The sequence below is a fragment of the Acomys minous genome, assembly GCF_964271855.1.
Source record: "Acomys minous genome assembly, chromosome: 7".
NCBI classification, from domain to species: Eukaryota; Metazoa; Chordata; class Mammalia; order Rodentia; family Muridae; genus Acomys; species Acomys minous.
In genome coordinates this window covers 25,519,768-25,641,663 of record NC_140488.1, presented here as the reverse complement: position 1 = coordinate 25,641,663, position 121,896 = coordinate 25,519,768, and the positions used below count along the sequence as shown (strand labels likewise).

At 43.9% G+C, this 121,896-nt stretch overlaps 2 protein-coding genes and 1 pseudogene across 13 annotated transcripts; 2 read left to right on the top strand and 1 right to left on the bottom strand.

The window, feature by feature from the left end:
* Positions 1 to 3,644: 3,644 nt before the first annotated feature.
* On the top strand, positions 3,645 to 3,944 carry LOC311601137 (reactive oxygen species modulator 1-like; annotated as a pseudogene). Its single transcript has one exon. The product of its transcript is annotated as a reactive oxygen species modulator 1-like (transcript).
* A 341-nt stretch (positions 3,945 to 4,285) lies between these two features.
* Positions 4,286 to 46,981, bottom strand: LOC311602438 (homeobox protein Crxos-like). Of its 11 annotated transcripts, none has more exons than XM_084790507.1 (6): positions 46,810 to 46,981; positions 32,560 to 32,649; positions 31,165 to 31,241; positions 24,011 to 24,103; positions 14,947 to 15,055; positions 4,286 to 5,410 (listed from the first exon to the last, which is right to left on the bottom strand). In XM_084790507.1, exon 6 carries the CDS (start codon positions 5,366 to 5,368, stop codon positions 5,018 to 5,020), a length of 351 nt encoding a protein of 116 aa, XP_084646633.1. In that variant the 5' UTR covers positions 5,369 to 5,410; positions 14,947 to 15,055; positions 24,011 to 24,103; positions 31,165 to 31,241; positions 32,560 to 32,649; positions 46,810 to 46,981; the 3' UTR covers positions 4,286 to 5,017. The 11 variants fall into 11 exon arrangements, with proteins under 11 accessions (XP_084646633.1, XP_084646630.1, XP_084646636.1 ...); XM_084790504.1 differs by having other exon boundaries at positions 31,165 to 31,237; XM_084790510.1 differs by lacking the exon at positions 46,810 to 46,981 and adding an exon at positions 46,517 to 46,765 and having other exon boundaries at positions 31,165 to 31,237.
* A 64-nt stretch (positions 46,982 to 47,045) lies between these two features.
* On the top strand, positions 47,046 to 70,761 carry UTP14A (UTP14A small subunit processome component). Its single transcript, XM_084790503.1, has 15 exons — positions 47,046 to 47,166; positions 48,490 to 48,565; positions 49,213 to 49,283; positions 50,196 to 50,260; positions 53,550 to 53,692; positions 54,114 to 54,272; positions 59,974 to 60,093; positions 60,224 to 60,318; positions 61,046 to 61,169; positions 61,255 to 61,332; positions 62,119 to 62,506; positions 65,416 to 65,813; positions 66,535 to 66,728; positions 66,847 to 66,946; positions 70,226 to 70,761. The coding sequence occupies exons 1-15, from the start codon at positions 47,141 to 47,143 to the stop codon at positions 70,493 to 70,495; spliced, it is 2,307 nt and encodes a 768-aa protein (XP_084646629.1). The 5' UTR covers positions 47,046 to 47,140; the 3' UTR covers positions 70,496 to 70,761.
* The last annotated feature ends 51,135 nt before the right edge of the window (positions 70,762 to 121,896 follow it).

Sequence of the window (121,896 nt, the reverse complement as noted above, 5' to 3'; positions counted from 1 at the left end):
GACTCAGATCCTGAATGCCACCAGTGGATTGGACACTGCCAGTCAATATTGTTCCAGAACCACAGCCAAAAACAGACACATTAAATTAGTCCTGGGTCACATTTGATCTCATAGTGGCTCCTTTTTTTTTTTTCCCCTCTATCCTCAACCTTCACACCCAACCCAATACACACATGCCTCTTCTCACCCAACTGCCTGACTTACATTCCTCTCCCTACTCTCTGGCTGTAAATCAATAAGAGGAAACGCATCATGAATGCCCTGCCCACACAATGCCCTCCTAAGCAAGATCTACTTCTGTGGGGCCTGGGATGATACAGAAGAAGAGGATGATATTCTGTAAATAAAGAACATTAGCCTTATGACCAGGCAGAACTAGGTTCAAATTTAGACTACTAAACATCTGGAGTAACCCTCAGCAAGCATTTGATGTATTCTGTGCTTATTTTCTCATCTGTAAAATAAAGCTACTATTAGATAGCCCTCACCCAACTATAGATTTTTTTTTTTAAAGTTTCACTGACTTTTAAAAAATAACCTTGAGAAACTTCTGTGTCACTTACTTTCTGTTATTTTATGTGTGTAGAGGTATTTGGCTATGTTAAACCCTGTGATGTCTTCAATTACTGACAATCCCAGATTTTGTAACTGAAGGCATTTGAATGTATTATCTCGTTCAAATAAGTTATTTGTAAAAAAAAAAAAAACGTTTCAGGAAAAAATGTACCTCTACTGAACATGTGAAAACATTTTCTTGTCGTTATTATCCCAAAGGATTCAGTGTAACATCACTTCTATGACATCTACAGTACAGTCAGTACCATAAGTAACCTGGATTCAATATACATGGGAGGATTGCAAAGGCTATGTGCAATCACTGCTCCATTCTACCTGAGATATTTGAGTATCCATGCACTTCCATGTGCATGAGAGTATTAGAATCAGTCAGGTACCTACTTAATAGAATTATAAAGGGTATTAGAGATTACATATCCTGAATGGCTAGCATATAGGAGAAACACAGTCCATGCCGAGTGTCACAGCCATGTCTATACGACCTGTCATCTCCCACTCCTTCCTTCAGTCATGCTGCTGAATAGGAATAGAGAGTAAAGAATGAGATTCATTCTTCACTTTTTAGGCTCCATGACATCCATGTGCTGCCACGTTTTCATACTCTATAACATTCACCATTGAATTGAATTCTTATCTGACAGGCTGCTTGGTTTCCAAGTCCCTTGCTTCACTCTTATCTAGGTTAAATTTTCCCAATAACCTTAGTCTACTCAAACATCTATTTTTTTTTCAAGACAGGGTTTCTCTGTGTAGCCTTGGCTGTCCTGGATGTGCTCTGTAGACCAGGCTAGTCTCAAACTCACAGAGATCCTCCCGTCTCTACTTCCCCAAGTGCTGGGATTACAGGCATGTGCCACCACACCTGGCTAAACATCTGTTCTTTAGCTCCATTTTCTCCATGAATTCTCAACACCACTGTCACAGTTTCCGTTACAGCAGGTAAAAGAAAAATGGAAAGTGTTTTCATTAAGCAACCGCCTGTTCACAGCACTACACTTAGCTTGTTGTCTTTTCTCAGCACTATAAAGATGAAAGCCAAACATACAAAAAGCCAATAAAAACTGTCTGAGGTATCAAAAAAAAAAAGCGTTCATCATAATGCAATTGAGCGTCCATTTCTGGTTCCAGAAACTGAACCTCACCCTAGATTTTTCTTGCTTGTTTCTGTTGGTGCTTTTCTTTTTGATGCAGGGACTTGCTGTATGATCCAGACTGTACCCAAACTGTGGATTCTCCTCCCTTAGCCCCCCTCCCAAATACGAAGATTATAGGACTACACCACCATGCTCATATCCAAACCCTAGTTTGGCCTCTGTCCCTGGCTGCTCCAGCTGGTTCCCAATTTGTTTCCATCTCTAGACTGTGGCCTTCTGACTTTACCTGGCATCGTTTTAGGTGCCATACTCAAACCTTCAACGGCCTCTAGTACTACCCTCTCATTAAACAGGAATCACAACAAGAAAATAGAGGTCTTTTATTAAGGCGCTTTTCTGAGCCAGGAATTGGGCTAGGTGCTTGAGACAGATAAGGTTCCCAGATTAGGGTCTAAACTTGTCCAAGTGAGAGCAATTGATACTGACTTGGCACATCCCTAGTCTCTGACTCTGCCCAGCCCTCTCATTCCAGGAGCTGACCTCAAAACATTGTATAGCCCACAAATATAAACTGGTTTGTTAGTCATTCATTGGGTACGGATTGATGGCCAACAATTTGCCCAGCTTGTTCTGAGAACCTCGGGGAAATGCCAAAGAAGTGTATGGCATGAGCCCAGCCTCCAGGGAACTTAAAATATTCTAAGGGAGAAAAGACTAGCATCTGAGCAGTCATTAAAGATAAATACTAAACAGCGCAGAGTCAAATTCTCAACTACTCATTGCTGAGCTTCCAATTAAAGAAAGCTGGACCCAAAAGATTGTACTCTTAGAGTTGGAGTACAGATGGAGGACTAGAGCACTTGCCTACCATCCATGTGGCCCTGAGTTCCATCCTAAGCACCAAAAAAAAAAAAAAAAAAAAAAGAAAGTGGGTGGGCTGGAGAGATGGCTTAGCAGTTAAAGAGTGCATGCTGCTTTTGTAGAGGGCCCATGTTCAAATCCCAGCACCTATGCTAAGAGGTTCCCAACCACCTGTAACTCCAGCTCAGGGGCATTCAATGCCCCTAACTTCCACAGGCACCTGCACTCATGCACGAGTGTGCATGCAAGTGTACAATTAATGCAAAATGTAAAATAGCCATGATAATTTAATTATAATATACATACAAAAAGTACACTTTTCATGTCTGTGTGCATAGTTCAATAAAAACTATATTAAAGGCAGGCAAAATGGCTCAGCAGTTAAGCCTATTGTCTCTTAGGTCTGGCAACCCGAGTTTGATCCCTGGAATCTATGTAAAGGTAGAAGAACCTGTTCCACAATATTGTCCTCTGATCTCCACATGCAAGCCTTAGCACTCATGCTCCTATCACACACAATAATAAAAATTGAACAAAAAGGTGTGATAAGAAATCATAATAGGGCTGGAGAGATGGCTCAGAGGTTAAGAGCACTGACTGCTATTCCAAGGGTCCTGAGTTTAATTCCCAGCAACCACATGGTGGCTCATAACCATGTGTTTGTTAGTTTGGTTTGGTTTTACGAGACAGGGTTTCTCTGTGTAGCCTTGGCTGTCCTGGACTCGCTTTGTAGACCAGGCTGGCCTCGAACTCACAGCGATCAGCCTGCCTCTGCCTCCAGAGTGCTGGGATTAAAGGCGTGCGCCACCATCTATAATGTGAGCTGATGCCCTCTTCGGGCCTGCAGGTGTACATGCAGGCAGAGCACTGTATGCATAATAATAAATAATTTTTTAAGGGAGATCATAACAGAGTAAGCTAATCAATGGAGATGAAGGTCAATATCCTAAATTTGCCTAGAAATGAGGACCATTTCCATCAAATGGCCAGAGGTTTGCTAGTAATGCTCAAGTTCAGGTGGGCCTTGGAGGTCAGATGAAGCGCGATGTCCTATTAAAGGGCCCAGTTGGAAAGGGCATTGTTTCCATCTGAGCTGAGCGACCTCTGCAGTGAACGGTGGCTATGGGTCCCTATGGGCAGTCCCAGCCCAGCCGCTTCGGCAGCGTGAAGATGGGCTTTTTCATGGGTTGTGCTGCGGGCATGGTGGCCAGGGCACCATTCCGCACCTTCTCCTGTCTCAGGTTGGGAATGCGGGATCATTGATGGGCGGCACTGGGAAAACCATGATGCAGAGTGGCGGCACCTTTGGCACATTCATGGCCATCGGAATGGGCATAGGATGCTAAGCAGGGCACTGATTGCCTACTACATGTATCCTTCCCCATCCACTTTGACCCTTGTATAACATTAAAGTTCTTCTTCTCAAAAAAATTGTAAAAATACAATTTTTAAAAATTTGTATTAGGCTAGGTGTGGTGGCACATGTATGTGTTTAATCCCAGCATTCGGGAGGCAGAGGCAGGTGGATCTCTGTGAGTTCCAGGCCAGCCTGGTTCACAAAGTGAGTCCAAGACAGCCAAGGATACACAGAGAGAAACCCTGTCTCAAAAAACAAAACAAAACAAAAATCTCAGCAGAGGCAGGCAGATCTCTGTAAGTTGGAAGCCAGACTGGTCTACATAGTAAGCTCCTTTCTCACACACAAAAGAGATATAAGAGATATTTAGTGTTAAAGTTATTGAACAGAGTTGAAATTCCTTTTTAAAGAAATTTTATTTATCAATAATTTCATTTTATCAGTCTGCCACTCCCAGATCGAATTCCCCAAACAGGTCTCTAAGAAGCAATGTGAGAAGCACTAGTAACCCCTCCCCCGCAAAAAAGCAAATAAAACAAGAATATTCATAGGCACAAAGTGAATTATACATAAAGAAAGGTCACAAGGGTAGCAGTGTAAAGCAGTTAACTTGAGCTGAGACAGGAGGGACTCTGCAAGTTCCTAGCTAGCCTGGGCTGTGGAGTGAGATCCTCTATCAAGAAAACAAAACCAAAAGGAAAAGAATCCAGGGAAAAACGGTTGTTCTGGTGGTCTATACAGGCCTGTAATCAGCCCTTGGGAAGTAGAGACAAGATTGAGGTCATCCTCTGCCACATGTTGAGTTGATAACTAGCCTGGGGTACAGGTGACCTCTGTGGGGGGGGGGGGGTCAGGGAGTGGAGTGTGTTAAAAGAATTGGAACCACAACCTCCAGCCTGTGGGGTGTGGCCCTGCAGGGCCTACAGGAAGTCCTGGTTGGAGATTCAGCTTGATTTGTCATCTGCAAAATCGTTTCTGTCCAATGCCTCCTGCCTTGGTACCCAAGCGTAGAAGCATTGACCCCAAGTCTCCGGAAAGCATCCAGCATTTTGGTGAGTTGGGCTGGTTGGAAAGCGGTGGTGGTGGGGTCTTGCTACATGTTGGAGTGGCTCCACTGGGGCAACAAGAGTCAGGAATTGTGCTCACAGCTGGTTGAGGGCTCCGAGGGGTTGATGGGCACAAGCCTGTACCTCCAGCTCGGTGTCCGGCAGCAGTGGCCTTTGTGGGTAGGACAAAAAGAGGTGTTATCCCGGGCGGACTGCTGCAGCCAGGCAAAGGGAGGGCACATCTCCTGCTCCAAGGAACGCTGGACGAACCAAGTCTCAACTTGTTCCTCCTTCAAGTTGAGTCTGGTGGCCAGGACCTTGCGGGCCTTGAGGTCGGGGTAAGGCTCCATCTTGAAGTATTTCTCCAGCTCTGAAAGCTGTTCCCAACTGTAGTCCTGGTCAAGGGGGCCCAGGGAATGCTGAGGTGCTTCCATCTTGTCTGTAGCCTCACTTCAGGTGTGTTCCGAGTTGAAATTCTACAGCAAAAAGAAAATTGTACTTAATTAAAAATCTTATTATAATTTTATTATACTATTGTGTGTGCACGCGCGTGCGCGCACCCGAAAGAGTACATACACATATAGGTCAGAGTTAGCACACATTTCAAGGTTAAAGGGCAACTTGCAAGTGTCAGCTGTCTCCTTTAATTATGTGAGACCCCAAGTATGAAAAACAGGTTCCCAGCGGGCGGTGGTGGCGCAGGCCTTTAATCCCAGCACCCAGGAGGCAGAGGCAGGTGGATCACTTTGAGTTCAAGGCCAGCCTGGTCTACAAAGTTAGCCCAAGACAGCCAAGGCTAATACAGAGATACCTTGTCTTGAAAAAAACCAAAAAAAAAAAAAAAAAAAACCAAAAAAAAAAAAAACCAAAAAAAACAAAAAAAAAAAAAAGGAAAAAAGAAAAGAAAAACAGGTCCCCAGCATTAGTGGCAAGTGCCTTTACCTAACTGAGCTATCTCTCCAGGCCCGCTAACCTGCTTTTTAACTGATACATTTTTTGCAGAAGCTTACATATATTAACAAAGTAACATGCAATATCACAATACATATATACATGATATAATGTACAAAATGAATTAAGTATTTTCCTCAAATGTTTTTACTCCTTTATGGTAATTTTCATAATATTTCTCCCACTCTTTAGAAATACACATTCTTTTTAAATGTTTGTGTTTATTTAGTGTGTGTGTGTGTGTATGTGTGTGTGTGTGTGTGTGTGTGTGTGTGTGTGGATGGCCACTGAACACATGTGGAGGCAAGAGGACCACTTGGTCGACTTGGTTTTCTCCCTCCAGATCATCATGTCTGTATGGCCTTTATCTGCTGAGCCATCTTGCTGGTCCTATTTATTTTTATTTATTTTTTACATTTTTTTATTGAGAGGCATGTCTATGTATCATAACACATGTGTGGAGGTCAAAGGGCAACTTGCAAGAGTTGATTCTCTGCTTCTAACACATGGATCCAAGGCTTGAAGTCAGTTCCTCAAATCTGGTGGCAAACACCTCTGTTACCTGAGCTATATTGCTGAACATCATTATTCCTTTTTTTCTCATTTCTTTTTTTAATTTGAAACAAGATTTATTTATGTAGCCTTGGGTGCCCTAGACTCACTTTGTAGACCAGGCTGGCCTTGAACTCAAGAGATCTACCTGCCTCTGCCTCCTGAGTGCTGGGATTAAAATCACCATTGCTTGTTAATAAAGCATTGTTTTACCTCAACAGATTTGAACGCTATCATTATTTATCCAAATTAAAACAAGGCATGGAAGTTTTCTCTTGTCAGCTATAGCACACAGTACCTAAAACTCCCGGTCAATTAATTATATGCCATGCATTACTATGTAATGAAAATTTTGTCACTGCATTTTTCAGACCTCCTACTATCCTTACAATTGATGCTTTAATGATACATATGAGCATTACTGTGTAGATCAATTGTCTTCTGCCTATTGCAGATGTCGAATTTTTTTTTCTGTTTTTGTCGGTGTGGGATTCAGAGTCTAAAAAAACTGCCAAAAGTATATATATGTTAATATCTCATAAGGAGTATGATAATTACATTCTTTAGTTTTTTAAAGCAATCAGACTCGTTCTATATTGTACAACCTGAACTCAAACTCCTGAATACTAAATGTCTCAGGCTCCTGAATGCTAAAACTACAGATGTATACACTTCACTGTATTGGAAACATGATTGTATTATTTCCAGTTGTAGCTGGGTAGAGATTTGTTTTAAATCCAAATGCTGGCCAGGCGGTGGTGGTGCACGCCTTTAATCCTAGCACTTGGGAGTCAGAGGCAGGTGGATCTCTGTGAGTTCGAGGCCAGCCTGGTCTACAAAGTGAGTCCAGGACAACCAAGGCCACACAGACAGACCATGTCTCAAAAAAAAAAAAAGAAAAGAAAAAAAAGAAAAAGAAAAACAAAAGAACATAAAATCCAAATGCTACAGTTCTGTATAGCATACTGACATAAAAATAATATTTTTACATATCTAATATATGCACATAGAACAAAATCTTGAAAGTTATATAAATTTATACACTGAAAATCAGGCCTCCCTTTTTTACCTCATCTTAAAATTCTCCACTTCCTCCATCTGAAGGAAACTACTGTTGGCAGTCTCATGTGTTTTCTCTGATAGGTAATTCCATAGTGCTTTGGTTAGGAAACAGGGTTATTTCCTGTTTCCTAGCAAGCTTTTAGTGCCTGGCGATGCAAACATGTAGCTCTTCAAGGCAAAACTAATGTTCTAGGTATTGGGATGGACTAATGTCCACCTTTGAGTTTTCTCAACTCTGTCATCAATAAAAATATTCTCAGAGCAGGTCACAAGACATTTGTCTTAACTACTTCCAGCTGGACAAAACACTACGGATATATTTATCATGAACATACAGTGGCCTGTATACCTCACAGATCCAATATGCAAGTAGTATGTATTTGGAAAGGTAGATGCTTTAGGCAGATTATTGAGCAAGGAGAGAGGTGTGTTTCTATGTAAATTGGAATCAATGAGAAATTGTCCACTATTTCCTAAGCAGCTGAAGAAGATTCCATCAAGGAGGTGCTGTGTAAATGACAGAAGGTTGGTCCTTGGCTCAATGATGCACAGAAGGCATTCCAGCAAGATTTGTGGTCCAGGGGAAATCCTGAAATTGAGTTAAAAGAAGAAAAAAGGCAGTTTTTAACATTTACTTATGAAGAGCAGAAGGGATAAATTTAGAGTGGCAGTGAGAGGCAGTGCTGTGAGTGTGTGGCAATATTGGCTGAACCACCCATTGCATTTGTGGATAATGAAGCCTTGTGCAAACCTCTGTGGAGAGAAGTCAATCTCCCTATATTTACTGTGCCTCCTCTATTCCTAGTGCTGTCGTGAGAACTATAATTCACTTCTGAATTTCTCCCAAACAGAGGCACTGAAGAATGGATTGTGGCCGGGGCATCATGGTGCCTGCCCATAAGCCCAGCACTCAGGAGGCAGAGGCAGGTGGATCTCTGTGAGTTCAAGGCCAACCTGGTCCACAAAGAAAGTCCTAGACAGCCAGGGGTACACAGAGAAGCCCTGTCTTGAAAGACCCCCCCCCCAAAAAAAGAATGGATTGTGGGAAACAATAGCAAGTTTTCTACATTATACCCATCTGACACCTTGACCCTATTTACTATTGTAGCCATAACTTGTGGTCGCAGCTATATCATCTGCACATTTATGTATAAATGTGTTCTTTGTATTCTGTGCATTTTAAGGTGTCCAACAGTGTTCCTGATTCCAACAGGACTGCCCTGAAAATGTCCCTAGACATTGGCAAATGTCCCCATGGAGAACTCCTAACTTAAAGCTTCCTGAGTCTGTCTTATTGGACTTAAGGCCTACTTAACAGCAAGACTATCATGCCCACTATGGGAGACCTAGCCAACTACCCAGTGGTAGTAATGTCTTGGATCTTAGAGGGCCATCTACTAGTGCCACTTAACTAAACCAGTGTAATTCCTAACTTCATTCTAAATACTTATTCCTATACCCATAGATGAATGTAGTTCTCATCTCTCATCAAAGAAGGTTTTCATTGAAGCAGACAGAGACCATTACAGAAAAAACACAACCAGTCAAAATGCAGAGAACAACTGACTGTGGGGTTTCTGTCCTGGTACAACCAACAACACAACTCCCACACCTAACGCTCAGAAAACACTGTGGCAGAGGGAGTGTAAAGATGGGAAGAGTCAGGGGATCAGAAAATCTGCTGTGGATATTGTGTCTCCTAGAAATGACTGAGAAGCTTCACCCATGAAACCTTAACAATATGGCTGCCCAAACAAGACCAGAACAATGGTATTTAGACACATTAGCACAGAAGGGAAAAATCTCACCAGGGCTCACCTCTAGACAAAAACAAAAACAAAAAAACAAAAAAACAACTAAGCCAGGCGTGGTGGCGCATGCCTTTAATCCCAGCAACTCAGGAGGCAGAGGCAGGTGGATCCCTGTGAGTTCAAGGCCAGCCTGGTCTACACAGTGAGTCCAGGACAGCCAAGGCTAAACAGAGGAATCCTGTCTTGAAACAAAACAAAACAAACAAACAAACAAACAAACAAAAAAACCTCAAAACCAAAAACTATAAGCAACTGAAGACTGATGCTAGAAAATAGTCTTCCCCAGGGATGAACCTTCTAATTGGTTATTCAGTATCAAGTGGCCAGCACTGAAATCACAAACAGACAAACGACACTAAATGAAGCCAGCACATTTTATTTACAGATTGTGCACATTCTAAATAAGAATAATTAAAGAAAAAGTGGTCATAAATTCGAAAGGGAACACACAAGTGGGGACAACAAGGAAAAATTGGAGGGAGGATGATAGGGAAATGACATAACTTTATATTTTAAAAATTGCAAGCTGGACGGTGGTGGTACACATCTTTAATCCCAGCACTCGGGAGGCAGAGGCAGGTGGATCTCTGTGAGTTCGAGGCCAGCCTGGTCTACAGAGCGAGTCCAGGACAGCCAAGGCTATTACATAGAGAAACCCTTGTCTCAAAAAACCAAAAAACAAAAAAACAAAAAAACAAACAAACAAAGAATTATTTCTAGATTACACGAAGTGTCAATAATACATTAAATATCCTTCTATGAAAAAACTTCTCAATTATCAAAATACTACATCCATGTACATAAAGATTAAATAATGCCAAAAGACTTAGAATGAAAAACAGTATCTCTCGCTCCATTCCTCCATAAATGTAGTCTCATTCTTTAACAGTTATTGCAACTGTTTGGAGACAGGGCTTAATGTAGCCTAGGCTGGCCCTGTAGCTGAGGATGACCCTGTGCTGGCTTTAGGCTTGTGCCATCACAGCAGGTTCTCTAGAGTACTGGGGGTTGAGTCCAGCGATTTTGGCACACTAGGCAAGCACTCCAGCAATTGAGCTTCACCCTCAGCCTGTGCTTCTGACTTGGTTTGTTCTAATGGTTCACTCCATATCCATTAATTGCTAGAATTTGGATATGGCTTTTCTTCCGAGGTTCACGTGTTGGGAACTTTGTCCCCACTGCAGTGGTGTTGAAGCTGATGTTGTAAAATCTTTAAGCGGTGATTAAGTCATTTATGCCATACCCCTTGGGAGAGATTAGTTCTCGCTGGACTCTAGTTAGTTCCTATGAGACCAGCATGTTATAAAGAGTGAGACCGGCCCCTGAATCTCTGGCTTCCGGTCTTGCCATTCGATTTTTTCCTCTCCCATATGGTACATTATGAGACAGTTAGAAGGTCAGCAGATGCTGACACTGTGATCCTGAATCTCCAGAACTGTGAGGCAAATAAAATTCATCTCTGTAGGTTTTGAACTCTGGTGCCTCATATTTGACCACGTCCCCTGGATGGGGAGGCCTGGTGGCACTCAGAGGAAGGACAGCAGGCTACCAAGAAGAGACTTGATACCCTATGAGCATATACAGGGGGAGGTAATCCCCCTCAGGAACAGTCATAGGAGAGGGGAATAAGGGGAAAATGGGAGGGAGGGAGGAATGGGAGGATACAAGGGAGGGGATAACCATTGAGATGTAACAAGAATAAATTAATAAAATATATAAAAATTCATCTCTGTATAAAGCACAAAGCCTCCAGTATTGAGTTATAACTACGAGGATTAATACATCCTGTTTATTCATTAATTTAAACAAATGAGATAGTTTTAAGCACTGTTTGTTAGCTAAGGTTACCAAAACAGAATGCTACAGACTTAAATAACAGCAATTTGTTCTCTCAGTTTGAGAGGTTGCAGTCCAAAATTAAAGTGTTAGCAGGGTGGGCTTTTCTTAAGCCAAAGAGTCAGAACTGTCCCAGACCTCTATCCTTGGTTTGTATATAGCTGTTCTCTTCCCGTGTCTTCACATATTTGTCTTAGGAAGTTTGGGCTTCCCTGGTATCTTTCCCACCCACCCCCTTTTTAATTTTCTTTTGTTCATTCTCAGATAATGTCTCACTATGGAGCCTCAAAGTCATGGAAATCCTTCTGCCCGAGACTCCCAAGTGCCACCACCCCTTGGTATCTTTCCCTTCTTTTGAGGACAGCAGTTGTATTAAACTATAGAACCACACCAATGGCTTCATTTTCATTCTCTCACTTCAGAAAAGGCATCTTTCGTCACATTTGGAGGTACTAGGGATTCAACATATATATACATATTGGGAGATATTAGCCTAAAACAAGCACCTATTGAGTAATAGTTACACTTCTAAGCACTGTGAGTGGTGAATGAAACATGAAAATCTTTGCTCTTAATTAAGCTCTAGTGAGACAGAGAAGCAGTAAGAAAGACAGACAGCTAAAACACTGTCTTAGTCACTGTTCTAGTGCTGTGAAGAGACACCATGACCAAGGCAACTCTCATAAAAGGAAGCATTTAATTTGGGGCTTGCTTACAGTTTCAGAAACTTTTTTAAAATTAATTTATTCCGATTACAACTCAATTGTTCTCCCATCACTTGTATCCTCCAGTTCCTCCCTCCCTCTCACCCCAATTTCAGAAACTTAGCCCATTTTTATCATGGCAAGGAGCATGGCCACATGTGAACAAGCACTGAAACAGTATCTGAGACCTTTACATCCTAATCCACAGGCACAGGCAGAGAGAGAATCCGGGCTTTGCATGTGCCTTTGAGACCTCAAAGCCCACTCTCAGCGACACAGTTCCTCCAACAAAGCCACACCTTCTAATCCTTCTAATCTCAAAGAGTTCCACTCCCTGGTGACAAAGCATTCAATATATGAGCCAGTGTGTGCCATCTTATTCAAACCACACAGAAATGTAACACAAAAAATACATGCAACACATCAAAATACAGTTAAAAAAAAGAAGTCTCAGTGCACTGCTGTGTCAGAGGTTCCAAGGTGCTGGTCCCAGCACCGGCAACTCACAACTGACTGTAGCTATAGGGGACACAGACACACACACACACACACACACACACACACACACACACACACACGGCATACACACAGACACATATATATAAATAAATTTTAAAATATTAAAAAAAACCAGCAAATCCTATGGAGAAAAAAACCAAAGGAAGGAGATAGAGTATTCAGGCAAGGGGCTGTAATTTCAAATACACTAGCCAGACCCAACATGAGAAGTAGGTATGTTAGAAAGCACCTGTAATCCCAGCACTCGGGAGGCAGAGGCAGGCAGATCGCTGTGAGACTGAGGCCAGCCTGGTCTACAAAGCAAGTCCAGGACAGCCAAGGCTAACACAGAGAGACCCTGTCTCGGAAAACCAAAAAAATAAAATAAAGAAAAAGAAAATGAAAGAAAGCACCTGAAGAAGATCATAGAGTGAGTCACAAGGATATCCAGGGAAAGATAATTCTAGGCAGAAAGCATAGCTGATGACAGTGTCCTAGAGTGGAAACAGGTTGAAATCATTCAAGAAAACAGCAAAAAGGCCATTGGCTGTTGAGAAATGAGGACTGGCAGGAGCGGGAGGGGTGGGAGTCTTGAGGCAGATGATTGTGTAAAGCTTAGGTAGCCATTATAGTGACACAGTCTTTTGTTCTGACTGAGCCATGGTGACAGAGTTTAAGTCTTAGTAGAATCTTTCCAGCTGCTGTGTTAATAATAGACTAAAAGGGGGCAGAGGTGGAAGCAAAGAAAAAAGTGACCGGAATATTGCAAGAATCCATTCTCTCTAAATCATTCCTTGGTTTACCAACTGTAGACAGCAGCTATTGCTTCCCGCTATGATAGATGGGTGTTTAGCTCACACTACAGCATCATCCTTTTCCTCCTAATACATTACTATTTTTAATTCCCCTGTTAGGTCCCTCCACAACAGACATAGATGTAATGCGCATCTTTGTGCCTGTTTTTTTTTTTCTTTTGTGGCTTTATAAACATATATTTCTTGTTCACCTATAGATAGTGTCTCTGGATTTAACACTTGTTTTTTTGTTTTGTTTTGTTTTGTTTTTTCAAGACAGGGTTTCTCTCTGTAGCCTTGGCTGTCCTGGACCCACTTTGTAGACCAGGCTGGCCTTGAACTCACACGAGATCTGTCTGCCTCTGCCTCCCTAGTGCTGGGATTACACATGTGTAACACTGAGTCTGGCCTGATTTCAATACTTCTTAAATTAGAATATTGGTATCTCTCTATGATTTTCTACCTCCTCTAATTCTACTCTCCATAGGCATTTACATTAAATTTGTTAGTGATAAAAGTTAAGCCTTCTGTGATTTCTTTTCATTAGCTTGGATTCCAAAAAATGAAAACCAATAAAATAATGTTTAGCTTATTATGATATGTAAATATTTCTCAGTATAAAACCAAATATTGTGCCATGATTTCTCTGCAGTTCCAGTAACACAACCTCCTTTGTCGTGCCTTAGCTATCATTCAGCTTCCTTTTCATTTTGTTCATTTTTATTTTAAAATGTATTTCATTCATGATTTGTGTGTGTGTGTGTGTGTGTGTGTGTGTGTGTGTGCACGCGTGCGTGCATGCATGCATATATGATATGCATGCTTCAATATGGACACATTCAAGACACGGCACAGAAGTGGAGGCCAGAGGACAAATTTTTGTAGTTGATCATCTCCTGTGCGTACCTGCACAAGACCTACTCGAGATTAGGCTGATCAAACTTCCAGCATGAGTAAAGAAACATGCACAAGTCTCCACCGCTAGCTGAGGAACTATTGGCAGGTGATGGTTGTGCAGGGGAGAAGAGGTTTATTCTTTGGGGATATGACCACTCGTAGCATGCATCCACATGCTCCAGGAGATAGTTCTACACTTATTTTTTTTTAACTTAATGTATATTGGGGCCAACTGCCCTTTAGCCTATAGATAGTCAATCTTTAAAAATACATTTACCAGCTAGGTGTGATGGCGCACACCTTTAATCTCAGCACTCAAGAGGCAAAGGCAGGTGGATCTCTGAGTTTAAGGCTCTCCTGGGTTACATTGTGAGTTCCAGGACAGCCAAGGCTACACAGAGAAAGCCCTGTGTCAAAAAAAAAAACAAAAAAAAAAACCAAGCTTTTATTTCTTTATTTGTGTGTGCACACACATGCCGGAGAACACGGAAGTCAAAGGACAAGCTGCAAGACTAGGTCCTCGCCACTCACCATATGGGTGCCAGGTATTGAACTCAGCTCACCTGGCTTGATGGGAAGTACTTTTACCCACGGAACCATCTTGCCTATAGAAATTGAATCATGGGGCTGGAGAGATGGCTCAGCGGTTAAGAGCACTGGCTGCTCTTCCAGAGGTCATGAGTTCAATTCCCAGCAACCACATGGTGGCTCACAGCCATCTATAAATTTTTTTTAAAAGAAATTTAATCACAAGAATTTTAAAATTGAAGGGCTATCTTTTTACCCATACAAAGCATTCCCATCTGACAACAACTTAATTGATTTGTGTATACACTTAGAATACTGGTCAGCTCAGGTTATGTCATAAAACTACATGGATAAACCAACCAAAATTTTAATTTCTTACAGTTCTTAAAGCTAGAAGTTCCAGGTCAAGGTGCTAGGCAGTTTGGTTCTGGTGAGAGCTCTCTTCCTTCTTGCTGAACTTTTGCGACCTTTCTTTCCTTTGTGGTCCTCTGAAAAACAGAGATCCCCTATGCAAATTAATATATTCCTTGTCAATAAGAGTATTTTTTAATTTGATTTTATATTCATTTATTTTATGTGGATGGGTGTTTTGTCTGTATGTACATATGTATACCACTTGCATGAACTGGAGTTACAAATCACTGTAAGCTACCATGTGAGTGCTTGGAATTGAACCCAGGTCCTCTGGAAGAGGAGAAAGTGTTCTTAACCACCAAGCCATCTCGCCAGGACCATGAGATTGTTTTTAATGGACATGGGAAAGAATGAGCAGGAAAATCATCTCGTAGAACAGGAAAGAGGGAGCAACAGAACCCCATTACTCACAAGCTTTAACCAAGATAGTAGTGAGAAGCTAGCAAAGCCTTTTGTCAAAGCAAACCATTCAATAGGATTAAGTATGTTTCTGTGAATCCCTATTCATCATAATATCAACTGGGTCAAAGCTCTGCCCAACTAACTGAAATATCGATATCACCTACCCGTCCCATCTTGATCTCAGGCTCATGGAAAAATGGCAACCATGTCCACTTAACTCACTCACTATGGTATCGTTGGGGCAGAAGTGCATTTAAATGTTTTTGATGGTGATGATTATAGAGCAAGAAGAAATATAAATGGCTGCTGACAAGTTTCACGATAACAACTTTTATGACCCATTATTAAGGAGATGAATATCTTCATATTCCTAAAAAAAAGAGGTAATCACGTGTCTAAAGCATTTTTGCTCCTCACTTATTTTGTTAAAATGCTATTCTCATTTATTTTCCATCTTTCTCTCTTGGTGTGCATTAGTTACTATGGAAACATCAAGATACCAGAGTTTGAGGATCGCAGCATTCCCATGTTCTATTAGAGTATGCACGCACTTTCTATCATGGTATTGGAGGAGGGGGTTGTTGCCATTACAAATGAATGCAGGACCAAAAAAATCATAATATTGTCAGACAAGCACACACTTTATTCAGAAAACATCAGATAGCAACTAGGGTTCATCTTACCTGCCCATACTACGTACCAAAACCCAAGAAGGGGCTGGAGAAATGGCTCAGCCATTAAGTATACTTTTTCCTCTCATAGAGGACCCAGACTGGGTCCCCAGCACCCATCTTAGGCAGCTCACAACCATTTGCAACTCCTGTTCTAGAAGATCCAACGCCCTCCTCTTGTCTCTTTGGACACCTGCACATGGTGCACATATACATATACACATTAATAAAAATAAATTCTTAAAGATCCTCAGGACAGTTATCAATGAGGTCTCCCCCCAAATAACATCTATTTATAACAGCATCAGCCTGGACTCCTTCAACTCAGAATTTAAGAACAGTTTTAAAAATTAGTTGTCAGAGTCAGGTGCAGTGGTGCACGCCTTTAACCCCAGTACTTGGGAGGCAGAGACAGGTGGATCTCTGAGCTCAAGGCCAACCTGGTCTACAAAGTGAGTCCAGGACAGGCAGGGATGTTACACGGAGAAACTCTTTCAAAAATAAATTAGTTGTCAGGCATTGTGATGCACACTTTTTTGGGGAGGGTTGGTTTTTCAAGACAGGGTTTCTCTGCGTAGCCTTGACTGTCCTGGACTCATCCTATAGACCAGGCTGGACTTGAACTCACAGAGATCCACCTGCCTCTGCCTCCCAAGGGCCAGAATTATGGGCACTGAGTTTAAGGTCAGCCAGACTTACACAGTGAGTTCCAGGACAGCCAGGCCTATGTAATAAGATATTGGTTTCTTAAAAAAATTAGTGAAGAGTAAATGAACCACAAATGGAATTAATTATATGTATATGATGAAATAGTTAACTTTGTTATGAAGCAATAAAACACACATATAACACATACACTACATTCCAACCACTGGATTAACAGATAGGTAGATAGCTAGAAAGATAGATTGATCAAATATTTCCTTCTGCATTTCCTGTTACTAGAATATATGAAAACGAACCGGGCATGGTGGCGCATGCCTTTAATCCCAGCACTTGGGAGGCAGAGGCAGGTGGATCGTTATGAGTTCGAGGCCAGCCTGGTCTACAAAGTAAGTCTAGGACAGCCAAGGCTACACAGAGAAACCTTGCCACAAAAAACCAAAAAAAAAAAAAATATGAAAACACCAGAAAAGCTCTTATATGATTTCATCACTCTGTAGAAGATGCTCAAATATATATACTTTGAATTACAGACCATTGTCCATTTGCATTTACTATACATCTCCACCACAATGTCTCACACACACTTAAAACTGACCCTCCCATCTGCATTAGTAAAGGCTTTGCAAGGTACCCTAGAAAATTATATATGTGGGTATACATATATAATATTCTAAAGCAATTGGCTCATATAATTATGGAATCTGGTAAGTGCTATGATACACCATCTGCAAACTGGGACTCAAGAGATTCAATGTACAGTTCCAGTTCAACTCCCACATCTGAGAACCAAGAAAACCATTGGTACAGATTCTAGTCTACGGGCTGGGGAGATGACTCAGTGCTTAAGAGCTCCTGAAGCTCTTTCAGAGATCCCAGAGCACCCATATAGTGCCTCACAACCATCTACAATTTCCGTTTCAGGGGATCTAACTGTCTCTTCTGGCCTCCAAAGGCACAAGGGACAATGTGGTATACAAACATACATGCAGGTTAAACACCTATACACATAAAACAAAAATGAATAAATACAAAAACAGTTAAATCCCTTTCTGAGTACAGTAGGCCAATGTCACAACTTGGGAACAAACAGAGGAAAATGAATTTGCTTAGACCTCTAACAGATAAGAGGCTAGCTCTCACTGAGAATGACAGCCTGTTTTGTTCAGTCTATTATATTCTAATCAATTTCAAATATTACTTCCACCCAAAACATTTTCACAGCTATACCCAGAATATTTAGCCAAAACCCTGAGCACTTTGAGTTCCAAGTTGACACATAAAATTCACTACCTTAACTATCATCTTCCCTACTGGCCTGGGTTGTTTGCCAGTCTTTCCTCAGATGGGATCCTGCATCAACTTAATCAGTAACTAACCCAGGCAAAACTTACCTCTTAGGCTGGGTGGTGGTGGCGCACACCTTTAGTCCCAGCACTGGGGAGGCAGAGGCAGGTAGATCGCTGTGAATTTGAGGCTGGCCTAGTCTACAAAGCAAGTCCAGGACAGCCAAGGCCACACAGAGAAACCCTGTCTCAAAAAAACAAAACAATACAAAACAACAACAAAAAACTTACCTCTTCACAAATTCTCCATCTGTTATCTTGTCTGTGTTTCTCTTTTAACATTGTCTATTAAATAATACTGTGGGGTCTGACAGTTAAGCTCACTTACAGCACTCCTACCTCCCATCTACCCTTTTTTCCACTGCCAAGATAGTTACTATTTTTATTTCTTCTAATAGTTATATTTTTCATTTTAAATCATATGTATATGGGGGCTGGAGAGATGGCTCTGTGGTTAAAAGCACTGTCAATTCCCAGCAATGACACGTTGGCTCACAACCATTTATAATGAGATCTGGTGCCCTCTTCTGGTGTGCAGGCACACATGCAGGCAGAGTACTTAAATAAATCTTTTAAAATAAATAAATAAAGCTGAGCGTGTTGGTGCACGCCTTTAATCCCAGCACTCCGGAGGCAGAGGCAGGTGGATCTCTGTGAGTTCAAGCCGAGGACAGCCAAGGCTGCAAAGAGAAACCCTGTCTCAAAAAGATGTAAATAAATAAAGAAAGAAAGAATACGAATAAACTTGTGTTTTCTATTTGGTTAACCATAGATTATCTCTCTTAGCTTTCTACTTTATGAAATGAAATCATTGGTGTACTCTTTCCCTCAACCTCCTCATCCCTTCCTCCATACCAGTATCTGATTCTCCAACTCTCTATTTTCGCCCTTATCCAAACCAACATTTTAACAAGCCTTGTCCTTCCCTGTTACCATCCATGCCACCTCTAAATTCTACTGTAGTCAGAGTAATTGTTTTTTTTACACAAGTCAATATAATTATTTTATGGCATCATTAAAACACAGAAGTTAGCTTGATAACCCAGAATGTTGTTTCTGTGGTTGGATCTTATTCAGTATCCTGACGTACTGTTCCATTTACAGAAACATATATGCCATCCAAAATGTTTTGATATCCTTGTTTTTTATTGTTATAGCTTGCTGATTTGAAATAAGTTCAATACCTTCCCCTTCAAGCATTAATGCATCTTTCTGAGCTTGATAAACAGAACCAGCAACATTTGTCCTCATCTGAACCCTGCAGATACATTTTCACACACACACACACACACACACACACACACACACACACACACACACACACACACTTCAAATTTTAACAAGAGACCCATTATCCAGAATAACAATATTGATAGGAAAGTGAACTTACATGGACCTCACCTTGGGATGGAAGGCCAGTGCCACACTACTGATACATGGCCATAGATAGTCAATTCCTTTCTATTTCCCCATCATTACCAAGCCAGCCTCCTCCTTCCGTTTTCAATGAAACTACACTCTACCCTGCTGTGATTCAAGATCCTCTAAGGGCCCCCCAGGACCTTTCACCATAACTGTGGACCCCTTCAGAGTGGTGGCAACATTTTCTTGAATATCCATGGTGTGATTGCTGAGAATGGTTTTCATTCTCTCAGTATATGTGGCAAAAAAAAAAAAAGCCACAGTAATCATTTATGGGCATAAATCAATTTCTTCTGTCAAAGGTAGAATCACTTCTGATTAGCCATCCCATAGAAAATAGATATGGAAGCTGAATGGTCAGGCATGGTGGTGCTTATCTGCAATCTCAGAACCTAGGCAGTTGAAATAGGAGGATCTGCATTATATGGTAAAACCTTGTCTCAAGGGAAGAAATGCTGGAAAGCGAGATACAGATGAGCCAGATAGAGATCTAGTTACATATTGCTTCTAAGCAATTTGCCAGGTGAAATCTGTGGATGAAATGTTAAGCCTGAGCAGTCATGGTGAAAAAAAAAAAAAACAGTGTCAGAGACTCTCAGGGGAGAAATAGAGCTTGCAGGAGGAAAGCAGAGTTGAAGACCCATGAAGGAAGAGTAGTCATAGCAAATATCACAAAAACCTCAGCCTACTCACTCCCAACCTTACAACCATATCATTGGGATAACAGTGAAGGGAAACTAGATCAGCCCTATAAAAACTAAAAGCCCAGTCTCAATCTCTAATCATTTTAGCTAGAAAAAAAAAATCATCCTGAGTGAGGTAACCCAGACCCAGAAAGAGAAATATCGTATGCACTCACTTATAAGTTGATATTTACCAAAAAGTACAGGAAAACCATGCCATAATCTACAGACTCAGAGAGGCCAAGTAACAAGAAGGGCTCACAAGGGGATGCACGGAGCTCCGTGGGAAGAGAGACTAGAATAGACATATACCGAGAGGGTGGACTGGGGGGAAGGAGGATGGGAAGTATCAGGTGGTGGGGATGGAGAGAGAGAGGATTGAGAGGCAACCAGAATGGGAGGGGCATCTCAGGGATGAGCTAGAAACCTAGTGCAAACAGAAACTCCCAGGAGTCTGAGGGTGACCCTAACTAAGACTCCTATCATGGGGGATCAGGAGCATCAACTGGCCATCCCTTATAACCAGGCAAGGTTTCTAGTGGAGGGATAGAGACACCAACCTTACCACCAAACCACCAACCTGTTATTTGCCCTGTCTACAAATGTGCTGGGGTAAAGGTGGCACAGAAATTACGAAGGAGGCCAACCAATGACTGGTCCAGGTTGAGACCCATGCCATGAGAAGGAGTCAATCATGGACACTGCCTGGAGGGCCAGGAACCAAAGGCTGGATAAACCAAAGATCTAGGATAGAACCAAACACGACTAGCAAAAACAAATGTCAATGAAGTGATTTCTAATATATTCTGCTATATGCATGGATTGAGGCCTAGCCCAATTGTTATTAGAGAGGCTTCACCCAGCAACTGATGAAAACAGATGCAGAGACCCACAACAAAACATTATGTGTAGTTCATGGAATCCTTTGCAAGAGGGGGAGGAAGGGTTGTATGAGCCCGAGGAGTTAAGAAAAGCCACAGAACCAACTCACCTGGGCTCATAGGGGCTCACAGAGGGAGACTGAATAACCAGAGAGCCTGCACAAGTCTGACAAAGGCCCTGGGCATAAATGTTATGGTTGTATAGATTGGTCTTCTTGTGGAAACTCCTATCAGTGGAAGTAGGGGCCGTCTCTGACTCATTTGCCTACCTTTGGACCCTTTTCCTCCTACTGGGTTGCCTAGTCCAGCCTCAACATGAGGGGAGGTGCCTAGACTCACTGCAACTTACTATGCTATGGTTAGTTGATATGCCTAAGAGGCCTACCCTTTTCTGAAGAGAAATGGAGGAGTGGGTGGTGGAATAAAGAAGAGGCAAGGAAGAAGAACTGGAAGGAACGGAAGGAGGGAAAACTGCAGTTGGGATGTAATATATGAGAGAATAAATATTTTTAAAAAATTTAAAGATGGTCAGGTGATGGTAGCACATGCCTTTAATCCCAGCATCCAGGAAGCAAAGACAGGTGGATCTCCATGAGTTTGAACCCAGCCTGGTCTACAGAGCAAGTTCTAGGACAGCTAAAGCTACTTAGACAAACTTTGTCTCAAAAAATTAACTAAATAAATAAACTAAACAAAACAAAAGGGGTCATTATTCTTGACTTGTGCTCTTGTCAAAAGAAAAGAAATAAACACCATCTAGAAAAAAAGAGTATCAACTGCCATTCACCTTACAGTGGCAGCCTGGGTTCTGTGTCCTGAGGGCCGGTCCAGGAACCCGTTTCTCCATCAGGAGCAGCTTTGAGCACTCAGGGTGAGGCCCATGCACTAGGCAAGGCTCCCTGTCTCACCAGGGGAGGTGGAAATGAGTTTTCCACCGGGTGTTACAGTTAGCTCTTTTAGAATGAGATTGCTAGTATCAGATGGCAGTGGAAACCCGGGAGCTCCAAACGCCTGTGATGATACCAAAACTGTTACAGCCCTTTGTTAAGCTGCCACCCTAAGCAAGGCAGAGGATATGGGCAGGCACCCAACACCAGCCAGAAGGCAGGTCTAGTGAGATGCAGGCTGGGGTGGGGTGTGTGTGGGGGGGGGTGCTTCATCAGTGGTCAGAACCGAGCTAGCAGTGGTGATGGAGCAGACTTCAAAGGCGGCCAAGGCAGCTCCACCATCACTGCCTGACCAGGAATCAAGCTCCAGGGGTCCAGCAAAGATGCCTCCCTAGAATAAATGAGTCTCAGCCTGTTGTGGTGGTGGAATGGAGTGAGAGAGCAAGCCAACCTTTATTTTCCTGAATCAGGGACTATAAATTTTGGGCAGTGTGAGGGGTCTGACTTACTGGAGCTAAGGGTGCCAGAGATACTTCATCTACATGTAACAAAACAGCCCTATTATAGGAGGGGAAAGCAGTATTTAATTATCCTGTGGGTGGGGGTACAGTTAAAAGGTCATTGGTTGAAAGTCAAGACACCAAGACATCTTATTAGCATAGGGTGGGTATCTCCAGGAATCCCCAGGTGCTTGCTGCACAGGTTTCTTATCAGGAAAGGATAGGGCTTGTAATCTTCACTGAGGGCTATGTGACCCTCCTTAGGGGACCTAGGTTCCCCAAGATCAAGCAAGGAGGAGGCCCCACCAAGAAAGACAGTCTGTCATTTCTGTACCGAGCTCAGAGGCTATCTGGAAACGCCAGACTTGGACCTTACAGCAGGGTGCCACAATCAAACAGCAGCTCATCTAGATTTTATTTTGTGTTCTACACTCATTTACTAATGATGAGCCATATAAAAAGACAACCACTTGCCAAAATCAAGACAAAATGGACAATAATCAGAGACTTAAAGATAATTCAGATATTAAACTTCTCAGATATAGATTTTAAATAACTATAGCAACCTGGCAGTGGTGGCGCATGCCTTTAATCCCAGCACTCGGGGGGCAGAGGCAGGTGGATCGCTGTGAGTTTGAGGCCAGTCTGGTCTACAAAAGCAAGTCCAGGACAGCCAAGGACACACAGAGAAACCCTGTCTCAAAAAAAACAAAACAACAAACAAACAAACCAAAAAACAAATAACTACAGCTAACATGTTTGTGCCATAAGGGATAATTTCAGCAATGTATGATCGGTTACATGCTGTATCAGTTACTTTCCTGTTGCTGTGATAAAACACCATGGCCAAGGCAATTTATGGAAGAAAGAGTTTATTTAGGCTGTGGCTCAAGAAGGCTAAGAGTCTGTCACGGTAAGGAGTCATAGAAGCAAGCAGCAGATATGGTGGCTGGAGCAGAAGCGGGGGGTGGGGAGGTGGGGGGGGCCAGACTCACATCTCAAATGGCAAGTATGAAGCAGAGGAGGAGGGGAGTGCTTGTGCACTGAGAATGACATGAGGCTTGGAAATCTCAAAGCCCAACCTCTGTGACTTACTTCCTCCCCATCAACTGGGGACCAAGTATTCAAATGCATGAGCTTATGGGAGAATTCTCATTGAAACCACTATATATGCAGAAAGATTATATTAAGGAACCAAGTTTCTTACTGTTAATCCATTGAGAAGGCCTAGAAGGAGCAACACACTGATTACAATGAGAATAGTTGACACTATAAATAACATTCCCCATCCTAAGGAACCAAGATTCTTTACAGAAAACACTAATTCCAAAGGGTTCAGACATCAAATTAAATTGGCTTGGAACTTCTTTTTGTCCCTAAAAATAAAGACTCGGTCAAAGAATTACAGGAACACGTTGAAAAGACACAGGCGCCAGCTTAAAAGTGTTCCCTCTGGGGGGTAAAAAAGGGGTCCCTATGATAAATTTGAACATTACAATAACGGACTGAAAAGTATTAAATGAAGTAGAAAGCTTTGAGTCCGCACTGGCATGACTGAACGATGAGACACTTACCTGAAGGGAAGATACTGTGACTCTGAAGGTGGCTTCCTTGGGATGATGCTTATCTGAAGCACTCTGGGTGTGCTGTCCCCAGGAGTTCCTCAACTGTGGAAAACGTGACTGTATAATTTGTGGTAGTGCAATCTCCCCACCAAAACACACACACACACACACACACACACACACACACACACACACACACACACACAGACACACACACACACACACATGCAGTCACTCATTAGCTGTAGAAACAGATCATTAATAGACATAGAGTCAAAGTTTCTTTCTGCCAGATATTTAAAATTGGCCAAGACAATAACTTTACATTAGAGAAAATACAGGAAATGTCACCTTAATCAAATGAACAAAAAGAACATCATCAATAATAAAATACAATAGGCTGAAGAGACTGCTTAGTGGCTAAGAGCACTTGCTGTTCTTGCAGAGCATCTGACTTTAGTTCCAAGCACCCACATCAGGTGGCTCCCAGTGGTCTGACTCCAGCTCCAGGGATCCAACACCTCTAGCCCCAAAGGTCTTATCCCAACACAGATACACACAACTGCACTAATTTAAAAAATAATAAAACGATAAATCTTTTTAAAATAACAAAACAGTGAAATAACATGTTCTCTGGTAAGATGCCATGAAAAAAGAAAGCATTATTTCTTTGGTGTTACTGCCCAAATTTCATAGCTAGCATATAATCATGAGGAAATGTCAGAAAAACCCATTATGAGGCACGTCACAAAATAACAAGACTATTATCTTCAAGTATTGAAAACTGAAGGACATTGAGTAGACGTTAAAGTAAAATGCAACACTTGGTTCTGAGTTGAATTCTCCAGCTTATGGACACTACTGAAAAACTGTCAAAACTTGAATGGGATGGTAGCCAACAGCAATGTTATCATCTAAAGCTGATGGTTATAGCTTTATACTTTAGAAAATACACATAGAAATGTCTAAAATAAGATGGTATGGGAATGAGCGATGCTCTTTGAATTGTCCTTTAAACATTTCTGTAGGCTTGAAACTGCTTTGAGGATTGTTAATATGCCCCGTGGTGCTAGTAAGGTGGCTCAGAGGGTAAAGGCACTTGCTTCCAAGCCTAAAGACCTCAGTTTGATCTCCAGGACCCATATGGTAGAAGGTGAAAACCAATTCCAGCAAGTTGTCCTTTGTTCTTCATGCGAGCACCATGGGGCACACACACACAAACACAAACACACAGACACACTTGCATGCGCGTGCACTAAATAAAAATAAATGTTTAAAAAAATAAAAGCTCTTGTGGAATATTTTAAATGGTAAATTAAAATTCATGACATCAAATATATCTCTATCAGAATTTCCCACTAAAATAGTTTGGATAATTATAATTATAGCTAAAGAGTCACTAGAGAGCTAGGAGTAAAAGCTAATGGCAGAACACTTACTTGGCATGCCTGCAACTCTAGCTTCAAACTCTAATACCACACAAAAAAAACCCTGAATAAATAAAAAGCCTACAGAACAGGTAGAATATTCCAAAAAAAGGTAAAAAGTAAGGAGGTGAGTAGAAGCAAAAAACAGAGTCAAACAGAAAACACAGAATAACATGGTAAATTTATACCAAAACTATATCAATACTTATATTAACTATAAATACTAATTAAAATTCAAGGACTGTTGGATTGTTCTATTATATTTTATTATTTTATTTTATTTTAGAGATAGGGTCTATTTGTGTAGTCTTGGGTGTCTGGAACTTACTATACAGACCAAGCTAGCCTCAAACTCACTGCTGACCACTGAGATTAAAGGCATGCACACCACACTTGCCCCAGACTGTACTTTAACAGGTATATTAGTTACTTTTCTATTGCTATGATAAAAACATCTTGGCCAAGTCAACTTACAGAAGAAAGAGTTTACTTGAGCTTATGGTACCAGAGGGATAAGGGTCCAACTTGAGGAACCAATGAGTTTTATACCATAGACATGGAATTCCTCCCCATTTCTATAGAACTTCTTTAATTTCCTTAAGTAATGTTTTATAGTTTATTTTTTATATTTCCTTATTTATTTGTGTCTGTGTGTTGGAGTGTGGGAATGCTGTAGTGCAAATGTGGAGGTCAGAGGACATCTTTTACGAACCAGTTCCCCCCTTACACTATGTGTGTGTCAAGGATGAAACTTGGGTCATCATGCTTGGCAGCAAGTGCATTTATGCACTGGGTCATCTCATGGTCCTCTTAGTTTTGAGGTATGAGTCTACCTTTTTTTTCCCCTAAATTCATTTTTTAAACATTTAATTTCTTTTGGTATTACTGTGAACAGAATTCTCTTTCTGGTTTTCTTTTTCCTTTTTCCTTTTTTGTTATTATGTGGAAATATAGTTCACATTTTACATCAATGATTGTCAACCAGAAATAATAAAGTTGTTTGACTCCTTTTGTATCAACCTGAGTGGTTTTTCTTTCTTTCCTTTTTTTTTTTTTTTTTTTCTTTTCTGGAAGTTTTGCCTTAGAATCTCTAGCACTCAAAGGGCTTATGGTTAGGAGCATGTGCTGCCCTTGCAGAAGAGCCGCATTTCATTCCCAGCACTTACATCAGGCAGCTCACAACTGCCTATAACTCCAGCTACCGAGGATCCAGCACCCTCTCCTGACCTCCATGGGCAGTGCATGCATGTATTGCACATACAGGCAAACACACATAAAATAAAAATAAATTTCTTCTTTCAAAAGAATCTACAAAATGAAGCCGAGCATGGTGGCACACGCCTTTAATCCCAGCACTCAGGGAGGCAGAGGCAGGCAGATCGCTGTGAGTTTGAGCCCAGCCTGGTCTACAAAGGGAGTCCAGGACAGCCAAGGCTACACAGAGAGACCCTGTCTCGAAAAATAAAACAACAACAAGAAATCTACAAAATTAGCCGAGTGGCTCTCTACAGAAAAGAGAATTTTGAAACAATGAGAAATGAGGACAATGAAGCACAGGAAAGTAAGATGGGGTGAGGTAGGGACAGGCAGACTGTGGGTTGCCTGAGGGCTCTAAGGTGATTTTTAAAAGATGCCACATCTTAGCTTTTTCTGTAGGTCTTGGGCAGAATATAAATTAATAAAATTAATGGATATTTGGGAGAAAAGAAATCACAGTACAAGTAGCAAGAGTGAATATCATTCACTCTGTTTCCAGCCTTAGAGAAGAGCATTCACCCTTTCATCACTGAAACACTGATGACACTATAACAGCTATAGAGATTTACTTATGCTCACTCACACTGTGAAATGTCTACTATACTAACTTGTTGAGTATCGTTGACAATTGTGGTAAAATACATGTAAACTAACTTTTTTGAGACACAGAAAAATGCGTCTAATGCTTTGAAAGCCTCTCTATGAAGCCTAGGCTCATCTGCAACTTACTGTGTAACCTCAGCACACACACACACACACACACACACACACACACGCACACGCACACGCACACGCACACGCACACACACACAAGCACACACATGCACACACATGCACAAATGAAAATTTTAAACTTAAAAACATGGGCCAGAGAGATGGCTCAGTGATTAAGAGCACTTGCTGCTTTTACGAAGGACCTAAGTTTGTTTCCTAGGACCCATATGGTAGCATATGACCATCTGTAGCTCTCCACAGGTACTGCACACACATGGTGCATATATATACATGCAGGTACAACATTAATATATATAATTTTTAAAATAAATATTTTTTAAAATTAAAAACTGAGAACAGAATACAAGAGATGGAAGAGAGACTCTCAAACATAGAAGATATGATAGAAGAAATTTAAATCAAAGAAAATATTAAATCTAAAAAGATCCTGACAGAAACATCCAAGAAATCTGGGACACTATGAAAAGATTAAAACGTAAGAATAATAGGAAGATTCCCAGCTCAAAGGTCCAGAAAATATTTTCAATAAAATCATAAAAGAAAAATTCCCTGACAAAGAAAAAGATGCTTAAAAACATACAAGAAGCTTACAGAACACTAAATAGATTAGACCAGAAAAGAAAATCCTCATGTCACATAATAATCAAAACACTAAAACATAGAAAGAATATTAAAAGCTGCAAGGAAAAAAGGCCAAGTAATGTATAAAGGCAGACCTATCAGAATTACACCTGACTTCTCAACAGAGGTTCTAGAAGCTAGAAGGGCCTGAACAGATGTCTTACAGCCTCTAAGAGACCACAGATGCCAGTCCATACTTTTATGTCCAGACAAACTTTCAATCACTATAGATGGAGAAATGAGATATTCCATGGAAAAACCAAATTTAAACAATATCTACCCACAAATGCAGCCCTACAGAAGATACTAGAAGAAAATCACCAACCCAAGGAGGTTAACTACACCCAAGAAAACACAGGAAATAATTCCACATGAGCAAAAACCAAAGGAAGGGAAAGCATGTGTGTACACACACACACACACACACACACACACACACACACACACACACACACACACACTCACACTACAACCACCAACAATTAGGGAAACTACACTCTTCACAATAGTCACAAGCAATAAAAAGTAACTTGGTGTAACTCTAACCAAGCAAATCAAGGACCTGTATGATGAGAACTTCAAGTCTCTGAGGAAAGAAATTGAAGAAGATATCAGAAGATGGAAAGATCTCCCATGCTCGTGGATTGGTAGGATTAACATAGTAAAAATGGCCATCTTACCAAAAGCGATCTACAGATTCAATACAATTCCCCTAAAATACCAACACAATCCTTTACAGACCTCAAAAGAACAATTCTAATCTTTATATGAAAAAAAACCCAACAGAATAGCTAAAATAATCCTGTACAATAAAAGATCATCCAGAGGAATCTCCATCTGATTTCAAGCTGTACTGCAAAGCAATAAAAAGTAAAAACTGCACAGAGAGATATGAGGGAAGACAGCAGACCTAGGGAAAGCGGGGACAGGAAGACAAAGGGTCTGTAGAGAAAGGAGAAACCGTGGGCAGAGGCATCTCTGTACAAGCTGGGGACCTAAGTCATGGTAGGCTCCCAGGGGGATATGAGAAGGACACTAGCAGAGACTTCTAGCAGCAGGGACCATAGAGACTGAAGAAGATAACCTCTAACCAAACAAGTCTCCTAGTAGAGGGAGGGGAACACCAACTCACCCACAAAAACTTAGATCCAAACTTACCCTGCCTACAAGATGTGCATGGATAAATATAGAGCAATATAGCAGAGATTGAGGGAAGGTCCAACCAATGCCTGGCCCAACCCAAGACCCAAACCGTAGGAGAGAGCCAACCCCTGACACTATTAAGGACACTCTGCTATGCTTGCAGACAGGAGTCTCTTTGGTTTTTTGAGACAAGGTTTCTCTGTGTAGCCTTGGCTGTCCCGAACTAGCTTTGTAGATCAGGCTGGCCTCAAACTCAGAGATGTGCCTGCCTCAGTCCTCTCACAACTTGATTCCTCCCTACCCCCCTTCCCCACCTGGCTCTCTCCCTCCAGCCACTCCCATGTCTGTTCTATCTCCCCTTCTCAGTAAGACTCAAACATACCCCTTGGGACTCCCTTGTTACTTAGCTTCTTTGGGTCTGTGGATATAATTGAGTACATAGCATGTTTCTCTTTCTGGGTCTGGGTTACCTCATTGAGAATGACCTTATCTAGTTCCATCCATTTTCCTGCAAATTTCATGATGTCATTGTTTTTAATAGAGTAGCATCCCGTTGTGTGGGGAGCATCTCTGGGAAGAGTTAAAAACTTAGGACAATAGAAACGCCCAGGAATCTATGCAGGTGACTCTAACTAAGACTCCTAGCAATGGGGGATATGGAGCCTGAAATGGTCATCTCCTATGACTAGAAATGATTTCCAAAGGAGGGACTGGGACACCAACTCAGCCACAAAATCTTAGACCAGCACTTTCTCTTGTCAGCAAGACATGCCAGAGACAATCCCAACACTAGAGGAGACAGAGGCAGGTGGATTGTTGTGAGGCTAGCCTAGTCTACAAAGTGAGTCCAGGACAGCCAAGGCTACACAGAGAAACTCCGTCTCAAAAGAAAGAAAGAAAGAAAGAAAGAAAGAAAGAAAGACAGACAGACAGACAGACAGACAGACAGACAGACGTGCCAGGGTAAAGATGGAGCAGAAATTGAGGGAATAGCCAATCAATGACTGGCCCAGCTTGAGACCTATGCCATGAGAGAGCCCATCTCTGGCAGTATTAATGACACTCTGCTATACTTCCCAACAGGAACCTAGCATAACTATCACCTGAGAGGCTCCACCCAGCAACTAATGGAAACAGATGCAGAGACCCACAGTCAAAAATTAGGCAGAGCTTGGGCAAATCTATGGAAGAGAAGGATGAAGGAATGAAGGAGCTAGAGAGGACAAGAGCACCACAAGAAAACATACAGAACCAACAAACCTGGGCACGTAGAGGCCCACAGAGACTGAGCCACCAGAGGGCACAAATGGGACAGACCTAGGCCCTCTGCACATATGTAACAGCGGTGCAGCTTAGTCTGCATGTGGGACTCCTAACAGGAGGAGCAGGGCTGTCTCTGACTCTGTTGCTTGTCTTGGGATCCTTTTCCCCTAAGTGGGCTGCCTAGCCTAGCTACAATAGATGATGCACCTAGTCCTACTGTAATTTGATATTCCAAGGCAGGTTGATATGCATGGGACCCTTTTCCCCTAATTGAGCTGCCTTGCCTAGCCACAATAGGAGAAGATGCGCCTAGTCCTTGTACAACTTGATATGCCAAGACATCTTGATAGTCATGGGAGGCCTCTCTTTTTCTGAGGCTTTTCTGAGGAGAAAAGGAGGACAGGACGGGAGGATGGCAGGGAGGTGAGGTGACAGGGAGGGACTAGGAGCAGAGCAGGGAGGGGAAGCTGCAATCAGGATGTAAAAGTAATTAATTAATTAAAATTAAACAAATAAATATAAAAATTTGACTTCTGCTCACATGTAGGTTAAATTTATTAAGAAGTTAAAAAAAAGAGTCTATCTTAAATATGAAGGTACATACAAATGACATTTTTAAAAGATGAAGAACAATCTATCATTTAACACCAATAAAAATAAATCTTTTGAAATGATATCAACATCAAAACAGATTACAGATGCAGGAGTAGTGCTCACCTATAATCCCAGCATTCAGGAGGATGAGGCGGGAATGCCAAATTCCAGGCTGGCCTGGGTACGTAGTGAGCACCTGTCTCGAAAAAAATCAAAATAGATTTCAATTACAGAATATTACCACAGTCAAAAATTGGAATTTTGTGATGTTAAAAGGACCAACTCAAGAGAGCATAAGCTGGAGCAGGGCTGCAGTGGTGCACACCTTTAATCCCAGCACTCAGGAGGCAGAGGCAGGTGGATCTCTGTGAGTTCGAGGCCAGACCAGTTTACAGAGTGAGCTCCAGGGCAGCCAAGGCTACACAGAGAAATCTTGTCTCAAAAAACAAAACAAAAACATAAACTGAAATATTTCTATACCATTATTTGTTTTTTGTTGCTGCTTAGCAAATTACTACAAACTCAGTGATTTAAAGCAGCGTGTCTTTTCCATTTTCCTCTTTACATGGATTAGGAGGCTGACAGTGGCTTCTTAGCTAAGTTCTCTACCCAGAATTTAACAAGGCTATAATCAAGGTAACTTTTGTTCTCTTACGTTAGATAAACAAGGAAAGAATATATGTTCAGGCTCCTTCAGGGACTTGGAGGATTTTATTTCCTTGTAACTGTATGACTGAGGACCACACTTTGACCTATTTACCAGATTAACCTAATGGGCACTTCTAGAACACTCCAATCACCAACAGCATAATAGCTATTTGTTTTTCTTTTTTTTAATTTTTAAATTTTATTTTATTAATTCATTCATATTACATCTCAATGGTTATCCCATCCCTTGTATCCTCCTATTCCTCCCTCCCTCCCATTTTCCACTTACTCCCCTCCCCTATGACTGTGACTGAGGGGGACTTCCTCCCCCTTTCAAAAGCCCATAGAATAACTATCAACATATACCACAAATAGAGTCACCAAACAAGTTGCAATATACTGTGAAGGATTAAAATAATAAAATGTATTATCTCTAACTACAACTGAATTAGGAGTTGATAAAAGAAAGACTTCTGGAAAATCCTGAAATACTTCAAAAGTAAAGAGCACACTTATCGTGGCTGGAGAGATGGCTCAGAGGTTAAGAGCACTAACTACTCCTCCAAAGGTCCTGAGTTCAATTCCCAGCAACCACATGGTGGCTCACAATCATCTATAGTGAGATCTAATGTCCTCTTCTGGCCTGAAGGAAGAGCCCTGTATACATAATAAATAAATAAATAAATAAATAAATAAATAAATAAATAAATAAGTAGCACACGTATCAATAACCCATAGGTCAAAGAGGAAATCAAATGGAAAATTCAAAATAAGTTGGAACTAATAGGAAATTAAATTACAATAAAATATTTGAAAACTTCTGAAACACTGAAAAGCAGTACTTGGGGGAGAAAGAAAGGTTTATAATACCTGGTGCTTATGTTATAAAACAAAAAAGATCTTCAACCAGTGACCTCATCTTCAATTTGAAAAGCCTCAGTAGATAAGAGCAAATGAAACCTAAAGTAAGCAAAAGAAGTAAAATTAATTATAAATTAACAAAAATTACAAAACTCTAGTCAGTTTCATCAGGACAAAAGATAAAACACACATAACAAGATTCTATAGACATTTGAAAATGACAGTTGATTTATAAGTTCCTAACAATGAACATGAAAATGAATATAAGACAGACAAATTTTTTCTTTTCTTTCCTTTTCCTTTTGTTTTGTTTTGTTTTGTTAAGACAGTGTTTCTCTATGTAACAGCTCTGACTGTCCTGGAACTTACTCTGTAGACCAGGCTGGCCTTGAACTCACAGAGATCCACCTGCCTTTGCCTCCCAAGTGCTGGGATTAAAGGCGTGAGCCACCACCGCCCGGCTCAGACAATTTTTTTAAATCCCACAGCTTGAGTCTGGAGAGATGACTCAGTGGTTAAGAGCACTGGCTGTTCTTCCAGAAGACCAGGGTTCAATCCCCAGCACCCACAGGCAGCTCACAACTGTCTGTAACTCTAGTTCCAAAGGATCCAACAGCCTCACACAGATACACAGGCACGCAAAACACAAATGCATATAAAATTAAGATAAAATAAAATAATTTTTTAAAAAAAAATCCCACAAACTGCCAAAGTTCACTTGAAGAAAAAGGAAAGGGCTAAAGGTTTTTGTCAGTGGTTAAGAGCACTTGTTGCTCTTGCAAGGGACCTGGGTTCTATTCCAATCACCAACATGGTGTCTCACAACCATACATAACTCCTGTTCCAGAGGATGTGACATTCTCTTCTAACCTCCTTGGGCACCAGGCACACATGTAGTACATATACATACATGCAGGCAAAACACTTAAAATTTAAAAAAAATTGAAAACAAAACAAAAAATAAGTATGATACTGGGCATAGTGGCACGCATCAATAATCCTCAATGTGGGGACCTGCATTGTGCACTTTAAATGAGTGAAAGCAAGGCATGTTGGGAGGGAGGGTGGGACCAGGAAGAGAGGAGGGAGGGGGCTATGACTGGGATGTAAAGTGAATAATTAATAAAATAAACCCTCTATACAGCAACAATAAAATCACAAACAAGCCGGAGCTGGTCTATTGATGCATACCTGTTATCCCAGCACTCAGGCAGCTGGAGCAGAAGGATCTCAAGTTTCAAACCATCGTATGGTACTTACTGAGTGCAAGGCCAGCCTGTGTTACATAGTAATATCCTGTCTCAAACATAACAAAAAAGAACTCTAAACAGAAGTTCAGCAAATTGACCTGCCAGAGGTGGCACACACCTTTAATCCCAACACTCAGGAGGCAGAGGCAGGAGGATCTCTGAGTTGGAGGCCAGCCTGATCTACAGAGTGAGTTCCAGGATGGCCAAGGCTACACAGAGGAACCCCATCTGAAAACAAACAAACAAACAAAAACAAAACAAACAAACAAACAAAAGGGTCCAACAAATCAAGTCCAACAATACGTTCAAAAGTGTAACACATCAAGCCGGGCATGGTGGTACACGCCTGTAATCCCAGCACTCGGGAGGCAGAGGCAGGCGGATCTCTGTGAGTTCCAGGCCAGCCTGGTCTACAAAGCGAGTCCAGGGCAGCCAAGGCTACACAGACAGACCCTGTCTGGAAAAACCAAAAAAAAAAAAAAAAAAAGAAAAGAAAAAAAGTATAATACATCATACCTTCAGAAGCGTTACCCCAGACTGAAAACTTAGTTTAATATTAAAAATAGAATTGATGTGATTCACCATATTAACAAACTCAAAAATAAAAGCTAGGGATGGAAAGGTTCCTTCGTAGTTAAGTACACATGCTGCTTTCCCAAAAGACCTGAGTTCTGGTCCAAGTACCCACCTCAGAAGGCTCAAAACCCCCATGAGTGCAGCTCCACGAGAGTGCAGCACCCTCTTCTGGTCTCTGCAGGCATCAGCAGTCACATGTGCATAGACACACAGGTTCTGTTCTTTTTGTTTGTTTGTTTGTTTGTTTGTTTGTTTTTTGTTTTTTGAGACAGGGTTTCTCTGTGTAGCCTTGGCTGTCCTGGACTCTCTTTGTAGACCAGGCTGGCCTCGAACTCACAGTGATCCACCTGCCTCTGCCTCCCTGAGTGCTGGGATTAAAGGCGTGCGCCACCACGCCCTACACATACTATTCTTTTTTATTTAAAAAGCCACATAATAATCTCTGTAGCAATGGTTCTCAACCCATGGGTCTCAACTCCTTTGGGGGCTGACTGACTCTTTCATGGGGGGGGCGTCTCCTAAGACCACCGGAAAACACAGATATGTATGTCACGATTCATAACAGTGCCAAAATTACAGTTGTGAAGTAGCAACGAAATAATTTTATGGTTGCGGTCACCACAACAGGAGGGACTGTATTAAAGGGTCACAGCATTAGGGAGGGTGAGAACCACTGCTTTCTAGGTACAGAAAAAGCATCTGACAAGCCAAGTTCCTTCCTAAGGAAAGACATGGTGGCAAGAGCAACTCTAGCTGTGTTTAGCAGAGGCCGCCAGGCAGCTGGTCACGTTGCATCCACGGTCAGGAGCAAAGGGATATGAATAGTGTCTCCACTTGCCTTCTCCTTTTGATGAAGTCTAAAACTTGGTCCCGTGGTTGCGCTGACTACATCTTCAGGGCGAGTCTAGCCTCCTCAGGTAAGCCTCTCTAAAAACACCTTCACACACATATCCAGAGGTGTGAGTCCTAGACGATTCTAATTGACAGTGGTGATAAACCATTACACTGATAAAGCAGATGTACACAAACAGAACCCCGTACAATTAAATATTACATAATGCTGAAACATCAAATGCATTCCCTAAGATTAGGAGCAAGCTGGGCGTGGTGGCACACATATACCTTTAATCTCAGAACTCGGGAGGCAGAGGCAGGTGGATCTCTGTGAGTTTGAGGCCAGCCTGGTCTACAAGGCAGTCCAGGACACACAAAACAGACCCAAAAAACAAAAACAAACAAAAAAAATCAGGAACAAGGCCTGGAGGCATGGATACCCACTTCTACTCCTCGATTCAACATTGTACTACAGGGAGGTTCTAGTCACTGCAATAAGGAAAAGGAAAAAAAAAACTGCATGAAGATTTAAAAAGGAAGAAATAGGGTTAGAGGTCGGACATGGTGGCACACTCCGGGAATCCCAGCACCTGGGAGGCAGAGGCAAGCAGATCTCTGAGCGCTCCAGGCAAGCCTGGTCTACAGAGAAAGTGCCAGGATAGCCAAAGCTATACAGAAAAGCCTTGTGTTTAAAAAAAAAAAAAAGGAAATAGGAGTGAAGCTAATGTTTACTGTGTAGGGCCTTGGGTTCCCTCCCCAGCATTGCAAAAAGAAAATAGGGGAAAGGAGAGCACACAGGAGGCGAAGAGGGAGGCGAGGCATGCGAGGGAAAGGAGAAGGAGGGGAGAAGAAGAGAAAGGAGAGCACAGGAATAAATCTCCTTTGGATTTTTTTAGATGACATGATTATGGCACAACAGAATCCTGCATCGAAGCTGGGTGTGGTGGTGCACACCTTTAATCCCAGCATTCGGGGAGGCCAGCCCAGTCTACAAAGCAAGTTCAGGACAGCCAAGATTACACAGAAAAACCCAATATCGGGAGGGGGGAAATGGGGGCGGGGGTAGGGTGGGGGGTGGGGAGAGAGAGAAGAGATCTAGATAAAAAAAGATAGCAGATCATGACTGGGCATGGTGGCATAGGCCTTGAATCCCAGCACTAGGGAGACAGAGACAGATGGACCTCTGTAAGTTTGAGGCCAACCTGGTCTACAAAGTGAGTTCCAGAACAACTAGGGCTACATGGTGAGACCCTGTTTCACAAGAATAACAACAAAACCCAGGCAGTGATGGTGTACACCTGCAGTCCCAGCATTTGGGAAGGCAGAGGCAGGTGGATCTCTGTGAGTTCAAGGCCACACTGGTTTACAAAGTAAGTCCAGGACAGTCAAAGCTACACAGAGAAACCCTGTCTCGAAAAACTAATAATAATAATAATAATAATAATAATAATAATAATAATAATAATAATAATAATAATCCTTAAATTATTTCAGGAGATGGCAGGCATAAAGGCACACATCTTTAAATACAAAACTCATAAGGCAGAGGCAAGTAGATTCCTATGATTTTAAGACAAGCCTAGCCTATATAGTGAATTCCAGACCAGTCAGGGCTATATAAGAGCCTGTCTTAAATAGAGAGGGTAGGATTGCAGGATAAAAGATTTCAACTAACAGCAAATAACTGGAAACATAAGTTTTAAAGGCAATACAATTTTAAACAGTGTAAAAATAATCAAGCACAAATCTACAAGACTGTACCCCTGAAGATTTTGAAACAGCAGTATAATTAAAGAAGACCTAAATAAATATATGTTGGTTCATTATTCAGATAATTCGATGTTGTTGAATAGAAATTGTGTCCAGGACAGCTAGGGTTACAGAGTGAGACCAGTCTGAAAAAAGAAGAAGATGAAATTGTGTCCAAATTGATCTAGAAATTCAGTAATTTCTAATCAAAACCCTAATAATATTTCCTTTAATAAATAAAAAATACTGGAAAAGTACAACAAAAGCATAGCTACTTGTGTCTAATATAATTCTGTTACATGAAGGAAAGAGTCAGGCAGCCTTACAAAAATAGCTAATTTTAGGATGGGAACAGGAAATATACAAGCTCTTATAACATTTTGTGGTGCCAGAAAATAAGGAAGTGCCCAAACAAACTGAGCAAGACCACTTTGATGAGAGTTCCTGTCTCAAAGGGACACAAGAACCAACAGACAGCATTCCTAGTGATCAAAGCCACAATAATTTCAGCAACAAAATAGTGCCATGTTGAATAATAACCCAAAGCATAAAAGAAATATTTATGAGTTCATAGCATTATAGTGATCAAATAGCTTAAGATGAGGTACCAAGCCTCACATTTTTTTAAAGAATCCAAAGCAATAATAGGGGTAGTCAATCCTCGAAGAGAGGCAGCATTTCTGTCCTTTCCTTGAGTATGAACCGCAAGACAGATGTCCTTCCAAATGGTACAGTAGGAAAACAAGGAAGGAATCAAGGAACAGTGGATCAAATTTGACAAAGTGCTACCCAAGCCAGTGGCCAAAGGCTCTCAGTGGTAAAAAGTCGCGTTGATAACTGCACTTTGGGCATAAAATGATGAAATGGCATGCTACTCTGTAGTCTTTCCAGCAATGCTGAAATCTATCCATGAGGAAAACAACAGCCAGGGTGGCGCATGCCTGCAATCCCAGGATTCTGGAGGCTAAAGCAAGAAAGAAGATCATACGCTCAAGGCCAATCTAGACTACATATCAAGTTCTAGCCAGCTATACTACATAATTAGACTCTGTCTTAAAAACAAAAAGAAAGTGTTAAATTCCAATAGGAGAATAGCCTACAAAATACCTAATTAGTACTGCTGGAATTGTCAAGGTCACTAAAAGCAAGGAAAGTCTGAGAGACTGTCACAAACGAGAGGAATCTGAGGACAGGTGATGGATAAACGTAGTTGGCATTCTGGATAACAGTCTGTAACAATGCCAGTAATAGTGATGCACAGCTTTGATCTCAGCACCTGGGAGGCAGAGACGGGGATTTCTGTTAATTCAAGGCCAACCTGTTCTACATAGTGTGTTCCAGGACAGCTAGAGATACATAGTGAGTGAGACCCTGTCTCAGAAAATAAATGAATAAATAAAAATTTAAAAGTAGAAGTTTAAGGATTCTGAAACAGAAAAAAAATGGTTAAAAACTAAGGAAATATGAATTCAATAAATAGGTAAAAACTAAGAAAAAAGAATAGTGTGGAGTCGGATTAATAATAATGTATTAATTGAGTATTATAATATTAGATGCTGAAATATATTAAAAGGAATAATAATCAGTGAGAGTGGGAATATAATTAGCAGTAGAGCTCCTACCTAGTATGCATGAGGACACCTTGGTTCCTTCTCAAGCCTAAATTTTTAAATCAGAAATCATCCAATGTAATTAACTATTTTAACAAAACTGTATTGAAATTCAAATATTCACTTAATTAAGTGCAAAAAAAGTTTGAAAAATTCATGCCCATTCATGATATTTAGAAAATGTTGGTAAGATGACAATATAAAAGACGACTTCCTCCATCTAATAATAAGGATCCCTAAAAGAGGAGCTACCCTGATGTCTTAGCAGTTAAGAGCACTTGTTGCTTTTATAAAGGCCCCTCCATTTCCACTGTCCATGTGGTGGTTCAGAACTACCTGTAACTGTCCCAGAGGTCCAACAGGCTCTTCTGACTTACAGAGACTCATGCATGCATTTGGTACATAATCATACACTCAGGCACACACACATGAAATAAAATAAAATAATTATTTTTTTTAATTGCCAAGAGACAGCTATAGTAGCAGAAGACACAGCAGAAGGTCAGGATCACAATTTCAAGGCCAGCCTGGTCTACATAGTGAGTTGCAGATCATCCTGGGGCTAAGGTAAGCTCCTGCCACAGAAAAGGAATCTATGAACATCTTACAGGACCAGGAAGATGGTTCAACAGGTAAAAGTGCCTGATGCACGAGCCTGACAACCTAAGGTCACCAACTCCAAACCCCCTTAAAAAGTCCACTTATGATCCCAGCACTCGTACAGTGAGGGAGATGGGAGAGCTGGCCAGAAGCTCATGAGCCAGCTGTGGAGTAAACAGTACAGTGACAGAAGAACAAGGGAGAGAGACCTTGCCTCAGCAAGGTGGAAAGAGAAAACTGAGTCCTAAAAAGCTGGCCCCGGACCACCACACCTATGCTATCGCATGAGCATATATATATGCTGTGTATGCACATGTGAACAAAGAGAGAAAGAGGGAGGGTAAATAAATAAGTAAAATGTTAAATAAAAGAAAATCCTACACCAAACATATTTAATGGTGGAATGCTGAAGCTTTCTCCAAAAGAACTGAAAGCAAGCAAAGTTATCTACTTTCATCATTTCTTTTTTTTTTTTTAAGATTTATTTATTATGGTATACCATGCATATGTGCCTGCTCGCCAGGAGAGGGCACCAGACCTCACTATAGATGGTTGTGAGCCACCATGTGGTTGCTGGGAATTGAACTCAGGACCTCTGGAAGAGCAGAGAGTGCTCTTAAGCTCTGAGCCATTGCTCCGGCCCTTCTTTCACTATTTCAAGATTGTCCTGGATATCCTAATCAATGCAAAAAGGCAAAGAAACAAAAGGCACTAGTTTTTGAAAAGAAGAAATGAAGTATGTCTTGGTGCTACTTTTTAACTCTGTTCTATTTGGGGGTTCCTTAATTCTCTACTTCCCTTCCAACCTCCACCCCACCCCTAGGTAGGAGAGAAATAAGATTAGAAGGGACAGGGGATGTAGACCTCTTTAGACTTAGCTCCAGCTGGTTAGGGTCTTCGGGTTCTTGGGGGAAATACCATTCTCAGTCATCAGGCTATCTAGCAGTCCAATGGCAAACGGCAAACTCTAAGCAGGAAGAACCAGCAGCTTCCCTCTTCCTCTATCCTTCTCGAAGCCCTCATGCCTTCCTCTCTCTAGGTGCTCAGAATTAAACTGTGTACAGCTGACAATGACCATGTCCCTCTCCCAGCTGCATGGGGCAGTTATCAGCTGTGGATAAACTAAGACAGTCATATATCCCATACTAGAGATTAAAACAAAAACATAATTATATAACATAAAACTGACGTGTGTGTGTGTGTTTGTGTATGTGTGTGTGTGTGTGTGTGTGTGTGTGTGTGTGTGTGTGTGTGTGTGTGTTTTGCTGGGGACTGTACCCAGAGCCTTATACATGCTAGGCAAGCACACTACTACCAATTTGTAACCCCAGCCCACCTTAAAAATGTATTTTTATGGACTGGGGAGATTGCTCACTGGTTAAGGTGTTTGCCACACACATAAATACTGGGTAGATGTGGTGCCTGTAATTCCAGCTTTGAAGGTTGGAGATAGGAGATTGCCCAGAGCAGACTGGCTAATGAGACTAGTTATATCAAAGGGAAAGCTCTGGGCTTCATAGGGAGACCTTGACTCAATAAAAAGATTACTGTATGAATCTTGGGCCTCCACATGCAGTCAAACATATGTGCACACATACCCATATACATGTGCCTACACCCATGCAAACATGCAAACATATACATGCATACTCACTGGAAGGGAGAAAGAAGGAAAGTTTTGGGGGTATTGTTTTTTGTTGTTTTCTTTTGTTTTGTTTTGAGACAGGGTCTCACTAAGTAGCTCCAGCTGTCCTGGAATTCATTATGTAGACCAGGATGGCCGCAAACTCCTATGAGTCCACAAGACTCTGCCTCCCATGTGCTGGAATTAAAGGCATAGATCACTATGCCCAGAAGAAAAAAAAGTTTTTTTTAATTTTGAGAAAGGGATTCACTAAATTAACCAAGTTGGCCTTAAATTTTAGAAATTACAGGTTTGCACTATCAGACCTGGAAAAAAAATGTGTTCACTTAGAGATGACATTATTCATCTGGAAAGTCCTCAAGAGACTTCAAAACCAAATATTAGAACTAATTAGTGAGCATGATGATATCACAGGTCATAGATAAAAGATTTATTTTTATTATTTTTAACAGTATGGAAAGGGCTCTGTATGTTGGTATGTGCATGTGATTTTAGGTATCTGTGGAAGCCAGAAGCATCTGATGCCCTGGAGCTGGAGTTACAGACAGCTGTGAGCTGCCTGGCTGGTGTTGGGAACTGAACCCCAGTTCCCTGGAAGGACAGCAAGTGCTCTTAAGCACCAAGCCATATTTCTAGCCCCACCCCATATTTTAGACAGGGTTTTGCTATGTAGCGCTGGTTAATCTGGTACTAACTGCGTGGCATTGACTGGCCTGAAATGCTTTAAGCTTGAGTCAAATCCTCCTATCTCAGCCTCCGTGTGACAGAAACAGTTTATCTTATTCTTTAAAAAAAAAATCAGCTTGTGAGTGGGTTGGTGTTCCCCTCCCTCTACCAGGAGACTTGTCTAGTTAGAGGGTGTCCTCTTCGGTCTCTATGACCCCTGCTACTAGGAGTCTCTGCTAGAGTCGCTCTCTTATCCCCCTGGGAGCCTGCCCTGACTTAGGTCTCCAGCTTGTCAGAGAGATGCCCCTGCCCACATTTTCTTTTTTCTCTACAGGGTTTCTGTCGTCCCACTCTCCCAAGGTTTGCTTTTCCCCCTCATCTCTCTCTGTTTCCTCTCCTACCTTGTTCCCTCTCTTCAACCACTACTTCTGTCTCTTCTATTTCCCCTTCTGAGAGAGATTTAAGCATCCTCCCTTGTGTCCTCCTTATTACTCGTCTTCTTTGGGTCTGTGCACTGTAGTATGTTTATGCTGTACTATATGGCTAAAATCCACTTATAAGTGAGTACATACCATGTGTATCTTTTGGGTCTGGGTTACCTCACTCAGGAAACTTTACCTCAAAATTCGTCCTGCCTACAAGATGTGCAGGGATAGAGTAAATAGAGGAGAGATTGAGGTAATGTCCAACCAATGCCTGGCCTAATCCAAAACCCACCCCATGGGAGAGAGCCAATCTCTAACACTATTAATGATACTCTGCTATGCTTGCAGACAGGAGTCCAGCAGAGCTGTCCTCTGAGAGACTCCGCCCACAGTGCCTAGAAACAGATGCTGAGACTCACAGCCAAACATTGGGCAATGCACAGGGAACTTTGTGGAAAAGGAGGGTGGGGAGAAAAGGACCTGGAGGTGGCAGAAGCTTTACAAGAAGGGCAACAGAGCCAACTAACCAGGACCCAGAGGGGCCTGCTGAGACTGAAGCACCAACTGAGGACCTTGCATGAACTAGACCTAGGCCCCCTACAAAGATGTAGCTGATGGGCAGCTCAGGCTTCATGTGGGTCCTCTAGTAAGGGGAGTGGGGCTCTCTTGAACATGGACTCTCCTGCCAGCTTTTCGATCACTTCCCCCTGGTGGGACTGCCTTGCCAGGCCACAGGGGAAGAGACATGCTCCGTCCTGATGTGACTTGATGAGCTGGATGGATGGGAAGGGGGAGATTAGGAACAGGGGAGGGAGGGTGGGGGAGAGGGAGGGAGGGCAAGACAGGGAGATGAGGAGGGATGGGGCTACAACCAGGATGTAAAATGAATGAATGAATGAATGAATGAATGAATGAATGAATTAGTCAGCTTAATATTGCTTCACATATCATATACTTCATTCATTTAACATATACAAGTCAACTGGGCATGGTAGTGATACACACCCAAAATTCCAGTGTTCCAGAGACATCACTTGGGGGGGAGCATGTCTGTAATCCCAGCATTTGGGAGATGGGGGCAGGAAGACCAGAACTTCAAAGTCAGATCTAGCAACATAGTGAACTTGAGACTAGTTTGGGCTATGTGTGACACTGCCTAAAATAAACATAATTTAGGAGAATTGACATTTTCCAACACTTCTCTAGTTATTAATTTATCTCCATACTGTTCTGTAGAATTATATGTAGACACAATCCCCATTGTATACAATTCATCCTAAGGATATTATGTTTTTAGTCTTTTTAAATAGTAGTTTATAAAACTTCTTTCTTTCTTCTTAGTTTTTGGAGATAAGGTTTCTCTATGTAGCCTCAGAACTTGCTATATTGGCAGTGCCTGCCTCAAACTTACAGAGATCTGCCTGCCTCTGCTTCTCAAGTGCTGGAATTAAAAACATGCATCACTTTTCTACATGTAGCCATCCAGTTAGACGAGCACTATTTGTTAAAGATGCTGTCTTTTTTCCATTCTATGGTTTTGGTTCCTTTGTCAAAAATCAAATGTCTGTAGGTATATGGGTTTATTTCTGGGTCTGTGATTCAATTCCATTGATCAACCAGTCTATTTCTATGCCAGTACCATGCTGTTTTTATTACTATTGCCCCATAGTATAGCTTGAAGCCAGGAAGAGAGATACCTCCAGAATTTCTTTGTTGTATAGGATTGTTTGTAGCTATTCCGGTTTTGTTGCTGTTGTTTTGTTTTTCCATATGAATTTAGAATTGATCTTTCAAGGTCTGCAAAGAGTGGCATTGGTATTTTGATGGGGATTTCATTGACTCTATAGATTGCTTTTGGTAAGATGGCCATTTTTACTATTTTACTATTGATCCATGAGCATGGGAGATTTTTCCATCTTCTGAAATCTTTTTCAAATTCTTTCTTCAGAGACTTGAAGTTCTTGTCACTCTCCTACATAACTACATATTTGTAACCAGTTTTACTTAGAGTAAAATTCAAATTCTTCCATCATCTATGAGGTCTTACATGACCTGAACTCTTATCTCTCTTCCCATTGTCTGTTATTTCCTATTACTCACTTTGATCCAGCAATCTGACTTTTCTGTTTCTAAAATATTGTAAGGTCTTCCCAACCCTGAGCAACTGTGTATGCATTGTTGACTCTGTCCCGAACATTCCTCCCCAGTTCTTTGCAAAACTGGTCCCTTCATATGGCATTGGCATTCCTATAATTCTATATTACACAGAACTGAAAGGCCTAGACACAGTGGTGCACACCTTTAGTCCCAGCACTTCAGAGGTAGAGGAAAGCAGATCTGTGAGTTTGAGGCCAGCCTGGTCTACAGAGAGAGTTCCAAGACACCTGGGGCTACACAGAGAAACCCTGTCTCAATAAAACAAAAAAAACCCAAAAGTCAATGATTTCTAAAAATGCTATTATTGTGATATTGTATATAAAATAGTAAGACATCATCTATCCATAAAAATATAATTTGAAGTATCTTAGGGAAATGGCAAGTAAGTCAAAGAGGATAGAATAAGTTTGTATTTTATTTTATTTCCTTAATAATAGTCTCTTTGCACCTTTTAAGTAAGGCCATGATATGGTCTAATTACATAACTGGATGGAAAGACAAACGATTGAAAAACTGGTTGAGATGATTGTCATTATCAGAGTTAACAATTATTGAGCCTTTGATGTATGACTAGCTACTTTAAGGGTTTTCCATTTATTTTACTGTTTCATGTACATATTGTTTCATTTAGTTTTCTTAACTACCTAATAAAGTATTATTCCCTTTTTTTCTTTAGAAATGGTCTCATGTAACTCAGGCTAACCACAAAACTCACTATGTAGTCGAAGACGAGCTTCAACTCCTGGTCTTCACGCCTCTTCTTTCCAAGTGCTACAAATACAGACATGTTCCACTGATGCCTGCCTGGCTTTATCATCCCATTTAAAAGATAAAAAACAAAGATACATAGGGCCTAAATGACTTAAGAACTACTAGTCTTGGACAAAAATCAGCAGCTTGCCCCCAACACTGACGACAACCTAGTTCAATCCCTGGGACGCACAAGGTGGAAGGAGATATGACTCCCATAAATTGACTTCTAACTTCTACATGCAGCATGCCATGTGTACCCCTAACAAACACAAAGTAAAAATTTAAATACGTTAAAAACCTAATAAGTGACAGAACTAAGTTTCAAACGCAATCTAGCTTTAAAACTCATAGTCAAAATGCTACAATTTCCCCCTTTTCTATCAGATTACTGCAATACCACAGACCTGAAATTGCAAGAATCTAAATTAATATAAAAACAATAATTAGGGAAAGTAGAAAGCTATTTGAGAGAGTCAGGAAATAAAAGTGATGGTGTGGGGGAATACCACAGAATGGTGAGTCAAAGATGACTCTCAAACATCTAACTTGATTGAATGACCAATCAATAAATGGTCATTATGGACCATTATAGAAATGAAGAATACAAGAGAATTCTGGTGGAAAAGCCAGAAATCACATGTTATTTTTGTGTGCTTGTGGAAACAAAGAAGTCAATCACATATACTAGCTTATAGTTTAAGAAAGACATCTAAGCCGGGCGTGGTGGTGCACACCTTTAATCCCAGCACTCAGAGGCAGGCATATTGCTTTGAGCTCAAGGCCAGCCTGGTCTACAAAGTGAGTCCAGGACAGCCAAGGCTACACAGAGAAACCCTGTCTCAAAGAAAGAAAGAAAGAAAGAAAGAAAGAAAGAAAGACAGACAGACATCCATCTAAGCCATAAGCGTAGATTTTGGAGTTCACATCTTAGTTTTAAAAGCAATTTTCTAAGGAAGAACAAATGGAACAAAGAGGCTGACAGTAGAATTCTAGGAAACACCATCATGTAGGGAATACATTTATTAGAAGTATCCAGAAGAGAAAATGGAAGAAGATGGTCACAGACCTAAGACACCAGGAAAGAGTCATCAGGGAACTCTGGGGTAGAGTTTCAACAACATTAAAATTGTTCTTAAGACCACTGGAAAGTAGTGTCTATGAAACCATAGAACATAGCTACTTTGTTCACCAATGTATCAATAACTCCTAAAACTCTGGCACATAGTCAATGATTTAAAAAAAAAATACTGAATGAAATTCTGGGAAGACAAAGACTAAGAAGTATTATTTTACTGAAGAATTTTAGAGTGTCACTAATTATCATAAGAAATTTCAGTGGAACCGTTGGGGAAAACAAAATGGAAGTGACCTAAAAGAAGTGGCTAGAATGTCTTTATGCAAGAAGTTTCCAGCTGCCAATATAGCTCAGTGGATAAAAGCATTTGACCCCAAGCCAGACAACCTAATTTTAAGCCCCTGAAGCCAGATGGCGGAAGAAAACTCCCACAGAATTTCCTCTGGTTTACATATGTGTGCAGTGACATGTACACACACACACCACACACACACACACACACACACAGAGAGAGAGAGAGAGAGAGAGAGAGAGAGAGAGAGAGAGAGAGAGAGAGAGAGAGAGAGAGAGAGAGAGAATTATGTAGCACTGGAAGAGTGCAAAAGATCTTCCTGCCTCTGCCTTACCAGTGCTAGGAATAATCCAATAACTCATCCTTGAATGGCATTTTGTTTTGTAGGAAAAAGGAACAGTGGGCTGCAATCAGAGGTACACAGGATCAAAAGGAATCCTCCTTAAGATGGGAGGAAATTTACATGTTCACGTCTCCTCGATCCTTCTGGCCACTATGCGGGAGTTCAACACAGCCTGGGACTGGCCAGTGATTGAGTTTGTGTGACACAGGCCTGGAGGCTTTGTTTTCTAAGCTTTTGGCAGGGCACGGGCTCCGTCCCCGACAGCACAGCACTCTCGCCCTCACCTCACTCATCTTGGGCAGCAAGAAAACCGAAGGACTAGGGAACGCCGGCGCTGAGTAACAGAGCTCCGAACAGAACCGGGACTGCAAAGTCCCACCCACCAACAATGCCGCCCCCGGCTAGGCAACGGGGTTTTGCACAGGCCAATCCTGAAGCGCCTCGTTTTACATAGGCCAATCCTTAGGCACAATTTTTCGCAAGTCCTTCCCTAGGCGGAAATGACGCGTCTTGTCGTGCGTGATTGGCGGAAGCAAAAATTGCTTTGCGGCAGGCAAGAAGCTTACTCTCTTTTGGGCTTCCGCTCTTGACCCATGTGAGAGACAGGCTACAGAGATGAGCCGGATCAAAGCTACGAAGGGGTAAGGAGTAACAGGGAGAGGAGATCCTGGGTCTCTTTGAGGGCTGAGTTTCCTGTATGTAGGGAAGTGGGAGCCACCTTCTACCAAACAGCAGTTATTCGCCTCCTAAGACTCTGTCAGTAATTAATGTATCTGCGATTCATCATTAAAGCCCCTTAATTTATGTTCATTTTGCACCTCTGTTTCTCGGCTTTTTAGTTGCGTCGCTGTTAGGGCTGATTTTCGTCTGGTCTTGGCAAAGTTAATATTGAGTTCCCTTTATTTGTCACGTGCCCGTTTTCTGCCTCTGCCGCGCGCTGCGTGCGCGGGCAGTGCCAAATTGTGCGAGAGTCATCCACAGTGTATTTCCTCCCCTCCCTCCTCCCCCGGTATTTAATGTGGTCCCCCTCAATGTTAGAAAATCTAAGTGTAGTCCATTTGGCAATGTTTGTCTAGTAAATACCGAGATACACTTAATTAATAGTAGACTCTAAATTCTAATCACCTTAGTTACACACCCATTTATTCGGTTTGTTTCAATTATTCTGCTATCTCCGCAGTTCTGGGAACAAATGATCGAGGTTACACTTTGAGTAGGTTGCAATTATCAAGGCACCTGACCAGTGGGAGATGCATAGAAACTTTAATAGACTATTTAAAAGGTTGCCCAGGCGGTGGTGGCCACGCCTTCCAGCGCTCCGGAGCGCTGCTCCGGAGCGCTGCTCCGGAGCAGTAGCAGCAGCAGCCGCCGCCAAGGCGCTCACAAATCTAGGACAGCCAGGGCTCCACAAAGAAACCCTGTCTCAAAAAAAAAAAAATTAAGAAATTAATTAGGAAACTGCCTTTGCCTCAAAAGCCAGCAGTAGCATAAATGGTAAAAAATAGTGCCAGTCACTAACCAATATTAAGTTTTTCTCTTTGCGATTTGAATGGTTTTGACACCTTGGAAATGATGCCTGGCTTCTGTCTAAATGTCACATTTTAACAAATTACTAAAAGTGCTCTTACTGTTTTGCACCTGTTCTCAGACTCAGAACTGAACCAACTGACTATTGATTTAGACCAATGGTTCCCAACCTGTAACCCATTAATACAATTCCTCATGTGGTGATTACCAACCATAAAATTATTTTGTTGCTACTTCATAACTGTAATTTTTCTACTGTCATGAATTGTAATATAAACACTAGATATGCAGGATATCTGACATGTGTGGCCCATGGGAAAGGGTCTTTTGAACCTCGATGGTGGTCCAGACCTACAGGTTGAGAACCAGTGGATTCGACGTTGTTTTAATAGGGTTATTTTATGTGCTAATATTTCTATGTTGCCTTTTAAAAACAGCCTTTTGGCTTTGAGCCAGCAAGACGAACTAGTGGATTTGCCAACCAACTACCCCTTGAGTGCCAGCGAAGATGAGGTGGGTGACAACTGTTGAACTGACTCAGAATTTTGGCAAACTTGTGCTATCTGAACTTTAAACCTATTCCCCTGACACAACTACTTCAATTGTTTTCCCTTTTTGTTTTTGAAACAGGGTTTCTCTGTAGCCCTGGCTGTCCTGGACAGCTTTATAGACCAGGTTGGCCTCTGAACTCAGAGAGATACACCTATCTCTGCCTCCCTGTGTGCTGGGATTAAAGGTGTGCACCAGCACCACACCCAGCTATAAGTAAAATATTTTAATTCTGGCACTTGGGAGGCAGAGTCAAGTGGAGCTCTATGGTTTCAAGGCCAGCCTGGTCTACATGATGAGTTCCAAGATAGACTCAGTTACATAATCAATGTTTCTGTATGAAAATGCTTTATGCAGAAACAGCATTTTAAGCTGTCTTCTTAAAAATCAGAACATTAGCTCCTAAGGATCTACATTGCCTGTATAATGTTTAGATTCTGAAACAATTCCTATTTCTAGTTCCAGTTTGTATTAGAGTATTTGCATATAATAGCTTATCTGATTCCCCTATCCACCACCAACCAGAACCAAAATTTTTATATAGACTTGTTTCCAAGTTGTCTTTCCCTCCTCTCATTGTCCTAATGGAGGTTTTCCTTTTCTGTGTCTAGGGGGACAGTGATGGAGAACGAAAGCATCAAAAACTTCTGGAAGCAATTGGTTCCCTTAATGGAAAAAATAGGTAACATCCCAGTCAGCCTGAATAACTTATAATTAGCTTTCTTTCTTTCTTTCCTTCTTTTTCTGTGTTGGGATATACAATATGCCACTTGGCACCAGTGGAGGTGAGAGGAATGTGGGGTGAAGGGTTACTTATAGGAGCTAGAATGACCCAAAAGCACCAGTATTGCCAAAAGCTCCCTGCAACACTTGTAGAGTTGGTTCTTTCCTTCCACCATGTGGGGGATTCAAGGATCAAACTCAGATAGTTTGGCTTGGCAGCAGTGGCCTTTGCCTCTTGAGCCATCTTGCTGTTCCTATAACTAGCTGTTTTTGTGAGACTTTTACTAAGATTCATTGAGTGTCTCTTGTAGCTACACTTAAGTGTGGCACATAGTAAAAAACTGTATGATTGTTGGCTATTTTCCTTATTGCTATAATTGTATTAAAACATTTCACTTTTGAAGCTTTACTTAATTCACTTACAGTCTTTTGAAGCATTGAAAAATATTAACCCCATTAAAGAAATTAATTAAAATTTATCTCCATTGTCAACCATTTATAAGTGACTGGTCCTGTATTCAAATCCTTGTGGGCTTAAATCTTTTTCATTGTACTACGCTGTACTTTTGAAGGGCTAAGTCTACGTAAAAATGAAATGTAGATTAGGCTACTAAGTCAAACTTTAGGAACAGTTTGGTTGCTCAGTGACAAAAGTAGACCATTGCAGGCCTGCACTGTAAAACCAAAGCTGCTTTTGAAAAAAGAAGTATTGTATTTAAAGATGTACCACAGTGGTAGAACACCTACACAACATATATGAAACCCTAGGTTCCAGCACCTTAGAAGCAAAATAATGAAAATGAGTGTGTTCCCCATGTGAATGTGTCCGTTTCTATTATATTGTTTTGTTTTTGTTTTTTCCTAATTTCAGGTGGAAAGTGCCTGAGAGATCTGAGGCTAGTCTGAAAGTTTCTGAGTTTAATGTTAGTTCTGAAGGTAAGTTTTTAAAAGGTATTTATGCATGAAACCATAAATATTTACCTCTGAAAATGGATTAAGGGTAGTCAGATGAAGAATGCTAAGGTCAGTATCTCCTGTGGACCTCAATAAGATGCTTATTACATAAAGTGGCTTGATTTTTGAGGCAGGGTTTCTTTGTGTAGTCCTGGAACTTGCTTCGCAGACCAGGCTGGCCTTGGACTCACAGAGATCTGCCTATGTCTGCCTTCTGAGTGTTGGGATTAAAATTGTGCTGCTGGCACCCAGCTATATGAAGTTGCCTGAGTGATGGTAGCCTTCTCTCACTAGCTTAGCTGTCCTGTTTGTATAGCTCTTTAATGTTCACAGATACATTTGTATCTCAGTTCTCTTGTGCTTTGAGTTAGGACAGATACTCCACTGGAACCATGTTCCATGTAGAAGGACTTTCACCTAACACAGTATCTTGGCTCTTAGTCTTTTTTGGTTTGTTTTTTGTTTTTGTTTTTGTTTTTGTTTTTGTTTTGTTTTTTTGTTTTTTTGTTTTTTTTGAGACACGGTTTCTCTGTGTAGCCTTGGCTGTTCTGGACTTGCTTTATAGATCAGGCTGGCCTTGAACTCATAGCGATCCTCCTGCCTCTGCCTCCCGAGTGCTGGGATTAAAGGCATGAGCCACCACTGCCCTGCTGGTCCTTAGTCTTTATTGGAGCCGTGCTAGAATTGTTTGGTGTTGGTGAACCAATGAGTTTATAGTGGGGTGACTAACAGGAATATGGGGTGAGGTGTTACTTATAGGAGCTAGAATGACCCAAAAGTACCAGTATTACTGAAAGTTCACTGCAGCACTGGTGAATTCCTTCTTGCAGGAATTGAACAAGAAAAACCTCTGCAGCTGGCTAGTCAGGTCTCCTCCCCAGCAGTCGTCAACCACTTCTGTAAAGTTGGGGCGAGGAGGGGCGGCTTGGATAAACTTGCAAGTTTCAACTTTCCCAGACACATGGCATTTGTTTACCTCACGAGTCTTCATGAGCTTTCCCATCCCTCCTATGAGAATATTTCAATTTGTAAGAAACTGCCGTATAACAGGCCATCATTTTCCTCCCTCCTTCACTGTGTTCCCTTAGACTTAAAGGGGGTAATGCAGATGTCAATATGGCTAAGCATTGTGCCGCTGTACCACAGCAAATTAAGGCTGACCATGGCAGTGTTCTTTTCCTTTAGTGCTTCAGAGTTTCTGGTTTTATGTTGTAGTCTTTTTTTTTTTTTAAGAGTCATTTGTTTATTGTGTATACAGTGTTCTGCCTGCATGTACACCTGCGTGCCAGAAGAGGGCACCAGATCTCATTATAGATGGTTGTGAGCCACCATGTGGTTGCTGGGAATTGAACTCAGGACCTCTAGAAGAGCAGCCAGTGCTCTTAACCTCTAAGCCATCTCTCCAGCCACTTACGTTGTGGTCTTAAACCCACTAGGAATTGCGGGGTGTGTGGGTTTGTGTGTATGTGTGTGTTTTGTTTCTAATTTCTGGCTTCTGAAACATCAGCCATCTTCACTATGGTTTCCCCCCAAAGCAGCATGTCACAGAGCAAAGAATCATCAAGATAGAGTCTCCCAGGCTCCTCAGCAGAAAGGAAACACAGTGACAGATTCTTACCTGGCCTAGGGAGATGTCAGACATCTTTTTTTTTAGCCCCATTGCCTTCCTGCCCAGGCAAGTAGTAACTAAAGAATGTGCACATATTAAGTCTTGGAAAGGCACAAAGTTTAGCCGTATCTAAGGTTTTGGAGGTTTGGGGTTTTTTTTTCTTTTTTCATGTACCCGCACCCACTCGAGCCCATTGCTATCCCTTGAAGGAGGAGAGAAAGATGAAAGGACAATATCACCCCTGTTAATCCCACCTTTAATCCCAGGACTCCGGAGGCAGAGGCAGGCAGATCTCTGAGTTGGAGACCAGACTGGTCTACATAGCTAGTTCCAGGTCAGCCAGGATTACACAAAGAAACCCTGTCTTTAAAAAAAAAAAAAAGGCAAAAACAAATAACAAAAATACATGCTCTATCTGGTAAAGTGGCATAAACCTTTTATTCTCAGCATTCAGGAGGCAGAAGCAGGTGGATCTATGTGAGTTCAAGGCCAGCCTGTTCTACATAGCAAGTTCCAGGCCAACCAGGGTTACGGTCTGAGACTCTGCTCCCACCAAAAAAAGAAAGGTTTAGTAAGTAACATAATTACTGTGTCTAGATACCATTTTTTTCCCACCCTGTTCTAAACTTAGCTTGAATGAGTTTTGGGCTTCTGGTGATCACTAACGGAACCTCTCAGAACAGTTAACAAGACTATCAGTAAGCTAATTGAATCGATTCAACAGGTATTTATTGGGGTTCGGCTGTGTGTCTACCAAAGTAGCTATCAATAGTAGGTGATAGTTTTGATATTAAGTCAACAATGAAGAATATGGCATGGTCACATGGGCCCTGCAGTTTAGCAATGGAGGGGAGAAAACGAAACCAGGATAATGCAGCTGAGCATAGTGGCCTGTGCCTTTAGTCTTGGTACTTGAAAGAGGTAAGGTCAGGAATTGGAGGCCAACCTGACTGCACAGTTCAAAGACAGCCTGGTCTACATGAGCCCTTGTCTTAGAAGCAAAAACCAAAAGCCAGGACAGTATAATGACTTAAGTGAATACTTCAGGTTGTTTGGTCGTGAAAGGCCCCTCAAGAGGAAGAGTTGAAGGAAGGAAAAGTCAACCATGCAGAGGTGGGAGAAGGCATTCCGGTCAAGGGAACGCTTAGTAAGAACGGTTAAAGAAACCCAGACCATGTTTGGAAAATTCAGAAAGAGGACTCAAGTATGAGTGCCTGAGTACTGTACTCCAGTATGACCATAGTACATTGATGGGGGTTAGAGAGGAAGATGGAGACCAAATCCCATGTGAGGTTTATTAGATTCTAGGTGTGATGAAACACCATTGAGTCCTTTTTATCAGGATTGTGACATTGAGATACACATTTTCAAAAAGTGACGGACTGCTATAGGAAACCTGAATTGCAGTAAGAGAGTAGAACAAAGGGACCAGGAAAAAGGTAAACAACTGACATTTTGAATTCCTGCTAGTCTCCTTAGTTCTACCCACTAACATATTTGGAAATGTTTGCCGTTAGTGGTATCATAGTCACTGTAGCTAGGGATAAAGGATTGAAGTAAGAATTATTTGTACTTTCCTGTGCATTTGCCAGCCTATCAGCATATTCATTGGGATTTTTGTCTCACTTCCAAAACTGACCAGAAAATTGGCCATTTCTACAGGTTCTGGAGAAAAATTGGCCCTTTCAGATCTGCTTGAACCTGTTAAGACCTCATCCTCATTGGCTGCTGTAAAAAAGCAACTGCGCAGAGTCAAATCGAAGAAGACTCTGGAATTACCTCTTAACAAAGGAGAGCTTGAACAGGTAAGGTCCATAGAAAGTGCTCTGTTAAAGGGAAGAGCTGGGGCTGGAGAGATGGCTCAGCGGTTAAGAGCACTGATTGCTCTTCCAGAGGTCCTGAGTTCAATTCCCAGCACCCACATGGTGGCTCACAACCATCTATAATGTGATCTGATGCCCTTTTCAGCACTGTATGCATAATAATAAATATTTTTTAAAAATAATAATAATAAAGGGAAGAGCTTGAGCTAGAAGGGGGCCGGAGGTGGGGGGGAGGGGGTAATGGAGGGCCCGCTGATGTCTTCAGAAGTAAGCAAGCACTGTCTCTAGGCTTCTGATAAGGAGCAGAGAGGACTAAAAAGACTGATCCTGACCTCGTGTTATCGCTTTGTGTTTGCTGTGGAGTTTCATGGCCCTTTCCATGTATGTCCTTTGCCTGCTTTAGATCCACAGAGAAGTGGCCTTCAGTAAAACTTCACAAACCTTCTCCAAATGGGATTCTGTTGTTCAGAAGAACCGGGAAGCGGAGCAGCTGGTTTTTCCCATGCAGAAGGAGCCATCTTCTTCCTTTGCTCCCATGGAGCATATGTTTCGTGACTGGAAGGTGGGTGCAACAAAATGAAAGCAAACCTTGGGGTACAACTTGAAGACTCAGAACCTTCTTCCAGTTTGAATGAATAGATTAGGCTTAATGTCATTTCCTGTTCAGTGGTCAGAAAAAGAAAGAAGAGACAACATATCTTAATTGTCAGTCAGCTAATAGCCCAGCCACGCAGTAGCTCTATAGTAATTCTGCTCGTGCTTATTGTATTCAGAACATGGGTTTGTAACACATCTCACCGCAAATAGAGGAACATGGACATACACATGAATAATCCCAGCACTCGGAATGTTTAAGCCTAAGAATCAGGAGCTTGATTTGAGGTCAACTTGGGCTAGCTACATGAGACAATAAACTAAAAGAGTGTGTCTGTGTCTGTGTGTGTGTGTCTGTGTGTGTGTGTGTGTGTGTGTGTGGTTTTTTATACATATATAAAATTGATTTTTATTTATGTTCATTGGTGCTTTGTCTGCATGTGTGTCTGAGAGTGTCAGACCCCCTGGAACTGGAGCTGTAGACAGATTTGAGCTGCCATGTGGCTGCTGGTAGTTGAACCTGGGTCCTCTGTAAGAGCATCCAGTGCTCTTAAACCATTAAGCCATCTCCCTAGCCTCTGTGTTTTCTTTCTTATCCCTTAGTTCTGTTTTGTTGTGATGCTACCACTCAAAAATATATTACTGTTTAATGACGAGAACTTTAGGAAGTCACACACGACTCTGAGTTGAAGGGAGTGAGGGATATTTTAAAGATGAATTACCCAAACACTGGCCTCTGCCACTTTCTATGTGGGTATGTGAGTTGGATAGGTTTTAAAGTACCAGCTTTTCTTTATTATCAGGTACTCTTCCCATTTTAATGGTTTTGAACTCCTTATAAGTGTTGCTGGCAGCCGGGTGGTGGTGGTGCACGCCTTTAATCCCAGCACTCAGGAGGCAGAGGCAGGCAGATCTCTGTGAGTTCGAGGCCAGCCTGGTCTACAAAGTGAGTCCAGGACAGCCAGGAATGTTATGCAGAGAAACCCTGTCTCAGAAAACCAAAGAAAGCCGGGCGTGGTGGTGCACGCCTTTAATCCCAGCACTCGGGAAGCAGAGGCAGGCGGATCGCTGTGAGTTCGAGGCCAGCCTGGTCTACAAAGTGAGTCCAGGATGGCCAAGGCTACACAGAGAAACCCTGTCTCGAAAAAACCAAAAAAAAAAAAAAGAAAGAAAGAAAACCAAAGAAAAATGGTGCTGGTAGTGAGTGATGGGGTTCAGGTAGAATGGCGTGTATGCTTTTGGTGAAATTAAAGTTGGTCCCTAGAGTCTATTTTTTACTATATGAACAATTCCTTCAGAACAGCCAGCCTACTTTTCTAGTGTGCCATTGGTATGGAGTCTCTACTAGTATGGTATATGTTAAAGAAAAAGTCATATGTACATATGTTAGATGCTTCTTTATGTTTCTCTGCTTTCTAAAAACCAGAAATGATGGTGTCTTTTAGGTCAGGAACTTGAACTAATTAAAACTAATCGAAATTACATTGTTTGCCACCTTAACTAAACAAACTTTACAAAGGTGTCCTCTGCCATTCACACCCACATCACAATAGCAAGTAAATATATTATTTATTTATATGCTTTTTTTTTTTTTTGAGACAGGGTTTCTCTGCAACCTTGGCTGGCCTGGACTCACTCTGTAGACCAGGCTGGCCTTGAGCTCACAGCGATCCACCTGCCTCTGCCTCCAGAGTTAAACAGTCATTTATTAGGGGATTAAGCTCCGTTTTCTGATGGTATTTTTGAAGTCACTACCATTCTCTTTCTGGATTCTTTTCTCCATGAAAAAGAGATCAGGTATGAAGTGTGGCTGCAGTATAAAGGAAGACTTTAGGAAAGATTTGAGGCAATAAGTTTTTGTTTTTGTTTTTTTGTTTTTTATGGTTTTTCGAGACAAGGTTTCTCTATGTACCCTTGGCTTTCCTGGATTCACTTTGTAAACCAGGCTGACCTTGAACTCACAGCGATCTGCCTGCCTCTGCCTCCCAAGTGCTGAGATTAAAGGCGTGCACCACCACACCCGGCATAAAGACAGGTTTTTGGGGTTTTTTTGTTTTGGTTTTTTTTTGGTTTTTGGTTTTTCAAGACAGGGTTTCTCTGTGTGGCTTTGGCTGTCCTAGACTCACTCTGTAGACCAGGCTGGCCTCGAACTCACATCATTCCGCATGCCACTGCCTCCCGAGTGCTGGGATTAAAGGCGTGCGCCACCACCGCCCAGTGGTAATAACTTTTTGAAGGTCCAAAAATACAAGTTTATTATTGATTTAGAGTTTAGTGTATATATTCCTGGTTTTTACCCTCTTTTTGGATGGAGAAAATAGTAGTTTGCACAGTGTTCTGCACCTTGCTTTTTCCAAATGCTGGTGGTAGCAGAAGACTGCCATGTTGGTGAAAGAGACTACAGTAACACTGCACAGCCTCTTCATCAGTGAGTGGGGCCCATAAGCTATACTTGGAGTATACTGTGCCATTCATTCTAAGATTGATTCCTGAGAAACTATGCTAGTGTGGCACAAAAAGAAAAAGGAAGGAGTTTGGCTATCAGCTTCCAGTTCTTTCCTTACAACTTAAGAGTTCAAAGTACCAAAGTGGGTTATAGGTCAGGATTCTGGAGGTGGACAATCAAAAAAGTCTTCACCGTAGTTTGGGTTTTGATTCTTAACATCACCCTTCATTCCAGCTGGCGAGACTTAAGTGAGACAAAGCACAAGGAAGTGTTTGTAAAATGCAAAGTGCTCTAAAGGATGCAAGGTGACTTATACCCGTCTCTCCTTCCTTTGAGTTGGCACCTGCATTTCCCAAAGTGTTCCCCTTTAAACCCTTGTCTCAGTATGCGCTCAAAGACAGAGTCTGCTACAGCATGAAGCCCAACATGGTGGCGCACGCCTTTATTCCTGACACTCAAGATACAGAGGCAGGTGGATCCAGGGCTATACAGTGAGACCCTGTCTCAGAGGCAGAAAGAGGAAAGGGGAGAGAGAACAAGTAAATGGTGAATGCCTGGAGTGGAGAGTGAAGATTTGCAGTGTACACTAGCTGGTTTTTAAGGCGGCGTCTTGCACCAACCTCTCTCAGTCCTGGAATTGCAGGCACACGCTACCGTACCTGGTTCCTTTACCAGAATTTTAAAGGCTATAAGCAAAGACTGAATACATCTATTGGACCTAATCTGAACCACGAACTAATTTGGTACAAAGTGAAGTGGCGGGCTCCATGTCATAGCTTTTGCCTGCAATCCTAGCACTCAGGAAACAGAGGAGGGTTGCCTTGACCCATCTCAGAAAAGGGGCAGTCTGCCTAGGCCTAGTGTGAATGCCTACAATTCCTGCACTTAGCAGAGTAAGACCAAAGGAGTTCTAGTTCAGGACAAATTCAAGCAACGTAGGGCTGGATATGGTGGCACAGGCCTGTAATCCCAGCTGTTTAGGAGAATGAGGCAGGAAGTTTGAAAGGTCCAACCAGCCAAGGCAAGTTAGCCATTTCTATCTCCAACTAAAAAAAATTTAAGGTTGAGAATAGAAAAAAAAATGGCAGCATTATTGTGTTTTAAGCTTTTACAAAATGGAGCAAATCTCAGTATTATCTCATGAAGGGCTCGTCTCTGCTGCTGTGTCTACCATCTCCCCTTCCTGTCCCATTACCACTTGTCTCGAAGTGCATTAGTGATGGGTCTCCAGATTGCCTTATCCAAACCGCTCACAAGCTTCAACCTCTCTGACAGCAGCATTGATGTTCCGCATTCTTAAACAGTCTCCCATTCTTGCCTTCTGTCATGTACTTCTGAGGCCTTATTTCTCCAGCTTTTCATAGGCCTTCTAATTCTTACTCTGAGTTGACTGTCACTCTGACTCTCAATCTGTCCCAGACCCTAGTCTCACAGCCTGTATGACACAAGAGGCATCCCGGGGCTCCATGTGCACTGTCCCAACCGATCATCACATTTCCAGATTCCCAAGCTTTGGCTACCACCTTTATTTAGTTAGCAGCCTAACTCCCTATTTGGTCACCTAGGTTGAAAACCTGCATCATTCCCGTAGCTGTCCCCTCCCTAGCACATGTGGGATAGTCTTAGGAACTCTGTCATGGCTCCAGGTACCTGCTTTCTGTTTTCTTTTTTCTTTTCTTTTCTTTTTTTTTTTTTTTGCTACCCTTGTCAAGGTCCTCAAAACCAGTAAGATTTCCATTTTGAAACACAAACTTCTTTGTCACTCTCCTGTTTAAAATCCATCATGGGCCAATGAAATGGCTCAGTAAGTCAATGTGCTGCCTGTCAAGCCTAACAGCTTGAATTCTGTCCCCAGGACCCACATGGTGAAAAGAATTGACTCCCAAAAGTTATCCTTTGACCTCCAGGTGTGCATCATGGCATGAGCACACCTACACACCTACACACACACACACCTACACACCTACACACACACACACACACACACACACACACAATGAAAAATGGAAGACAAAATAAAAACACCCTAGTATTTTATCTGTGCTGAACAACACATTGTTCTCTTATGTGCCACTTGTTTCCTGGAACCTGTGCTTTTATTTATGCTCATCTGTTTGGACTGTTCCCACCCCTGGAAGAATTGCACTTAAGCCTCAAAGCCTGAATCTAAGAGTTCCTTCCTTCCCTCTCTAACCCACCCACCTCCTAATCAGAATTACTGGTTCCATCTTGTGTGCTTACCTTTATAGACTAACATTTAACCCATTAATGTTACATTGTTAGTAGCATGCTCTGAGCTCCTTGAAGACAGGATCTATCTTAATTAATGGTGTAGTCCTAGCACCCCTCACAAGTGCCTCGAATGAAGCTCCAATCAATAAATGTTGGCAAATTGAATTGAATCTGAAGGGCGATTACAACATCGTAATATAAATCACCTTGTAGCCTGTGATTGATCACTGCTGCAGATACTAAAAATGGAAGAACATGCACCTTTCCCATTCACGGCAATAGGTTTATGGCTAAATCAATAGCACCGTGGAACATGTGATGATGTGTATTTATGCGTTTCCTCAGATATTTGTAACTTTTACACTGACCATGATGCATGCGGCTACTGGAGAAAAACGTGCATAAAATGTGTGTGAGGTTTGAAGCTGGCTGTCGCCTAAAGCTGTCTTTGTCCCTTGTCAGGAGGGACCGTGGCATGATTGGCCTGTAGAACTTTTGTTTTGGTTTTTTGAGACAGGGTGTCTCTGTGTAGCCTTGGCTCCCTGGACTCACTTTGTAGACCAGGCTGGCCTCCAACTCACAGAGGTGCTGGGGATTACAGGTGTGCGCCACCTCACCCAGCTGTAGAACTTTTTGGTTTTTTGAGACAGGGTTTCTCTGTGTAACAGCCCTGGCTGTCCCACCACCAAGTAATATAAAAGAGACTCAAGTATCCCTGAGGAAGTTGTCTCAATTAGACTTTTAGCACCTGCCTATAATCACAGCACTAGGGAAGTGGAGACAGGAAAGCACCATGACTTCCAGAGTAACATGGACTATAGCAAGCCCCAGGCCAGCCAGAGCTAACTTTCTAGAGTGAGGGAGAAGGAAAGAGAGAGAATGAATGAATAATGGATGTATGCATTTTTGAAATTCAGAATGAAATAAGGCATTGTCTATTCATCTAAACAGCTAGAACTTAAGATTTGGCATGTTTTGTTACCTCCTTAAGGCAAGAACCCCTCTGGAACAGGAGGTCTTTAACCTCCTCCATAAGAACAAACAGCCAGTGACAGACCCTTTACTGACCCCTGTGGAAAAAGCCTCCCTTAAAGCTATGAGCCTGGAAGAGGTAAGTGTTGTAGACCATTTCACCCTCCCTTAAAGCCATGAGCCTGAAAGAGGTAAGTGTTGTAGACCATTTCACACACCCAGCGTCTGGCCTCAAGTCCAGGAGTCATTGTAAATGTCATTCATTGTAGGCTAAGATTCGCAGAGCAGAGCTTCAGCGGGCCCGAGCTCTGCAGTCCTACTATGAAGCCAGGGCTCGAAGAATGAAGAAAATCAAAAGTAAAAAGTAAGGAAGCTGTGGATCTTCTGGAAGACAATGGTGTGGTTAATCACGAACTCTGTGAAGAGAACTTTTACCATGACAATTAGGGTCATGTAAAAGAAGTCCCAAGTAGGAGTGACTGTTCGCCTTTTCCTGTAGTTGTGCCTGCTTCAGTAATGCCCTCTCTGGCTTTAGCGTCCATGCTTGACTTTGACAAGAAGAGAACTGTTTGATTGCTTGTCTCCTTCCAAACGAGCATGGAGTGGTTCTGCAGAGTGAGCTCTGAATTGCCACAGCTGTTGAATCCAGGACTTCTCTTTGGCCTTTTTGCCTCTTTGGAACTTGTTCTGTTCCTTCTTTGAGCTATAAAACAGGAGAGCATGCTCTGCAGAAGTCTGAAGGGCCCGAGAGCCCTGCAAGTCTTGTCAGGTTCCATGTTGGCTCCCTAAAAGTCATTCTAGATGGGCTGGAGAGATGGCTCAGAGGTTAAGAGCACTGGCTGCTCTTCCAAAGGTCATGAGTTCAATTCCCAGCAACCACATGGTGCCTCACAACCATCTGTAATGAGATCTGGTGTCCTCTTTTGGCGCACAGGCAGAACACTGTATATAATAATAAATAATCTTTAAAAAAAAAAAAAAGGTCATTCTAGCGCCTGCATAAGGAAACCCCTTGGATAGCATGGGCACTTTTGCATGTGGCGTTCAGAGTTTCCGCTAAACACAAGCCCCCACCTCCTCTTACACTGTAGATACCACAAAATTGTGAAGAAAGGAAAGGCCAAGAAAGCCCTAAAAGACTTTGAACAGCTGAGGAAGGCTGATCCAAATGCTGCGCTGGAAGAACTGGAAAAAATCGAGAAAGCCAGAATGATGGTGAGATTGCCTCTTGCTTTTTACACCTTCACCAACGACTGTCCCTGGAAGGTGTTTAAGATCTCGTTCTGTCCTTCCTTTCCAGGAGCGAATGAGCCTTAAGCATCAGAACAGTGGGAAATGGGCCAAGTCAAAGGCAATTATGGCAAAATATGACCTGGAGGTAAGAGATGGACAACACAAGAGGAGATGAAATGGGAGCAAAAAAGAAAGGATGGTACACAAGGATGGTAGCAGAATTAGAGTTGGGGGAAAAGCCACAAGGATGAATGAAAAACAATGACTATAAAGAAACATCAGGAAAAAGTTTAAGGCAGGAAATTGACCAGGGAAAAAGGTGGGGAAAGATCAAAAGAAAATAACTGTCAAGGCAAATCTAGTGGGGAGGGGCATTTTATTTTTTTTTTATCACTGTATTTCAGGTGTTTCTTCCTTATAGATAATTTGTCTTTCCATTTTATTCCATGGCTACTATACAATATATGTATACTGTCTCAACAGTACATACCAGTCATAAATACCAGGGGAATGGGAAAACTGGGTTTGTACCACACTTAACTAGCATAGTGAAAGCCTGAGGTTCCATCCCCAGCACTATGAAGAAAAAATGAAAGGCAGCAGCTTGAGCTGAATGTTGTGATACATACCTTTAAACCTAGCACTAGAAAGGCAGGTGCAGAAGGACCGCCCATTCAAGGTCAGAGGAGACCTTGTCAGGAAAACAAAAGAAAGGAAGGGAAGCCAGGAGGTGGTGGCACACGCCTGTAATCCCAGCCCCTGGGAGGCAGAGGCAGGTGGGTCTCTGAGTTCGAGGCCAGCCTGGTCTACAAAGGGAGTCCAGGACAGCCAAGGCTAAACAGAGAGACCCTGTCGTAGGGAGAAAAAAAATGAGGGAAAGGTGTCACTGTGGCCACTAAATGACAAAGTGCTGGGGGACTCTTTCCTCTAGGCCCGCCAAGCTATGCAAGAACAATTGGCTAAGAACAAGGAACTGACACAGAAGCTGCAAGTTGCTTCAGAGAGTGAGGAAGAGGGAGGTGCTGAGGAGGAAGAAGCCCTGGTCCCTGACATAGCGAATGAAGTACAGATGAATGCTGATGGACCCAACCCATGGATGCTCAAGAGTTGCAGCCGCAATGCAAAAGAAGATGAGATCCAGGCAGACTCTGAACAACTGCCTGAGCCTGCAGCTCACGAGGTCTCTAAAAATGAGGAGACTGAAAAACCCATGGCAGAGGAAGATGTTTTGTTAAAAGAATTTAAAGAAAGGAGATCTCATAGGAAAAAATCTGAGCTCAGCCAGGATGCTGAGCTAGTGGGTGGCCCAGAACCAAAAGGTGAGCTGTGAGGAGGTGGAAGGGACAATTTCATAGTGCTGTGAATGGACTGAGAGAAAACAGAAATGTCCGCCCACACATACTCCATAGTGAGTAGGCTCTAGGGACCTTCAAGAGTGTGTGTACTAGGTCCCTGAAGTGAAATTAGATTCATAATAACCATTTTTCTTCTAAGGCATTTGATAAGCAAATGTAATGTGCTCAAACACATTTTCTGCTCTTGGGGCTTATAATCTTCAGAAGGGCATTACTAAGCTAGCCTAGAAGAGAGGGTGTGGCTTAGCATTCCTGGTGTGTACCTACAGACTTGGCATCTGGTGACACGGTAAGTGTCAAAAATCTATTCAGATGTACAGGTAGATTTGAAGAAACTGTTTAACTGCTTTAAATGTCTGGAGTCTAATTTTTTGTTTGTTTGTTTTTATTGCTTGTAAAATGAGAACGTGCCAATTTTAGCACTTTAACGTGCTAGGTTTTATGTGCCTGCATTGGGGTGACACTTGCCCGGAATGAGTAGTACTGCAGGCTGTATGGGAAGTTTATTGGTTGTATGTAGTGCAGGATGGGATTCAGGGCAACATTCTAGGCCAGCGCTACACCACTTCCCTATATCCTCAGTCGCTCTAAGATTTTCCACAAGCAATATTCCTGCTCTGGAGGCTGCTTGAATTTTTTATCTTAAACATGATCTCATGTAGCCCAGGCTTGCCTTAAACTCACTATGTAGTCAAGGATGACCTCGAACTTCTGATGCTCTTGTATCTACCCCTGGAGTGCTAGGATTACAAACGTGTGCCACCATGACTACTTTTAGACAGTGTTAGATATCAAACCCGGGGTCCTGCGCATATTAGGCATCATTCTACCAACTGAGCCACACCCTTAGCCTATAAAAAGTATTGTTTTTTTTTTTAAGATTTATTTATTATTATGTATACAGTGTTCTGTATGTATGTACACCTGTACACCAGAGAGGGCATTAGATCACATTATAGATGGTTGTGAACCACCATGTGGTTGCTGGGAATTGAACTCAGGACCTTTGGAAGAGCAGGCGGTGCTCTTAACCACTGAGCCATCTCTCCAGCCCTATAAAAAGTATTCTTAAAGCAATGCCATTAGAGTGTACCGTGACCTTCCCATAAAGGTTCACGGGTGGAAACTTCTGGATTAATAGTTATCAGCAGTCGTTTTGGAGAGCAATGTTCAAGGCTAATATCATGAAATAAGTCTATACAACCAGAAAATGCCGGCCGGGTGTGGTGGCGCACACCTTTAATCCCACAGAATGCTAATACTTTCCTTCTGAGTCCCTTAAGTCTGGTTGTCTAAGGCAAGGATGCTACATGCCTACAGTTCCAGCACTTAGGAAAGAAACTGAGATAGGAAGTTGCACGCCAGCCTAGGCGTTATAGCAAATTTGAGGATAATCTGGGATACCTTGTAAGATTCCTATCTACAGGGACAGGGGAGGGAGCTGATCATATAGATGAGCAGAAAGATAAGCCCAGCTGGGGTCAGGTGGCAGAAGAAATAATGCCCTAAAATAGGAGGAAGTCGTGGGTATCTGCCCCACCCATCAAAATGAGCTTAGACATTTATTCTTGAGAAATACTGGCACACCTGTCTCAAGGCCAACTCTAAAGTGATACAGCAGCTCTAAGCCAAATCTAGAAAGCAAGGTCCACAAGGAAAGGAAACAACTTTAGTTATTGCAATGGGCAGTTTTAGAAGAAAAGTACGCTATAAAAAAGTTACTACTTCATTTTTTTCTTGACTAAGACACACACACAACAGGTTGTAAGATCTGTTTAAGATATGTAGTTAGCCGATGGTGGTGGTACACGCCGTTAATCCCAGCACTCAGGAGGCAGAGCCAGGTGGATCTCTGAATTCGAGGCCAGCCTGGTCTACAATGCAAGTCTAGGACAGCCAAGGCTACACAGAGAAACCCTGTCTCGAAAAATCAAAAAAAGAAAAAAAGATATGTAGTGAAAGGGAGAGATATGCTCAACATATGTGCTTGTATGAAAAAAAAAATAAGTTTAACTAAGTAGGAAATGAGGCTAGTATAGTCGCACATGCCTATAGGCCCAGCACTTGGAGAGTATGGTAGAGGGGTCAGAAGTTTCCAGGTCATCTTCAGCTACATAGCAAGCTTGACGCTAATATGAACTACATGAAAACTGTCTCCAAAGAAAATTATGAAATGAGGATTCTTGGGTCAGTCTATACAAAACCATCTAGAGAAGGGTTTTTTGTTGTTTGTTTTGGTTGGTGGTTTTTTGTGCAGGGGTGCTTTGGGCAGTGGTGGTACATGTCTTGTTTTGTTTTTCGAGATAGGGTTTCTCTGTGTAGCCTTAGCTATCCTGGATTCACTTTGTAGACCATGCTGGCCTCAAACTCACAGCCCAGCTGGTGGTGCATGTCTTTAATCTCAGCATTCAGGGAGCAGAGGCAGGCGGATCGCCGAGTTTGAGACTAGCCTGGTCTACAGAGCGAGTCCAGGACAGGCCAAGGCTACACAGAGAACCCCCATATTGAAAAACAAAACAAACAAACAAAAAATATCTGTGTTTGGTTGTTTTGTTTTTTGGTGTGTGTGTGTGTGTGTGTTGGTTTTTTTCCGTGAGCTTTTGGATAGGAGTGAGGCTTCATTGCAGTGTGTTTGCCTGGTATGTGCCAAGCCTCGGCTTTGCTCTCCAGCACCACACTTGGGATGGTTTCACCCAGTAGAGTTACTATACAGGGACTGGTCATTAGCAGTCACCTGGGAAACAGGACTCTTTTCATCCTTATTAGAATGTGTTTCATGGCACCCAGCACTTAGTAGTTGCTTGACAAGTACCCATTAACTGGGAACCTTCCAAGTTTCTTCTTTGGCAGCTTTATTTCCCCCTCCCCTCCAGACTCTACCAGCCAAGAGGTATTATCTGAATTGAGGACATTATCTAAGAAACTCAAGAAGGAAAAGCGTCTATCCAAGGAGCAAAGCGAGAATTCAACAAAAACTGTTCCCCTGGTCCAGAAAGAGGAACCTGCCCCAGAGGAAGAGGGGCCTCTATTGCTGCAGAGACCAAAGAGAGTGCGAACTCTGGAGGAGCTGGAGGAGCTAGGTGAAGAGGACTGCCTTCCAAATAAGGAGCCCCCTAGACCTGCAGTACAAGGGGAGCAAATGAGCAGGAACCCACAAAATCAGCCCAAGGGAAAGAGCAAGAAGGAGCAAATGATCAGTCTACAGAACCTCCTGACTACAAGAACTCCTTCTGTGACGTCACTGGCGGTCCCCACAGCAGTAGAGGAGTTGGTGAGCAGAGCCAGGGTCTTGGGCTTGTGGGTGGTAGTCGAAAGTTGGAACAAAACGGGTCCTCCCACAGTCAGTGCAGACCGGTTTTACTGGGAATACATTTCAGGAGTTAAAAGGTCCACATTACCACGATGCCAAGCTAGGCCCAAGTGTCAGTTTAACAGAGGCAGCTTTGTGGACACAGCTGAACCACACAGGCTGCATAAATTCTGAACCAGTAAAGCTTCCTGGGGTGTCTGTCAACCTCCCGTCACCCCCTCAAAGAAGAAGATAGTCACTGAAAGCTCTGGCTGTATCCCAGACAAGACAGCTCAAAGGTCAGTTACCGGACTTCTGTCCATGCTCCCTCCACTCAACCCCAAATGAGCTAGTTAAAATTAGTAAGGCGAGGCACCCTGTCTTTTCCTGGGACCGAAACTGCTGGAAGTTCACGTTCTGGCCAGGGTACTTGTAGCATATGCTATTGACACAGGGCTTCTTTCTTCCCATCACAAATCTTCCTGCTCAAAAGGTTAAAATTGTGTCTTGTGATGGGGAGCTAGGGATACTTATCCTAGAGAGAAGCAAATTGGAGCAATTGGCTGATTGGTTCCTTCTGTGAGTCGATTATCCTTTCAGTACACCCCCCCCAGGGGGCGCTAAGACATCACAACCCAGGATTCAGTCTTGTCATGAAGTACTCGCAAGACAAGTAATAGTTCTTGTTCTTCTTTCTTCCCAGGAAGATGAAGTGGAGAGAGACCAAAAGCAAATGATAAAGGAAGCTTTTGCAGGGGATGATGTCATCAAAGAGTTTTTAAAAGAGAAGAGTGAAGTTATCCGGGCCACTAAGCCAAAGGACATAGATCTGACTTTACCTGGCTGGGGAGAGTGGGGTGGGATGGACCTGAAGCCCAGTGCCAGGAAAAGACGCAGGTAAGAGGGGGAAAGCCTGTCAGAGGAGCTCAAGTTTCTCCAGCTCACCCTAAAGTGTAGCCCCTGAGCTTTTGACTGAATCCTGAATGCTTGTTATATATACTGTTTGACTTTGTAGGTTTCTTATTAAAGCCCCTGAAGGTCCTCCAAGGAAAGATAAGAATTTACCCAATGTGATTATCAGTGAGAAGCGCAACATCCATGCTGCGGCTCACCAGGTGAGGTTTAGAGAACTCGCTCCTGTTGTGATCTCCACGGTTTCTCTCGCTTTAAGGAGCTATTTTAGTACCTATGGTGAAAGGGATGTGTGATGTTTTCCCTTTTCTTTTTTGGGTTTGTTTACTTTTGTGTGCTTGACACAGTGTACCCCCAGGCTCACCCTGAACCCCAAATCCTCTGTGCTGGGCATGGCCCACACCTCTAATCCCTGATCTCAGTACGCCTTAAGGTCTGTGTTCCACCATACCTGGCTGGGATGTGTGCTGATGGCCACAGGATCAAATTTGTCCTTTTCCCCGACTGACTGTTGAGTAGCAAGGCTCCGCTACTCTAACTTCTGACTAGGTTTAGTCTGAAAAGGGAATCTTTGCAAGCAGTAACAACGCCCCCAAGTCAGTTTCAACTGCTAACCCGGATCATTATGTTCTAAATGAGTCTTGACAATGTAAAAATTAGCCATTTGCTTGCAGTCAAGGTCATCCTCAGGGACCAGAAGGTTTGAGCCACATGTCAGGAAAAGTGATGAGGAACCAGTATCTGTCCACAAAAATGAAGGGATTTTAAGTTGGATCATATGGCAATAAGCAAGGGATGAGCTGGGAGTGGTGGCACCCACCTTTAATCCTACCAGAGGCAGGTTGATCTCTGACCTACAGAGTGAGTTCTAGTACAGCCAGAGCTACATAGTAAGGCCCTGTCTCAAAAAAACAAATAATAATAGTAAACAAGGAATGTTTGCACTGTAGAGCATGGTCGTGGTCCCCTAGAATATCACAGGCAATAGGGAACACTGTTGGGTAGAGTCACATAAAGTAGAAAGGTTAGAAAACAAACAGAAGATCCAGAGAGAAAGTGGGCTTCTCTAGGGGCAAGCATGTGACCCACATGACATTGAACTCTGTAACTTGCATGTTCCCTTCAGAGCTGAGGTTTGCCCCTCATGAGTACAATATTGAAATGAGCAATACTTGCCCTTCTGAAAGTGGAATGAACTATTTAATGAGCACAGAACAGAGATGAGGGCTGGGGATGGGACTCTTAACACCTGTCTAACATGCAAAAGGCCCTGGGTTCAAATACTAACACTGTGTAACACTGGCCATGACCATACCCCTAATCCCTAATCTCTGTACTCTGAAAGGCAGAGGCAGAAAGGTCAATTTTCAAGGTCATCCTTGGCTACAGAGTCGTCAGTTGGGGGCCAGCCTGGAATACATGAGGCCCTCTCTCAAAAAATTGCGAGATAACAGTTATATTCTGTTTGATCTTAGTTTCTAAGTCAATCATTGCAGAAATTGTCACCACTATAATCCCAGCTGAAAAATATATCACTAGACAATTGAATATAAAGGAGGGAAGAAATACCTTGAGAGGGCTGGTGAAATGACTCAGTGGGTAAAAGTACTTGTTGCCAAACCTGATAGCTTTATTTTAATCTGCAGGGCCCCACATTGTAGAAAGAGAATGTTCCAGTGGGCCAAAATTACAGATGACAGCTAAGAGCATGGGTCTCAGAAAGGATCACCTTTGCTTCCTAGAGTCCTTCCCATGTTTACTATTGGCACAGCAAAGTGTGAAATGGTTTTCCAGGAATAATCTCTCTTGACTTTTGATTTGCTTTTTCTTTTCCCCCCATGTGTAGTGTAGTCTTTGAATTCACTATGTGCCTAGGCATGGCCTTGAACATCGGTCCTTCCTGCCACGCCTCCCCAAATGCTTGAAGTACAGATATATGCCACCACATCTAGGTTAAGTAGTCCTAGGAATTGAACTTAGTATGTGCTGGGCAAGCACAGCCAACTGAACTACATCCCCAACTTTGCCTCTTCTTTTTAGTTTAGTGCTTCTCAACCTCCCTAATGCTGTGACCCTTTAATACAGTTCCTCATGTTGTGACCCTAACCATAAAATTATTTTCATTGCTGCTTCATAACTCTATTCTTTTTGCTACATTTTGCTACTGTTATGAATCATAATGTAAATCTCTTATGTGACCCCTATAAAACTGTTGTTCAACCCTGATGGGGTCATGACCCACAAGTTGAGAGCCACTGAATTCTCTAGCCATTTTAGGAGCAATAGAATGAAGTGTAACAAGACAGGAGAAAGCTGGGTGCAGTGGCACAAGCCTGTAATCCCAGCACTTTGGTAGGCGGAGGCAGGCAGATCTCTGTGAGTTGGAGGCCAGCTTGATCTAAAAAAATAAAATAAAAAGACAGGAGAGGACTCCTGAAACTGAATTTATTTTCCGTAAGTAACATACACAGGTAGAGTTCAACTCAAACAAGACATTTCCTTCGCCTAAAGGGAAAGGAAACCTTTGTCAGTACTAGCATTGGTTAAGTGGGACAAAGACCAGGAGCCTAAGGGCTGTGTTCTCTCACACTGCCCTTACTTGGGGAAATCACTTCCCCTGTCTATAAACATGTTAGTCTAGACACAAGGGAGATGACTGCTGCCATCCAGGGCCATCCATCCTCTGATGTCTTTTTTTTTTTTTTTTTTTTTTTTTTTTTTTTGGTTTTTCAAGACAGGGTTTCTCTGTGTAGCCTTGGCCATCCTGGACTCACTTTGTAGACCAGGCTGGCCTCGAACTCACAGCGATCTGCCTGCCTCCGCCTCCTGAGTGCTGGGATTAAAGGCGTGCGCCACCACGCCCGGCTTCATCCTCTGATGTCTTAAGAGGATGAAGCTGAACACAAGAACCGGAAGCATTCAGGATTCAGAAGCATATCTTCAGTTTCCTTAAAACATCAATCATGTGCCAGGCATGGTGGTGCACACCTTTAATCCCAGCACTTGGGAGGCAGAGGCTGTGAGTTGGAGGCCAGCCTGGTCTACAAAGTCCAGGACAGCCAAGATAACATAGAGAAACCTTGTCTGGAAAAAACCAAAACCAAAAAAAAAAAAAAGAAGAAGAAGAAGAAGCACCCGCTGGTTAGCAGCCCTGAAAATGCTATAGCCAGAAAAAAAGTGGTCTTCTGGGTTTTCAGTCCCAAAACCATTGGCTAAGCCTGAGAGTATGGGTACAGATTAGCACTCCTAAGATTATATGGGAACAGTTGGGTGCTTGGGCCTCTAAAAAGCTTACCTACTTGAGATTGTCACATAAAGCTGAACTATGTGGACCTGGCTGGCCTTGAACTTGTGATCCATATATCTCAGCCTTGCAAATGCTGAGACTACAGCATGAGCCACTGTGCTGTCTCTAAGTTGCCTTTAGCATAAACAACTGCAGCCTAGGGCCTCACGCTGAGTCCCTCCTCTTTCCCTTCCAGGTGCGGGTGCTTCCATATCCATTCACCCACCATCAGCAATTTGAAAGGACCATCCAGACTCCTATAGGATCCACATGGAACACCCAGAGAGCCTTCCAAAAGCTGACGGCTCCCAAAGTTGTTACCAAGCCAGGCCATATCATCAACCCCATAAAAGCTGAGGATGTGGGTTATCGTGCTTCCCCAAGGTCTGACCTGTCTGTCCTGCAGAGCAATCCAAAGCGACACTTCAAACATCCAAAACAGCTGAAGAAAAGTTCTGGAGACTGAAATGTCTGAGGAATAGCCTGAATATATTCCTCTGCTTGTGCTGCTTAACACGCTGCTTATAGCTAAGGCGTATCTTAGAGATAAAGGCGTCTTTACCTTTCTAACTCAACTACCTTCTGTATTACCACCCTGTTGAATCTTTTTCAAGTCAGACACTTTGGATACCCCAGCTTTTTACATCTCTACTTACCCCTTGTCAGGGGAACTCCATTTTCTTTTCTTAGCAAGACTTGTGGCTGGTCATGAAAATAAAGGAAATTTATTGACGTTTCGGGTATTTTTTGTTTGTTTGTGGTTTGGTTTTGTTTTTGAGACAGGGTCTCTCTGGGTAGCCTTAGCTTTCCTAGAACTCACTCTGTAGACCAGGCTGGCCTCCAATTCAGAAATCAGCCTGCCTCTGCCTCCCAAGTACTGGGATTAAAGGTGTGTGCCACCAGTGCCTGACTTTCCAAGTCTTAGGTTGTACATCATCAATCATGAGCCACTGTAAATAGACCAGTTTATAGTCAGGGATGGATAAAGTACTATGTGGTTTAACCTCTGCATCTAGAAGCAGCATGCACACACCACAGCTGGATCCTGCCCTTGATTGGCCAGAGAACCAAGCTGAAGTGGGAGCTAATGGCAGCAGTTGGAACTTAGCTTTTTTTTTTTTTTTTTTAAATCTGTTGGCTTGCCAGCTCGTTCAGGTTGCTGTAGAGTGTCATTTTGGGAAGATGGAGCTCAGTGGGGAGTTTTGTTTCCTCTGTGAAATAAACATTCTCTCCTTCAGGAAACGTCTTATGCATTAAGCTAACAACTCAGAATAACCTCAGGAACTCCATGAAAGCACCAGATTTCAGCTCCCCTCCCTGCCAGGGTCCCTCTCAGATGGAGAATGTCAAAAAGACCCTTAGACTAGACCTGCTCCCTAGAAGAGCTTTACAGCAGCGAGGCTCCTGACAAGGACACTAGAGCCTGTGGAACTGCTTTCAGGCTATGCAGTGTGCTCCAGCTTATGAGCTGTCACCATGCTGGGGTGGGCTTTCATGATGCCTTTGAGTCATTTTGCTCCTCTAAGTGACCCCAATAAAACTCATTGGTTCACTAAGTTGTAAGGAACCCCAATAAGTCATTGGTTCACCAAGTCAGACTTCAGTAGTATTGGTACTTTGGTCTGTCTTGTGTTCTCTATCTGGGGTAAATACACATGTATTTTGTGTCTCCACACACAGAGGAGTTTGGTTCCTCACAGAGTTTTTTCACCACAAGAGTGTACTAACCTTATAGACCTAGAAGGCCCAGGTTTGATTCCCCTAGCAACCCCTAAAAGTGGGGTCATGGAGCCATACTAGGTTTGTAATGTAATCCCTGACACTCCAGAGGTGGCAGCTGGAAGATCAGTATCATTTTTTATTATTAATTTATTCATATTACATCTCGATGGTTATCCCATCCCTTGTCTCCTCCCATTCCTCCCTCCCTCCCATTTTCCCCTTACTCCCCTCCCCTATGACTGTGACTGAGGGGGACTTCCTCCCCCTTTATATGCTGCTCATAGGGTATCAAGTCTCTTCTTGGTAACCTGCTATCCTTCTTCGGAGGGCCACCAGGTCTCCCCATCCAGGGGATGTGGTCAAATATGAGGCACCAGAGTACATGTGAAAGTCAGTCCCCACTGTCCACTCAACTGTGGAGAATGTCCTGTCCATTGCTAAATCTGGGTAGGGGTTTGAAGTTTTTGTATGCCATCGTAACAAGACAGGCTTTGTGCACGTATGCAATTTACAGGTATACGTATGCAATTTCAGAAGTAAACCTGTTTCCTTTCTAACTCACCCAGCCAGTTCCTCACCGTTGATTCAAGCAGTATTTAGCCATATGGCAGTTAACGTGGCCTTTTTGCCTCTTTTTGTATCACAATATCCACAAGGCTTGAGGTAGTAGACCAAGTACGTAGTATGCACCACACCTCACTTCATGTCTTCCCATGGAGGCCCACCCCTCATAACCGTATCACAGGATACAAACCGAGACGATGTTGAAAGTTGTGAACCCTGAGAAAAAGAGAGTACACTATTCTACATAGTGTCTGCTTTAGACATTTACAATCACTGCACTATTGCTACCACGCTTTTTGGTTTGTACAACCCCCCTTCTCCCCCCGCCCCACACACACACTCCATCTGGACCTAAGTACACTACTCACCAAATCAATTCCAAGATGTTTAGACCTCAAAGTGCCTGCTTACCAATGCCCTGAGTTTTATAGGCAGAAGATTTCAGTGTGGAGTGGTAAGTCCCGTGTTCCACAGTGAATTAGTCGGAACTAAAAGGACCTTAGCCTAACTCGGAAGCCAAACACCATACACTTCCCCCGCCCCCCCCCCCCCGGCTTTCTGAGTCCTCAATGTGTGGGCTCTTACCAGCAGTCTTCAGGAAGTAACTGGGGCTGTCTGTCAAGGGAAATGAATATAATAAGAGGTGTTCAGTGCCCAAAGGGCATTTTTTAAGTTATGCACTGGCTTGAGATTGTCCATAATAGGCTCCGCTAGTTGACACTTAAGACAGTAGCCAGTGAAGGGGAAAAAGAAACCTGTACCTTCTCTTGCCTCCATTTAAGATACCTCAACATTCTTTCACTCTTAAGCACGAAGCTGCCACCTAGGTGCAACACACTCCCCAAATCCAAACACCTATAAGTGGACATTTCGCGATCTACTTTCTCGGGACCCTCCTGCATGCTGTTTGCGCTGCACAGCACTAAAGTGATGCAAGCCACCCCATCCTTCAAAGGAGAGGGCAGACACTGGAACATGACATAAACGATGCCCACTCCCCGTTTTCCAAGCCCCAAAAACGGATTCGATTGTTGTTTCGTGGGGCCTTTTTTTTTTTTCTTTTCTTCCTCCGAACCTCCGAAGTGTTCTTCCTTCCCATTGGTCGAAGCTGCCCCTTGACGCCACCCAGTCTTTGCTTGCTGATTGGTCGACGCTGGATGTGCCCAAGCCTTTTTCCCAGGGTGTGGCGCCCCCCTCCCGCCCCCAACAGGGTTCTGACCCCTGGCTCCTCCCTTCCCCCCAACACCCTCCCCCGTTCCAAATGGTACCGCCCTGGCTCGGCTCCCCCACGGCCGGGCCGCTGCCCTTAGGGCCCCCGGACGGGGCGGGGCACACTGGGGACGGGCAGGAGGCGGTGGTGGCGCCTTCCTGCCGAGCCCGAAGCCACCCCCGCCACCCTTCTGCACCCTTCTAGGTTCCACTTTCCCCTGAGCAGTTTTCTACCTCCTTGGTAGCCCCGTCCCGTCTGTTGCAGCCCACACTGGTCTTTTGGTCACCCCAAAGGGCAGCTTTCCCTCCCAACCCTCGATGCTCCACACGCCCATCCACCTCCACCCTTGGGTTCTCTAAAGGCTCTTTTCTCCCCGCATCTCTACACCCTTCCCCTCCCAGTCCCTCTTTCTAGCGGACTGTCTATCCATCCCTGGGACCTCCCTCCCAGTGTGTGGCCATTCCTCCCAGCGGCCTCCACTTCGCGGCGCCCCCTCCCCTTAGTGGCCAGCGTGGTGGAGCACTCCTGCCCCCCCCCCGTACCCCCGCGCTCTCTTATGTTGTCCCTTCACGTCCCACTCTAAGTCCCTCCCACGCCATTCCCCCCCTCCCTCCGCCGCCTCCAACACACTCACACCCCTCCCGGCGAGGCGTCCCCCCAGTGCCCCTCCCCTAGCCCCGCTTGTCTATGCCCCTCCCACACACCCGGTCCTTTTGTCTCCTCTTTGGTCTCTAAGTCCCCCGTCCCTCCCTCCCGTCCGCCCTCGCTCCCCGCCAGCACGCTCTTATCTTCCCCAGGTCCCGGCGCCCCGCCCCCTGGCCGCGCCCCGCAGGCCCCCTCCCTCCCGCGGCCCCATCTCCGCCCTCGGCGCTCCGCCCCCCCCCCCCCCCCAATCCCCGGTGGCTCGGGCCCTCCAGCCCGGCCCACCTCCCTCGTTCCCTAGTTCGCTCCTCCCGCCACAGGCGCTGTGGATCCAGACCCACCCTTCCCCGGCCCGGCGGCTCGCGCTCCCGCGCGCTCTTCCCACACATTCACTCCTCCCTCCGCCTTGCTTCGCTACCTCGCCCAGGCCCCAAAGCCGCTCGACCCAAGGCACCTTGCAACCCGCCCTCGGGGAAGCTTCTCTCTTTGCACCCGGGCGCCCGAACCTCAAGAGCGGACCTACAGCCCAAGAGCGCGAACGCAAAGTGGGCCGGACCGAGCCACCTCTACATCGCCAGGCCTTCGGAAACCGCCTGGGACCTGGTGCCCGTCGGAAGTGTATAGGGACCGGCTGAGTGCGGCTCCTCTCCGGCCTGCACTGCATGCCCAGGGGGGACGCTGCAACCAGAATGCCAGGGATGTCTTTACCCAAAGCTTCTACCCCAGACCTGTACATTGAGTATGCTGCTACCACCTGAGGCTCCTGTTCAGCTGGCCAAGGTTGGGATGCTGTGCCGAAACTCAACCCCCTACACACACACACACACACACACACACACACACACACACACACACACACACACACACACACACACACCCCAGCATCAGAGGCCTTAGTATGGACAATCTGGCCCAGTCCTTGAGAACCAGTGATGTGCCCTGACCACCCAAGGAGACAGAGTTCATGCCCCAGCCTAGTGCTAGAGGAAGGGGCCACCCCTGGCTTCTGGCCCATCAGAGAGACAGACCATTCCTCTGCAGGTGGAGGGCCTGGGAACTAAACTTTTCTCAAGTGAGGGATGTCTCCTAAGCAGAAAACCCAGCCACAGGCCAGTAACTACTTAAAAGTATGTCTGTTCCATAATGCCCACGTTGATGGCATCTCTCACCCGAACCTCTTCTGTCACGACCTTATTTACTCACCAGACTAGAAGCTCTTTGAAGGAGGTCCCTGTTCCTTTCCCTAGCTCACTCAATGGGTCTCTTGTGAATGGCAGATAACTGGATGCGTTTGTTAACCGCCCGCCCGTCCTTTTGTGACTTAAGGTTGTCAACTGGCAAGGGCCAGGACCAGATTGGGATTACTAGCTTGTGCCAGGCACAGCGTAGCACCCAAAGGGATGAACAACCAATGGTTTTTGAAACTGATGAAAGCAATTATGCAGGAGGCAAATGCCTATCTCTGAGTCCCCAGAACGGTTCAGGGACTGCACCTGAGTGAGGGAGAACTAAGGAAGCTCATCTGCAATCCAAAGCAGAGCTGGTGGCGCCAGGTATAGGTCCAGTCACCAACTGAACACAGTAGGTGTTAGCACCATCGGCTACTACTGGGAGTGGGTTTGAGAGAAGACATAAAATCATCCATTCTAGCTTCCAGTTTACAACTGAAACGGTGTGTGTGTCGGGTGGGGGGGAGGGGGCGGGGGTGGGGGTGGAGGAGTAGCCAGAGTTTTCTCATTGTGAAACAAACTGTCCCATATAAGGAACAAACCTGTAGCTCTCCATCTACTTGTCCCAAGATCGAGCTGAACCCCAATCTGTCATTAGGAGAAGGCTGCAAACAGACTGGAATCCATCAGCAGCAAATACCGCGAAGGGTGGGGAGGTAGGGGTTGGGGGCAGTGAAAAAACTCCTTCCTCCCATTTATGGCTATATTTGCCCTGTGCTTCGCAGCTGCTCATTTGTAACCTGGTCCCTTTAGGGTTAGGAAAGCTCCCTGCTCATCTCATAACGCCACCCCCAGTTGGTCTGTGTTCTCTGTCCTTCCTCGGCCCTACACTGTCTTCACGCAAGCCAGCCTGCTCTAAATGGGCGCTGGTCAGTGATCCAAGCAGAAACTGAAACAGTAACAATCAGACAGTGTCAAGAGACTCCGGCAGAGATGCCTCGGATCGCCCGGCCTCCTCCTCTGCCTTGGCACAGATGTTCTTATTGTCCAGGAAAGAAATACCAAATTCCCTCTTCGAGCTAGAAAGGGGATATTGCAAGGCATACCCCCAATGCCCAGCCCAGTTCCTCTGCCCCTGATTATTCATCAGCTTGAGACTGTCACCATCCCCTTTCCCCCATGCTAGCCAAGATTTCCCCCCCCCCCCTTACCAAAGAGATTAAGGGGAGTGGGGCTGGAGCTGCATGGGATTACTGAACTGTTCTGCCACTCTCTTTAGGGACTGTTAGAACATCAAAATACATATTTGGAAAATGTTCACAATTAACACTGGGGAAAAAACAGTAAACACAGTGTCACTTTGCCAGGCTCAACAGTTTTGTTTTGTTTTGTTTAAATGCTAATGGCCTCAAATGGGGAGCAGCATCCATCAGTTAAATAAACAAGCCATTAGACTGAGACTAGAAGTGTCAACACATGACTAATCTACTAATTGGGAGAAGCCATAGAGTATTGAGGGACAAGGCAGCAAAGCATGCTGGAGTCTGTGTAGTGGGCAGCTTAAGCACTTAGCATGTGGGGGTCAGAGCCAACAAGACCTAAGTTTGAATCCTGCCCTCAAACAGTTAACAGCACTGTCCTCAATGAGTTGTTCCATTGAGTTGGGAGAGTGGGCATAATGAAGGTCCCCATATCACCAGATTGTTGGAGGCTGAACTGAGATGATACCCCAGGAAAGCTCTTGATACCAGGCCCCCCATATCATTCGCATTCCATGCCTTTATGACTACACTTGATAACGAGGGGTACCTTGTAAACAGTGGGCACTTTGTCAAAATGAAAAAAAATCGACTTATGATTGTCGGATATTAATCATAAAAACTGGACAGTCTGTAGGGTACGTATGTCTCATGTTCCCAGATCCCCCAGACTCCATCATCTGCCTCCACCTACCAAATGCTGAGATGAGAGGTCTGTCTGTGTCACCTAGCCTACCTGCTTCTAACTTCCTTTCTTTTCTTTGTTTCAGACTGATTCCCACTATGTAGCACCAGTTGGACTGGAACTTGCTATGTAGAGCAGTCTGGCCTTAAACTCACAAAAATCCATCTGCTTCTCCTACCTCTCCGAGGACTGCAATTAAAAAGGTATTTACCACCACACCCTGGCTGTAACTTCTTAAGAAGGCCATGCCTTTAACCTGGGATTCACTCTAGCTCTTAAGGAGCTAGTATCCTCTCTCCTAGCACCTGCCAAAGAAACAAGGTGAGTTGGTGCTCCAAGTGAGGACCATCTTAGTGGCCAGCCAGGCCCATTCTTACAGTGCTGTAGACTGTTCTTGGTTACCTTATTCTTATGGTGCGTGGAGCCATGTGGTGCTTATAGTATTGACAGGGCACAGAGTGTAGAAGGAAAGGGCAGAAGCAGGTGCACAAGACATCCCAGAAAATATAGCAAAGAAGTTGCTGATCTTTGCTGTCTTGTCCCACTTGTTTCCGTTTAAAAAATAAATACTATTTTTGGTTGGTTGGTTGGGGTTTTTTGTTGTTGTTTTGTTTTGTTTTGGGGGTGGTATTTTTGGTGTTTGTTTTTTTGGGTCTTTAAGGTTTTTTGTTTTGTTCTTTGTTCTTTGTTTTGGGGATATTGGGGTTTTTTGTTTTGTTTTTTGTTCTTTGGGGTTTTTTGGTTTTTTGAGACAGGGTTTCTCTGTGTAGCCTTGGCTGTCTTGGCCTCACTTTGTAGACCAGGCCTGCCTCTGCCTCCCTGAGTTGTGGGATTATAGGCATGTGCCACCACACCACACACCAGCTAGTTGCTTAATTTTTTGAGACAGGGGTTCTCTGTGTAGCCCTGGCTGTCCTGGAGCTGTCTCTGTAGATCAGGCTGGCTTCAACCCCAGAGAGATCTGCCTACTTTTATTTTAAAACAACATCTCACAAGGGATGGGATAACAATTGAGATGTAATATTAATAAATTAATAAAATATATATTTTTTAAAAATCTCACTCTGTAGCCCTGGCTGACCTGGAACTCACTGTGTTGACCAGACCAGTCTCAAAAGACTTGCCTGCCTCTGCCTCCCAAGTTCTGGAATAAAAGGCAAATGCCACCATACCTGGCCCTGCATTTATTTATTTAGGTGTGTGAGTCGCAAGTCCTATGTGGGGAAGAGAGCTTGCAGGTGTTTCCACTCTCTGTTTCCACTATGTGGGTCTTGAGGATTACACTAGGGTCATCAGGCTTGACAGCAAGAGTTTTTACCCATAGGGCCGTCTCACCAGCACCTTTTTCCTGCCAAGAAGCCCCATCCTCAGCCAAATAGACTTGCTTTCTTAATCAGCCAACCCTGTGTTTCTGGCATGGACATTCCCGTTGTTTCTTCTTCTTCTTCTTCTTCTTCTTCTTCTTCTTCTTCTTCTTCTTCTTCTTCTTCTTCTTCTTCTTCTTCTTCTTCTACCCTTGGAGACGTGCTCACTATGTAAAAGGTTGGTACATTTTAGGGATTTCTTCTTGCAATTAAGAAATTAAGCTGGACCAGGTGTGGTGGCACACGTCTTTAACCCCAGTACTCTGGAGGCAGAGGTAGGCGGATCTCTGTGAGTTGGAGGCCAGCCTGGTCTACAAAGTGAGTCCAGGACAACCAAGACTACACAGAGAAACCCTGTCTCGAAAAACCAAAAAGGGGGGGGAAAGGGAAATTAAACTGGATCACCTGGCAGTGGTGGTGTACACCTTTAATCCCAGCACTCGAGGGGCAGAGGCAGAGGCAAGTGGATCTCTGTGAGTTCGAGGCCAGCCTCGTCTACAAAGTAAGTGCAGGACAGCCAAGGCTACACAGAGAAAGCCCGTCTCAGAAAAAATAATAATAATGAGGAGGAGGAAGAGGAAGTAATAGTAGTAGTTATGGTGGCACACACCTTTAATCCCAGCACTCAGGAGGTAGAGGCAGGTGGATCACTGTGAGTTTGAGGCCAGCCTGGTCTACAAAGTGAAACCCCATCATGAAAAACCAGAAGAAAAAAAAGCTAAGCTGGTTGTGGCTTAACCTGCCACCCCACTTCCTGGGACTTGTATACTAGCTAGCAACTTTCTCTTTTCATTACTTTAAAAATAAAAGAATCCTGTCTAATGGTTCAAGCCTAAAATCCTAGCACTTGGGAAGGGGAGGAGGGAGGTTCCTTCAAAGAACAAAATTCTCTGTTAGTACCCAGAAAAGAATAACTATAGATTTGAGGGGATTGCCCATCTATTAACAAGTTGGTATGGAAGAGAAAATTCACCCTCTGAGACCCACAGTTTTCAGTGATTTATTTCTTTGTTGTTTGTTTTTCTCATTGTTATAATTTTATTGGTTTGGGGAGTTAGGTTTTGGCGTTTTGTTTTGTTTTGTTTTGTTTTTGTTTTTTACTTATTGGAGGGGCATCCATGCCTGTCAGAGAACAACATGCTTTCACTATGTATGTTCTAAGGGAATTAAACTCAGGTCGCCAGGCTTGGCAGCAAGCACCTTTACTTGCTGAGCCATCTTGCTAGCCCAGTCCTAACTTTGGTTACTGTTTTTAACTTTAAAAAGGAAAAAAGATTTGTTTATCTTATTTTCACATATATAAGTGTTTCTGCCTGTATGTATGTGTGTGCATGTGGAGCTGATGGTTGTGAGCTCCCACAGGGGTGCCTTGGAAACCAACCCCAAGGCCTCTGGAAGAGCAACAGGTGCTTGCCATCTTTAAGCCAACTCTCTAGCCTCTATTTTTTGTTGTTGTTGTTGTTTATGACAAGGTCTCAAGTAGCCCAGGATGGCCTTGAATTCAATATGTAGCTGAGGAAAAGCGTGACCAGTTGGCCCTTCTGCCTCCCCCCACCCCCACCCCCCAGTGCTAGGATTGCAAGTGTGTGCACTACCATGCCTGGCATGTGGACATAGACTCCATGCTCTGTACAGATTAGGTAAGCACTCTATCAACTGAGTGGTCACTCCGGGCTTCGTAATCTTCAGTGTTGCTTCTGGTAACTTCTGCCTTGATTTACAGTCCTAAGTGGACGGACTCTCAGCCATACCCGTAGGCATTCTTCTCCCCAGTTCTACAACTGGGGTGCTATCACTGGCAATAGAATTAGTTCTCCAACTCCACTCTCCTTCAGCTACCTTTCCACCTAAGCCTGGAGAAATAGGCTCCTCCTAGCTCCATCCATATTTTTGCCTTTCCTCCCCCCCCTCCCCCCGCCCCAGATTTCTCACCCTGTAGTCCAGGCTGGTCTCAAAGTCTCTGAAATTCTCCCACCTCAGTCTTCTGAGTGTAAAAATTACGGGCCTGCATACTGGAGCCCTAGCTCTTGGACTAACAAGCAAAGGAGAGTGGATTCACCTGAGTAAACTCTCCACAGGGATTAAGGGGTTAATGTGTTCTCCTTCTGGCTCCAACAATTCAATTGCGCTTCTCCTAGCACAAGTTTAGTTCCAGAGTCCAGGCTATTGGCAACTGCCTAGCCTATTTGGACCACCCAAATTAGCCCCTCCCCCCACCGCCACCCCCCAAGTTCTTTGCAAATCAAATTTTCCACCTTAAAGGACTAGCTAGCTTACCTGACTGTGCTGCAGAAAGCTGCCCAGAGCCCCCAGGTGAGCTCAGCTTTACACTCCCTAGTAGTCCATAACATGGTATCCCCCCCTCAACCCCCCCTGTGCCCCGCTTTGGAGGGCCCCCTTGCCAACTATCTGGCATAATGTTTTTTCTTCTATTAGAGAGATGTAACCTTCCTGAAGACAAGAAGCATTTCAGAGCCAGACAGAGGTGGTGGCGTAGGACTTCAATCCCAGCAGTTGGGAGGGAGGCAGAGGCAGGCAAATCTCTGTAAGTTAGAGGCCAGTTTGGTCTACATAACAAGTTCTAGGCCCATCATCTAAAAAAAAAAAAAAGATTATCCATATGTCCTTCCCAGGTTATATCTCATTTCACATTCACTATACTATGTAAAATAGATGCTGTTATTGTGCCCATTTTACAGATGAGAAAAGGCGTTCAGAGAGGTGAAGGGATCCATTTCCCTTGGGTTGCTCAGATAAGGCAACAGAAGCTCTGGGATTCAAATCCAAATCCAATGCTCCTTACCCTCCAAAGGTGCCAAACAGGCTACCGCCTTCTCTGTTTCCGTTTTACAATGTAAAAGACATAATGTGTTCACACCCTTGGCAGTGTGGTGTGTACTCACACACAGCGACCTGTGTGTTCTGATGTGATTGTAAAATACTGAAACTGGTTTTATTTTTTCTTTTTTACCCCCCTGTACAAAAATGCTCCTAAATCAACTCAGCCTGGTAAGGAGTAGAGGATGGCTGGCCACAGCTATCTACTCCTAAAAGGGGGGACACATGTGACCTTGGAACTTAAACCATTCTTTTCAATCTAACTGCCTTCTTGCTACCTGTCTTGTTCTTTACAACTTTGATGGTCTTATCTGGGTATCTGTGTGGTTTTTTGTGGACTGTCTCCAAATCTCCAAGCACCCACATGTGGATTCCTGATGTCCCAATAACCTGGTGTACCCTCCCCCGCCGCTCTCCTACCCAAATTCTCCAAGTCAATGTTTCAGTTTTACCTCCTTCCAGAAGCCTTTGCAGACTCTAATCACCTGCCAGCTTTTTTTTTTTTTTCCATCGGGTCTGATTTTGCTGTATGTCTCCATCTGGCCCACACTCTAGACCTTTGTGCCTCAACCTCCAGATTACCGAGTTTACAGGTATGTCGTCATCACCACCGCACCCAGATCTGATGTTTCTTTGAACTCAAATCTTGACTCTCCTCCTGATTCTCGGCTTGCACTCTCTCCCTAGCCAGTCTCTAGTTGCTTCTTATGCTTCTTAGTTCCTTTGAATTTGTAGATAGAGGGAAGTTTAGAGGAGACATCATCACATTCCTTTCCCTTGCCTGTGAACCTCTTGCTGCCTCTAACCTACACACATGTAGTGGCACGAGTGCCTATACAAATGAACACAAATAAGTAAATAAATGGGATTTTAAAAAAAGGGCACAGACCAGCCCTGGTGGTGGTGCACTTCTTCAATCCCAGCACTTGGGAGGCAGAGGCAGAAGAATCTCTAAATTTGAGGCCAGCCTCGTTTACAGAATTAGTTCCAGGACAGCCAGGGCTACACAGAGAAATTCAGTCTTGGAAAAACAAACAAAGAAACAAAGAGGCCTAGGCCAATTATCCACCTTAAAATGCTACCATGTAGATCCAGAGGATTGAACCCAGATGTTTAAGCCTCTGAGTGCTGAGCCATTTCACTGGCCCCGTGATAGGCTCCTTGCTCTAGTGTCTTGTATTGTGGGCAAAGTGAGTACGCATAAGGCAGAAAATGGTTGGAATGTCTATGCTTTTAGCTCTAGCTAGGAAGTTAGGTAGCAGTAAGGGGGTTACAGTTCACATTGTACTCTTTTGTCCAGGCATTGGACAGTGGGTAATTGGTCAGTTGGCACTCTGGGCTTGATCTTGACACTCTACTTAAAAGATGCCCTTCTGAATGCCTATATGAAAAGAAAATACCACCAGCAGTGGTTCAAAACAGATGCTGAGACTCACAGCCAAAACATTGAGCGATGCATAGGGAAGCTAGTAAAAAAGTAGGGAGAAGGAGAAAAGGACCTGGAGGTGACAAGAATGTCACAAGAAGACCAACAGAGCCAAGTAACCAGGGCTAAGATGAGCTTACTGAGACCTGAAGCACCAACCAAGGACCTTGCACGGACTGGACGTAGGCCTTCTACGCAGATGGCTAGTAAGGGGAGGCGAGGGATGGGGATGATCTTGCCAGGCCACAGGGGAAGAGGACTCAGTCCTGATGAGCCCTGATGAGCTGGGGTGCGTGGGTAGTGGGGATCCCCCTTTCTGAGGAACAGAGGAGGCCTGGAAGAACCACTGATGTCTGCCAATGGTGAGTGGTGTTGGGGCATCTATGGGAGCATCTGGCAGTCTGCAGAGCTTGGCCTGCTGAGCTGAGGCCTCCTGCAAGCAGGCCTCCACTGCCCCAGGGGGCCACCTGAGGAAGGACCTCTTCCTTTGCAAGTTCAAAGCCCCGCAGAGCTGCTTCACCAACGCCAAGACCATCATAATAGAAGGCTCCCAAGAAGGGCTGTGGGCACAGGTGCCTTGCGCTGATGGCACACATGGAGAGCTTTGGGGACTGAAAGAAAGAGTGGGCAGCGAAGATTCTGGTGTCTCATGGTCCTTCTCAGCTTGAACCTGGGCAGGGCTGGGTTTGTTTAACAGCAGTGTGTGCATCAGGATCTGGATTTGATTAAGATATAACATAAACAGCAATGAAGATTATTTAATCTGGAAAAAAAAAGAGAAAGAAAAGAAAATGTGGGAGTGCCTGTAATTCCAGAACTCAGAAGTCTAAGGCAGGACAATTGCTTCCTTTGGAGACCAGTGTGGGTCTAGGCTAGCCTGGGCTACAGATTGAGACCCCCCCCCCCAAATATGACCCTGAGCTGGGGACTATGCCATGTGCGAGCCTCTAATCCCAGCACTTAGAAAATGGAGACAACTTCTTTCACATAGCAAGGCCAGTTTGAAGCACATGACCTAGGTCAAAAAACAAAGATACCATCTTTGATTCTTTTGGTGGGGTTGGGAGGTGGGAGGCAGTGGTGAGGGGTGGGAAAGGGCGGGCTGGGAAAGGGCAGGGTGGATGGGTGGGAAGGGTCAGTGGGGTGGGGGTGCGAGGGGGTGGGGGTGTTGAACAGCTTTGGCTGTTTTGACACTCACTCTGTAGGCCAGACAGATCTAGCCATCCTCCTGCCTCTGCCTCTGCCTTGTAAGTGCTACCATTAAAGGCAAGTGCTATCACTGCCTGGCTCATATCTGTTTTTTGTTTTGGTTTGTTTTGGTTTTGGTTTTGGTTTTTTGTTTGTTTGTTTGTTTGTGTGTGTGTGTGTTTTGTTTTGTTTTGTTTTGTTGGTTTTTCGAGACAGTTTCTCTGTGTAGCCTTAGCTGTCCAGGAACTCACTCTGTAGACCAGGCTGGCCTTGAACTCACAGCAATCCGCCTGCCTGTATCTCGAGTGCTGGGATTAAAGGCATGTGCCACCATACTCTTCATGTTTGATTCTTAAGGAGGAGAAATTACTGACTGATCCATATTCTGCTCTGTACCTAACTACCCTACAAACTTTCTTTTGAGTCAGGGTCTTATTTTATACTGGCTGAACTAGCATTCACTAGGTATCCCAGGTTGCCCTTGAATTTGAAATACTTCTGCCTCAAACTTCTTGGGATCTGCTGTGCACCATCACACCAAGCTCTCCATATACCTTCCAGCCACAGATATTTATAATATGGATAAAAGTAGGTGAAGAAAGGCTTATTACACAGCACATATGGGGAATCTTACTCTGGCCAGGTTCTGGAGACTGGTCTATATATGTACTTGAGGGCTCCACTGTGACCTAGACAGAGTAAGGTGAAGTTTCAGTCTGTGGCTAGGTTGTTAAAATCAGGATTAGAAGGCAGGGTGGCTGTCAAGTCCCTGGGGGCATCCTAGTCAAGACAGCAGTCATAGGACTGGGGGTATGACTCAGTAGCGAAGTGCTGCCTAGCACAGATATGGCTCTGGGTTTCATCCCCAAAGTGACAAAGTGATCCCTGCCAGGAACCATGTTTACCTGGGATTCTGTGTTCTGGAAGACAGCCAAGGGTTCATGAAATCAGCCTCAGGGGCCACCCTTTTTTGTTGTTGTTGTTTTGTTTGTTTTTTTGTTTTTTTGTTTTTTTGTTTTTTCCGAGACAGGGTTTCTCTGTGCAGCCTTGGCTGTCCTGGACTCACTATGTAGACCAGGCTGGCCTCAAACTTACAGCAATCCCCCTGCCTCTGCCTCCCGAATGCTGGGATTAAAGGCATGCGCCACCACCGCCCAGCCCTCAGGGGCCAGCTTTGATTCCTGACTCTGATACTACATTTCTCTACAGGAGTAACGATGATGGTGGTGGTGGTGGTGGTGGTAGTGGTGGTGGTGGTGGTGGTGATGGTAATGGCGGCATTAGGCAAATCATTCTCCATCTGTGACCCAGAGCCCTCCCATAAGCAGCGCTAAAGACCAGCGTTAGTCTCTAGAGTCCCAGAAAAAAATATGAGAAAGACTCTGGAAAATGAAAAGGAGAAAAAAAAAAGTAAATGCTATTTTCCTCCATTAAAAATGTTACATGGGGCTGGAGAGATGGCTCAGTGCTTAAGAGCACTGTCTGCTCTTCCAGAGGTCCCGAGTTCAATTCCCAGCCACCACATGGTGGCTCACAGCCATCTATAATGGGATCTTGTGCCCTCTTCTGGTGTGCAGGCATACATGCAGGCAGAGCATTCATATACAATAAATAAATAAATAAATAAATAAATAAATAAATAAATCTTTTTTAAAAATATGTTACAGAAAGGACTGGGGAGCTGGCTCAATTGGGAGAGTGCTTGCTTAGCATGCATGAAGTCCCAAGTTTCATGCCCAACATGAAATAATTCAGGCACGACAGAGTGTGATTGCAATCCCAGCCTGGAGGTGCAGACAAGAGGAGCAGAAATTCAAAGTCCTCTTCAGCTATGTAGTAAATGTAAGGCTAACATGGGCTATATGAGACCCTTTCTCAAACATGACTATCATATACTTGTGGATGTTGTCAAAATAGGAGAAACTATAAAAATCATAAAACTCATGTGTAGTCCAACAAACATAAGGCTTAGTAGTATTAAGATTTTAGCATTTTATTTGTATCTACTACATATTTATTTTTTCTTATTTTTAATTTGGCATTTATTGACCACATACCAAATTAATGATAGCATGTTAAGGATGGCACATTACTTTTAACACTTTTTCTCCTTTTTTAAAATTATAATTTATTCAGATTACATACCAATTTTTAACCACTCACGTGTATCTTCCCATTCCCACCCTCCCTCCCTCTTTTGCCCTATTCCCTTCCCCTAGACCTCTGACAGAAGGGGACCTCCTCCCCCACCACATGGCCACAGTCTATCAGGTCTCATCTGGATAGCCTGCTTCCCCTTCTTCTCTGTGCCCACCGGGCCTCCCCACCAAGGGGAAACAATCAAATTGGGGCACCAGATTTCAAGTCAGAGTCAGTCCCTGCTCTCTCCACAGCTGTGGAGAATGTGCTGTCCATTGGCTAGATCTGAACAGGGGGTCTAGGTTTACTGCATGCATTGTCCTTGGTTGGTGCAACAGTTTGTGCAGGCCCCCTGCGTCCTCATCCACCAGACTTGATGGTCTTCTTATGGGGCTCCTGAACCCTGTGGGTCCTTCCATCCCCCAGTTCTTCCATACCACTCTCACCTGGAGTCCAGCAGCAAGTCTTAGCATCTGTCCCATTCCCTAGCTGTGTGAGACTCTCAGAGGACATCTAGGTTAGGCTAATATCCACTTATAAGTGAGTACATACCATGCATGTCTTTTTATTATATTTATTTAGTGTATGTGAGAGCACATGTGTATGCATGCACACATTTCTCTCTCTCTCTCTCTCTCTCTCTCTCTCTCTCTCTCTCTCTCTCTCTCTGTGTGTGTGTGTGTGTGTGTGTGTGTGTGTGTGTGTATCCAAGAATAATTTGTGGGGACATGTTCCCTTATTCTACTGTGGGTATTGAACTCCGGTAAACAGCCTTGGCGGCAAGTGACTTTATTTATTGAGCTGTCTTGACAGCTCTTGATTGATTGATTGATTGATTGATTGGCTGGTTAGTTGATTGATTGGTAGTGAGTTTCAGTGTGTGCGCCATGGCCAGCTTGCCGAGGTCAGAGAGAAACTTGCTAGAAATGATTTTTTCCTCCTACCACATGGACTCCAGGGATCAGAATGGAACTCAGGTTTTCAGGCTTGGTAGCAAGTACCTTTACCCACTCAGCCATCTTGCTGGCTCTATGTTTTGTTTCGTTTTTTGTTTTTTGTTTTAGTTTGGTTTGGTTTTTCGAGACAGAGTTTCTCTGTGTGTCCCTGGTGGTCCTGGACTGGTTTTGTAGATAGACCAAGCTGGCCTCAAACTCACAGAGATCCACCTGCCTCTGTCTCCTGAGTGCTGGGACTAAAGGCGTGCACCACCAGGCCTGGCTATGTTTTGTTTCTTTGAGACAGAGTCTTGCTATGTCTCCCAAGCTGGCCTCAGCCTTGCAATCTTCCTGCCTATATACCACTAAACCCACTTTATTATATATTTTAAATTAAAATGGAATCATGCAGTATATAACCACTTGATAACTTGCATTTTTCTTTTTTTGAAAGAATTATTTTTTTAAATTTTATTTTATTAATTTATTCATATTACATCTCGATGGTTATCCCATCCCTTGTATCCTCCCATTCCTCCCTCCCTCCCATTTTCCCCTTACTCCCCTCCCCTATGACTATGACTGAAGGGGACTTCCTCCCCCTGTATATGCTGCTCATAGGGTATCAAGTATCTTCTTGGTAGCCTGCTATCCTTCCTCGGAGGGCCACCAGGTCTCCCCATTCAGGGGACGTGGTCAAATATGAGGCACCAGAGTACATGTGAAAGTCAGACCCCACTCTCCACTCAACTGTGGAGAATGTCCTGTCCATTGGCTAGATCTGGGTAGGGGTTTGAAGGTTACTGCCTGTATTGTCCTTGGCTGGTGCCATAGTTTGAGCAGGACCCCTGGGCCCAAATCTGCCTATCTAATGTTCTTCTTGTAGGTTTCTAGGACCCTCTGGATCATTCTATTTCCTCATTCTCCCATGCTTCTCTCACCTAGAGTCCCAATAGGATGCCCTCCCCTCTGACCCACTTTCCTGGTAAGTGAAGACTTTCATGGGACATGCCCCTTGGCCTAGTGTCCAGATATAAGTGAGTACATACCATTTGACTCTTCCTGCTTCTAGGTGAGCTCACTCATTATGATCATTTCTAGGTCAATCCATTTGTCCACAAATTTCGGGACTTCCTTGTTTTTAATAGCTAAGTAGTATTCCATAGTGTAAATGTACCACAGTTTCTTTATCCATTCTTCTACTGAGGGGCACTTAGGCTGTTTTTATGTTGTGGCTATTATGAATAAAGCTGCTATGAACATGGTTGAGCAAATTTTCTTGTTGTGTGCTGGAACATCTTCTGGGTATATTCCAAGGAGTGGAATAGCTGGGTCTTGCAGAAGTCCTATTCCCAGTTTTCTGAGATAGCACTAGATAGATTTCCAAAGTGGCTGTACTAGTTTGCATTCCCACCAGCAATGAAGGAGTGTTCCTCTCTCTCCACATCCTCGCCAGCATGTGGTGTCACTTGAATTTTTGATCTTAGCCATTTTTCATATAAAATGTCTGTTTTATTTTTCAGTGGTATTGAGCATTCTTTGAAAACATGATTTTTAAAGGTTCAGTGTACTCAAAGAAAGAAAGAAAGAAAGAAAGAAAGAAAGAAAGGAGAGGTAGGCGGATTGATATGAATTCAAGGCCAGCCTGGCCTACAAATTGAGTTTCAGGACAGCTAAGGCTACATAGAAGAAACCCTGTCTCAAAAATAAACAAGCAAAATACAAAAAGAGAAAAGAAGGAGGAAAAGAAAGGCCCTTTATGTATTCTACCCAGTGAATATGCAGTAATTTGTTTAACCAATCTTTCGTTGAGTGTATAAATGGTTTACCTTGTCACTTTATTGTTATCAATATAATTTCTTTTTAAATGGTTTCAAATTCTTTTGTTTTATTTGGTGTGTATGGGCATTTTGCCTGCATGTATATGTGCACAACAAATGTGTGCCTAGTACTCATGGAGGCCTGAAGAAGACACCAGATCCTCTGGAACTGGAGTTACAGATGAGGGTGAGTCACTATGTGGGTGCTAGGAACTGAACCTGGGATTCCTGGAAGAGTAGCCAGTGCTTTTAATCCCTGAGCCATCCATCCCAAATACAATTTTATAATTTTTTTGAGACAGGGTTTCTCTGTGTAGCCTTGGCTGTCCTGGACTCACTTTGTAGACCAGGCTGGCCTTGAACTCACAGCAATCCACCTGCCTCTGCCTCCCGAGTGCTGGGATTAAAGGCGTATACCACCACACCAGGCACAAATATAATTTCTTATTAATATCCTTTATACACATCTAATTTTAGGAATCCCTAGATCAAGAGGTACACAGATCAAATTACATGATAGAAAATTTCCAACACATACAAAGGAAAGCAGTTAAACAAGCCCTAGTTTTGTTTTGTTTCAAGTGAGTCTCATGTAGCCCAGGCTGGCCTCAAGCTTACTAAGTAGCTGCTGCTGACCTTGATCTCCTAATTCTCTTGTCTCCCAAATGCATGGATTACAAGTGTGCAGCATCATACCTTGCTCAAGCCCCAAGGTTGTTTCACCTATGTACTAAACTATTTCCTCCTTACCAAGAGATTTGTGTGCTGGGGACTAAACCCAGGGCCTCTTATATGCCCATCATACATTCTACCATTAAACCATAGCCACAGTCTATACTTTTTTGTTTATTTTTTATTATACTGGGCAGTGCAGGGCTGTCTTCATACCATTATGTAATGTACTACTATCCTTTTTCTTTCTGTCCCAGAATGGATGAAAGTATGATGTACTTTGGTCATATTCTCCCCATTACTGTCTCTTATCCTCTTCCCTCTTCTGTTGAACTCTATTCTTCCCAAGGCCTCTCCGACTTTCAAGTCTTCCTTTGTGTGCTCCACTTCATTTCCTTATGCTTGCTTGAATGAACATGAGTTAGGGTGTTTTCTTGAACAAGGACAATTTACTAATGTCTACACCACTGAGGAATATGACTCCCCTTCCCCTAACAGATGTTAACTGCCTATACCTCCTCCAGGAGGGCTGGAGTCTTACAAGCCCCTACTCAGTCAATGATGCAATGTTGATAGGCCCAGTCTTGTGCAGGGATTCTCATGCAGGCTGTCACTGCTGCTGTGGGCTTATAAGAGCAACAGCCCTGTCACAGCCAGACGACAGCGTTTCACCACACTTCTACCTATCCTCTGATCTGATATTCTGGGTTTTTGGGGAGGGTGTTTTTTGTTTGTTTGTTTGTTTGTTGTTTGGTTGGTTCCTTGGTTTTTTGATTGTTGTTTGTTTGTTTGTTGTGGGGGTTCTTTTGTTTTTGGTTTTGGTTTTGGTTTTGGTTTTTCGAGACAGGGTTCCTCTATGTAGCCCTGGCTGTCCTGGAACTCATTCTGTAGACCAGGCTGGAACTCACAGAGGTACACTTGCCTCTGTCCCCTGAGGCTTGGGAATAAAGGTGTGGCCCACCACTGCCTGGCTACTGTGACATTCTTTGAGTTCCTTCTGCACTGGTACCTGAGCCTTCCTGGATTATATATAGATGTCCCATTTAGGGATGAGCACCCACACTCACTCTTGGCACTTGGACTACTTCTAAGTCTTTGCATTAACTGTTACCTACTACCAACAAAATCTTCTCTGACCAAAGCTGAGAACAGCACTAATCTATACCAGGACCATAATGGATCCTTTTTATGTGCATGAATGTTGGTCTGAATATATATGTGTGTGTGTGTGTGTGTGTGTGTGTGTGTGTGTGTGCGCGCGCGCGCGCGTGCACTATGTATACACGTGGTGTCTGCAGAGGCCAGAAGAGAGCCTTGGATACCTTGTAACTAGAGACAGTTGTGAACTGTTCTGTAGATGCTGGGAACTGATCTATATGTCCTCTGTAAGAGGAATAAGCCCTTTCAACACTGAGCTACTTCTCCAGACTCCCTATTGGATAATTTTTAAAGTAAATCCTGGAAAGCACATACTTTTGGCATGCATATTTTAACATGTATAATTTTGTCACATGAAAATTCTATAGCTCAGCAGCTAAGAGCACTGGCTGCTCTTCTAGAGGACCTGTCTTTGATTCCCAGAACCTACACAACAGCTCACAACTGTCTTAACTCTGGTACCAGGAGGATGCACTGTCCTCTTCTGGCCTCTGGATATCAGGCACTCACCTGGTGCACAGACATACACGCAAACAAAACAGAAATACACATAAAAATACATTTAATTCCATAAACTGCAATCAAATCAGGCAAATCTGAGCACCCTGGAGGCAGAAGGAGGAAGATAGAAAGTTCCAGGCCACCCTAGAATGTACACCCAGACCCTTTTGAACAAACAAGATTGGTGTAGTGAAAGGAAGTAGATCAATGGAACTCTGGGAACAGATGGAGGAAGCAGTGACTTGTCAAGAAGCATAAGCAAAGTTTTTGGGGAAACAGACATGTACTGTGTCTTGATTGTGCTGATGGTGTCATTTGTCAACATTCACCTAATCATATAATTTAAATGAACTCAGTTGGGCTAGAAGGGTAACTACAAGGTAGACTGCTTCCTAGCATATGTGAGGCCGTAGGTATATTTAATTTATTTTTATGTTTTATGTGTGTGAGCCTGTGAGACAAAGGCAGAAGGATAGTGTGGTGGTTTGAATAGGAATGGCCCCTGAAGACTCAAGTGGCACTATTAGGAGGTGCGGCCTTGTTGGAGGAAATGCCTCTCTGTGAGGGCAGGCTTTGAGGTCTCCAATGCTCAAGCTATGCCAGTGTGGCACACATTCTCCTTCTGCTGCCTGCAGGTCAAGATGTACAACTCTCAGCTCCTTCTCCAGCACCAAGTCGGCCTGCATGCCGCCATGCTTCCCACCGTGATGATAGTGGATTAAGCCTCTGAAACTGTAAGCCAGCCCCAATTAAATGTTTTCCTTTATAAGAGTTGCCCTGGTCATGGTGTCTCTTCACAGCAATGAAATCCTAATTAAGACAGATAGCCATGAATTTGAAGTCAATCTGAGATATAGAGGAAGACTTTTTCTTAAAAAAAAAAAAGTAACATTTTCTTTTGGCAGCATATATTCTAAAACTGAAATGATACGGCCCCTATGGAAGGACATCATGAAAATTCATGAATAGTTCCAGATAGATTGGTTTTTCAAGACAGAGTCTCTCTATGTAGCCCTTGCTGTACTCATTTTGTAAAGCAGGCTGGCCATGAACTCAGAGATCTGCCTGTCTCTGCCTCCTGAGTTCTGGGCTTCATGTGCCACCATCATCCAGATAATATACATGTAATATATCATGATTATGTTTTTTGAGGCAGGGTTTCTCTGAGTAGCCTTGGCTATCCTGGACAGGCTTTGTAGACCAGGTTGGCCTCCAACTCACAGAAATCCACCTGCCTCTCCTTCCTGAGTGCTGGGATCTTTAATCATAAACCATGCCTGGCTTATATGCATATTTTTAAAAATAGTCTGTCTGCACTAACTGAACTTTTTCTTAGATTTATTTTTATTTTATGTATGTGGTTGTTTTTGCCTTCTTGTATGTCTATGCACCAGATGTGTGCCTAGTACCCATGAAGACCAGAAGAAGGTGTCAGATTCCTAGGAATTAGAGGTATAGACAGTTGTGGGTGCTGGGAATTGAACCCAGATCCCCGAAAGCTGTAGTTACAGAAAGTTGTTAGCTGAAAGGTTCAACTCCTAAACCATCTCTCCAGTCTGAGTGCCATATATTTTTAAGCAACTAAATAAATAAAGCTGATTTAAAAAAAGAAAAAAAGAAAGAGACTTTTCTTAAACTCTTGGCATTGACTATAAATAAAACAAATAAATATTAAAATTTATAGCTCAGTATTTAAAATTGCACTTCTTGGGCAAGAGTGCAGCTCAGTTGGTAGAGTCCTGCCCCAGCATGGAAGAAGCTCTGGATTCTATCCCTAACACTGTAGAAACTGAGGATGGTAGATTTCTGTAGGCATGTTGCAGTTTTTTCTAGTTTATTATCCATTTGTTTTTGTTTACTTTTTAAACATTGTCATTATCATGTGATTGTGTGTGCACTAGAGTGTGTGTGTGGAGGTCAAAGAACAACTTTGTGGAATCAGGTTTCTCCTTCCACCTCTACATGGGTTCCAAGGATTGAACTTGGTTCATCAGGCTTTCAAATCAAGGCCTCTTATTTTTTGAGTCATCTCGCTGGGCCGCTTTTGATTTGTTTTTGTTTTGTTTTTGGAGACAGAGTCTTGTTATTATGGATAAGACTGCTCTCAAATTCACTGTGTAGGCCAGGTTGCCCTTGAATTTAAGATAATCTTCTTGTCCAAGCTTTTCTAATGCTGGGATTACAGGCTTGTACTGCCACTCCCAGTGTATTGTCTATCAGCATTTATTATAAACCAGGAGTGGTGGTACACGCCTTTAATCCCAGCAGTTGGGAAAGGAGGCAGGCAGATGTCTGTGAGTTCAAGGCTAGCCTGGTCTACAAAGTGAGTTCAGAACAGCCAAGGCTACACAGAGAAACCCTGTCTCAAAAAAAAAAAAACCACATCTTTTCTTTAAAATGATTTGGGGGGGGGGCGCTGGAGAGATGACTCAGTGGTTAAGGGCACTGACTGCTCTTTCAGAGGACCCAGGTTCAATTCCTAGCACCCACATGGTAGCTCACAATTGTCTATAACTCCAAGACCTAATGTCTAACGTAAAACACCAATGCACATAAAATAAAGGTAAATGATTTAATGATTTGTGGAAGCTGGGTGTCATGGCACACACTTTTTTTTTTCTTCTTCAAGACAGGGTCTCTGTGTAACAGCCTTGGCTGTCCTGGCTTTGTAGACCAGGCTGGCCTTGAACTCACATCGATCCGCCTGCCTCTGCCTCCCAAGTTCTGGGATTAAAGGTGTGTGCCACCACGCCTGGTTAAGGTTTTATATTTTTGCGTAGCCAAATTGATTTCATCCCTCATTGTCCCTTCATTTACCTTTATGCTAAGATCAAAAGGGCTTTGTTTTTGTTTTTTGTTTTGTTTTGATTTTCGAGACAGGGTTTCTCTGTGTAGCCTTGGCTGTTCTGAACTTACTTTGTAGACCAGGCTGGCCCCGAACTCACAGAGCTCTTCCTGCCTCTACCTCTCTGAATGCTGGGACAGATGCATATTTTAAAATTGTATTTATTTATCCACTTTACATCCTGATTGCAGCCCCCTCCTCTCCTCTCAGTTCCTGCCTTGCACGCCTCTCCCTCCCATTCTTTCCTCTCCTTCTCAGAGAAGGGGGAGGTCCCCCATGGGTACCAACCCACCCTGGAATGTGAAATCACAGCTGGATTAAACGCATCTTCTTCCACTGAGGCCAAACAAGACAGCCCAGTTAGGGGAACAAGATACAGAGCCAGAGAGGGCCCCCTTTCCTGCTCCAGGTGTTGGGGGATCCACACGAAGACTAAGCTGCACATCTGTTACATATTTCAGTTATCCTTTATCATTCCTTCATTATCTTTATGCCTAAAACAACTTTCCCTACTTCCAAGATCAGAAGCTTTTGTTTTCTTTCTTCCTTCCTTCCTTTCTTTCTTTCTTTCTTTCTTTCTTTCTTTCTTTCTTTCTCAAGACAGGGTTTTTTCTGTGTAGCTTTGGCTGATCTGGAATTCATTCTTTAAACCAGGCTGCCCTTGAACTCACAGAGATTTGCCTGCTGAGGCCATTCTTGATCACTTTAGGACATAGTAGACAACAAGACGTTAAGCTTTTATTTGAGAGGGGATCTCAAGTAGCTCAGACAGGATTTGAATTCACCAGGCAGATAAGGATAACACTGAGCATCTGGTCTTCCCGTCTCCACCTCCTCAGTGCTGGGATTGCAGGCATGCCCCACCATATCTGGTTTATGGGGTGTTAGGGATTCAACTTAAGACTTGATGATGATAAGCACACACTCTGCAAACTGAGTTACATCTCCAGCCAGAGAAAGGCCTTCAGAGTCAAAGGAAGCCAAGCCTCAGCTTCACTTTTACTTATTAGCTGTGTGATCAAAGGCATCTTCAACTTTGTTCACAAAATGGGGACATCAACACCTGTGAGATGGTTCTGATGATAAAGGTATCGGCCACCATACCTGATCTGAGTTTAATCCTGGGAGCCCAAGTGGTGGAAGAAGAAAACTGACTCCCAAAAGTTGTCTTTTAGTCTCCACATATGTGAAGTGGTATGCCTCCATAAATAAATAAATGTGATTTTTTTAAAATGGGGAGATACTAGCTGAACATAGTGGTCCATACCTGTAATCTCAATACACGGGAGGTAGAGGCAAGAGGTTCAATTTTTCTTTTTTCTTTCAGTTTCTTTTTTTTTGGGAGGGAGCGGTTTCAAGACAGGGTCTCTCTGTGTAGCCTTGGCTGTCCTGGACTCACTTTGTAGACCAGGCTGGCCTCAAACTCACAGCGATCCACCTGCCGCTGCCTCCCAAGTGCTGGGATTAAAGGCGTGCGCCACCACCGCCCAGCTTCTTTCAGTTTTTTTTTAAGAGTTTCTCTGCATAGCCCTGGCTGTACTAGAACTCTCTCTGTACACCAGACTGGCCTCCAATTCACAGAGCTCTGCTCTGCCTGCCTCTACCTCCCAGGTGCTGGGATTACCAGCACCACCACCACCACCACCCTGATTCGAAGATCAGTTTTTCAAAACTATTCTCAGCTATATATTGTTTTTAGGACAGCCTGGGCTATATATGAGACCCTGTCTCAAACTCACTCCACTCTCTATTAAGATTCTAATAGTTTGAAACGTATAGCATTGTTTTAATGTATGTAAAGTAGCCAACCATGCACCTCACATATAATTAGTATTTAAGAACATTAGCAAGCTGGACATGATTGCCCATGTCTGTAAGCCCACCACTTAAAGGCTGAAACAAGGCCAGGCATTGTGGCACATGCCTTTCATCTCAGCACTCAGGAGGCAGAAGCAGGAGGATCTCTGAGTTTGGGGCCAGCCTGGTCTACAAAACAGGTCCAGGACAGACAGGGATGTTACATAGAGAAACCTCATCTTGGGGAAGAAAAAAAAAAGGCTGAGGCAAGAAGATTTAGTTTGTTCAAGGCCAACTAGCCCAGGCTTGGTGGCATACACTTTTCATCCTAGCATTGAGAGCCAGAGACAGATAGAGCTTTGTAAATTTGAGTTCGAGCCCAGCCTGGTCTATATAGTGAATTTGAGGCCATGTCTCACAAAAACAAAACACAAAGGTCAGCAATTATAATTTACAGTTTGAGGGCTTTTGTTAAAAGGCCCCAGTGAAGATGGAGTTACATGTCCTTGTGAAACCACCTGATGTTAGTGCTTGGAACCAAACTCAGGTCCTGTGCAAGAGCTGTACGTGCTCTAACCACTGAGCCATCTCTCCAGCACTGATATTTCTGGTTTTGGTTGCTCTGTATCCCAATGCCCTAATGATTTAAAATAAATCCAAGCCGGGCGTGGTGGTGCACGCCTTTAATGCCAGCACTCGAGAGGCAGAGGCAGGCAGATTGCTGTGAGTTCGAGGCCAACCTGGTCTACAAAGTGAGTCTAGGACAGCCAAGGCTATACAGAGAAACCCTGTCTCAAAAATAAAATAATAATAAAATAAAATAAAAATAAATAAATAAATCCACCCAGAGCTTACTAGCCAGATGCTATAGCTCCCTCTGGACTTTGGGGCTTTAGTGCTACAGTGCTTCAGGGGAGAGCAGCAAAGAATCCTAGAGGCATCCGTGTCTATCTAGGTATCCTAGAGGACTGGCAGCAAGCCTCTGGAGGGGGACCTAATGTCAAGGCATCCTAATGAAGTCATGTCTGTGACATAGACCTGAATGTACAGCATCCCTCTCTATGAGTCTGTTTCTTCATGGTTGTTTATGTTTTCCTTTGTTTGTGGTTGGTTTTGTTTTTAAGACAGGATCTCGTGTAACTTAGGATGGCTTCAAACTTACTTTGTAGCTGAAGATGACCTTGAACTTCTGATCTTCCTGCTTCCAATTCTTGCTGGAATTACAGGCATAGTTACATGCCTGGTTTTCTCTGGCACTGGAGCCAGAACACAGGACTTCATACATGCATCCCCACCTTTTTATCACAACGAGATCCCAGAGAGCTTCCAGCAAAAGCTTTGTGCACTTTCATTATGATTAAATGCTGTAGCTTGCAACCAAGAGCTTGACTGAGTACCTCAGTGATAGAAACATGCTTAGTATGTGTGTGACCTTAGGCTTAATCCCCATTCCCATCTCTGACACAAGTCACTAACTGTAACCAGTCATGCCACTTTATGGTTTTCTTTGGTGATGACTTGAGGTGCTAACTTATTTTCCTTGAATATTCACATATCCCAAAATCATTCATTATATATAGCCAGTGGTGGTGCACGCCTTTAATCCCAGCACTTTGGGAGTCAGAGGCAGGCAGATCTCTGTGAGTTTGAGGCCAAGCTGGCCTACAAAGAGAGTCCAGGACAGTCAGGGCTACACAGAGAAACCCTGTCTCGAAAAAAGAAAAAAGAAAAGAAAGAAAGATTTGCTTTTTTAATTGATTTATTAAATTATTAAAATTTCAAAGGTAATAACTGTTGAAGCCACAAGAAAGAAAAAAAGAAAAGAAAAGAAAGAAAGAAAAAAGACAATCCATTCCTTTCTACTGATTTGAAATGGATAACATTTCCCCTTAAAATTAACTCTTACCCCCAGGGAAAACCTTTGGCTCCATTCCTCTAGCTCTTCAGTAGGTATTTCTTCTTTCCTCATGCACTGGAACCCAGACCAGCCTGCTCCAGCCCAAACCTTCTGGCTAAGGACTATTTAAAGATTCCTTTGACCTGAAGGCCATTCAGGAGCATATCTGCTGAGCTTTTTGTCCCCATAGGAAGCCACCTACTTAATGGTTCCAGTCTCAGATTGGAGAAACTCAAAGACATAATTGTCAAGAGTTTACCTAAAGAAGAAAGAAGCTTACCTAAGGAAAGCTCTCACTTCCACCCCACACCCTCCCTAGTTCCTTATATTTTTCACTCACACCACCACTCAGCTTTGCCTAAGTTACAGTACCCTTGTTCCTGACCTGGCCCCCTAAGATCTGATGGTGGGTGGCTGTAGTGCTTACCTCCTGGCCTACTGTTTTAGTGACAACAAAACTGAGTTTAAAGCACACAGTTGCCTCTTTAGCATGCTGAAGACAGAGGCAGGAGGATCTCAAGTGCCAGGCCAGCTTGGTGTAAATAGCAAGAAGCTGACCAGCACTCACACATACACACACACACACACACACACACACACACACACACACACACACACACACACTTTAGTTTACAAGAGATGTAGGTTGAGTACTTGCCTAGCATGACAAGCATCCTATAAAAGGAGACATGGTGGTGCACGCCTGTACTAGAGCCTGGAAGGGAGGAAGAGGCAGTAGGGTCAGAACTTCAATGATATTTTTGATTATATATAGTGAGTTCAGGCCAATGTGGGACTCATGAGATGTATCTCAAAAACAAACATTCAAGTGTTGCCCAGCATTGGAGGAGCTAACCCTGCCTGGCAGAGCAGAAATGCTACTACCCTCCAAGGACTTCTGAAGGAAGCTTCTATTGAGCACGGGCAAAGAAGGCAGGCTAGAGCCTGGGAAAAGGAAAGACAATGAGCTAAGAGAGGAGGTGGTCCTCTGACGCTAAAGTTATGTTGGTATACACATGGCACCAAAAGGTCTCAGTATGCTTTAGCATTCATTAAGTATAAGGACAATGTTCACTTTGGCAGCACAAGTACCAAAATTGGAGCATAGATATTAGTATGACCCCTGTTCAAGAATGACAAGCAAATTTGTGAGGCATTTGGTATTTTTATTACTTTGTATGCTAAGTTAACAATTAACTTTTCAAAGTATAAGGACAGACATCTGTGGACATGCCTAAGTAAAAGTAGAGATCCCAATCAATTTCTTGGGAAATAATTGGATATGAAAGTGGAGGATGGGAAACAGGTGGTTCTGTAATTGTCTGTGGCAAGAACCTCTGTCATTAAGGGCATTGCTGAGGTGGTCATGGGTAAAGAACAAAGCAAACAGTAGGCCTGGGATCTTTGAAAAAGCAACAGGAATCTTCACAATGAACAATTATGTGATCACTAAGATAATGTTTACAAATATCAAGGAAGTTACTGTTGTAATTTTAAATTAAAAACCAAGCTATAAAATTATGTACTATGTTTAACCACAAACTATCTATCTGAAGAAAATATGCATTGAAAAAAGACTGGGGCCAGGGATTTAGCTCAGTTGGTAAAGTGCTTGCTTAGCATGTATAAAGCCCTGTGTTCTATCCCGAGCACCACATTAAAAGAAAAAAAAAAAAAAAAAGGCGGGCCATGGTGGCACACACCTATAATCCCAGCACTTGGGAGGCAGAGACAGGCAGATCGCTGTGAGTTCGAGGACAGCCTGGTCTACAAAGTGAGTCCAGGACGGCTAAGGCTACACAGAGAAACCCTGTCTCTCTCAAACAACAACAAACAAACAAACAGAACCAAACAGTGATGACGCATACTTACTTACAACTGCAGCAGTGCGAGGGTAGAAGCTGGAGGATCATAAGTTAACGGTCATTCTTGGCCTCATACTATGTTCCAGACAACCCTGTCCTCCACGAGACTGTTTCCCCTACCCTTCTAAAAATGAAGAAGACTGGAGGGAGGCCTGCACACCAATAATCTCAACACTAGAGAAGTTGGCACAAGAGGATGGAAAGTTCAGGGTAGCCTGGCCTACATAGTAAGACTCAAAACATAAAAATTAAACAAAACAAAAACTAGAAGAAAATGCACTAAAATTCTGATAGCAGTTGGTTGTCTTTGGATAGTGGCTATGTAGTAACATACCCACAAAGAAGTAGGAGAACTAGGCTCTGTGTTTGGCATGTTGTTGTTGTTGTTGTTGTTGTTTTGGTTTGTTTGTTGTTATTGTTGTTGTTTTGCATAAATTATCAACATGTCTTTGCATAATGACCCTGTGTGGGTCATTATCCTTCCTACCGTACAGATTTCTCTTTACAGAGAAAACTGGTCTCCCTTAGTAAAATCTACACAGCGAGGTGAGTGTGATGGCTCACACCTCTACTTTCAGCATTTTGGAGGCTGGGGCAGAGGTACTGCCACGAATTAAGGCTAGCCTAGACTATACAGTAATATCCAGGTGAGCATGAGCTAAAGGAAGACCTCATCTCCAAAATAGAAATAACATACAGAATCCACATAGTTCACAAGTAGCATAAATAAAATTATTGATTGTATTTTGGCTGGAGATATACAGCTTAATTGGTAGAGTATTTGTGTAGTTTGCACAAAGCTCTGGGTTTCGTCTCCAGCAATGCATAAGACAGGTATGATGCTGTGCACTGTAATTCCAGCACTTGAGAGGAAGAAGAAGCAGGATCAGCAATTCAAGGTAATTCTCAGCTGCATTTGGTGTTTGAGGCCGTCCTGAGCTCCAGTGATTTTCGGTCTCAACCAACAACAATGAAGAAATGAAGCATTCTCTCCTGCTCTGTAGAGCTTGCAGTCTCTTCCTTTAAAAAAATTATTTTTGAGGGCTGGAGAGATGACTCAGTGGTTAAGAGCACTGGCTGCTCTTCCAGAGGACCCTGGTTAATTCCCAGCAACTACATGGCAGCTCACAACTGTCTGTAACTCCAATTCTAGGGGATCTGACACCCTCACACTGATGTATGTACAGGCAAGACACCAATACACATAACATAAAAATAAATCATTAAAAATCATCTTTGGGCCAGGTGGTGGTGGCACATACCTTTAATCCCAGCACTCGGGAGGCAGAGGCAGGTGGATTGCTGTGAGTTTGAGGCCAGCCTGGCCTACAAAGTGAGTCCAGGACATCCAAGGCTACAGAGAGAAACCCTGCTTCGAAAAACCAAAAAAAGATAATAATAATGATGATGATGATTTTTGAGCCGGGCGTGGTGGTGCATGCCTTTAATCCCAGCACTCGGGAGGCAGAGGCAGGCAGATCACTGTGAGTTCAAGGCCAACCTGGTTTACATAGTGAGTCCAGGACAGCCAAGGCTACACAGAGAAGTCCTCTCTCAAAAAACTAAAAATAAAATAAAATAAAATCATTTTTGAGGCAGCATCTCACTGCGTAGTTCTGCTGGCTTTTAACTTGCTCTGTAGATCAGGTTGACCTTGACTCCAGAGATCTGCCTGCCTCTGCCTCCTGAGATTCAAAGGTGTGTGCTTGCCATATATGAGATTTTGATGTCTTTCTTAGTGGAACAGAAGTCCCTGGTGAGAAAAGAGTCTGTACCTAGTCCTGAGTACAAAAGGATACTCAGTGATGACTAGATGTTTACAGAATTAAAAAAAAAACTGAGAGCAATTGAGCAACAACTACAAAATGTTTCATTGTGGTGAGGGGATTGCCTTTCCATTAGAATGTGGGAAAAGGTGCCATTAGGTCTGCAACTTATTTTGGAATTTGGTCCTATTGCTCTAAGAAATCCAGCCAGCCACTTATCTAAATGACATCTCCAGCCTTCAGGATAGATTTTAAAAGTCAAGAGCTGAAGCTGGTAGCTGTCATGTCCTCCCCTGCATGAAATACCCCTATGTTTGTAAGACTCCAACTTCTAGAAGAGTTGCATGTTGGCCAGAAGAAAGGCTGTAAGGTTACAGAAATACTGGATTCTTGGGGCCCTTGGTAAAACCCTTGTGGATAAATAGAGAATAGAATGTATTGTTGCAGCCAGGCGCAGTGGCGCACACCTGTAATCCCAGCACTCAGGGAGGCAGAGGCAGGTAGATCTCTGTGAGTTCGAGGCCAGCCTGGTCTACAAAGTGAGTTCCTGGACAGCCAAGGCTACACAGAGAAACCTTGTCTGGAAAAACAACAAAACAAAACAACAACAACAAAAACTGAATGTATGTTTGCAAACTAACCAAGATATCAGATAAACTAATGTTCACATAATTAAGATGTCAAGAAGACATCCAAGGTCACCTGGCCTGACCTTGAGTCTGGATTTGGAGACTCTGTTCTGGTTGTCCAATCCAAGTAAGATATGGTAAGGCCATGTGTATGTTGACAGAAGAGGGCAATGCCAGGGCAGAGATTTTTGTGCCTCTGGGCCATACTCACTGAGTGGGTGGTCACCTCCTATCCTTGTGGGGCAGGGGGACTGGGGACAGACAGGATATTGACTTCATTTCCTCCTGGCCCTCACTTCCTCGGTGGAAAAAGCAAGCTGAACAACGTTTTCGTTGAATTGGTAGCACTTTGGAAAATTATAGCCAATTCCCAGTAATCAGCACCGACAAGGGGCCAACGGTAGGGTCTGCAATTAGATGAAGAAAACCCAGCAATGTTTACAGTTGCATTTGTTTTAAAATGACAGATTTCCCTTTATACCTGTGAACCAATGAAATTTCGTCTAGAAGGAATTGGTCTTCGCTCCAGCCCTACTGCTCAGAACACTTCCTCCGCCTGTCCCGTCATCCCCTGGACTCCAGAAGGCTACTTAAGCTTGAATGTCTTACTCCAATCCTGCCTCCTTCTAAATGCCTTCCAGTTCTTCGGTTATTTCTTCTTTCTCTGTCTTCTCTCTGGCATTTGATATAGACCCTTTCAGAGTCAGCCTTTTCTGCCTGTCTGTGATCTGTCTCTTTTCCCCATAAAACTTCTTGAAGGCAGACTGCATTGTTTTGTCCATCTGAGCAGGTCCTCGCACTTAGCACTCTGTCTGGCACGGTTAGACTCCTACCCAAACCTTGCTGTTGCTCAATGGACTCTACTCTGGGTCTCATGTCCCAGTGGACTTGAGGGGAACTCTAAGGTCAGGAGGATTCCAGATTCCAAGGGCCCAGAGGAAGCCCCCCTCACCTCACCCCGCGCGCAGATAATAGGGAATTGCCTGTATTTTGCAAGCTGAAAAGGAGTAGTATTTACCAGGCCTAATTACTGCCCATTTTGTTGTTCTGGGAGAGGGAAGTGTCAAACCTAGCCTAGTAGAAAGAGTGTGATCAAGAAGAAGAAAGGACTTCTTAGGCGGGTGAACCAACCCTGCAGTTCCCATTTGGTCACTGGGCCCCCTACGTGTGAGACCAGAGAGTTGAAGGTGAGGGGGAGAAGGAAAAAGAGGGAGATGGCCCCACGGCGCTGAGCCCCTCCTTTTTGCTGCTACTCCTTTCACCCTGGTCCTTGCCTCCTTGCTGGCCTCTCCCTGGGCTCTTAGGGTCTTTGTTGGTCTGTCTGTCTGCTTTTTCTCTCTCTCTTCTCTCTCTCTCTCTCTGTGTCTCTCTCTCTCTCTGTCTCTCTCTCTGTGTCTCTCTCTCTCTCTGTGTCTCTCTCTCTCTCTGTCTCTCTCTCTCTCTCTCTCTCTCTGTCTCTCTCTCTGTGTCTCTCTCTCTCTCTGTGTCTCTCTCTCTCTCTGTCTCTCTCTCTCTCTGTCTCTGTCTCTCTCTCTCTCTCTCTCTCTCTGTGTCTCTCTCTCTCTCTCTCTCTCTCTCTGTGTCTCTCTCTCTCTCTCTCTCTCTCTCTCTCTCTCTCTCTCTCTCTCTCTCTCTCTCTCTCTCTCTCTCTCTCTCTCTCTCTGTTCACGTGACCGCCTGCTCTCAATGGCTCCGATCACCTCTTCCTGAAGCAGCACCTTTAGGCTGGTAACAGGAGATACATGGTGTTGGGACGGGATGGGTTTCCTTCCTCCGTGCGTTCTCCTGGCAGCTCCGGAGGCTCCTAGCTGCTCAGTCTCTCTGGCCCTCCACCTCTCCTAGCCTCTCCCAGCCCCCATAGTGCTCGCGCCCTCTCCTGTCTCCTCCCCCCGCCCCGTTCCGTCCCCCCCCCCCACGCGGGTCCTCCCTTGGCAGCCCAGGCCTCTTTGGGGAGAGGGTTTCTGGGCAAGGGACAGAAAAAAGGGCTTGGACCAACTCCGGAGCACCCCTTTGCAGCGACCCACCACGTGGGCCCTCTCTCCTCCCACAACGGACAGCCTTCTCTCGCCAGCGCCAGCCAGCTGGAGGACAGGAGTTTAGCCCTTCTGGCAACCTTTCTGACCCAGTTCGAGCCAATTGCTCGGCCTTGGGTGCCGGGCCTCTGGGTGCTTCGAATACCAAAGAATGCATAGGGTCAGATGCTCCTGAGTACAGAAACAGCTCGTTCGGTTCCTCAGGCTGGAGAACAGCCAGCTTAAGGGAGGAGACTCAGGGCTCCAATTTCAGAAAGCTCCCAAGTCCTGGGTGGGGAGGCTTGGGGAGGGGTGTGTGACAGTATCTCCAGCCTCAGGGAGCCCTGAGTCTGATGGGAGATTCCTACTCTTTCCCCTTTGCAAGCCAAATGGGATATGGATACATTTAAAAGTGAGGTCTCAGGAGGCCAAAGCAGACAGAGCGTTCCAGACCTAGCTGAGCTACGTAGTAATAATACTCTGTGTTTAACAACAACGATAATACACGGAAATAAAAATGCCTTGTAAAAGCAGAGCTGAACCTATTGGTGAACTCTTGGTAGAACCATATATTGTACCCCTGCCATCATGCCGAGCACTTACTGAGCTAACCGTCTTCATCCTAGCACCAGCAACATCACTTGAACCCACTGCCACAATCTGGAACCAAAAGTGAATTCTCATTATGTACATGGGTAAATTTTAAACAAAGGCTTTTGAAGAGAACAAGTGCATCAGGCAAAAACATTTCCACAGCTGCTTCTATGTAAATGTAAGCTCTTAGCTTAGAGGCTACTGCCAGGGTGCTTACCTGGCATTACATACCAGTAGTGCATTTTAGATACTATGGTGGGACTATTTATCTAAGACACACACACACAGCTGGCCACTTAATGCTATTTTAGTCAATAAAGCTAAGTCCCCTCAGGGGATATTGTCTGTAGCCACAGCCACACTTACTCTACATTGGGGCATAGCCCTGGCCAATCCCATATCAAATGACCCAAACGCTGTGTGGGGAGGGGTGCCAGAAAGAATTCCATCTCTCCAGGATCTTGGAAGTGCCCCGGAGGTACCAAGCAGAATAATACTTGTTTGGAACAAAGACTAATAAAAATGGTCACCACAGCTACTTTTTTTTTTTTTTTGAGTTCTTCCCAAGTGGCAAGCGAATAGCACATATATTGAATCAAACATCGGTCTCATGTGGTATATACTATTATTGTCCCTGTTTGGCAGATAAGGAAACTGTAGCTCAGAGAAGGTTTCAATATTAAGAGGTTTCAATATAGCAAAGCTGAGTTTTGAATCCAATGGCCAGCCCCAAGTGTTTAACCATTGTACTATCCTATCTATTTCTTACATGGAACGCTTCTAAGACTCTCCTAGAAGGAACATGGTGAGGCGAGGGCATTTTCTGGAAACTGGCCATTTCAAATGTGGTGGTTAGAGGGCGGGCAGGAGGCAAAAAGATCTTGCTGGCTCTTTAAATGGCATAGATCCTTTAATGAAAGTCCAGATATCTAGATTCCTAACCTAGAAAGGAAAGGAGACATCCTACCTGCTCAGGCTCACAGAAATCATTCTGGTTTTTGTCTTCTGGGTAGTGATGAGGTTTGTAGGATGCCAGGCCCCAGGGTGAGCTTCTGGGAGGCACTGTTGTGGGGGTGGGCTTGATAGTAGACCCCCACTGCCCTACCCCCAGTCTTCCCTGAAGGGAGGACAAATAGGCCCATTGATTGGAAACTCTCCCAGAGGGCATTAGAGTAATGACTCTGGACTGTGTGATGCCCACACCCCCTTTGACCTCCTGACTGACCCCTGCCCTGGGAAGTTCCAAAGGCCACAAATCTCAGTCGCTTGTGGGCCATGTGGTTTGTGGCTGGTTGTAGTTTTGGAGGGATCAGGGGAACAAGGAAGGTAAGGGACACTGCTTCTCACTGTGCTGGACTTTCAAGAGATCTAGCAAAGGGCAGGCAGGGTACCTTCCAGGTTCTGCCAAGACACACTGCAACTACCGCTATGGGCTTCTTCATTTATATTTGAAAGCAGCACGGGACTCTGTGCTTATTTGCATCACTGTTTGCACTGCCTGCCATATATTGGGTTGGGAGAAGGGTACTAGGGCACAGGACATACATAACAGAACTGTAACTAGGCAGCTTAGTTCTGCCTCTGAATAGGTACTTTAACCAACCAAGCAAACATGGCCACTCACACTCTGTGTTTACTTTTAAAAGCCCCTCAAAGTGCAAAGCCCAGCATCAAGGTTATGTGGCAACAGAAAGATCTTAGCCCTGAAGGAGTACTTCCAAGCCAGGTGTGTAGGTGGATTGGTGCGATAAGGCAGCATTTTGACCAGGAAAAGCTTAGAAGTCTAAACTCCTAATTTCTAGCATTAGAAAAGGAAACATGCATCGAATGCCTTCCATGTACCAACATCCTTGTGGGCACTAAGCTGAAATGTCAAGATCATATCCATCACGTGAATATTTATGGCCTAGCACAGGTGACAGACACAATAGAATATGCCACCAAAAATAATGTAACAGAGGCTTAATAAAGGAGCATTCAGACATTTGAAGTAGGGCTTTAGAGGGACCTGGTGGGAATACGGCTACAAAGTCTGATCCTTAAGTATCAACCCAACTCCCATTGTAACTCGACCACATTTTAATCTCTATTCTATCTCCCATCTCCCAGTGGGAGATCACCAAATGATTAAGCCAACTGAGTGGCTTATTTTTAAAAAATATTTTATTAATTTATTCATATTACATCTCAATTGTTAGCTCATCCCTTGTATCCTCCCATTCCTCCTTCCCTCCCTCCCGCTTTCCCCCTACTCCCCTCCCCTATGACTCTGACTGAGGGGGACCTCCTCCCCCTGTATATGCTCATAGGGTATCAAGTCTCTTCTTGGTAGCCTGCTGTCCTTCCTCTGAGTGCCACCAGGCCTCCCCATCCAGGGGATGTGGTAAAAAATGGGGCACCAGAGTATGTGAGAAAGTCATACCCCACTCTCCACTCAACTGTGGAGAATGTCCTGCCCATAGGCTAGATCTGGGCTGGGGTTTGAAGTTTACTTCCCATATTGTCCCTGGCTGGTGCCATAGTTTGAGCAGGACCCCTGGGCCCAGATCTGCACGTCATAAAGTTCTTCTTGTAGGTTTCTAGGACCCTCTGGATCATTCTATTTCCTCATTCTCCCATGCTCTCTCACCTAAAGTCCCAGTAGGATGTCCTCCCCTCTGACCCACTTTCCTGGTAAGTGAAGACTTTCATGGGACATGCCCCTTGGCCTAGTGTCCAGATATAAGTGAGTACATACCATTTGACTCTTCCTGCTTCTAGGTGAACGCACTCATTATGATCATTTCTAGTTTAATCCATTTGTCCACAAATTTCGGGAATTTCTTGTTTTTAATAGCTAAGTAGTATTCCATAGTGTAAATGTACCACAGTTTCTTTATCCATTCCTCTACTGAAGGACACTTAGGCTGTTTCCATGTTCTGGCTATTATGAATATGGCCTCAGTTTCTTAACCTTCAAAAATGGGAGAGAAATAAACCGAGTGACACTGCCTGTGCTTTGAAAAGCTGGAGCCAGAGGAGCTCAAGTTCAAGGCCAGTCTGGGCTCTGTGGTGAATTTCAGACCAGCCCCCCCTGAGTTACATAGCAAGACTCCACCACAATAAACAAATAAATAGAAAAATAAAAACAGCCTGGGCGGTAATCTGTGAAGCAGGCCACTGTGTTTTGTGTACCCTAGCTCTCACTTTGTCTGGCCCTGATAGTCAACATCGACTCCTGAAGTAAGTGGAGAGAAAGCAAAACACCAGTCTCCTCAAGATCCCAAGTAAACATGTTGAAGAGCTAAAGAGTAAGAAACATTGAGACTGAGAGGTTGACAGGAATTACAAGGGAGGTTCAGTTATGTGCAGGGTGTGTGTGGCCCCAAAGGAAGATGAAGGGTATCATTCAGAGTTAAACGCCTTTTCTGACTAAACCATCTTTATGTATCAACTCATCCTTCCAAACCCTCTCCTCTTCCCCACTGGCCAAGCAACTCCTCTCTTCCCCAACCTCAGCAATCTACCTAGAGGACCAGGGAACTGAGCCGCCCTTTCGAGCTCTTCCTCTCCTTGATTGGCACCTAGAGCGGAGCTTTGCCTGCACTTTTTCTGTCGCTAAATTCCAAACCCACTTTGAGGGAGAAGATTGCCCGCTGCATTAAGTTTTGGCTTCGCTTGCTAAAGACAGACTTCCTTTTACTGGCCCTAACCTACTCCCTTTGGAGCTTTAGAGGAGCTAGAGAGCTCTGGTCCTAGACTGGGCTGAGCAGGCTGCGCTGCCCCTTCAGGATTTCCTGCACTTGGCGAGGCGAGGTCCGCTCGAACTTCGGCCTGCGAAGAAGGCAACTGCGCTTCTCTTTAAAATGCAAAAACTCCCAGCCCACGCCCACACCCACGCCCCTCGGGCCACCCCCACCCTGTTTTGGCTCCTCCTACAGTCCTCGGTAAGGGGGGCCTCCCAGCCACCTGCCCGAAGCCCATCCCACGAGCAAAGTGTGACCGCGGGAGAAGGAAGCGGAGCTCGCGCCCACACCGGCCCGGCGCTGGCTAAGGCGAGCAGCTCGCCTTCTTTGGCGGTCTGCGCTTACCCAGCATGCACTTCCAGGCCCTGAGCTATCTTGGAGCCGCAGCCCTTGGGGTCAGAGCGGCCCGGAAGAAACAGGAAGTTTGGGGCAGTCTTAGTCCTGGGGCCCGGAGTCCGAAATGGCAGGCTCTTCTCTCCGCGCTGCCTCCCCCTCACAACCCCGCCCGCCCGCTCTCTCCCTCTGGCGAACTTCCCTGGGGTCCCTCTCGGGGGCTGGCCTGAACTCCAAAACTCCAGATGTGTTAGGGGGTCATTCAAGGCATGTAGCATCTCTAAACTTTACAGATTGGGGGATGTACGGAAGAAGAGAGAATGCTCTGGTCCCGATAAAGTGGTGGTCCTGAGGGTGGAGAAGGGAAGAGGTTACAGATTGGGCTAAGGGTAGGGACTGGAGATTCTTTTTCCATGGGCCATCTCTGTTGGGTGAATGAGGCAATGATTAGAACCTGGTGCCCAATGTCCTCTGTCCCATTACTTAGCTTCCCTCCAATCTGTCCTCTATACTAACTAGAGCCGCCCCAGCCCATCAGGGATTATCTCACAAATCATCACTGCGGTTCACTAGAAGCACTTGGCAAGACGGAGGTAATACCTAAAGCAGCCCTATTCTTAGTGGAGAGAATACAAAGGGCATGCCCATGGAAAGTGATCTGCATCCATACACCATTTGGAGAGGCAGAATCTGAGTCCCTGGGCCTCCCTCTCAGTCCCCACCCCTGCCTCCCTATTAGCTAAAGGAGTGACACAAGCGACCTCAATCGTCACACCACGCCCCCAACTTGAGCTTCTCACTGATTAATAGCTAAGACAGGTATAGGTGGTGGCAGTTGCTCCTAGTGAGCTGTTTTGATCCCAGCATGCCATTTGGCCAATCCCCTTCTGGTTGTACAGACAGGCCCTGTGTGCCTCTGTGCAGACACACAGGTTCTCTTCCCACAGCCCCATTCTTCTGTCCAGAGACTTCTTCCCTGCTCACTAGAAAGTTCCAAGTTCTGGAGGATTTCCACTTTGAATTTTCCTAACTTTGTCCAGAGGAAGAGGCCAGGGTGTGGCAAAAGCGCAATCCTTAATATTTTGAAAGTAAGAATGGGAAGGTAAACCAGGTGGCTCTAGGCCTTTAATCCCAGCACTCAAGGAGGCAGAGGCAGGCAGATCGCTATGAGTTCGAGGCCAGCCTGGTCTACAAAGGGAGTCCAGGGCAGCCAAAGCTACACAGAGAGACCCTGTCTTGAAAAACCAAAAAACACCCCCCCCCAAAAAAAAGAAAGAAAGAAAAATGAAGAAAGAAAGAAAGAAAGAAAGAAAGAAAGAAAGAAAAAAGAATGTGAAGGTAATAATTCCAGGGTTGTAGAACAGTTGTAAAGTATGACTGTCACAGTTTCTGCCGCAGGTACTCCTAGGCAGGATTAATTGGTTCTTTCTCTGTGTTCCCATTATGGAGTCTTTATGCCTGTATTATCACATTGTATTGTAATTGTTTGCTTATGTATGTACATGACTGCCCCATAGAAGGTGAGCTCCTGGAAGATGGACACCATGCCTTCTTTGTATACATATATTCAGTTCCCCGCACAGTTCCTAGGTCACTAAAAGGACTATGGAATAAATGAACTAGAAAGGGAAGTGATTCCCTTAGTTGACAGGCTCTTGTTTATCTCTCCTATTCTTTGATGCAACTTAGATACAGTCACTGATGTACATGCACAAACAAAGCTGATATACACACAACACCAACACACCACAGAGTCTGGGCGTCAGTGTAAGAACTCTCCTTGTAAAGTAGATACTACCCCACATCAAGTAACTGGCCTCTGAAAATCTTCAAACCTAACCATCTGACATGTCAATAGGCCAACAATCACAACTTTTTTGGCTGATATTTTTTCATTGGCCTGTTTGTTGTTTGTTTGTTTGTTTTGTTGGGTTTTTCTTGTTGTTGTTTTGGTTTGGTTTTTTGGTTTTTGATCTCTGGCTTCCCTGGACTCTCTTTGTAGACCAGGCTGGTCTTGAACTCACAGAGATCTGCCTGCCTCTGCTGGGATTAAAGGTGTGTGCCGCTATGCCCTGCCTTTGGCCTGCTTTTCAGAGTAGCCGCAACTCAAAAATATCAAGAACATTGGAGCCAGAAGGCATCTCTAAGGTGCTCTTTTACAGATGAGAAGTCCCTCAGCCCAAAGTTAGGCTAGAGCCAAAATATCAGTCCTCTGTTCTTCACACCTGGAATATACACATATATGACACATGTTTGTATGTAGACACCTGCCAGAATCTGCACATAGGGCTTGCTGACATTCATAGCCATAGGTAAATATCTGAAACCTGTGCCATCATTACACAGAATCTACCAACCTAGTGAGAATGGACCCATCTGAGTGGAGGAGGACAGGGCTCTAGCAGATCAAAGAAGGGAGGGCCGGGGTCACTAGGGCCAGGCAGCCCTTGCCAGAGTGCAAAGGGGATAAAGAAGCCTACAGGCCAGGTTTGCAGCTGTCCTTGAGTGTGCTTGGCTTGCCTAGCTCCCCTCTGTCCTCCCCCCACCCTGTCCACCCCACCCCCACCCCCCTGTCCGCAGAGGGTGGAAGAGAAAGCATTCTCTGCTCCTTCCAGCGAGCATGTGCCTGCTGCCTGTGAGGTATGTGAGTAGCGAACTTCCAGCTGCTGTCTTACACTTAGAGGTCTTGACAGGCCAAACTCCTCCCCCCAAATAAAACTCATTATACGCCACTGGCCTTTCTTCACGTGGTGACCAGGACTCAACAAGAGAGATAGGAAGGCTTTTTTTTTTTCTCCTTCACCTCCTCTGGGATTTTTTTTTTCTTTCAGATCCAACTCCAACAGGGAAGTCTTACACAGGCTTACCTCCCACCTGTGTGTGAAAGCCTCCTACAGGATGCCCCAGAAGATAGTCTGCACCGTCATCACTGGGTCCTGTACATTTTTTCTCTTTAGGGTCCTCTTTTCTCTAACCCATAGAATACCATTATCTGTTCCTTGCTTTTGTATACAGCTTTCAAAGCACTTTCTCATACATGTCTCATTTTCCATTTGTCACAAGCTCTAGGGCAAGTGTTAGTAGCTTCGTTTTACTGGCCAGGAGAATGGAGCTCAAAGAAGATAAGCAAGCCGCCCAAGGTAATATAGCTACTATGTGAAGGTGGGAAAGAACTATGGTCTCCATCTCTGCTACAAAGTATACATCTCACCCACTCAGCTCCCCAGGAAGAATTGAGGGAAATAGCGTTCCTTCCGTCTTTGGCAAGCCCAGGGTGTTTTAAGGAGGATGTCCTCTCCACTCATATGGCATTGCAAGGCCTGAGTAGCCAAACAGCATACAAACGCATATGGATCCTGGAAATTCCAGGTAAAGAGGAGGAGTATGTGCGTTCTGATGGTGTGTACCACCAGGGTCTTCAGCAGCACTCATCTTTTGCCTCTCTTCTGCACTGGAAATTGTTCAGAAGGACAGTAGTTGTGGCCTAGACCAGAGAAAAGAGCATCTCTTCATGAAGACCCTGGCTCTCCACTCTGCCAAGCCAGCAAGATTAGAGCTGGATACGAAAGTTAATATTGGTACTGATCAAAGACACTGTGATCTAGATCCTTCCACGCAGGCATAAGTTACGCCAATAGAATGCCCTCCACCCCTTTAGTTCTGGCGGGCTCAAATGGAGGGTACCCTCTTGTCCTTTTATGAATCTTAGCTGATTTCCCTTAAAGGCGGGCTGCTAAGCAGCTCTTTCCGCCCCCACTAGACTCTCTCACTGTACCTGGGCCCCGCCCCGACTGTCCTCAGGGGCGGAGCCAGCCATAGGGCAAGCTGGGGCAGGAAGTGGTTGCAATTACACACTCCTGCCCTGCATTGGCTGCCACTACCGGGAACGACATTGCTAACTGGACTAGCCCCAAACGTCCAGGCCAGGGCTGGAACAGGGCTTTGGGGGGGGGGGGAGCGGCGCGGGGGGCGGAGGAGGGAGCTCCTAGGCTAGAATGAATCTTCTTTCTCCTCGGGGAAGAGAGTTTCCAAGGTTGAATAGGGCTTGAAGCCTGAAGCCTCAACTGTCTGATGGCCAGATCTAGGGGACTGTGAGGCTGCATCCCCACCCTTGCATGGCAGCTACTCCTCCCTATTATTGCTTTTTTAACCTGACTTCTGCCTAAAAGCAGCAGCGTTCTCCTGCTGCTCGAACTCCCTGCTCCAAAATGCCAAGAGCTCTGATTCTTCCTAGCAGGAGAGGACAAGCCTTGATCTTCTGCTATTGCAAACCACAGCACAGTGGTTTTATATCTCCCTATCACTCCCCCATTCCCATTTCTTAGACACTGTCATCTGGGGCCAGGGCTGGGCCAGGTGACTTGTGGGGCTCCCGTTGTGCTCAGAGCCCTGGGTTGAAAACAAACTGGAGAGAAATGATGGCTGGTGAGGCTTAAGGAGCTTTGCCTGAGCTAGCTTTTGAAAACTCTGTGTTTTTTGGCTTTCACTGAAAAAAAGTCTTTAGTTCAGAAAACAGGTTCCATTAGAGGCAGGGAGATGAAGCACGGCTCCGTGAAGAAAGTAGACAACGAGGCAGGCCTGGTGGCACAGGTTGTAATCTCAACACTTGGGAACTGGAAGCAGGAGAATCAGGAGTCCCCTGCCTCCTTGGCTTCATGGCAAGTTTGAAGGCTGCCAGGATTATATGAGATGCTGTTTCAATAAGGATTTTAAAAAAAATCCCTGAAGAGTGAAAAGATATTGGAGAGGATGGGAATGGTTAAAGAAGCTTTTAAGCAAGAACTAGAAGCTGAGCATGGTGCATGAACTTGGGAGCACTTTGAAGGTTAAGGCAACGAGATTACAGTGAGTTCAAAACCAGCCTGATTACACCTATGTCAAAAAAACAAAAAAACAAAAACAAAACCCCAAAGTCACCAGAAGGTGGTGGCACATGCCTTTAATCCCAGCACAAGGTTGGAGGTGGGGCACAAGTGGAGGCAGGCAGATCTCTGTGAGTTCAAGGTCAGCCTGGTCTACAGATCGAGTTCCAGGACAGCCAAAGGACACACAGATAAACCCTTGCTGTAAAAAACAGGGGGGTACCCTTAAAACAACAACCAAGAACCCCACAATAACCCCCTCTAAGCCTAGAGCTCAGAAGATGGCTTAGCAGAGAGTATGGCACTGTAGCATGAGGACTTAAATTCAGAGCTTCAGGACCCATGTAAACCTCCAGGTGCCTCAGTCTGTAATCTGTAATCCCAGTGCTGAGTATATAGAGACGGTTCCTGGGTGCCGGGTGTAATGCACACACCTGTAACCCCAGCACTCGGAAGGCAGAGGCAGGAGGATCTCTGTTAGTTTGAGGCCAACTTGGTCTACAGCATGAGTTCCAGGACAGCCAGGGGTACACAGAGAAAGCATGTTTTGAAGAGAGAACAAGGTTGAGGGCGGGGCAGAGTGAAGAGGTTGACAAAGATGATGATCCCTGGAGCTTGCTGGCTAGAAAGGCCAGCTGAATCAAACTGGACTCTGGGTTGAGTGAAAGACCTTGTCTTTTAAAATGCAATAGAAGGATACACAGAGAAACCCTGTCTCAAAAAAAAAAAAAAGCAATGGAGCAGTGGTGCACAACTTTCCTAATGCTATGACCCCTTAATACAGCTCTTCATGTTGTGATGACCTCATAAAACTTATTTTATGCAGTAACCATACAATTATTTCTGCTGCTACTTTATAACTGTAACCATGTAACTTTGTTATTGTCGCGTATCCTGGTGTAAATATCTTATATGCAGATGATCTTAGGTGACCCCTATAAAAGGGTTTGACCCCTGAAGGGGTTGAGACCCACAGGTTGAGAACCACTGAAGTAAAGCATAACTAAAGAGGAAGAAGAACCCCCCCCCTCCATGTAGATCTCTGGCCTCTAGGAACATGCACACACCAACAACAAATCAAAGCCTAGAAACCTAGTTAATAGGATAAAAGACTCCTCTTCTTTTGAGTTATGCCTTCTGCAAGCCTGGGTTCCTTTGGTGTGGCTGTATACTACAAGCATGGTTGCACACACCTTCGATTCCAGCCCTTGTGGGTGGAACAGAGAGGCAAGCAGATCTCGGAGTTTGAAACCACCGTCATCTACAAAGGGAGTTCTGAGCCATACAGGGCTACGTAGCAAGATTGTCACAAAAAGCAAAAAAGTCCAAATGCCTGCATTAGCCATACTGCTCCAGCTTCAGAACCCTATTCCACGTTCTCTTTAAAGCGTCAGGACAACTCTCTTTTCCTGGCCCTGTTGAAACTGTTCTTCCTCCCCAGCAGGGCTTGCCTAATTTCCTGAGCTGGTAAGCTAGGGCTTACTTGGAGGCTGCCTGAAGAAGAGGGCCTCCCCCCATTCTGGCTGGAGCCAAAGCAAAGGCTTTGCATTCCACTTTAGGGGAGCTAGATGGCCAGAAGACCTTTCCCTAAAGCTCCAATATCCCCCCTCCCCATCTGACTGGAAAGCTGAGTCACAGGCCATTGCAGGCTCTACAGACAGCACAGCAAAGGCGAGAAGCAAAAATAAAAGGGGGAAAGAAGAAAAACCCAACATGATGTCTTTTAGCAGAGGGCAGAAGGGCCTCTTGGTTCCACCTTAGCTTTGCTTCACTCTCAGCTGGAGATAGCGATCAGAAGGCTATCTTTGAATATGGAGGATGATGGCAGGCTACAGGATCAAATAAGGGAATTGGGATGGAAGTGGTTTGTAAACTATTAAGTTCGACAGAGATGTGAAGGATTACTGTTACTGTTATCACGCATTACAAACCTCAGTTTTTCTCCCCTAGACCTGGTTTATTCAGTACTGTCCTGAACATGGGAGCATGAAAGAGACAGTTTGCAGTTTGAGCTCTTGGAGCTTTGGGGTACCGTGTGTGTGTGTGTGTGTGTGTGTGTGTGTGTGTGTGTGTGTGTGAGAGAGAGAGAGAGAGAGAGAGAGAGAGAGAGAGACAGGCAGACAGACAGACAGACAGACAGAAACACAGAGACAGAAACACAGAGACAGACGGAGACAGAGACAGAGAGAGAGGGAGAGAGAGAGAGAGAGAGAGAGAGAGACAGGCAGACAGACAGACAGACAGAAACACAGAGACAGACGGAGACAGAGACAGAGAGAGAGGGAGAGAGAGAGAAAGGAGAGAGAGGAGAGGAGAGGAGAGGAGAGGAGAGGAGGAGGAAAGGTGAGGAGAGGAAGGAGGAAAGACGGATTTGCATAGAATCGCTTCCCTCAACATTTGAACCGTGGTAAAGTGTGGTTCTAATGAACAAGAGGGATGAACTAGAAAGGAAGACGACATCACAATTCCTACAGCAAGAGAGAGCTAAGGGACAGTCTTGTTCAACACTTGGCTCTGAATGAGCTGAGCCAATGAGCTCAAACACTTGGTGGCTGCTGATTGAATGACAGATGTAAGGAAATCAGGGAAGGGCATTCCGATCCTCTGGCTTCTTCTTCTTGTTAATAGCTCTTGGCTACCCTGAAACTCTCTTTGTAGACCACGCTGGCCTGGAACTCACAGCGATCCACCTGCCTCTGCCTCCCAAGTGCTGGAATTAAAGGCGTGTGCCACCACAGCCCAGCCCTTTTTTTTTTCCAAGACAGGGTTTTTCTGTGTAGCCTTGGCTGTCCTGGACTCGCTTTGTAGATCAGGCTGGCCTCGAACTCACAGCGATCCCCTTGCCTCTGCCTCCCAAGTGCTGGGAATCTGGCTTCTTCTGTGACTGCCACAAATAATAAGTTTATGCACACGAGTCTCAGCTTCTTTCAGCTGAAGGCATGGAGTCCTTCCCACTACCCTGGTCCCTCAAGATTGGTGTGTCCCAGGAAGTCTGCAACAGCAGGCCATCACATCCTCCAATGCCATATCACGATCGAAGGCATATGTCACCACTGACCAGCTGACTCTGAGATTCTTTCCAAGGTACTCCAGAAATTTCAGGACCATTCCAAGATTCAATCAACCAATGGGGTTGTGGGTAGTACCTTTTGTCATCCCCAGAGCTCCACACAAATAGATGAGATTTTTTTTCCCCGCATGATGGGTTATTTGGATCTTGATGAAAGTTAACTGCACTGTAAAATGTGTTTGTGTGAGGGTATCTGCCCCATGTGTAAGTTTACTGTCTGAGCCCATAGATAGAAATCTCCCTGGCCAAGTGGCACATACAAGGACTCATTTAGACCTCATAAACCCAGTATTAGTGAGTAAACTGGAGTTCCCTGCCTGCATACCCCTCCCTTTTTTTTTCCTTTTGGTTTTTCTGAGACAGGGTTTCTCTGTGTATCCCTGGCTGTTCTGGACTTGCTTTGTAGACCAGGCTGGCCTCGAACTCACAGCAATACGCCTGCCTCTGCCTCCCTGAGTACGGGGATTACAGGCCTGTAACACTGCGCCTGGCCAGTCTATCCTTTTAAATATGCTTTTATATAGGTTCTCCCCATAGCATTATACCACTTCCAAGTCCCTCTGAATTGAGTTCAGTAGAACAGAATAAAGCATACAGCAAGCTCAGAGGAATCTGCGTTTCAGGCTTTCAGCCTCAAAGAACTTTGCTCAGGAGAACATCTTAGACACAGAAAAACACGGTTCATGAATGTCCTGGCAGGTCCTTCCAGTCTCCAATTCCACAACATTGCCACGCCCACCTGCAAATGGAGAATTAGGCTTTCCTTCAGTCTTTTGTAGCATCTTTCTCCCTTTAAGGCTGTCCTTGATGTCCATTGTAGTCTACTGAACTAAGCCACAGCTAATGGTTTTGAATCCGGTCTGTGTGCCTGACTGGGTAACGAGAGACATTTCTGGACAAGATGATGCTCAGAACATCATTCTTGAGTATCACTAACCTCCAGAGAAGATGTAAGCTGGGTTTTTTGTTTGTTTGGTGTGTGTGTGTGTGTGTATGTGTGTGTGTGTGTGTGTGTGTGTGTGTGCGCGCGCGCATGCATTTTCTTTGTTTTTTTTTTTTTTTAAGTCCACACCTTTGAGAAATCAGAAGAAAAATCATGTGATTGCTGTTGTGTTAGAATAGCATTCTCACCTAGGGTTCTTCTGTCAGAGAGAACGCTTCAGGTCTAAAAGGCCTCTGCCAGACATCTAGATTAGGGAATCACCTTCCAATTGGCAATCAGGAGCTGTTATTGGTGTCAGCTTATGACCAAATGCATGCTTATTAGTGAAGTTAACTAGAACACTCAGGCATTTCGCAGACTTTAGAATTTTCTTTTATGTACCTTTGAATGCTTTGAATGAATGAACAGATGGATGAAATGAGCTGGGGGAGAAGCCAGGGGACAACTTGTGGAAGTCGGCTTTCTCCTTCTAGTACATGGATCCTGAGGGTTGAACTCAGGTCACCAGGCTTGGTAGCAAACCATTTTTATGAATTTCAATTTATGTGTAGGTGTGTCTCTGCCTGTGGGTATATGCATGTGAATGCAGATGTCTGTGAAGGCCAGAGACATTGGATCCCCTGGAACTGGAGTTATAGATGGCTGTGAGCCACCATGTGGTTGCTGGGAATTGAACCCAGGACCTCTGGAACAGCAGCCAGTGCTCTTAACCCCTGAGCCACCTCTCCAGCCCCTCTAGCAAATCGGTCTTATTCACTGAGCCATCTCACAGTCCTGATTTAAATGTTTCCTTTTTTCCCCTAAATTTGTTTATTTTAATTTTAATTTTATTTTATCTGGATGTAGGTAAGTGTTGTATGTGCCTTCAGGAATCCTCAGAGGTCAGAAGAGGGCTTCAGATCCCCTAAAACAGAAGTTACAGCCATGTTGGTGCTGGGAAACAAATAGGTCCTCTATAAAAACAGTAAGGGCGCTTAACTGCTGAGCCATCTCTCCAGTGCTAGATTTTTTAAAATTTCTAAATAACTGATTTTGGAATTTTCTAATTTACTGAAGGTTAGCCTCCAATTATTTTTCCTTCCTCTTCCTTTCTTTCTTCTAGCTTTTTGTTTATGTGCTTTTATTTTTGTTTTTGTTTTGAGACAGGGTTTTGTTGTGTAGCCATGCCTGTTCTGGAACTCGCTTTGTAGGTCAGGCTGGCCTCGAACTCACAGAGATCCGTCTGCCTCTGCCTCCCGAGTGCTGGGATTAAAGACATGTGCCACCACAGTCTGGCAGGAGCCTCCAATTCTCTATTTATTTGTTTAGCTGCTTGAACATCTTTGGAACATGCATGATCCCATATTCAGATTGTTAGCACTGCCTAAAGAGCAATTTTACAGAGCGTTTCTTTGTTGACTGGGTATCTTTTAGGGATTTGCAGTCTATGGCCTCAAACTGAGTATTCCTAATCCATAATGCTTGTGTGACTGACTAGTTGATAATTATGTCTCGTTTCATAAAATCTAGTGAAATTGTACATACATTTGCTGGAGCTAAGTGACTTCGTTGTACAATCTTAGTTCTGAAGACGTTTTTATTTGTATCTTGTAACTTTTTTTTCTGGGAATGTATTTATTTATTTTGAGACGGGATCTTGCTATTTTATACTTAGTGGCTTGATGCTGGCCTTGAATTTGAATTTGTCCTGCTTCCTGAGTGCTGGAATTGATGGGGTATACCACCAAGCCCAGCTATTGATTGACTCATGCATCAGCCTCTAGGATGCTGAGATAACAGGCATGAGCCAACCCTGCATATGTGATCAACTTTAAATAGCAAATTAACTATTTTTAAAATATATCTTATTTAAGTAGTCAAGCCTGAGTACAGAATTTAGGAGCACAGACTTGAACCAGATAGCATGGATTCAAATTTTGACGTTAAAACTTACTAGGGCCAGGTGTGGTGGTACATGCCTCTAATTACGTCAGGGTGGGCAGAGAGAACCAACCCACAAAGTTGACCTCTGAGCTCCACATGTGCTCCACGGCATGTGCACCCCAGATCACCCACATACATACAACCTTAATAAATACAAATGTGAAGACAACAAAAACAATAAACAGTAAAACAATAAGACAGGTGGTGGTGCAGGCCTTTAATCCCAGCACCTGGGAGGCAGAGGCAGGCAGAGCTCTGTGAGTTTGAGGTCAGCCTGGTCTACAGAGAGTTCCAGGACAGCCAGGCCTACACAGAGAAACCCTGTCTCAAACAAACCAATGAACAAACAATAAGAAAGGAAATTTTGAGCTGGGGATGTAATTGCATTAGTAGAGTTCTTGCTTAGCATAAATGAAACCCTGGGTTCTCTTTCCAGCACTGCACAAAACCTCACATGGTGGTGCATAGCTGTATTTCCAGAACTTGAGAGGTGGGGACAGGGGGAACCAGAAGTTCAAGGTCATTCCTGCCTATACAGCAGTCTGGAAGCCAGCTTTCCCTATATGAGAATCCTCCTCTTAAAAAAAAAAAAGGCAGGGGGTGGGGAGCAGGCACCAAGGATAGCTCAACAAATAGAGGTGCTAGTTACATGTCATGACAACCTGAGTTGGTCCCTAGCACTTACAGTCTGGAAGGAGAGAGCTGACTCCTGTGCGTTGACCTCTACATGCACTTAATGACACATGCACCCATGCACGTGTACACACACAAATAAATAAATGTAGCTTAAAAAGAAAAGAGAAGAGAGCTTACTAGGTGGAGCACTTATGAGAAATGTTGTCTCAAAAACAAGCTGGGTGTGATGGTAACTCTTCTAGAATCCCGGTACCCAAAGGCAAATGCAGTAGGATCATTGCAAGTACAAGGTCAGTGAGTGTCAGGCTGTTCTGGACTACGTGCTGACACACTGCCTCACAAACCAACAGCTGGGTGTAAGACACAAAGGTAGAGACAGTAGGATGAGGAGTTCAAGGCCAGCTTTCTATTTTTTTTCCCTAGTTTTCCAAGACGGGGTCTCTCTGTGTTAGCCTTGGCTGTCCTGGACTCACTTTGTAGACTAGGCTGGCCTCGAACTCACAGTGATTCACCTGCCTCTGCCTCCCTGAGTGCTGGGATAACGCCAGCTTTCTATACAGTGAGTTCAAGGCCAGTCTAGGCCAGTCTGTCTAAAAACAAAAAACAAAAACAGAAAACCCAAACAATTGGACACATGTACATGTGCGTCCAAATATACAAGCATTCATGCACAAGCATGAACACACACAAAACAAACAAGACAACAACAAACACCATGAAAGCCAGACATGATGGTACTATACCTGTAATCACAGAAGCTGGCAGGTTGAGGCAAGAGGATTCCACTGAGTTCAAGACCAGCCTGGGCTACATAGCCAGTTCTCGGACACGCAGAGCACATTAGCATTCGGGAGGTACGAGCAGGAGGATCAGGAGTTCAAAGCCAGACTTTGCTACATGAAACTGTATCTCAAGCCTCCGCTAATCAAACAAAGAACAAAACCTCAAATCAACAGATAGAAAACCTTCCTAGCTGGATATAAATAAATTAGTGTCTCCATACAATGGAATATTATCCAGCCATAGAAGGAATGTAGTATTAGGGGCTGGAGAGAAAGCCCAGGGGCAAAGAAAGATTCCTACTCTTCCAGAGGACTCAGGTTCAGGTCCCAGCATTCACATCTGGGCCACTCACAATCATCTGTAATTCCAGCTCCAATGGATCTGACAATTCTGGCCTCCTCAGGCACCTGCATGCACTTGCACAGACATGTGTACACACATTATTTTTTTTTAAATGAAATATTGACACTCCAACATGGATAAATTTTACAAACATGATAAGTGAAAGAAACCTAAAGCAAAAGGTTATCATGAACTATGAAGAACAGGAAAAATATATATATAACCAGAAAGCAAATGAATGGTGACTGTCAGAGGCTAAAGGAAGTGGGGCCTGAAGAGCCATGGGTCACTAACACAGGTGGCACATGTCTTAAATCCTGGTACTTAGGAAGCAGCATAAGATGAATCTCTGAATTTGAGACTAGCCTCGTCTACACAGCAAGTTCCATGCCAAACAGGGCTAAAAAAAAAAATAAGAAAAAAAAAAGAGGGGGCGAGGAATCCCATAAAGGTGAAGGAGCTAGCTCAATCAGTCAATGAAGTGTTTGCTATACAGGTATGAGGGCCTAAATTCATTCCCCAGAACACATCTAAGAAACTGTGTAGGGTGGGG

Bases quoted from the DNA above. Each gene is read 5' to 3' on its own strand.
- UTP14A (XM_084790503.1), top strand. From the start codon at position 47,141: ATGAGCCGGATCAAAGCTACGAAGGG. The intron at 49,284-50,195 runs GTAACATCCCAG...TCCTAATTTCAG, and splicing joins TCCCTTAATGGAAAAAATAG to GTGGAAAGTGCCTGAGAGAT. The intron at 61,333-62,118 runs GTAAGAGATGGA...TCTTTCCTCTAG, and splicing joins TGGCAAAATATGACCTGGAG to GCCCGCCAAGCTATGCAAGA.
- LOC311602438 (XM_084790507.1), bottom strand. From the start codon at position 5,368: ATGGAAGCACCTCAGCATTCCCTGGGCCCCCTTGACCAGGACTACAGT.